This window comes from Oncorhynchus masou, chromosome 5 (assembly GCF_036934945.1).
Source record: "Oncorhynchus masou masou isolate Uvic2021 chromosome 5, UVic_Omas_1.1, whole genome shotgun sequence".
NCBI classification, from domain to species: Eukaryota; Metazoa; Chordata; class Actinopteri; order Salmoniformes; family Salmonidae; genus Oncorhynchus; species Oncorhynchus masou.
In genome coordinates this window covers 15,743,108-15,887,286 of record NC_088216.1, presented here as the reverse complement: position 1 = coordinate 15,887,286, position 144,179 = coordinate 15,743,108, and the positions used below count along the sequence as shown (strand labels likewise).

Genomic DNA, 144,179 nt, shown 5'->3' with positions numbered 1-144,179 from the left:
ATTAAATGTCTTTGTTTCACAGGGGACATCCCTAATCGTTGCTCTCTCAGTGGGAGGGGCTTATCATCTGGGGCACCTCGACAACATCATGATGCTGACGAGAAAGAGCAGAGTCTCTCCAGATCAGAACACCTAGAGAAACACCAGCAGAGATGTATAGGGAAGAAACCTCACCACTGCTGCTTTGACTGTGGGAAGAGTTTTGCTAAACAGAAGGAATTGATCATTCATGAGCGGATTCACACCTCTGAGAAACTGTACCACTGCTCTCAGTGTGGGAAGAGTTTAGCTGATTCAAAAACATTAAATTCTCATCAGAAAATGCATACAGGGGAGATACCGTACCCCTGCTTTGATTGTGGGAAATACCTCAATCAATCAGGAGCCCAGACAACACACAAACACGTATACTCAAGAGAGAAACCTTATCGCTGTGATCAGTGTGGGAAGTGCTTTAGTCGATCAGGAGACCTGACTAGACACCAACGTATACACACAGGAGAGAAGTCTTATACCTGTGATCAGTGTGGGAAGAGCTTTAATAAATCAGGACACCTGACTATACATGAACGCATACACACAGGAGAGAAGCCTTATAGCTGTCATCATTGTGGGAAGAGCTTCATTCGATCAGGAGACCTGACTAGACACCAACGCATACACACAGGAGAGAAGCCTTATCGCTGTCATCAGTGTGGGAAGAGCTTCATTCGATCAGGAGACAATACACACACACAGCCTTATCGCTGTCAATCATTGTGGGAAGAGCTTCATTCGATCAGAGAAGCCTTATCGCTGTGATCAGTGTGGGAAGAGCTTCAATAATTCAGGACAACTGACTACACACCAACGCATACACACAGGAGAGAAGCCTTATAGCTGTCATCATTGTGGGAAGAGCTTCATTCGATCAGGAGACCTGAATACACACAAACGCCTACACACAGGAGAGAAGCCTTACAGCTGTGATCAGTGTGGGAAAAGCTTCAATCAGTCAGGACACCTGACTTTACACCAACGCATACACACAGGAGAGAAGCCTTATAGCTGTGATCAGTGTGGGAAGAGCTTTGCTCGAGATTTCACTCTGACTACACACCAGCGAACACACAGAGGAGATAAGCCTTATAGCTGTGATCAGTGTGGGAAGAGCTTTGCTCGAGATTCCACCCTGACGACACACCAACGCATACACACAGGAGAGAAGCCTTATAGCTGTGACCAGTGTGGGAAGAGCTTCAATCATTCAGGATCCCTGATTATACACCAACGCATACACACAGGAGAGAAACCTTATAGCTGTGATCAGTGTGGGAAGAGCTTCAATCATTCAGGATCCCTGACTGAACACCAACGCATACACACAGGAGAGAAGCCTTATAGCTGTGATCGGTGTGGGAAGAGCTTCAATCATTCAGGATCGCTGACTACACACAAACGCATACACACAGGAGAGAAGCCTTATAGCTGTGATCAGTGTGGGAAGGGCTTCAATCAATCCGGAGACCTGACTACACACCAACGCCTACACACAGGAGAGAAGCCATATAGCTGTGATCAGTGTGGGAAGAGCTTCAATCAGTCAGGACACCTGACCACACACCAACGCATACACACAGGAGAGAAGCCTTATAGCTGTGATCAGTGTGGGAAGAGCTTCATTCAATCAGTAGAGCTGACTAGACACCAGCGAATACACACTGGAGAGAAATCTTACTCCTGTCTTTGTGGAAAGTGGTTTGCTCATTCAGGGTTACTGATAAAACACCAGGAAGCACAAACATGTTTTCTTTCATCTCCCTCCTCTCTGGCACCGGTTTGAGATCCCTAAATACAGTTTCAATAGACAACACCTTGTGAAGAGTCATCCATCTCCCATTCTCTAACAGTTTACTAAGTCTGATTATCATGGTAACCTGTGTAGCATGATATGCAGCTCTGGATCAATATGTATCAAGCGTCTTGGAGTAGGAGTGTTCAGAGCTGTATCTATTTCATTAACTCCTACTATCCATTAAATAATGTAGAATAATGTTTCAAAAATGGTAGGTGTATATTCATGTGTGATGGAAATGTTGTCTGAAGAGAGAGCCTTGAATCATGTCTCATACTAACATTGGTTCCTGTAGGTGATGGGTAGAGATATGAGGGGAGACGGTCATGACCCCCTCAGACTCTTTGGCAGAATATGTTCTATAAGTTAAGATAGGAGACGGTTCCAGTCACATGCAGGATCCAAACGTTAATGATGAATAATGTAAATCATGCAAATATAACTTGTCTGTGTTAGCAGTGTATAAGAGAACTAACGGGACTGCCCCGAAAGAGCTCCTGACCGACGTGTACTATGGTGCATTAAGTTTGTTGGAATCTCTCCAGATTGCTGATAATAAAGAATGATTCATTTAAGTTTGACTTTGAGGCTTCGGTGATAATTTCCATGACACGTATTCAATACAAAAACAAATTATGTGAAGGAGATGTGTCGCGCTGCATGAGGCACTGACTGATACTGAGGCACTGACTGGCACTGATACTGACTACCTTTTTTTAAGGGATCTATGACCAACAGATGCATATCTGTATTCCCAGTCATGTGAAATCCATAGATTAGGGTCTAATTCATTTAGAACAGTTTACTGATTTGTTTATATGAACTGTAACTCAGTAAAATCTAACAAATTGTTGCATGTTGTGTTTCTATTGTTCAGTGTAATAATTATAGAAGAAACTAATTGAATAAATGATTGGGCCTCCTACTGTTTTAGGTGTTTTGGGTCAGAACTCTTTCAACGTGACTTACACCCATCAGAGTATCTGTGCCCTGGAACAACTTACTGTCACAGGTAATATATCATATCTTCAGGTAATATATAATATATACAGGTAATATATAATATCTACAGGTAATATATAATATCTACTGGTAATATCTACAGGTAATATATAATATCTACAGGTAATATATAATATATATAGGTAATATATAATATCTACAGGTAATATATAATATCTACTGGTAATATCTACAGGTAATACACAGTGCCTTGCGAAAGTATTCGGCCCCCTTGAACTTTGCGACCTTTTGCCACATTTCAGGCTTCAAACATAAAGATATAAAACTATTTTTTTGTGAAGAATCAACAACAAGTGGGACACAATCATGAAGTGGAACAGTATTCACTGTTTCCTGCCGTGCTTCGGCAGCTAGATCGGCATAGCGCAGATGTTTTCGCTCATAAGCCTCATCTACTGAATCCTCCCAGTGTACTGTGAGCTCACTGATGAAGACCTTCTTGAGCGAACGGGACCAGAGCACCATGTCAGGTCTTAGGGTGGTGGTTGCGATCTCCGAAGGAAACACAAGTTGCCGGCCAACGTCAGCTAGCATTTTCCAGTCGCGGGCCAAGCGCAGCTGGTCTTGCTCTAATGGTGTAGAACCGCTCTTCTGAGGTTTAGCCCCTTCGCGGACAAAGTTTGTCCGTAAGGGGTGTGATGCTGCTGGGGGTGGCAGCTCGCTTGTCCTCCAGGGTGGACGCAAGGTTTTTAAGGACTTGGGTGTGACGCCAAGTGTAGCGTCCTTGGCTTGTTTTACACCCTGTGAGAATGTGCCTGAGGTTGGCTGGCATGGAACAAAGGGCACAGTCCGGATCTTCACCATACCATTGGTGCTGGAAGGACATCATATGTTGCTCTGATGGAAAAGCTCAACCGCCTCGCTTCCATGGCCCACAGATCCTTCGAGCTGATCTTTCTCTTCTCCACACTGTCCCATCAAGTCCACTGTCTCTGTTTGGAAAGAGAGACTGCCTTGGCCCACCTTGCAGCCTCTTCCTGATGGCGTACTTCCTGCACTACCATCTTCTGCCGCTCTGGTGCAGTGGCCTTACTCCATGCAGCAAGGCTAGTTAGCCCAAGGCTTCCTCTCCCTTGCTGAACATGACCCACAATGTCAGCATGTCTGAGGGCTGCTGTTGCCTCCTGGACTGCTTTTCCTGGCCTCCATTTGCGCCCAGTTGCAAAGGTTGGCGCGTTGTTGCTCACCACTGGGTCTCGAGATTCATTCAGTGTCATCTGGAGCCTGGTTTTTGCACACTTGAATTTCTTTGTTAGACTGGTGAGGGGCAGCTTGAGGACACCATCTCCATAGAGGCCTATGGTGGTAAGGCATCGTGGAACTCCGAGCCACTTCTTTAAGTAGCCTGTGACTCCTCTTTCCATCTTCTCCACTGTTGAGATTGGAACCTCATACACTGCTAAGGGCCACAACACCCGGGGTAGGAGACCAAACTGCAGACACCAGGCCTTTAACTTTCCAGGTAGCTGGGTGTTGTTGATGGACTGTAGGCTACTACTGATGTCTTTGCGCAGCTGTTGCACCTGGTCTTTGTCCTTCAGACTTGCATCATACCACCTGCCAAGGCTTTTTACCGGTTGCTCAGCCACTGTTGGGATTTGGTCATCTCCGATGAAGAATTTCAGGTCAGAGAGTACTCCTTCACAATCGAGATGCTGCGTGACTTGGATGGTTTAATCTTCATACGGGCCCAGCTGATGTTCTCCTTGAGTTTTCTGAGCAGTCTCCTGGTGCATGGGACAGTGGTGGTCAATGTTGTAATGTCGTCCATGTAGGCTCTGAGTGGAGGGAGGCGGAAACCAGAGTCGACTCGCTGTCCACCAGCAACACATTTTGAGGATCTGATGATAACCTCCATTGCCATTATGAATGCCAACGGAGAAATGGTACATCCCGCCATTATACCTACATTCAGGCACTGCCATGAGGTGGTGAACTCTGAGGTGGTGAAGCAGAACTGCAGATCCTGGAAGTACGACTTCACCAGGGTTGTGATGGTGTCCGGTATGTGGAAAAATCTGAAGGCAACCCACAGGAGTTCATGGGGCACAGAGCCAAATGCATTGGCAAGGTCGAGGAAGCTACATGGAGGTCCCTTTTCTCCATCTTGGCCATTTGAATCTGGTGCCAGATCATGCTGGAATGTTCCAAGCAGCCAGAGAACCCTGATATTCCTGCCTTCTGTACAGATGTATCGACGTACGCATTCCTTTGCAGGTACTCGGCCATCCTCTGGGCAATGAACCTAAAGAAGATTTAACCTCGACATTCAGTAAGGATATTGGGGTCGGAATTGGCTGATGTTCACTGCATCCTTCTCCTTAGGGATCAGGACCCTGCCTGCCCTACGCCACACTTTGGGTATTATCTTCTTTTGCCAAGCTGTTCTCATAAGCCTCCAGAGGAACCTCAGGACGTCTGGTGCGTTCTTATACACTTTGTACAGGACTCCATTTGGCCCCGGGGCTGATGCTGTTCTTGCCCGTCAAACTGTGTTTTCCACCTCTTTCCATGTCGGAGGGCTGATCTCAATATGATGTTCTGGGGGTTCAATGGGTGGGATATCTGATGGGATGGCCAGATGTTTATGTCGCTTTGAGTCAAAGTTTGTTGTTCTCAGGTGCTCCTCTAGGTCTTTCTTTGTTGTTTTTAGAGCTCCACTTTTTTCCTTCGTGAAGAGACTTTTAAGGAACTTGAAGGGATCTTTATAGAATCGAGTTCTAGTTTGTTCTTTCTTCCTTCTGCGTTTCCGTAGGTTCTCTGCTCTACGGAGGGATGCCAACCGGGTTTTAATGTCAGCCTGAAGTGCCTCTATGCCCTCCTTTTCCACTTCCGAGGCCTTCTTCCACTGTTTCTTAAGCTGTCGCCTTTCTTGAACGAGGCGCTTGATTTCTTGTTGCCTCCTGGAAACTGGTGGGGTTGGAACCTTTCTCTCGCCTTTTGCCTCTTCCACTCCAAATCTTTCTGTCCCGTACTCATAGATGATGTCCCCCATCCTCTCCAACTTCTTCTCCACTGTGCCTCGAAGTTTCTCGAGGGTCAAGGTAAGGTCAGTATTCACTGTTTCCCACAACTTCTTGTCACTGGCGCCAGGCCACTTCACATACGGTCTGTGCCCTGGTAGTCTCCTCTTGACTGCAGGTCTGGGAGGCTGGAAGTTGAAGGCAGAGGTTTACATACACCTTAGACAAATACATTTAAACTCAGTTTTTCACAATTCATGACATTTAATCCTAGTAGAAATTCCCTGTCTTAGGTCAGTTAGGATCACCACTTTATTTTAAGAATGTGAAATGTCAGAATAATAGTAGAGAGAATGATTTATTTCAGCTTTTCTTTCATCACATCCCAGTGGGTCAGAAGTTTACGTACACTCAATTGGTATTTGGTAGCATTGCCTTTACATTTTTTAATTTGGGTCAAACTTTTTCGGTAGCCTTCCACAAGCTTCCCACAATAAGTTGGGTGAATTTTGGCCCATTCCTCCTGACAGACCTGGTGTAACTGAGTCAGGTTTGTAGGCCTCCTTGCTTGCACACACTTTTTAAGTTCTGCCCACAAATGTTCTATAAGATTGAGGTCAAGACTTTGTGATGGCCACTCTAATACCTTGACTTTGTTGTCTGTAAGCCATTTTGCCACAACATTTTTTTCACCTTTATTTAACCAGGTAGGCTAGTTGAGAACAAGTTCTCATTTGCAACTGCGACCTGGCCAAGATAAAGCGCAATTCGACACATACAACAACACAGAGTTACACATGGAATAAACAAAACATACAGTCAATAATACAGTAGAACAAAATAAAACAAAAAGTCTATATACAGTGAGTGCAAATGAGGTAAGTTAAGGAAATAAATAGGCCATGGTGGCGAAGTAATGACAATATAGCAATTAAACACTGGAATGGTAGATCGGCAGAAGATTAATGTGCAGGTAGAGATACTGGTGTGCAAAGGAGCAAAATAAATAAATAAATACCAGTATGGGGATGAGGTAGGTAGATGGGCTGTTTACAGATGGGCTATGTACAGGTGCAGTGATCTGTAAGCTGCTCTGACAGCTGGTGCTTAAAGCTAGTGAGGGAGATGTGAGTCTCCAGCTTCAGAGAATTTTGCAATTCGTTCCAGTCATGGGCAGCAGAGAACTGGGAGGAAAGACGACCAAAGGAGGAATTGGCTTTGGGGTGACCAGTGAGATATACCTGCTGGAGCGCATGCTGCGAGTGGGTGCTGCTATGGTGACCAGTGAGCTGAGATAAGGCGGGGCTTTACCTAGCAGAGACTTGTAGATAACCTGTAGCCAGTGGGTTTGGCGACAAGTATGAAGCGAGGGCCAGCCAACGAGAGCATACAGGTCGCAATGGTGGGTAGTGTATGGTGCTTTGGTGACAAAACGGATGGCACTGTGATAGACTGCATACAGTTTGTTGAGTAGAGTGTTGGAGGCAATTTTATAGATGACATCATCGAGGTCGAGGATCGGTAGGATGTTCAGTTTTACGAGGGTATGTTTGGCAGCATGAGTGAAGGATGCTTTGTTGCGATATAGAAAGCTGATTCTAGGTTTAATTTTGGATTGGAGATGCTTAATATAAGTCTGGAAGGAGAGTTTACAGTCTAACCAGACACCCAGGTATTTGTAGTTGTCAGAGCCATCCAGAGTAGTGATGCTGAACGGGGGAGCAGGTGCGGGCAGTGATCGATTGAATAGCATGCATTTAGTTTTACTTGCGTTTAAGAGCAGTTGGAGGCCACGGAAGGAGAGTTGTATGGCATTGAAGCTCGTCTGGAGGTTAGTTAACACAGTGTCCAAGGAGGGCCCAGAAGTATACAGAATGGTGTCGTCTGCGTAGAGGTGGATCAGAGAATCACCAGCAGCAACAGCAACATCATTGATGTATACAGAAAAGAGAGTCGGTCCGAGAATTGAACCCTGTGGCACACCCATAGAGACTGACTTTTCGCACCAAAGTACGTTCATCTCTAGGAGATATAACGCGTCTCCTTCCTGAGCGGTATGACGGCTGCGTGGTCCCATGGTGTTTATACTTGCGTACTATTGTTTGTACAGATGAATGTGGTACCTTCAGGCATTTGGAAATTACTCTCAAGGATGAACCAGACTTGTGGACGGCTACAATTTATTTTTCTGAGGTTAGCTGGCTGATTTATTTTGATTTCCCATGATGTCAAGCGAAGAGGCACTGAGTTTGATGGTAGGCCTTGGTCCACAGGTACACCTTCAATTGACTTAAATGATGTCAATTAGCCTATCAGAAGCTTCTAAAGCCATTACATAATTGTATGGAATTTTCCAAGCTGTTTAAAGGCACAGTCAACTTAGTGTATGTAAACTTCTGACCCACTGGAATTGTGAAACAGTAAGTTATAAGTAAATAATCTGTCTGTAAACAATTGTTGGAAAAATTACTTGTGTCATGCACAAAGTAGATTTGTGGAGTGGTTTAAAATTAGTTTTAATCACTCCAACCTAAGTGTATGTAAACTTCTGACTTCAACAGTATTTTACCTTCCAGGGAAGCTGTACCCCCATTCTGCATACTGTGTTTTAAATCTGAACTTGTACTCAGCTGAATCTCTCTCAGGTCTGTGATTCTCAGGGTGCAGTCTTTCTCTTTAGTCCCAAGGTACTCAGCACGAACGTGCATAATCTGGCACCGAGGTCAGGATTTTAGGCACCTCATTACATTTCTCTTGTTTAAAACCTTCTAGCACACGGATCCCGCTAGCGGGATCAAATTCGACGACATCCGGTGAAATTTCAGAGCGCCAAATTCAAAATAAAAAATCTTAATATTAAAAATTCATGAAAATACAAGTGTCTTACATGGTTCAAAAGCTTAGAATCTTGGTAATCGAACTGCATAGCATTCGATTGTCTGAGGACAGCGCCTCACATTAGCATATATTCCATGTTTCCCAAACCATCACAGGCATCACAAAATAACAAATAAAGATAAAATTAATCACTTACTTTTGAAGATCCTCTGTTTGCAATCCCAAGGGTCCCAGCTACACATTGAATGGTTGTTTTGTTCGATAAAGTCCTTCTTTATATCCTAAAAACGCTGTTATAGTCAGCTCCATTGAATTCAATAATCCCCTCCTTCAACATACATACAAAGGATTCCAAAAGGTTACCAGAAAAGTTCATCCAAATAAGTCAAACAATGTTTTTTATTAATCCTCAGAATGTCTAACATCTAAAAAAAAACGATAATATTTCAGACTGAGATTACTATGTCCAATAGGAAAGTAAAAGAACAAAGAACGCTCTTCTGCTGACATTGCAGTTTTTAAAGAAATTTCCTGATGTTTGCAGAGATCATATTTGCATTGGCGCTCACCTTGGAAAGAGTACAACGACTTCTTCATTTAAAAAAACAACAAGCCTAAAGCCTTGTATAAAGACTTGACATCTAGTGACATCTAGTGGAAGCCATTGGAACTGCAACCTGGGAGGCAGAAATTATATCTTCCATTAGTTTCTTCAATTGTTATTGCACTCAACAAAAATATTAACGTAACATGCAACAATTTGTACGATTTTACTGAGTTAAAGTTCATATAAAGAAATCAAGTCAAATTAAATTAATGAATTAGGCCCTAATCTATAGATTTCACATGACTGGGAATACAGATCTGTTGGTCACAGATACCTTAAAAAAAAGGTAGTCAGTATCTGGTGTGACCACCATTTGCCTCATGCAGTGCGACATCTCCTTCACATAAGACAATAGATTTAATGTATTTTTGTATTGAATACGTGTCGTGGAAATTAACACCAGGGACTCAAAGTAAAACTTAAATGAATAATGATTTATTATCAAGAAGCTGGAGAGGTTCCAACAAACTTAAAACACCAGAGTACGGTCTGGAGCTCTGTCGGGTCGTCTTTAGTTCTCTAAAATACTGCTTACACAGACAAGTTATATTTGCATGATTTACATTATTCATCATTAACGTTTGGTTCCTGCATGTGACTGGAACCGTCTCCGATCTTAACATATAGAACATATTCTGGGCCTTCTGCCAAAAGGTCTGAGGGGGTCATGACTGTCTCCCCTCATATCTCTACCTACAGGAACCAATGATTGTATGAGGAAAGATGTACAATTCAAGACTCTCTCTTCAGACAACATTTCCCCCACACATGAATATGAACCTACCATTGTTGAAACATTATCCTACATTATTTAATGGATAACAGAAGTTAATGAAATAACATACAGCTCTGAAAACCTCACCACACACAGGACTCCTACTCCAAGATGCTTGATACATATGGATCCAGAGCTGCATATTATGCTACACAGGTTACCATGGTAATCAGACTTAGTTAGAGAATGGGAGATGGATGACGCTTCACAAGATGTTTTCTATTTAAACTTTATTTAGGGATCTGGAACCAGTGACTGAGAGGAGGGAGATAAAAGAAAACATGTTTGTGCTTCATTGTGTTTTTTCAGTGACCCTGAATGAGCAAAGCTCTTTCCACATAGACAGGAGTAAGGTTTCTCTCCAGTGTGTATTCGCTGGTGTGTAGTCAGGGTGAAATCTAGAGCAAAACTCTTCCCACACTGATCACAGCTATAAGGTTTCTCTCCTGTGTGTATGCGTTGGTGTTTAGTCAAGTTTCCTGATTGATTGAAGCTCTTCCCACAATGCTCACAGCTATAAGGTTTCTCTCCTGTGTGTATGCGTTGGTGTCTAGTCAGTTCTAAAGATTGATTGAAGCTCTTCCCACACTGATCACAGCTATAAGGCTTCTCTCCTGTGTGTACTCGTTGGTGTGCAATCAGATTGGAATCTCGAACAAAACTCTTCCCACACTGATCACAGCTATAAGGCTTCTCTCCTGTGTGTATGCGTTGGTGTATAGTCAGGGGTCCTGATCGATTGAAGTTCTTCCCACACTGATCACAGCTATAAGGCTTCTCTCCTGTGTGTATGCGTTGGTGTGTAATCAGGTCTCCTGATCGACTGAAGCTCTTCCCACAATGATCACAGCTGTAAGGTTTCTCTCCTGTGTGTATGCGTTGGTGTGCAGTCAAGTTTCCTGAATAATTGAACCTCTTCCCACACTGATCACAGCTGTAAGGCTTCTCTCCTGTGTGTATGCGTTGATGTGTGGTCAGCGCTCCTGAATGATTGAAACTCTTCCCACACTGATCACAGCTATAAGGCTTCTCTCCTGTGTGTATTCGCTGGTGTGTAGTCAGGTGTCCTGAGGTCCAGAAATTCTTCCCACACTGATCACAGCTATAAGGCTTCACTCCTCTGTGTATACGTTGGTGTGTAGTCAGGGAGAAATCTTGAGCAAAACTCTTCCCACACTGATCACAACTATAAGGCTTCTCTCCTGTGTGTATGCGTTGGTGTCTAGTCATGGCGCCTGAATTACTGAAGCTTTTCCCACATTGATCACAGCTATAAGGCTTCTCTCCTGTGTGTATGTGTTGGTGTGTGGTCAGATGTACTAATTGATTGAAGCTCTTCCCACACTGATCACAGCTATAAGGCTTCTCTCCTGTGTGTATGCGTAGATGTCTAGTCAAGGCTCCAGATTTATTGAAGCTCTTCCCACACTGATCACAGCTATAAGATTTCTCTCCTTTGTGTACGAGCTGGTGTGTAGTCAGGTCTCCTGACTGATTGAAGCATTTCCCACAACCAAAGCATGGGTAAGGCCTCTCCCCTGTATGAATTCTCTGGTGAGATTTTAAGGTTTTAGATGCAGCGAAACTCTTCCCAAACTGAGAGCAGTGGTACGGTTTCTCTCCGGTGTGAATCCGCTTGTGAATTATCAAATCCTTCTGTTTAGCAAAACTCTTCCCACAGTCAGAGCAGCTGTGGTGAGGTTTCTTCCCTATACCTCTATGCTGGTGTTTCTTGAGGTGTTCTGATCTGGAGAGACTCTTCTCTTTCTTGTCAGCATCATGATGTTGAGGCTCCCCAGATGATAAGCCCCTCTCACTGAGAGAGCAACGATAAGAGGTGTCACCTGTGAAACAAAGACATTGAATAGTTAGGTTTTGCAAATATGGCTCCATAAACATATGGGGCGTTACATGAAATGAAGGCCTTTTGCGTTCCTTAGATATTTTCCAGTAATAATTGTGCACCAATATTCAAATCTCTGTTATATGAAATAAAGTGCAGGACACATACAGAACACATGGACAATTCAATTAATATGATTTTTAATATGAATAAACAGTTGCTAAAGTGACATTTCTGCATTTTTCATTTACGTCTGTCCCTCATTTTAAGGTCCACCCTGTTACATGAACTGAACTCTTTTTAATATGGTGAAGCTATTCTTTAAAAATAAAAGGTTTTCAAAAGAAACACTGAACATCTAATAGTCAAATCAGAGTAAAAGCAGGTGAGCTGGTTCTACCCTTTTTATCAATTTACTGCTGTTTTGTGGTTGGAAACTGAGCATCTCAACCCTTCTATCCAGACACAGACATGCTAGAGATGTTTTAACAATAACTTTTTATGTGAAGACTGCATTTAATTACTACTTCCTGTTGCACAATACTAGCTTCCATTCCCCCTGTCACAAGCAGATTCATGGCTGGTTTAAAGGGCTATTTTACCCATGTTGTGTTTTTGTTGTTTTCAGTAGTCCCCTGTTACGGTCAACCCGGTTACTTTATTTGGTACATTGGCTCTGACTATAGTATTTATATTTCATTAAACCTGGAGATGGCAAAACATGTATTTTATTAAGTTGAACATGTGCTCTTTATAACATGACAATGTTAAAATGATGTGAAATCAAACTATTTGTTTTACCAAGTAACACTTCTTAAGATTGGGTGGAACAACCAGATATTTTCATCAATATATAACTCATCAATTAATTGTTACAGAAGCAGACTGTAGTCTCATCCACACACCATGGTTCTTACTTAATGAAATCACATCTCCATGTTCCTCTTCTCCTCTCTCAGTTCCACTCTGCCCCGGTGTTTTCCTGCAGTCAACCAGACCCAGCAGTAAAGTACAGGGAGACATTAGACCTGGGGACTCCTGGGGGTGGAGGGGGAAGGGCTAGCTTTATCCTGTTGGACACAATAAGTATTCTACATAGATTAATATTAAACCAAATATTTTATTGGGTGCATACTTCAAATATCTCCTTTTTCCTTTAATGTTCAATTGTTCACTACAACCCACAAATCTTAGAGCATTAGATTGGTGGGCATGGGCTAGTTTCCACCATATATCTCATACCAGTCATTTCCCTTCAAACAGCGAGGAAGAGGTGAAGCGAGAGGGATAACTGGGCCCAAAATCTGGCTTCTGCCTTATTTGATCGAATATACATTTCATAAAGATGAGATAGTTAGGAGTGTATTGGTAAAAGTAGGACACTTTTCAGGGAAGTCAAGAACCAATATATGTAACGGATGTGAAATAACTAGCTAGTTAGCGATGGTGCGCACTAAATAGCGTTTCAATCGGTGACGTCACTGGACCTTGAAGTAGTAGTTCCCCTTGCTCTGCAAGGGCCGCGGTTTTTGTGGAGCGATGGGTAACGATGCTTCGTGGGTGACTGTTGTTGATGTGTGCAGAGGGTCACTGGTTCGCGCCCGGGTATGGGCGAGGGGACGGTCTAAAGTTATACTGTTACATATACACAGTCAGTTAGGAAAGCAAAGGCTAGCTTTTTCAAACAGAAATTTGCATCCTGCAGCACAAACTCCAAAACGTTTTGGGACACTGTAAAGTCCATGGAGAGTAAGAGCACCTCCTCTCAGCGGCCCACTGCACTGAGGCTTGGAAACACTGTCACCACCGATAAATCCAAGAAGCATTTCTTTACGGCTGGCCACGCTTTCCACCTGGCTACCACAACCCTGGCCAACAGCTCCGCACCCCCTGCAGCTACTGTCCAACTGCTCTTAAACGCTAGTAAAGCTAAATGCATGCTCTTCAACCGATCGCTACCCGCACCCGCCCGCCCGCCTAGCATCACTACTCTGGACGGTTTTGACTTAGGTATTTAAAGTTGTCCACATATTCTAGGTGTCTGGCTAGACTGTAAACTCTCCTTCCAGACTCACATTAAGCATCACCAATCCAAAATTAAATCTAGAATTGGCTTCCTATTTCGCAACAAAGCCTCCTTCACTCATGCTACCAAACATACCCTCGTAAAACTGACTATCCTGCCGATCCTTGACTTTGGCGATGTCATTTACAACATAGCCTCCAACACTCTACTCAGCAAATTGGATGAAGTCTGTTTTGTCATCAAAGCCCCATATACTACCCACCATTGCAACCTGTATGCTCTCGTTGGCTGGTCCTTGCTACATATTCATCGCCAAACCCACTGGCTCCGGGTCATCTACAAGTCTTTGCTAGGTAAAGATCTGCCTTATCTCAGATCACTGGTCACCATAGCAGCACCCACCTGTAGCATGCACTCCAGCAGGTACATCCCCAAAGCCAGCACCTGCTTTGGCCGCCTTTCCTTCCAGTTCTCTGCTGCCAATGACTGGAACGAATTGCAAAAATCACTGAAGTTGAAGACTTATATCCCCCTCACCAACTTCAAGCATTTGCTGTTAGAGCAGCTTACCGATCGCTGCAGCTGTACACAGCCAATCTGTAAATAGCCCATCCAACCAAACCTCATCCCCATATTAGTTTTTTTTCTGCTCTTTTGCACACCAGTATTTATAATTGCACATCCTCAACTGCACATATATCACTCCAGTGTTAATTGCTAAATTGAAATGACTTCGCCACTATGGCCTATTTATTGCCTTACCTCCTTACTTCATCTGCACACACTGTATACAGATTTTCTATTGTGGTATTTACTGTACTTTGTTTACTCCATGTGTAACTCTGTGTTGTTTTTGTCGCACTGCTTTGCTTTATCTTGTCCAGGTCGCAGTTGTAAATGACAACTTGTTCTCAACTGGCCAACCTGGTTAAATAAATAAAAAATATGGTAGTAGTGCCTGGACGTTACTAGTTACCACAAACAAAGCCATAAACCACGCACATTTATAAAATGTATCTTATTCAAATGTGATTTTAACCCTAACAACACTTCTGACTTTATGCCTAACCTTAAATCAATGAAAATGCGATATAGACGGCTGTGGCTGTGGAAACACGCATGTCTGCCCTCTCATTGGCTATTATGGTCCCACCTGATCTTGTCTCTTTACCGATTGCCTTCCATTTAAGAAAACATTTATTTTCTTTGTTAGAACGGACACTTGAGTATCTGGTCAAATAATGGATAATGTGTTCAAAAGGAATGTGAACACTTTGGGAGGAAGGAGAGATAATTAGTTCATAGTCACAGATTCCTAAACATGATATAGTAGTAGGCTTCTTTGACGAAGAAAAAAATTCCAACAAGTTTTACCGTGATGTTTTTGTTGTTGTTGAGCCGTTTAAACCGAGCACAGGAAGTGGAGGATCAAAGACGATGAAAACTAGGCCTAGACATTTTGTACAACACAGCACTTATACTGTTAAAGCCAGACTTACCCGATCCATTGTGAAAGCTATTGTTTCTTTGTATGGAATGAAATATTGTTGGCTACAGTACAGTAGACTACTTTGTTGTAGTGTAGAGATAATGACGAAGGAGTTGCGGAGAGAAAATTCGATTCTCAAGGCTGCAACTGATGCGCCCCTAGACCAGAGCAATCAAACATCTATTTTCATTTCAAAACGGAATTAAGTTCAAACAAATAAACGTCTCATGAAGCCTAATATGTCTTCAAAAAGTTCCTGGATAACATTTTACGTGATCTATAAAAGTCGAGTAAAGTCAAGAAAACGTTCAACACCCCCTCTTGCTAAGAATCCTGTAGTTTGTTATCGTCTACCCTTGCCTGGCAATAACTTGGAATACATGGGCAAAGAGGGAGTATCTGAATAGGCCTTTAAAAAAAAAACTTTTATTAACGACAAATCAATACAGGAAGTACATATGGGAAAACAAGTTAATATAAATCATATACAAAGGACAATTGGGCTGGGGGGGGTACAATATCACATTACACAAGGACCATAAGTGGCATACATACACTCATTATTCTAACAGCTTTTTTGTTAGTAGAGTATTTCATTATCTTAAAGTACAGTTCAATTTATTTTTGTAAGGTAATAAAACTTGGTGTTTTGTTTGTAAATTTACATTTGTGAATATGACATTTTGACAAAAAGAATAATGAAATTAATTACATAAAATGGTTTCAGCTTATTTCTATCGTAGGTAAAGAATCCAAGCAGTACATCTCTCCACAATAGTGTAAAATCTTCAGAAATGTGTTCAATTATAAATCTACTGATGTCTTGCCACAGTTTTCTTACATGCATATAATGCCCAAAAAAGATGCAACAGTGTTTCTGGGTGGTCATTACAAAAGGAGCCATTTGAATTGATGTTTTCCTTAAACTTCTTCATAAAGTGGTTGGCAGGATAATATTTATGAATAATTTTAAAGGAAACTTACTTAATTTTGTTAACAGGTAGGTATGTGTGTGGCAACATCCAAACTTTTTTCCAACAGATATTATCAATAAATCCATTCAAATAAGGCATGACATAATGTATAGATACAACATCCTGCTGAAACAAGGTTCGTATCACTGTTGTTGAATGGACCAAAAAATAAACACATCTTTCCTGCTGATGAGTCAACAGGGTTAATGGAGGGTAGGCTCTGAGGGCCAGGTCTTGACACGTTCCTGAATAACAATGCAACACCTGAGGGAATGGCATATAAAACAATTGCAAAATCTTTAGGTTTTACAGGGACCTTGTAAAGTGATAAGAATTCCTTATCTGAATAGGCCTCTCATGAGGGGGTGTCTGAGAATGACTTCTTCTGGTCTTTCGCTGCTGCTATAATGGCAGCTGCTGTACACTACCAGCACAGACAGGACAAAGAGCTGTTTATGCAAGTCTTTGCAATGGCTGCATCAAACCTAATTCACAAGTAATTCTCCGGTCAAAAATAAACGAAAGTCCAGTGGTGAACAAAGTACCCAAGTGTCATACTTGAGTAAAGTAAAGATGCCATAATAGAAAATACTCAAGTAAAAGTTAGTCACCCAGTAAAATTCTACTTGAGTAAAAGTCTCAAAGTAATTGGTTTCTAATATACTTATGTATCAAAATAAATGTAATTGCTCAAATATACTTAAGTATTTAAAGTAAAAGTATGAATAATTAAAATGTTCTTAAACTAATCAAACCAGATAGCACCATTTTCTTGTTTTTAAACATTTACGTATAGACAGGAGCACACTCCAACACTCAGACATAATTGACAAAAAAAACATTTGTGTTTAGTGAGTCTGCCAGATTAGAGGAAGTAGGGATGACCAGGGATGTTCTCTTGATAAGTGTGTGAATTGAACCATTTTCTGTACAGCTAAGCATTCAAAATGTAATGAGTACTTTTGTGTGTCAAGGAAAATGTATTTTCTTTAGGAATGTAGTGAAGTAAAAGTAAAAGTTGTAAATATATAAATACTAAAGTAAAGTACAGATTCCCCCAAAAACTAGTTAAGTAACACAAAGTATTTTTACTTAAGTATTTTACACCCTGCGTAAGTCTTTCTTCTAAACTAAACTACAGCCAAATATACTGTATTCATAACTAACTCCCTTCTGTCTATGTATATAACTTGTATACAATCAAATAAATAACAATAAACATAATGCTTTTATAGCTACAATAAAGCTAACGTTAGCTAGCTAATGACAAGCGCATCTCTGCTGCCTGAATGCTTTCACGTTTCTCTCGTCTGGGTTTCTTTTTGTTAGCTAGCACATGGACAAGCAGTAGCCTACTGCAGTAGTAAGACTACACAAATTATCAACATTTTATTTTTACTCTGCACAAATCATTGAGAACAGTCATCCCTCGAATGCTAGCTAAAGAACGTTAGTCTCAATGTTACAATTAACTGTCTGTATGCTGATTACAGGTTTAACTAACGTTAGTTGATTGTAACATTGACACTGTGTGTGTGCTGACTACAGGTTTGGAGGCCACTCTACAGATGAACCCTCTATCCTGACACCTCTGGAGCAGTGCTGCAGGTATAACATGGTACATGATTAAACATTAAGGTGCAATAAGTTGTGTTATCATGAATATATATACTCAGCTCGAGGAGAGAACATGATAAATGAAAAATATAATTTATTCCTCTTTCTCAACTTTCACTTAATTTTTCTCTCGCTCTCTTTCACCTTCTCTAGGATCCGTCACTCTACCCTCATGTGTCTGTCTGTGTCTCCTCTCCCTGCCCCAGTACAGTCTGTGATGTCATGAGGGACTCTCTTTTTCATGATCATATATTCTCCGTAGACCCTCTCCCCGAGCTGCACCTGTCCGCCCTGGACTGTCGCCTAGCGACCGTGCTCAGAACATTTGAGCCGTTGCCAGGAGCAACAGTGTAGCCGCCAAGGAGGAGGCGAGGATCATGTCTCTCATTATAAGACCTTGGTTACACCTGTGACACATGCAGGGTAGTCTCTTAGAAAACAGGATTCCAAATGGGTTCTTGGCTGTCCCCATAGGAGAACTCTTTTGGGTTCCAGGTAGAACCATTTTGGGTTCCAGTTGTGTTTTGACAAGGTAGGGGTGGTATACAGAACATAGCCCAATTTGGTAAAAGACCCAAGTCCATATTATGGAAAGAACAGCTCAAATAAGCAAAGAGAAACAACAGTCCATCATTACTTTAAGTCATGAAGGTCAGTCAATCCGGAAAATGTCAAGAACCTTTGATTTTCTTCAAGTGCAGTCGCAAAAACTATCAAGCTCTATGATGAAACTGGCTCTCATGAGGACCCCCATAGGAAAGGAGGACCCAGAGTTACATGAAGAGGGTAAGTTCATTAGAGTTAACTGCACCTCAGATTGCAGCCCAAATACATGCTTCACAGGGTTCAACTAACAGACATATCTCAACATCAACTGTTCAGAGGAATCAGGCCTTCATGGTCAAATTGCTGCAAAGAAACCACTACTAAAGGACATCAATAAGAAGAGGAGACTTGCTTGGGCCAAGAAACATGAGCAATGGACATTAGACAGGTGGAAATCTGTCCTTTGGTCTGATGAGTCCACATTTGAGATGGTTCCAACCGCCGTGTCTTTGTGAGACACAGAGTTGGTGAACGGATGATCGCTCCATGTGTGGTCCCAGCATGAAGCATGGAGGTGAAGGTGTGGGGGTGCTTTGCTGGTGACACTGTCGGTAATTTATTTCAAATTAGGTACACTTAACCAGCATGGCTACCACAGCATTCTGCAGCGATACGCCAACCCAGCTGTCTTGCGCTTAGTGGGACTATCATTTGTTTTTCAACAGGACAATAACCTAAAACACACCCCCAGGCTGTATCACTACTATTTGACCAATAACAAGAGTGATGCTGCTTCCAAATGAAGTGATGTCACTGGAGGGGATGGCTGCCGTCTTACTGGCTCTTTACCAACCATGTTATTTTATTTGTTTTTTCTCGTTGTTCCTAACTTGTTTTGTACATAATGTTGCTGCTACCGTCTCTTATGACCGAAAAGAGGTTCTGGACATCAGAAGTGCGATTACTCACCTCAGATTAGACAGTTTTTTTTTCAATGAGCTGGACGGGAGGGATATACTGCCCGACCAGGCCCAGATTCCCGTCATTCGCTGGAGAAGGAAACTGAGATTTTGCGGAAAAAGATCAGGGTGCCTTGTGAGGATCAGGCGACAAGTGGCTAATCTGCCTTTGCCTTCCATCCTGCTAGCTAACATTCAATCGCTGGAAAATAAATGGGAGGTTTTGCAAGCAAAGTTACAAGTAATTAAAGAGCAGCAGTAAAATTGCAATAGCGAGACTATATACAGGGGGGTACTGATACAGAATCAATTTGCGGGGGCACCGGTTAGTTGAGGTTGTTGTTAGGTGGAGCGGCACAGGGGAACCCAAGAGCAGACTCAGACGAGGAAACTGGATAAATAAACCAAAATATTTATTGCCAAACAGGGAGAGAGTGCAGGCCAGAGGAAGCTCAGGTGGTTGTAGGAAACCAGATGTGGAGGCTGAGGTTGGAGTGAGACAGGGTAAACAGGTCTGGAGGGAAATCCAAGGGAGTGATAGTGAGCTGAGTCTGGAACAGGGTAGCAGGGTGGTGAGATGTGGAACAGGAGACAGGTATCAGAGTCAGAGCGGCAAAACTGCAGTGAGAGGATAAACAGCGTCAGGCAGGGATACAGGCACAGCAGGATAACAGGATTTTGAATAATCATAAATAGCTAGAAGAGATTACGATCTGGCAGAGTGGAAGTGGCAGGACTGAGTATTTGTAGAGGTCTTGATTATGGAACGGGTTGCAGCTGGTTGGGATCTGCTGACTCCAGCACAGCTGTCTCCAACCACACAACCACACAGAGAGGGAGAGGGAGAGAGAGAGAGAGCGTACTGGGGGAGTGGCTGCAGGTCAAGAACACACCGGATGAACACAAGAGGGCGTAGCAGGAGCAGATGTGACAGTTGTATGTACATGTAGTTATTAGGCAGGATGGTCATCGATAAGCCGAGGAGGTGGAGGAGCTGCAGAGGACTGGAGCAGACTGGTTTAATTAAGGACACATGGGAGGTGGGGTGGATTTTGAGAGAGTCTGGGAGTTTCAGATGCACAGCAGAAGGGTTTATGACATGATCAATCTCAAAGGGACCAATGAAACGGGGGGCTAGTTTTTTGGAAACCACATTCAAGGGCAAATCCTTAGATGAAAGCCATACCTTTTGGCCTGGAGTGTGGACTGGGACTGAAGCACGGCGACGGTTAGCTTGGGATTGGGTCCTGGCGGAGGCACGAAAAAGAGCCGCCCGTGCCCTCCTCCAGTTGCGATGACAACGGCGCATGTGGTCCTGGACTGAGAGCACCGCTACTTCGACCTCTTGGGCAGGGAACAAGGGGGGTTGGTAACCCAGAGCACACTCAAAGGGTGACATACACCTGATGAGGCGTTGATGAGGGTGTTGTGTTCATATTCCACCCAGGGTAGCTGGGCACTCCAGGAAGAAGGGTTAGCAGGAGGATGTCACACAGCGTAGGGCAGTCCCCAACTCCTGGTTTGCCCGCTTGGTCTGGCCGTTAGTCTGGGTGTGATATCCAGATGAAAGCTAATATTAATACCAAGTTCTGTGCAGAAGTCTCTCCATACCTGGGAAGTAAACTGGGGTCCCCTGTCAGAAATTATGTCAATAGGGATGCCATGCAGCCGCAGCACATGGGATACCAGCAGGTCCGCAGAGGAAGGAAGCTTAGAGAGGGGAATGAAGTGAGCCGCTTTGGAAAATCTGTCAATAATAGTGAGGATGACTGAGTTACCGTTAGATGGGGGATGACCAGTGACGAAGTCCAGAACTATGTGTGACCAGGGGCAACTGGGCATGGGAAGAGGGTGAAGCAGACCGGACGTAGGTTTGCTGGAGGTTTTGTTCCGGGCACAGACCGAGCAGGCTGAGATGAATTCCCGAGTGTCTCTCTCCATGGTGGGTCACCAAAATCGCTGACGCAAGAAGGCGACAGTCCGATTCATGCCAGGGTAACAGGTGAGGTGAGTAGAATGGGCCCACTGAAGAACTTCAGAGCGAACTGAATCTGGCACAAACAGAGCCTTACAAAGACCGTTTCCTGGATCAGGCTGGTTCACCTGAGCCTGGCAAACACGGGACTCAATCTCCCAGGAGACAGCAGGAGGATGGCATAATAGTTTCTGGCTCGGAACCTGTGTAGTCTGCTGTGAACTGACGGGAGAGGGCATCAGGCTTGGTATTCTTAGATCCCAGTTTAGTGAGAAGTTTAATCTTCCGAAAAACAATGCCCACCTGGCCTGCCGAGAGTTCAGACATTTGGAGGCCTGGATGTAGGCTAGGTTTTTGTGATCCGTCCACACAATGAAGGGGAGGACCAAACCCTCTAACCAGTGACACCGTTTCTCAAGAGCCAGCTTCACGGCCAGAAGTTCCCAGTTTCCTATGTCAAAATGTATTTCTGCAGGTGAAAGCTTGCGTTACAAGGCACATGGTTGTAGCTTCTGATCCAAAGGTGAACGTTGAGCACAGCCTCAGTAACCCATCCTTTTTCTTGACAAAGAAAAGGTTATATAACCTGCTACTGGGGAGAGGAGCTCCAGGCTGAAGCTCGATAGTGCAGTCGTACGGACGATGAGGCGGGAGAGAAGGGGTGTGAACACAGGAGCAAGACCGTGACACTATGGAGGAACAGAAGACAGGTCCGGGGGTTCTGGAATGGACTGGGGTGCAGACAAGGCAGGTGGAAGGGCAGAATGTAGACAATTAGAATGACAAAATATACTCTAAATAGTTACCCTCCCGGTGGCCCAGTGAATCTGTGGGTTGTGTAGCTTTAATCATGAATGACCCAGAACCAGGCGAGAGTAAGGACAGTCGATTAAGTGGAAACTGATATTTTCCTGGAGATTTCCAGAGAGACGCAGGATAACAGGAATGGTTCTCTCACAGGCACAGAAAATGAGCTTTCCATTAAGAGCATTGGCATCGAGAGGTGAATCGAGTGAAACAGTGTCCAGACCCAACTGGTTAATGACCCCTTGGTCCAGGAAGCTCTCGCCGACGCCTGAATCGATGACAGCAGACAGAGGAAAAGCCTGGCTCTGCCACACAAGGTTGGCTTCAAGCAAAGGTCTGGGAGATGATGGGCAGGCGATTTGGCTCGACAGTATATCCCCCACTACTGCTGAGCCCCCTCTTTTGCTGGATGCAGGGAACAAGTGGAGACCAGGTGACCAACCTGGCCACAATGTAGTCAGCTCCTATTACTGATACTCCTAGCCTCTCCTCTGGAGATAGACGGGTCTGGCCGAGCTGCAAGGGTTCAGGATTAGAACATGCCTGGAGATGCAATGCAGTCGGAGGAGGAGGAGAGCAAGGCCCCGAAGCATATGTTATGGGACATGCAATCCTACCTACCCTCTCCCTTCAACGCTCACAGAGATGGTTGTCAATGCGGATAGTGAGAGAAATGAGTTCTTCAAGTCCATCAAGCTCCTCTGGACACCAACTCGTCTTTGAGGGTCTCTGTGAGTGCATTCTAGAATGCTCCCTGAAGGGCCTCCTCATTCCAGCCACTCTCTGTGGCGAGGGTGCGGAACTCACGTTCCATTTCAGCCACATTCTGGGAGCCTTGACGAAGGAACAGGAGTTGTTTAGTGGCATCCCTACCTTCCTCATCTCCTCTGTGAATCTACCATAGGAGAAGCAGATGGGTGACTGTCTCTCCCACACCTCAGTGGCCCAGGAAAGGCTCCCGGGGCGGAGAAGAAGGACTTGGGACTGGTTGTGATCTCTGGGCGGAGGTTCGGTCCCGTAGGTCAGACAGGCTCCGTGAAAACTCCTTGATGTTCTCGAGAAGGGCTTTCAGGGCTTAATCATGTTGTTCGAGCAGTGCCTCTTGACCAATGAGAGTTTGGTGGAGAGTAGTGGAGTCTGCTGGGTTCATCTCTTGGCCAGATCGTACTGTTAGGTGGAGAGGCACAGGGGAACCCAAGAGCAGACTCAGACGAGGAAACTGGATGAATAAACCCAAATATTTATTGTCAAACAGAGAGAGATGGCATGCAGGCCATAGGAAGCTCGAGTGGTTGTAGGAAACCTGATGTGGAGGTTGAGGTTGGAGTGAGCTGGGTTGAGACAGGGTAAACAGGTCTGGAGGGAAATCTAAGGGAGTGATGGTGAGCTGAATCCAGAACATGGTAGCAGGGTGGTGAGATGTGGAACAGGAGACATGGACCAGTCAGAGCGGCAAAGCTGCAGTGAGAGGATAAACAGTAAGTGGAAGTGGCAGGACTGAGTATTTGTAGAGGTCTTGATTATGGAACAGGTTGCAGCTGGTGGGGATCTGCTCTGACTCCAGCACACCTGTCTCCAACCACACAATCACTGAGAGAGGGACAGAGAGAGAGAGTTGTGACGACCCTCCCACTCTGTCTGCTGTATTTGTGGTTGTTTCCTTATTAGGATGCTGGTGGGTGGAGTTGGGAGGGTCATCAGCTACATGGGAAATCTACATATCTCATCTCTCTTCTGTGGTGCTCAGGGTGATTGTCAATTCTCAGGTTGTGGTCTGGTGTGCTCAGCAGAGGGGAAGAGCGAGAATTATTTTTGTGACTATGGCGTCTTATGTAGATGAGTTCATTCGCTTTCCATCGGAGGAGTTGTAAGATTTAGGTACTAAAGAACAGCTGTTGAAGGTCGCTGAACACTACAAGGTTGAGATTAGTGATAAACGTCTAAAGAATTCTATTAGGTTGATATTGAAGGCCGAGCTGATGGAGATTCTTGAGAGATTCTTGAAGTTACCACTGTGCCAGCCTCTGCTGAGGACTTGTCGCCTCCCCATAACGTTAAAATGGCCATTCCATCGGTTAGTCCTAGTAGCCTTCTTTTTGAACAGCAGAAAGAACTGCTTCTGTTACAGCTGGAGCATGATCGTGAGAAGCTAGAGCATGATTGTGTAAAGTATGAAAAGGAATTGGCATTTAAACAAGATATGGAGCGTGCTAAAATCAAGTTGCAACAAGAACGTATAGAGTTGGTTAGGGAAGGAAAGATCTCAGGGGAGAGTTTGTTTTGGGAATGTGACCCAGATTTACCTAGGGGTAGTTCCTCTTTTGGTCGTGCCCCGGAGACATTTGATATTGTTGGGAACTTACGGTTATTGCCTCAGTTTAATGAAAGGGACCCCGCGACATTCTTTTCGTTGTTTGAGCGTGTCGTTGACGCTAGGAATTGGCCTGATTCTGACCGCACTTTAATGTTGCAGTGTGTGCTGACTGGTAAAGCGCAGGAAACATATTCAGCTCTTAGTGTACACGACAGTGCCAATTATGATAAAGTTAAATCAGCTGTGTTACAGATTTATGAATTGGTCCCTGAGGCTTACCGCCAACGATTTAGAACTTTAAAAAGGGATGATAAGCAGACTCATGTTGAGGTTGCGTGACAATTATCTTTACAGTTTAATCGCTGGTGTTCCGCCTCTGCAGTTGTGACTTTCCAAGGGCTGTGTGATCTGATTATGTTAGAGCAATTTAAGGACACAATTCCTGATCGTATTGCCACGTATATTAATGAACAGAAAGTAAAGAATGTCGCTGAAGCTGTGGTTTTGGCGGACGAGTATGTGTTGACTCACAAAAGTGTCTTTGCAGAGCCCCGTATTCGGAAAGAGTGGGGGCGTTCGGATAGATTTGGTCTTCGCTCACCGAGATACTTTGGTTCACGGGCAGAGTTCTATTCAACTCGGGTTCAGCCTGACTCCCATGGTAAAGCTGACTTTGGGCAGGAGTGTCACTACTGTCAAGGTTCAGGTCATTGGAAAAACGAATGTCCACTTCTCAGGTCAAAGTGTGCTTACGCTAAATCTAAGCCTACCGCGTTAGCTGCACCTGTTCCACATCAGTTCACTCATGATTCATTTCCTCAGGCCCAAGAGAATGTGAAAGTCCATATTGATCCAGTCTATTTACCTTTCATTACGGAAGGTTTTGTGTCTATGTTAGGAAGTAAAGACCTAGTGCCAGTGAAGATCTTGAGAGACACAGGTGCCTCTTGAGTCATTTGTGTTGGAGTCTGTGTTACCCTTTTCTGCTGAGACTGATTCGGGGAATAGTGTTCTAATTAGGGGAATAGGTTTGAACACTGTCAGTTCCATTGCATAAACTGATGTTGGATTGTGGGCTGGTGAAGGGTGAAGTAGTTGTAGGGGTGTGTCCTTCGTTGCCTATTGAGGGTATCGACGTTATCCTTGGGAATAACTTGGCTGGTGAGCGTGTATGGCCTGTCGTGTTTCCATCTCTAGTGGTTTCCACTAAGCCGTCATTTGTTGGGATTCCTGATGAGAGTGTACAGAGTTTCCCAGAGGTGTTCGCTGCATGTGCAGTGACACGTTCTATGAGCCGTGGCGAACTGGTCACTGCGCCAACTAATGATAATGATACAAAGAAGTATGTCACTGTTTTCCCTGTTATCCCGTTATCTGTAACCCCCTCAGATCTATGCACAACGGGATGACCCCATGTTAGAAGAGTTGTGTGACCAAATTGTGCCTGTAGAACAGTTGGGAGATGTCGCCCTTGGCTATTTTCTCCAAGAGGATGTCCTGATGAGAAAGTGGGTGTCTCATGATAGTTGTTTTCTGGGGGAGGCAATTAGTCAGGTTGTTGTACCAGTTAAGCTTCGTGAGTTGGTGTTGGAAACTTCCCACAGCGACGTTGCTGGACATATGGGGGTGAGGAAAACCTACAATCGCATATTAAGACATTTCTTTTGGCCTAGATTAAAGAGGGATGTTTCTGATTTTATCAAAACTTGTCACACCTGTCAATTAACTGGTAAGCAGAATCAAGCTATTAAACATGTACCATTGTTTCCTATTCCTGTACTCAGCCAACCTTTTGAGTATCTGATTATTGACTGTGTGGGTCCTCTGCCTCGTTCTAAAAAGGGTAGCAGTTACCTGTTCACTGTGATGTGTCAGACCACTAGGTTTCCTGCTGCCGATCCTCTCCAATCTATCACGACTAAATCTGTGTTAAAAGCTTTGACTCAGTTTCTCTCATTGTTTGGAATCCCTAAGGTCATTCAGAGTGAATTCAGAGTGGATCTAATTTCACCTCTAATCTGTTTAGTCAGGTTCTTCAACCGCTCCATATTAAACACAATTTGTCTAGCGCCTATCACGCGCAAAGTCAAGGAGCACTGGAACGTTTCCATCAAACACTTAAGTCTTTGTTGAGAGCTTGTGGTACTGAGATGGATAAGGATTGGGAGGAGGGGTTGCCTTGGTTACTGTTAGCCACTAGGGAGGTTTCACAGGAGAGCACGGGTTTCAGTCCAAATGACCTTGTGTTTGGACATAGGGTGCGTGGACTTTTATCTGTTCTCCAGGATGACTGGAAGTCTCCCGAGCCTCCTCAGTCCCTGTTATCGTATGTGTGTGATTTCCGGCGATGGCTGTATGACGCTGGTGAAATGGCTAAAGAGAAGTTATCATCTTCACAGGAGAGGATGAAGGGCATATTTGATCGCCGAGCTGAGCCTCATCACTTTAGTCCGGGTGACCAGGTTCTTGCTCTGCTGCCAATTGTTGGTTCTCCTTTTCAAGCCAAGTTTCAAGGTCCATATACAGTGTCGCGCCAGTACACTGAGCACAATTAAAACAATTTAAACAGGTCAACATTCACAAGGCCGCAGGGCCAGATGGATTACCAGGACGTGTACTCCGAGCTTGCGCTGACCAACTGGCAAATGCCTTCACTGACATTTTCAACCTCTCCCTGTCCGAGTCTGTAATACAAATATGTTTGAAGCAGACCACCAAAGTCTCTGTGCCCAAGGGTGGAGTCCTTGTCTGTAGTTGGATGGTACTTCACACTACCTGCATACTCTGGGTCCTGGATTAGATCTGTAGTAACTCCAGACTCCCATTTGTTGAACCAGGACACTTCTGTGACGTTATGCCAGCTGGGATGTCTATACGTGCAGGTAATGTCCACTGTTGACCCCTTCAAGGCACAGATATCCTCTTGATGTGAGTCACATTCAAACAGCTCTGACCGTGAACACCTGAAACAAAAAGTATCTAATCATTTCCTCAAATGATAATGAGACTATTTTCAAGTGTTTTAGATGTATAGGACTGGTTCATTTAAAATGAATAAAATATATAGACACATACAGAGCATTCAGAACGTATTCAGTCAATCGTTATAAATGAATTAGACTCCAATCTATGGATTTCACCTGACTGGGAATACAGATACAATTAAAGTCAGAGGTTTACTACACTTTGGTTGGAGTCATTCAAACTTGTTTTTCAACCACTCCACAAATGTCTTGTAAACAAACTATAGTGTTGGCAAGTTGGTTAAGACATCTACTGACAGATTATGTCACTTATAATTCACAATATCACAATTCCAGTGGGTCAGAAGTTTACATACACTAAGTTGACTGTGTCTTTAAACAGCTTGGTGTCACGTTCGTCGTAAGAACATTCGGACCAAAGCGTATTGTGATATGGGTTCCACATGTTTATTAAATGAAACGCACAAAAACAATAAAGAACGAACGGAACGTGAAGTAGATGAATTGCTGACAGGCACCTAAATATTTGCGGACTCCGGCCGCAAAACCTGAAAACAACTGGGGAGGGTAGAGGGGTGACTAGTGGCGGTGGTGGCTCTGGTGCAGGTCTTTGCCCACGCCCAGACCACGGGTCCGGCCATGGGTAGAATGCCGTGCCCGGACTGGGAACTGGCGCAGAGGAAGGCTTCTGCCATAGAGCTGGACTGGATGCCGTCCAGCTCTATTTCCGGGTTGGAGCGAGCGGTCGCATCTACACTTCGGTCCGCAGGTAGTATAACTTTTCATTACATTTCATTATAGTACAACGGTTTGATTTGTCTAATCTTAGCAATTTCTTCTTAGCTAGCTACATAGCCGTCTTTGTATCAAAGATAATTGCGTAATTATCGTATTTCGTCATCCTAACGTAGTCTACACTGCTTTCTGCCCAGCAGCTAGCTAACGTCCACTAGCACAGCAGCTAGCTAACGTCCTCTAGCACTGTAGAAACTATTACACTCAACGACTCGATTAGTGTAGTGTTAGCTAGCTACATAGTTGTCTCTGCTGTCTTCGTATCCAAGGTAATTGTGTAGTTTAGAGTGTGTAGACTTAGAGTGATTATCTTAATTTACTGAGGTTAGCTAGCCAGCTATTTGTCGTCCTTAACGTAGGAGTCACTGCTAGCTAGCTAGCCAACAGCTAGCCAACGTCTTCCGAATTGAACTTCAACAACCCGGTCAACATTCCGCCTCGCTCCACAGGTAGTATCACATTTTCATTTCACTTCATTACAGTACAACGGTTTGATTTGTTTGATCGTAGCTAGCTAGCTACATAGCCGTCTTTGTATCTAAGACAATTGTGTAGTCTGGAGCGATTTTCTAGGTTAGCTAGCCAGCTATTGTCGTTCTTTTAACGTAACGTTACGTAATCAACACTGCTAGCTAGCCAGCTAGCCCCCGAATAGCAGCACTGTAGAAACTATTACACTCGACGGAACGACTTGATTAGTGTAGTGTCAACAACGTAGCCACTGCCAGCTAGCCTACTCCAGCAGTACTATATCATTTCAATCATTTTAGTCAATAAGATTCTTGCTACGTAAGCTTAACGTTCTGAACATTCGATAAGTGTAGTCCACTTGTCATTCCAATCTCCTTTGCATTAGCGTAGCCTCTTCTGTAGCCTGTCAACTATGTGTCTATCTATCCCTGTTCTCTCCTCTCTGCACAGACCATACAAACGCTCCACACCGCGTGGCCGCGGCCACCCTAATCTGGTGGTCCCAGCGCGCACGACCCACGTGGAGTTCCAGGTCTCCGGTAGCCTCTGGAACTGCCGATCTGCGGCCAACAAGGCAGAGTTCATCTCAGCCTATGCCTCCCTCCAGTCCCTCGACTTCTTGGCACTGACGGAAACATGGATCACCACAGACAACACTGCTACTCCTACTGCTCTCTCTTCGTCCGCCCACGTGTTCTCGCACACCCCGAGAGCTTCTGGTCAGCGGGGTGGTGGCACCGGGATCCTCATCTCTCCCAAGTGGTCATTCTCTCTTTCTCCCCTTACCCATCTGTCTATCGCCTCCTTTGAATTCCATGCTGTCACAGTTACCAGCCCTTTCAAGCTTAACATCCTTATCATTTATCGCCCTCCAGGTTCCCTCGGAGAGTTCATCAATGAGCTTGATGCCTTGATAAGCTCCTTTCCTGAGGACGGCTCACCTCTCACAGTCCTGGGCGACTTTAACCTCCCCACGTCTACCTTTGACTCATTCCTCTCTGCCTCCTTCTTTCCACTCCTCTCCTCTTTGACCTCACCCTCTCACCTTCCCCCCTACTCACAAGGCAGGCAATACGCTCGACCTCATCTTTACTAGATGCTGTTCTTCCACTAACCTCATTGCAACTCCCCTCCAAGTCTCCGACCACTACCTTGTATCCTTTTCCCTCTCGCTCTCATCCAACACTTCCCACACTGCCCCTACTCGGATGGTATCGCGCCGTCCCAACCTTCGCTCTCTCTCCCCCGCTACTCTCTCCTCTTCCATCCTATCATCTCTTCCCTCTGCTCATACCTTCTCCAACCTATCTCCTGATTCTGCCTCCTCAACCCTCCTCTCTTCCCTTTCTGCATCCTTTGACTCTCTATGTCCCCTATCCCCCAGGCCGGCTTGGTCCTCCCCTCCCGCTCCGTGGCTCGACGACTCATTGCGAGCTCACAGAACAGTGCTCCGGGCAGCCGAGCGGAAATGGAGGAAAACTCGCCTCCCTGCGGACCTGGCATCCTTTCACTCCCTCCTCTCTACATTTTCCTCCTCTGTCTCTGCTGCTAAAGCCACTTTCTTCCACTCTAAATTCCAAGCATCTGCCTCTAACCCTAGGAAGCTCTTTGCCACCTTCTCCTCCCTCCTGAATCCTCCTCCCCCTCCCCCTCCTCCCTCTCTGCAGATGACTTCGTCAACCATTTTGAAAAGAAGGTCGACGACATCCGATCCTCGTTTGCTAAGTCAAACGACACCGCTGGTTCTGCTCACACTGCCCTACCCTGTGCTCTGACCTCTTTCTCCCCTCTCTCTCCAGATGAAATCTCGCTTCTTGTGACGGCCGGCCGCCCAACAACCTGCCCGCTTGACCCTATCCCCTCCTCTTTCTCCAGACCATTTCCGGAGACCTTCTCCCTTACCTCACCTCGCTCATCAACTCATCCCTGACCGCTGGCTACGTCCCTTCCGTCTTCAAGAGAGCGAGAGTTGCACCCCTTCTGAAAAAACCTACACTCGATCCCTCCGATGTCAACAACTACAGACCAGTATCCCTTCTTTCTTTTCTCTCCAAAACTCTTGAACGTGCCGTCCTTGGCCAGCTCTCCCGCTATCTCTCTCAGAATGACCTTCTTGATCCAAATCAGTCAGGTTTCAAGACTAGTCATTCAACTGAGACTGCTCTTCTCTGTATCACGGAGGCGCTCCGCACTGCTAAAGCTAACTCTCTCTCCTCTGCTCTCATCCTTCTAGACCTATCGGCTGCCTTCGACACTGTGAACCATCAGATCCTCCTCTCCACCCTCTCCGAGCTGGGCATCTCCGGTGCGGCCCACGCTTGGATTGCGTCCTACCTGACAGGTCGCTCCTACCAGGTGGCGTGGCGAGAATCTGTCTCCTCGCCACGCGCTCTCACCACTGGTGTCCCCCAGGGCTCTGTTCTAGGCCCTCTCCTATTCTCGCTATACACCAAGTCACTTGGCTCTGTCATAACCTCACATGGTCTCTCCTATCATTGCTATGCAGACAACACACAATTAATCTTCTCCTTTCCCCCTTCTGATGACCAGGTGGCGAATCGCATCTCTGCATGTCTGGCAGACATATCAGTGTGGATGACGGATCACCACCTCAAGCTGAACCTCGGCAAGACGGAGCTGCTCTTCCTCCCGGGGAAGGACTGCCCGTTCCATGATCTCGCCATCACGGTTGACAACTCCATTGTTTCCTCCTCCCAGAGCGCTAAGAACCTTGGCGTGATCCTGGACAACACCCTGTCGTTCTCAACTAACATCAAGGCGGTGGCCCGTTCCTGTAGGTTCATGCTCTACAACATCCGCAGAGTACGCCCTGCCTCACACAGGAAGCGGCGCAGGTCCTAATCCAGGCACTTGTCATCTCCCGTCTGGATTACTGCAACTCGCTGTTGGCTGGGCTCCCTGCCTGTGCCATTAAACCCCTACAACTCATCCAGAACGCCGCAGCCCGTCTGGTGTTCAACCTTCCCAAGTTCTCTCACGTCACCCCGCTCCTCCGCTCTCTCCACTGGCTTCCAGTTGAAGCTCGCATCCGCTACAAGACCATGGTGCTTGCCTACGGAGCTGTGAGGGGAACGGCACCGCAGTACCTCCAGGCTCTGATCAGGCCCTACACCCAAACAAGGGCACTGCGTTCATCCACCTCTGGCCTGCTCGCCTGCCTACCACTGAGGAAGTATAGTTCCCGCTCAGCCCAGTCAAAACTGTTCGCTGCACTGGCCCCCCAATGGTGGAACAAACTCCCTCACGACGCCAGGACAGCGGAGTCAATCACCACCTTCCGGAGACACCTGAAACCCCACCTCTTCAAGGAATACCTAGGATAGGATAAAGCAATCCTTCTCACCCCCCCCTTAAATGATTTAGATGCACTATTGTAAAGTGGCTGTTCCACTGATGTCAGAAGGTGAATTCACCAATTTGTAAGTCGCTCTGGATAAGAGCGTCTGCTAAATTACTTAAATGTAAATGTGCCTGGACTGGGCACCGGCGCAGAGGAAGGCTTCTGCCATGGAGCGGGACTGGACACCGTGCCTGGACTGGGCACCGGCGCAGAGGAAGGCTTCTGCCATGGATGCCGTGCCTGGCTCTCCGGACCGTTGACCATCGCTGGAGGTTCCGGACTGTTGACCGTCGCAGGAAGCTCTGGACTGGGAACCGTCGCCGGAAGCTCTGGACTACCAAATACTAATTGAGTGTACCTAAACTTCTGACCCACTGGGTATGTGATGAAAGAAATTAAAGCTGAAATAAATCACTCTACCATTATTCTGACATTTCACATTCTTAAAATAAAGTGGTGATCCAAACTGACCTAAAACAGGGAATTTTTACCATGATTAAATGTCATGATTTGTGAAAAACTGAGTTTAAATGTACTTGGCTAAGGTATATGTAAACTTCCGACTTCAACTGTATGCATCTGTTGGTCACAGATACAGTACCTTGCGAAAGTATTCGGCCCCCTTGAATTTTGCGACTTTTTCCACATTTCAGGCTTCAAACATAAAGATATAAAACTGTATTTTTTTGTGAAGAATCAACAACAAGTGGGACACAATCATGAAGTAGAACGACATTTATTGGATATCTCAAACTTTTTTAACAAATCAAAAACTGAAAAATTGGGCGTGCAAAATTATTCAGCCCCCTTAAGTTAATACTCTGTAGCGCCACCTTTTGCTGCGATTACAGCTGTAAGTCGCTTGGCGTATGTCTCTATCAGTTTTGCACATCGAGAGACTGAAATTTTTTCCCATTCCTTCTTGCAAAACAGCTCGAGCTCAGTGAGGTTGGATGGAGAGCATTTGTGAACAGCAGTTTTCAGTTCTTTCCACAGATTCTCGATTGGATTCAGGTCGGGACTTTGACTTGGCCATTCTAACACCTGGATATGTTTATTTTTGAACCATTCCATTGTAGATTTTGCTTTATGTTTTGGATCATTGTCTTGTTGGAAGACAAATCTCCGTCCCAGTCTCAGGTCTTTTGCAGACTCCATCAGGTTTTCTTCCAGAATGGTCCTGTATTATGCTCCATCCATCTTCCCATCAATTTTAACCATCTTCCCTGTCCCTGCTGAAGAAAAGCAGGCCCAAACCATGATGCTGCCACCACCATGTTTGACAGTGGGGATGGTGTGTTCAGGGTTATGAGCTGTGTTGCTTTTACACCAAACATAACGTTTTGCATTGTTGCCAAAAAGTTCAATTTTGGTTTCATCTGACCAGAGCACCTTCTTTGGTGTGTCTCCCAGGTAGCTTGTGGCAAACTTTAAACAACACTTTTTATGGATATCTTTAAGAAATGGCTTTCTTCTTGCCACTCTTCCATAAAGGCCAGATTTGTGCAATATACGACTGATTGTTGTCCTATGGACAGAGTCTCCCACCTCAGCTGTAGATCTCTGCAGTTCATCCAGAGTGATCATGGGCATCTTGGCTGCATCTCTGATCAGTCTTCTCCTTGTATGAGCTGAAAGTTTAGAGGGACAGCCAGGTCGTGGTAGATTTGCAGTGGACTGATACTCCTTCCATTTCAATATTATCGCTTGCACAGTGCTCCTTGGGATGTTTAAAGCTTGGGAAATCTTTTTGTATTCAAATCCAGCTTTAAACTTCTTCACAAAATTACAACCAAGGACTCAGTCAAACTTAAATTAATAATTATTTATTATCAGCCAGCTGGAGAGATTCCAACAAACTTACTGCACCATAGTACACGTCGGTCAGGAGCTCTTTCGGGGCAGTCCCGTTAGTCCTCTTATATACTGCTTACACAGACAAGTTATATTTGCTTGATTTACATTAATCATCATTAACATTTGGTTCCTGCATGCAACTTATAGAACATATTCTGAGTGTTCTGCCAAAAGGTATGAGGGGGTCATGACCGTCTCCCCCTCATATCTCTACCCAGCACCTACAGGAAGCAAAGACTGTATGAGACATGATGTACAATGCAAAGACTCTCTCTTCAGATAACATTTCCCCCACACATGAATATACACCTACCATTGGTTTAACATTTTATTATACATTATTTAATGGATAATATGAGTTCATAAAATAAAAGATATAGCTCTGAACACCTCCTCCCCCACCCCACCACACACACAGCACTTCTACTCCAAGACGCTTGTTACATACGGATCCATAGCTGCATATTATGCTACACATGTTAGCATGGCAATCAGACTTAGTAAAGTGTTAGAGAATGGGAGATGGATGACTGTTTACAAGATGTTTTCTATGTAAACTTTATTTAGGGATTTGGAACTGGTGCCAGAGAGAAGGGAGATGAAAGAAAACATGTTTGTGCTTTCTGGTGTTTTATCAGTGACCCTGAACGAGCAAAACTCTTCCCACACTGAACACAGCTATAAGGCTTCTCTCCTGTATGTATGCGTTGGTGTAGAGTCAGGGATCCTGATTGATTGAAGCTCTTCCCACACTGATCACAGCTATAAGGTTTCTCTCCTGTGTGTATGCGTTGGTGTGCAGTCAGGGTTCCTGGTTGATTGAAACTCTTCCCACACTCATCACAGCTATAAGGTTTCTCTCCTGTGTGTATGAGTTGGTGTGTAGTCAGGTTTCCTGATTGACTGAAGCTCTTCCCACACTGAACACAGCTATAAGGCTTCTCTCCTGTGTGTTTGTGTTTAGTCTGGGCTCCTGACTGGTTTAAGTATTTCCCACAATCCAAGCAGGTATAAGGTCCCTCCCCTGAATTAATTCTCTGATGAGATTTTAAGGTTTTAGATGCATGCTCTAGAGTGTGAATTTGCTCATGATTTGTCAAGTCCTGTTTAGCAAAACTCTTCCCACAGTCAGAGCAGCAGTAGTGAGGTTTCTTCCCTATACCTCTATGCTGGTGTTTCTTGAGGTGTTCTGATATGGAGAGACTCCATATCTTGTCAGCATCATGATGTTGAGGCTCCCCAGATGATAAGCCCCTCCCACTGAGAGAGCAACGATTAGGGATGTCCCCTGTGAAACAAAGACATTGAATAGTTAGGTTTTGCAAATATGGGTCCATAAACAGATGGGTCCTTCCATGAAATTAAGGCCTTTTGGGTCCCTTTCATATTTTCCAGTAGAAATTGTACATCATTATTACATTTTAAATCTGTTATTAAATAATATGAATAAAGACTTGCTAAAGTGACAATTCTGAATTTTGACAAGTTCCTCCATCAACCCTAGAAAGATTTTAACACAACTAATACAATAATTTCTCCAAGTTTTACCATCGTTGAGTAAATGTACATGCGCAGAATAATAGGTTAATTGTGAAGTCAATTAGTACAAGTTTGATTTAAACGTTGACATGCTTTGAAAGAACAATTTCCCTAATAAACCTGTTTACATGGACACATCTGAAATCAGGCTGCTCTGATGGGACTTCAATAAACACTGAAAGTCGTCAATCAAAATAAACGTTTTTCCACAACGACTGTTATTTTTTTAAGCAGTATAACATTTATATGTGAAAACTATTTCTAAGATTAGTACTTTGTTGTTTTTCCTGAACTCACTGCACTCGGTCAAAAATAAGTTAGCTTGCGCTGCTTGTGGTAGCACATGCACAGATTAAATACACCTCTAACTCTGATTAAAGTGTTTACATGTCCTAATCAATCTAAAGATTGTTCAGGAAACCAGGTGTTTTTTAAAGGTGTATCCTTACTTCGGTTATGACCTCACACCAATTAAGATAAGCAGAGTAAGGTGTTTACATGACTAATGTCATACTCGGCCTACTGCCATAATCAGTTTAATAGCAAAGGATTAGTGTGCATGTAAAGTCCTAGTTATTTGGTTACTTTGACAGCCATTTCTGAACATTATTTATTTTATTTAATTTGTGATTAATTTACATCTGTCCCTCATTTTAAGATCATTTAAGATCAACCTGTTTAAATATGGTGAAACTGTTCCATACATTCTTTTGAGCAAAATAAATGATTCTCTGGTGTTTTTTGTAGAAAACTGAGCAAGTGAACCATTTTATCCATAAAGTAAAATGGTAGAATATATTTTTTTGTGAAGCATTCAATGTTCACTCCCCGTGGAACAAAACTAGCTTCCATTAGCCCTGTCATAAGCACATTTGGGGTTGATTTAAAAGGACTCTCTTACCAATGTAATCTAGTGGTTTTGTTGTTTTCAGTTGTCCCCTGTTACTTTATTTAGCACTTAACACAGTATGCATTTCCATATAACCTCGAGATGGGAAAACATGTTTTTATGAAATCAAACATGTGCTCTTCATTAAAAAATGTTAAAATTAGGTGAAATCAAATGTTTTTTTGGGGGGGACCAAGTTATACTTCTCAAAATTGGGTGGAACTACCAAACATTTTAATCAATATAATTAACCAATTAATTGTTACTTACAGAAGCAGACTAATCCACACACCATGGTTCTTACTTAATGAAATCACATCTCCATGTTCCTCTTCTCCTTCCAGTCTCTTAGTTCCACTCTGCCCCGGTGTTTTCCTGCAGTCGACCAGAACCAGCAGTAAAGTACGGAGAGGCAGTTGACCTGGGGACTCCTGGGGGGTGGAGGGGGACAGGCTAGCTTTGTCCTGTTGGCCGCAAGAAGTTTTACAGTTGATCATTAAACCAAGTATTGTATTAATTCAGTCTAAACCTCTGATTTGGGTGCATCCCTCGAAAATCCACTTTTACCTGAAATGTTCAATCGTTCACTATAAACCACAAATCTAAGAGCATTTGCTGGTGGAGGTATGGGCTAGTTTCCACCATATTTCTTATACCAGTCATTTCCTATCAAACAGCGTGGAAGATGAGAAGCAAGAGGGATAAATGGGCCCAAAATCTGGCTTATTTGATCATATATACAATTTTGTAACGAGTTGGTTGTTATGAGTGTATTGATAAAAGTAGGACACGTGACATCTTTGAAACCCCACTTTGTATGGAAGTAGTGCCTGGTCATCCCTAGTTACCACAAACCACGCCCATTTACACAACTGGTCTTTTTAAATGTGATTTTAACCCTAACCTTGCAAACACTAACTTTATGCACAACCCTAAATTAATAAAAATACATTATAGGCGTTTGACTTTGTGGCTGTGGTAACTAGTGGAAACATGCATATCTGCCCTCTCATTGCCTATAATGGTCCCACCTGATCTTGCATCTTCCTGACTGCCTTCCAGCTACATTTCAAACTCAACAGCCTTCGGCCCTAAAACCTCAGCTCTTGAATTACGTTTTACATCCGAGTGTACCTTAAAATGTCCCTTGCCCAAGCGAGGGATAATGATTATGGGAGAGGCAACATTCTTGGTGGAAATCTTGAAGTTTAACTTAAAAACAACCAACCTAAAGCTATTTATTTATTTTATTTCACCTTTATTTAACCAGGTAGGCAAGTTGAGAACAAGTTCTCATTTACAATTGCGACCTGGCCAAGATAAAGCAAAGCAGTTCGACACATACAACGACACAGAGTTACCATGGAGTAAAACAAACATACAGTCAATAATACAGTATAAACAAGTCTATATACGATGTGAGCAAATGAGGTGAGATATGGGAGGTAAAGGCAAAAAAAGGCCATGGTGGCAAAGTAAATACAATATAGCAAGTAAAACACTGGAATGGTTGATTTGCAATGGAAGAATGTGCAAAGTAGAGATAGAAATAATGGGGTGCAAAGGAGCAAAATAAATAAATAAATTAAATACAGTAGGGAAAGAGGTAGTTGTTTGGGCTAAATTATAGGTGGGCTATGTACAGGTGCAGTAATCTGTGAGCTGCTCTGACAGTTGGTGCTTAAAGCTGGTGAGGGAGATAAGCGTTTCCAGTTTCAGAGATTTTTGTAGTTCGTTCCAGTCATTTGCAGCAGAGAACTGGAAGGAGAGGCGGCCAAAGAAATAATTGGTTTTGGGGGTGACTAGAGAGATATACCTGCTGGAGCGTGTGCTACAGGTGGGAGATGCTATGGTGAACAGCGAGCTGAGATAAGGGGGGACTTTACCTAGCAGGGTCTTATAGATGACATGGAGCCAGTGGGTTTGGCGACGAGTATGAAGCGAGGGCCAGCCAACGAGAGCGTACAGGTCGCAATGGTGGGTAATATATGGGGCTTTGGTGACAAAACGGATTTCACTGTGATAGACTGCATCCAATTTGTTGAGTAGGGTATTGGAGGCTATTTTGTAAATGACATCGCCAAAGTCGAGGATTGGAAGGGTATGTTTGGCAGCATGAGTGAAGGATGCTTTGTTGCGAAATAGATTTAACTTTGGATTGGAGATGTTTGATATGAGTCTGGAAGGAGAGTTTACAGTCTAACCAGACACCTAAGTATTTGTAGTTGTCCACGTATTCTAAGTCAGAGCCGTCCAGAGTAGTGATGTTGGACAGGCGGGCAGGTGCGGGTAGCGATCGGTTGAAGAGCATGCATTTAGTTTTACTTGTATTTAAGAGCAATTGGAGGCCACGGAAGGAGAGTTGTATGGCATTGAAGCTTTCCTGGAGGATTGTTAACACAGTGTCAAAAGAAGGGCCAGAAGTATACAGAATTGTGTCGTCTGCGTAGAGGTGGATCAGAGACTCATCAGCAGCAAGAGCGACCTCATTGATGTATATAGAGAAGAGAGTCGGTCCAAGAATTGAACCCTGTGGCACCCCCATAGAGACTGCCAGAGGTCCGGACAGCAGACCCTCCGATTTGACACACTGAACTCTATCAGAGAAGTAGTTGGTGAACCAGGCGAGGCAATCATGTGAGAAACCAAGGCTGTCGAGTCTGCCGATGAGGATGTGGTGATTGACAGAGTCGAAAGCCTTGGCCAGATCAATGAATACGGCTGCACAGTAATGTTTCTTATCGATGGCGGTTAAGATATCGTTTAGGACCTTGAGCGTGGCTGAGGTGCACCCATGACCAGCTCTGAAACCAGATTGCAAAGCAGAGAAGGTATGGTGAGATTCGAAATGGTCGGTAATCTGTTTGTTGACTTGGCTTTCGAAGACCTTAGAAAGGCATGGTAGGATAGATATAAGTCTGTAGCAGTTTGGGTCAAGAGTGTCCCCCCCTTTGAAGAGGGGGATGACCGCAGCTACTTTCCAATCTTTGGGAATCTCAGACGACACGAAAGAGAGGTTGAACAGGCTAGTAATAGGGGTGGCAACAATTTCGGCAGATAATTTTAGAAAGAAAGGGTCCAGATTGTCTAGCCCGGCTGATTTGTAGGGGTCCAGATTTTGCAGCTCTTTCAGAACATCAGCTGAACGGATTTGGGAGAAGGAGAAATGGGGAAGGCTTGGGCGAGTTGCTGTGGGGGGTGCAGTGCTGTTGACCGGGGTAGGAGTAGCCAGGTGGAAAGCATGGCCAGCCGTAGAAAAATGCTTATTGAAATTCTCAATTATGGTGAATTTATCAGTGGTGACAGTATTTCCTATCTTCAGTGCAGTGGGCAGCTGGGAGGAGGTGTTCTTATTCTCCATGGACTTTACAGTGTCCCAGAACTTTTTTGAGTTAGTGTTGCTGGAAGCAAATTTCTACTTGAAAAAGCTAGCCTTGGCTTTTCTAACTGCCTGTGTATAATGGTTTCTAGCTTCCCTGAACAGCTGCATATCACAGGGGCTGTTCGATGCTAATGCAGAACGCCATAGGATGTTTTTGTGTTGGTTAAGGGCAGTCAGGTCTGGGGAGAACCAAGGGCTATACCTGTTCCTGGTTCTAAATTTCTTGAATGGGGCATGTTTATTTAAGATGGTTAGGAAGGCATTTAAAAAAATATATCCAGGCATCCTCTACTGACGGGATGAGATCAATATCCTTCCAGGATACCTCGGGCCAGGTCGAATAGAAAGGTCTGCTCGCTAAAGTGTTTCAGGGAGCGTTTTACAGTGATGAGTGGAGGTCGTTTGACCGCTGACCCATTACGGATGCAGGCAATGAGGCAGTGATCGCTGAGATCTTGGTTGAAGACAGCAGAGGTGTATTTAGAGGGCAAGTTGGTTAGGATGATATCTATGAGGGTGCCCGTGTTTAAGGCTTTGGGGAGTTACCTGGTAGGTTCATTGATAATTTGTGTGAGATTGAGGGCATCAAGTTTAGATTGTAGGATGGCTGGGGTGTTAAGCATGTTCCAGTTTAGGTCGCCTAGCAGCACGAGCTCTGAAGATAGATGGGGGGCAATCAGTTCACATATGGTGTCCAGAGCACTGCTGGGGGCAGAGGGTGGTCTATAACAGGCGGCAACGGTGAGAGACTTGTTTTTAGAGAGGTGGATTTTTAAAAGTAGAAGTTCAAATTGTTTGGGTACAGACCTGGATAGTAGGACAGAACTCTGCAGGCAATCTTTGCAGTAGATTGCAACACCGCCCCCTTTGGCAGTTCTATCTTGTCTGAAAAGGTTGTAGTTTGGAATTAAAATGTCAGAATTTTTGGTAGTCTTCCTAAGCCAGGATTCAGACACAGCTAGAACATCCGGGTTGGCAGAGTGTGCTAAAGCAGTGAATAGAACAAACTTAGGGAGGAGGCTTCTAATGTTAACATGCATGAAACCAAGGCTATTACGGTTACAGAAGTGGTCAAAAGAGAGCGCCTGGGGAATAGGAGCGGAGCGAGGCACTGCAGGGCCTGGATTCACCTCTACATCGCCAGAGGAACAGAGGAGGAGTAGAATAAGGGTGCGGCTAAAAGCAATAAGAATTGGTTGTCTAGAACGTCTGGAACAGAGAGTAAAAGGAGGTTTCTGGGGGCGATAAAATAGCATCAAGGTATAATGTACAGACAAAGGTATGGTAGGATGTGAATACAGTGGAGGTAAACCTAGGTATTGAGTGATGAAGAGAGAGATATTGTCTCTAGAAACATTGAAACTAGGAGATGTCATTGCATGTGTGGGTGGTGGAACGAATAGGTTGGATAAGGTATAGTGAGCAGGACTAGAGGCTCTACAGTGAAATAAGCCAATAAACACTAACCAGAACAGCAATGGACAAGGCATATTGACATTAAGGAGAGGCATGCTTAGTCGAGTGATCAAAAGGGTCCAGAGAGTGGAGAGGTTGGTTGGGGGTCACGGCGATTTAGACAGCTAGCCAGGCCATCGGTAGAAAGCTAGCATAGGATGGAGGTCTGTTATTAGCCACCTCTTGCGTTCCGTCAGTAGATTAGTGGGGTTCCGTGTGGTAGAGGGGATTAATCCAAATCACACACAAAAAAAAAACAATAGATATAGTTATAGAGGCCCAAGAAAAAAATATAAAAAATAAAAATAAATAAATTGTCTGATTGTCTATTCAGATAGCAGCCAATAAGACAGCTAACGGTTAGCAGGCCGCAGATGAGCGTTCAGGTAACGTCGCGACGGAGGAGCTAGCCGGATAACTCATTCGGGTAGATAACGTCGGCAGTCCAGTTGTGAAGGCCCGGTGGGGCTCCGCGTAGGCAGTAAAACGGGTCCGGATAGGTGACTGCAGCCCAGGAGTGATTGATGGAACTCTTCAGCTGGCTAGCTCCGGAATAATTGATGTTTGCTCCGGAATCGACGAAAGCCGATAGTCAAACAGATAGCAGCTAGCTAGCTGTGAGATCCAGGTATGCATGTCCAGAGTTAGCGGTTGAAATCCAGGGACATGGAGAGAAAAATTGGTCCGGTATGTTCCGTTCCAAGCCGCGCTGCGCCGTACAAAACTGGCAATAGATTTTCGAGCTAAATAATAGCTGATGACCACAAACCGTGGTTCGCTGAATACTAACGATTTGCCAGTAAAGAAGCTAACTAGCTTCTGATTAGCTTCTGGCTAGTTTCTTGGAGTTTCTGGCTAGCTTCTTGGAGGATTACAGATTTGAAGTAAATAATACTTTTTTATAAATATAAATTGGTGAGGTGGGTTGCAGGAGAGTGTTTTGAAGATGAGTTTATGGAAAATTTCAAAAACGTATGTGAAACAAAAGTTGTAAATAAATAAATGGGACACGACAAGACGAGGACAAAAGACGTCTGAACTGCTATGCCATCTTGGATCAAAAAATACAATTATTATTATTATTGTAACGTTACCGAGTAAGCTAACGTATCTCGCTAGCACTCCTGTAAGGTAGCTAGCTACAGTTACCCATAGTATGGTCATTTATTCCATTACATTTCTGAATTGCACTCCTCACTACAAAACTAAGCCAATTTTCTAAAGCTAAAATCAATATGTTTTTTTAGACCGCTCAATAAATATTTTTCTGAGATGCCTTAAGTGCAGGTTGTTGATTAAATTTGACACTTCGCGGCCACCAGAGTTTGACATGTGACTACAGTTTGCATTGGATTGTGGGTCATATCAACCCATCAAGTGACCAAAGTTGTTCACTCGCTCCTTCAAGCAAAATCGAGGGCCAACTAGGGAATTGGACCTCCCTTATTAAGATGTCAATCAAACTGCATCCGGTTTCGACGGTGATACAACAGAGGGAAAAACAACGTGTTTGGACTGCAGCCATTTCTTTTCTTTTGTTAGAACGGCAACTTGAATATCTGGTCAAATAATGGCTAATGTGTAAGAAATCAGTGAAGGAATGTGAACATGTGCACACTGGGCGGAAGGAGAGAATTGGGTCATAGTCACAGATCCCGAAACATGACTGTATGAACTGTCAAAATTTTGCTGGACCCCAGGAAGAGTAGCTGCTGCCTTGGCAGCTAATGGGGATCCATAATAAATACAAATTATAAGGTTGCAGGTTATTAAAAAATATATATAATAACTAGGCAAGTGAGTGAAGAACAAATTCGTATTTACAATCACGGCCTAGGAACAGTGGGTCAACTGCCCTGTTCAGGAACAGAACGACATATGTTTACCTTGTCAGCTCGGGATTCGGCTACTGGCCCAACGCTCTTACCACTAGGCTACCTGCCGCCCCAAAGAGAACTAAACAGAATATGTGGAGGTTCAACGATGATGAAAACTAGGCCTAGACATTTTATACAACACAGCAGACCTATACTGTTATTAAAACCAGACTCACCCGATCCATTGTGGAAGCTACTGTTCCTTTGTATGATATGAAATGTTTTCAGCTACAACAGTACAGTTAAACTGCTTTGCTCTCATCTTGTTCTTCTTTAAGGTTTTATGGCAGACTACACCTATTGCCGTATTACTGCCACCTACTGTACGGCGAGTGAATGAATAATAAAAATGTCCATCCAAATGATTTCTATCGTCGGTAAAGAATGAATGTAATACGTCTCTCCATAATAGTGTCAAATCTAAATGCAGATTTTCCATTATAAATCTACTGATGTCTTGCCAATTTTTTTTTACATTAATACCATTCAAAAAAAGATGCATAACTGTTTCTGAGTGGTATTTTTTTTAAATTATATCATCAGTGGTTGGCAGGGTAATATTAATGAATCATTTTATAATAAACTTCCTTAATTGTGTTAGAATGTACGTTTGTATGAGACAACAGATATTATCAATAAAACGATTCCAATAAGGCATGACATAAGGTGCATAGATAGATACAAAATCCTGTTGATACAAGGCAAGTATCGCTCTGTTGTTGAGTAGACTAAAACAAAAACAAATCTTTACTACTGTTGAGTCAACAGGGGTAATCGAAGGTAGGTTCTGAGGGTCTTAACATGTTCCTGAATAATGGGGTGCAGGTAGCCTAGTGGTTAAAGCTTTGGGCCAGTAACCAGAAGGTTGCGAGATTGAGTCCCCGAGCTGACAAGGTAAAAGTCTGTCGTTCTGCCCCTGAACAAGGCAGTTATTAACCCACTGTTCCTAGGCTGTCATTGAAAATTAGAATTTGTTCACTGACTTGCCTAATTAAATAAATAAAAAATAAAGCAACACCTGAGGGAATGGAGACTAAAATAATTGTAAACTCTTTAGGCATTAAAGGAATCTTGTAAAGTGATAATAATGAGTCATAATGAAGTAAAAGACACTCTGCATTTACAGGTTGTCTCACCAATAGGTTATTATTTCTCAACCAATATTCTAAAAACAAAGATGTATTGTTATACAATATGTGCTGATTATTCCAGATATAATATACGTGTGGAGAGAAATTATACTTCTAAATGAAGGTTCATGACTAGAAAACCTGCCGATGAAAAGCAGAGCTTCACTGGAACTTTGTCAATAGCAAACCAACATGAAGTTAAGGCCACCAAAAGTAGAAAAGGCATGATGAGGAATAAAGTTTCACATAGAACTAGGTCTTCTTCGGAAGTGTTTTATCAAATTGATCTTAAAAGTATTATTTAAGGTAGGAATGTCCAGACAATTCAGCCCATCACACTCATAAGTGTTCATTACAACAGTTTCCTAATGTGACGGGTTCGGTTTCTCCACAGAAAGTTAAAAAGCATCTGGTCTGTTGAAAGGGTTTTACATGGAACCCTAAAGAGTTCTATCTGGAACCAAAGAGGTTCTACCTGCAACCGAAAAGGGTTCTTCAAAGGGTTCTCCTGTGGGGACTGTCTCGTCCTGACCTTAGTTCCTTGTTTTTGTCTCTATTTTAGGTTGGTCAGGGCGTGAGTTGGGGTGGGCATTTCTATGTTGTGTTCTAGGTTTGATATTTCTGTGTTTGGCCTGGTATGGTTCTCAATCAGAGGCAGCTGTCTATCTTTGTCCCTGATTGAGAACCATACGTAGGCAGCCTGTTTTTCCCACTTGAGTTGTGGGTGATTATTTTCTGTTTAGTGTTTTTGTTGCACCTTGCAGAACTGTTTGTTTGTTGTTTTTTGTTCCAGTATTAATCTTTATTAAAAACATTATGAAAACGTACCACGCTGCACTTTGGTCCTCCTCTCCTTCCACCAACAGCGATCGTTACAGGGACAGCCGAAGAACCATTTAAGGTTCTAAATAGCACCTTTTTTTCCAAAGGGTGTAGTGTTGTTACGCCCACTCCTCTACAACACTTCAACCGTCCAAATAAATTGTCATGGAGCATCACTATGGCGATGATGATTTGTGAGACATCATTGCAAAGACAATCCCCAAGAGGGACTTGATGTCAGGAACTTCAAATGTCATTATTTGTTTGACTTCTAACTATTAGAGAGGATGGCTGCATCTGAAATGTCACCTGACAGTATATAGGTAATAGGATGCCATTTCAGACAGACTATGTGTCTATTCTAGGCTGGTGGATGGATGGTGTAATAGATTGGTCTATTAATATGGTAATCTGCCTAGATACGATTATCACTTACCTGATTGGTTAATTCTGTGACCTCATAACTTTAATACGTTGATAGAACGTGCTGCCTCAAACACGCCCCTGTGTTGTACTACCATGTATTTGATTATTAGAGTTTCCCCAATAAGCTGCTCCCTCCTGTCCAGTTATTATTAGTTATTCTATAGGTGATACAACTTAAAATACTACAGTTGGGATGTGATGATCAAATCACTATGTACATTTATTGTTAGGCCTCTTAAATAAAGCTGTATACATTGTGCTATGTAATACGTGGAGCACACTGAGTGTAGGCCGTCATTGTAAAAAATAATTTGTTCTTAACTGACTTGCCTAGTTAAACATAGGTGACATTTTTGGAGGGTGAAATCAAGCCCACTTTTATCATATACTTTTATTCAAGAGGATAGTTCAACACTAAATGAAAGTCATTTTAATTGAGCATTTTACAAAATCACTTACATTTTCTTTGTACATTATTAATAGCGAGATGTGTATGAAGGGCCCAATTCAGACTTGAGATAAGTAGACAACAATTTTGGATTTATGTCCATGTGAAGTCAACTTTTCTAAAGTCTGAATAGGTTCTGGAGTGAATAACAGTGTGACTGTATAGTATTGTACATTAATCGTTAACAGTACTGAAGCTACAGTAATTATTCCCCAATTTGTTGTGCCATCCCCCATGACAACCACAAACATTATGGGCCACATTTTCCTCTCGCTAAAACACACCCAAAGAGCTAAAGAAATACTGCTTAATGACAAGTTTGGTATTGTCTTGTTCCCTTTCAGATATACAAATGCACAATGCATCACCGGGGGCAAACTACATGCCCTTGGGGACACCCACAGCACCCGATGTCACAGGAAGGCTGTCTCGTCTGTAACCCATTGAAGTTACAACAGAGACCCAAACACTGGCCACTTTAATAAATGGATCACTAATCACTTTACGCAATGCCACTCTAAATAATGCCACTTTAATTAATAATAATTGCATATCTAACATGTATATACTGTATTTTATACCATCTATTGCACCTTTGCCATCACTCATCCATATACTTACATGTACATATTCTCATTCACCCCTTTAGATATGTGTGTATTAGGTAGTTGCTAGATAGTACTGCACTGTCGGAACTAGAAGCACAAGCATTTCGCTACACTCGCATTAACATCTGCTAACCATGTGTATGTGACCAATAACATGTGATTTGATTTGGGAACAACCACTATGATTCCTACAGATGCATTCCTTACATAAGCTTGTTCCCCTAAAAAATAAAGAATGATATGAATGTTATCATATATTGTAGATTGAAATAAAATATAAAAACACATCTTACCGGCTACAATGATCAATTGAGTTTAATGTAACTGATAAAGCATTACAAAATAGTGTACCTGTGACAGACAGCCTGACTCCAGGACTGCCAATATCTGTCACTTGTCACACTTTGAAAGACATGACCTTGTATGATCTGAGTCTTGAATGTGAACCAGTCCTCAGCTGAGTCTCTCTCTCTCTCTCTCTCTCTCTCTCTCTCTCTCTCTCTCTCTCTCTCTCTCTCTCTCTCTCTCTCTCTCTCTCTCTCTCTCTCTCTCTCTCTCTCTCTCTCTCTCTCTCTCTCTCTCTCTCTCTCTCTCTCTCTCTCTCTCTCTCTCTCTCTCTCTCTCTCTCTCTCTCTCTCTCTCTCTCTCTCTCTCTCTCTCTCTCTCTCTCTCTCTCTCTCTCTCTCTCTCTCTCTCTCTCTCTCTCTCTCTCTCTCAGGTCTGTGATTCTCAGGGTGGAGTTCCTCATTCTGTCCCCATAGTACTCCACACGATCATTATTCTGAGGTTTCACACCAGACCATCTATAGAACCATGATGTCTCTGAGACTGTTTGACCTCTGGGATATGTGTAAGAGCAGGACAGATTATGTCACTTATAATTCACTGTATCACAATTCCAGTGGGTCAGAAGTTTACATACACTAAATTGACTGTGCCTTTAAACAGCTTGGAAAATTCCTTAAAATTATGTCATAGCTTTAGAAGCTTCTGATAGGCTAATTGACATAATTTGAGTCAATTGGAGTTGTACCTGTGGATGTATTTCAAGGCCTACCTTCAAACTCAGTGCCTCTGATTGACATCATGGGAAAATCCAAAGAAATCAGCCAAGACCTCAGAAAAAACATTGTAGACCTCCACAAGTCTGGTTCATCCTTGGGAGCAATTTCCAAATGCCTGAAGGTACCACATTCATCTGTACAAACAATAGTACGCAAGTATAAACACCATGGGACTACGCAGCCGTCATACTGCTCAGGAAGGAGACGTGTTCTGTCTCCTAGAGATGAACGTTCTTTGGTGCGAAAGTGCAAATCAATCCAAGAACAACAGCAAAGGACCTTGTGAAGATGCTGGAGGAAACAGGGTCAAAAGTTTCTATATCCACAGTAATACGAGTCCTATATTGACACAACCTGTAAGGCCGCTCAGCAAGGAAGAAGCCACTGCTCCAAAACCGCCATAAAAAAACCAGATCGTACTTTTTGGAGAAATGTCCTCTGGTCTGATGAAACAAAAATATAACTTTTTGGCCATAATGACCATCATAATGTTCGGAAGAAAAAGGGGGAGGCTTGCAAGCCGAAGAACACCATCCCAACCGTGAAGCACGGGGGTGCCAGCATCATGTTGTGGGGCTGCTTTGCTGCAGGAGGGAGTGGTGCACTTCACAAAATAGATGACATCATGAGGTAAGAAAATTGTGTGTATATATTGAAGCAACATCTCAAGACATCAGTCAGGAAGTTAAAGCGTGGCCGCAAATGGGTCTTCCAAATGGACAATGACCCCAAGCATCCTTCCAAAGTTGTGGCAAAATGGCTTAAGGACAAAAAAGTCAAGGCATTGGAGTGGCCATCACAAAGCCCTGACCTCAATCCTATAGAAAAATTGTGGGCAGAACTGAAAAAACGTGTGCGAGCAAGGAGGCCTAAAACCTGACTCAGTTACACCAGCTCTGTCAGGAGCAATGGGCCAAAATTCACCCTACTTATTGTGGGAAGCTTGTGGTAGGCTACCCAAATCGTTTGACCAAAGTTAAACAATTTAAAGGCAATGCCACCAAATATTAACTGAGTGTATGTAAACTTCTGACCAACTGGGAATATGACGAAAGAAATAAAAGCTGAAATAAATCACTCTGTCTAGTATAATTCTGACATTTCACATTCTTAAAATAAAGTGGTGATCCTAACTGACCTAAGACAGGGAAATTTAACTTGGATTAAATGTCAGGAATTGTGAAAAACTGAGTTTAAATGTATTTTGCTAAGGTGTATGTAAACCTCCGACTTCAACTGTATATATAAATCCCAGCCCCGTCATCGCAGGAGGCCTTTTGGTAGGCTGTCCTTGACTTGCCTAGTTAAATAAAGGTAAATAAAATAAAACATCAGTCATTGGCAGTTTGTTCACAGTTGCTGAGAGATGTGTGTAAACCACAGGCCTGTGTATCTATTCCTGCTGCTCTAAAGCCAGTTGTTGCGTCTCCCTCCCTTCAGCCATAGAAACAAAGATAAACAACAAACACACTTTAGAACTGGTGAATAACTACACCTGACAGTCTAATTAAGCAGGAAAAATACATTCTCATAACAGATGTGTAGCACTGTAAGTAAAGTGTTTCTCTGTGGATTGTTTTGAAGCTGTTTTATTCTCATGACTATAATGATGATGGTACTTCACACGACCTGCATACTCTGGGTCCTGGCTTAGATCTGTAGTAAAGCTGATGGTACTTCACATGACCTGCATACTCTGGGTCCTGGCTTAGATCTGTAGTAAAGCTGATGGTACTTCACATGACCTGCATACTCTGGGTCCTGGCTTAGATCTGTAGTAAAGCTGATGGTACTTCACATGACCTGCATACTCTGGGTCCTGGCTTAGATCTGTAGTAAAGCTGATGGTACTTCACACGACCTGCATACTCTGGGTCCTGGCTTAGATCTGTAGTAAAGCTGATGGTACTTCACATGACCTGCATACTCTGGGTCCTGGATTAGATCTGTAGTAAAGCTGATGGTACTTCACATGACCTGCATACTCTGGGTCCTGGCTTAGATCTGGGTCCTGGCTTAGTAAAGCTGATGGTACTTCACACGACCTGCATACTCTGGGTCCTGGCTTAGATCTGTAGTAAAGCTGATGGTACTTCACATGACCTGCATACTCTGGGTCCTGGATTAGATCTGTAGTAAAGCTGATGGTACTTCACACGACCTGCATACTCTGGGTCCTGGCTTAGATCTGTAGTAAAGCTGATGGTACTTCACATGACCTGCATACTCTGGGTCCTGGCTTAGATCTGTAGTAAAGCTGATGGTACTTCACACGACCTGCATACTCTGGGTCCTGGCTTAGATCTGTAGTAAAGCTGATGGTACTTCACACGACCTGCATACTCTGGGTCCTGGCTTAGATCTGCAGTAACTCCAGACTCCCATTTGTTGAACCAGGACAGTAACTCCAGACTCCCATTTGTTGAACCAGGACACTTATTATGCCAGCTGGGATGTCTATACGTGCAGGTAATGTCCACTGTTGACCCCTTCAAGGCACATTTTCAAGTGTTTTAGATGTATAGGACTGGTTCATTTAAAATGAATAAAATATATAGATACACAAAGTGCATTCAGAAAGTATTCAGAACCCTTGACTTTTTCATTTTGTTACGTTACAGTCTTATTCTAAAACGAATTCCAAAATTATAATTCTAAAACAGTATAACTAGATAACATACCATCAGCCATTTTCTACCTTTTCTATTATACTGCATAGTTCCTACTAGTGTTACTATCCAAGAGTGCACCGATTTGTCTGTTTCCCCACATGTTCTACTATTGGTCCACAGGCCTTAATGATAGAGACTTAAGATGATTATTATAGGTGAGTTCAGACTCCTCATGAGAAAATCCTCATGGTCTTTTACAGCACAGGAGTAACTGTCTGTAGAGTAACACCAGACCACTAGAGTATTACAGGAGTATTGTTGGGAAGTAGGGTCATGGAGATGTTGTCCGTTGTTGTACCAGATGTAGGTGAGGTTGGGGTTGTCAGTCAGAAGACAGGTGGTGCTACAGGTCAGTTTTCTCTTCTATTCCTCTGTGGAGGAAGACACCTTCACCTGCAGCTCTGAATGATTCTAATGAATTATTAGAATTAGATATTATATATTACCTGTGACAGTCAGAGTTGTTCCAGGGAAGCAGTACCCCCATTCTGTGTTTTAAATCTGAACTTGTACTCAGCTGAATCTCTCTCAGGTCTGTGATTCTCAGGGTGCAGTCTTTCTCTTTAGTCCCAAGGTACTCAGCACGACCTGCATACTCTGGACCGAGATCAGGATTTTAGGTGCCTCATTACATTTCTCTTGGATATACCAGTTTGGTTCTGAGACTACATGATAACTTGGATGTTGATATGTGCAGGGCAGTTCCACTGTTGAGCCCTTCAAGGCACAGATACTCTGATGGATGTAAGTCACGTTGAAACAGTTCTGACCCAGAACACCTAAAACAGGAGGAGGCCCATTCATTTATTCAATTAGTTAGTTCCATTATTATTATCAACAAAAATATAAACAACAATTTCTAAGATTTTACTGAGTTACAGTTCTTACAAAAATATCTGTCAATTGTTATTTTTTAAATATATTTTTACCTTTATTTAACTAGGCAAGTCAGTTAAGAACAAATTCTTATTTTCAATGACGGCCTATGAACTGTGGGTTAACTGCCTGTTCAGGGGTAGAACGACAGATTTGTACCTTGTCAGCTCGGGGATTTGCACCTGCAACCTTCCGATTACTAGTCCAACGCTCTAACCACTAGGCTACCCTACACTTTCTAAATGAATTAGGCCCTAATCCATGACTGGGAATCCATGACTGGGAATCCATGACTGGGAATCCATGACTAGAATACATGACTGGGAATCCATGACTGGGAATACATGACTGGGAATACATGACTGGGAATACATGACTGGGAATACATGACTGGGAATCCATGACTGGGAATCCATGACTGGAATAAATGACTGGGAATCCATGACTAGAATAAATGACTGGGAATCCATGACTGGGAATCCATGACTGGAATAAATGACTGGGAATACATGACTGGGAATCCATGACTAGAATAAATGACTGGGAATCCATGACTGGGAATCCATGACTAGAATAAATGACTGGGAATCCATGACTGGGAATCCATGACTGGGAATCCATGACTGGAATAAATGACTGGGAATCCATGACTGGGAATCCATGACTGGAATAAATGACTGGGAATACATGACTGGGAATCCATGACTGGAATAAATGACTGGGAATCCATGACTGGGAATCCATGACTGGGAATACATGACTGGGAATCCATGACTGGGAATCCATGACTGGGAATACATGACTGGGAATCCATGACTGGAATAAATGACTGGGAATCCATGACTGGGAATCCATGACTGGGAATACATGACTGGGAATCCATGACTGGAATAAATGACTGGGAATCCATGACTGGGAATACAGATATGACTATGTTGGTCACAGACACTTTTTAAAAAGGTAGTCAGTATCTGGTGAGACCACCATTTGCCTCATGCAGTGCGACATCTTCTTCATGTAAGACAATGGATTTAATGTATTTTTGTATTGAATACGTGTCGTGGAAATTAACATCAGGGACTCAAAGTAAAACTTAAATGAATAATGATTTATTATCAAGAAGCTAGAGAGGATCTAACAAACTTAAAACACCATAGTACGGTCTGGAGCTCTTTCGGGGCAGTCCCGTTAGTTCTCTTATATACTGTTTACACAGACAAGTTATATTTGCATGATTTACATTATTTATAATTAATTCATAATTGACGGTTGGTTCCTGCATGTGACTGGCACCGTCTCCTATCTTAACTTATAGGAACATATTCTGCCAAAAGGTCTGAGGGGTCATGACCGTTTCCCCCTCACATCTCTACCCAGCACCAACAGGAACCAATAATTGTATGAGACAAGATGTACAATTCAAGGCTCTTTCTTCAGACAACATTTCCCGTACACATTAATATGAACCTACAATAGTTGAAACATTATTCTACATTATTTAATGGACAATAGGAGTTAATGAAATAAGATACAGAACTCCTACTCCAAGAAGCTTGATACATATGGATCCAGAGCTGCATATTATGCTACACAGGTTACCATGGTAATCAGACTGAGAGAATGGGAGATGGATGACTCTTTACAAGATGTTTTCTATTGAAACTTCATTTAGAGATCTGGAACTGGTGCTGGAGAGGAGGGAGATAAAAAACAACATATTTGTGCATCCTGGTGTTTTTTCAGTGACCCTGAATGAGCAAAGCTCTTTCCACATAGACAGGAATAAGGTTTCTCTCCAGTGTGTATTCCCTGGTGTGTAGTCAGGGTGAAATCTAGAGCAAAACTCTTCCCACACTGATCACAGCTTTAAGGCTTCTCTCCTGTGTGCATGCTTTGGTGTTTAGTCAAGTTTCCTGATTGATTGAAGCTCTTCCCACACTGATTACAGCAATAAGATTTCTCTCCTGTGTGTATGTGTTTAGTCTGGACTCCTGATTGATTGAAGCATTTCCCACAACCAAAGCAGGGGTAAGGCCTCTCCCCTGTATGAATTCTCTGCTGAGATATTAAGGTTTAGATGCAACTAAACTCTTCCCACACTGAGAGCAGTGGTATGGTTTCTCAACCGTGTGAATACAACCGTGAATGATCAATTCCTTTTGTTTAGCAAAACTCTTCACACAGTCAGAGCAGCAGTGGTGAGGTTTCTTTCCTATACCTCTATGCTGGTGTTTCTTGAGGTGTTCTGATCTGGAGAGACTCTTCTCTTTCTTGTCAGCATCATGATGTTGTTGAGGCTCCCCAGATGATACGCCCCTCCCACTGAGAGAGCAACGATTAGGGATGTCCCCTGTGAAACAAAGGCATTGAATAATTACGTTTTGCAAATATAGGTCTTCCCATTAAATGAATGCCCTTTGTGTCCCTTTGATATTTTTCCAGTAATAACTGTGTCCCAATATTCCATTTTAAATTAATGTTACATTAAATAAAGTGCCCTTTAATAATGAACACATGGAGAATTCGATTAATCCAATTTTTAATATGAATAAAGACTTGCTAAAGTGACACAATGCAGCATTTTGACAGGTGCCTCAGTCAACCCTATTTAACTTCTATTAATATTTCAACCCACCTTATACAATAATTACTCCAAGTGTTACCATCTTTGAGTACGGTTACAAGCGCAGAATAATATGATTACTGTGAAGTCAATTAGTATAGGAGTTTGATTTAAACATTGACATGCTTGGAAAGTAAAAACATTTCCCTCATTAACCTTTGAAATCAGGCTGCCTGACGGGACTTTGATAAATGCATAATATCAAAATAAACGTCCTACAATAGCGACAATGTCATTTTTAAGCATATCTGATTCCGAGTTCAGTTTTCCTGAACTCACCGGACTCGAGCAAAAGAAGTTAGCTGGCGCTGCTTGTGTTAGCACATACACAGATTAAATACACCTCTATAACTCTGATTAAAGTGTTTACATGTCCTAATCAGTCTAAAGATTGTTCAGAAAACCAGGCGTTTTTAAAGGTGCATCCTTACTTCGGTTATGACCTCACACCAATTAAGATCAGCAGAGTAAGATGTTTACATGACTAATGACACTCAGTCTACTGCCATAATCAGTTTAATAGGAAATGATTAGTGTGCATGTAAAGCCCTAGTTATTTGGTTACATTGACAGTCATTTCTGAACATTATTTATTTCAAGTGATTAGTGATTCATTTACATCTGTCCCTCATTTTAAGGTCAACCCTGTTTGGGGCGGCAGATAACCTAGTGGTTAGAGCGTTGGGCCAGTAACCAAAAGGTTCCTAGCTCTAATCCCCGAGCTGACAAGGTAAACATCTGTCGTTCTGCCCCTGAACAAGGCAATTATCCCACTGTTCCTAAGCCATCATTGTAAATAAGTATTTGTTCTTAACTGACTTGTCTAGTTAAATAAAGGTTAAATACATGAACTGAACTCGTTTTAATATGATGAAACTGTTCCCTGATTATTTTTTGAAAAAGAAACATTGAACATCTAATAGGCAAATCAGAGTAAAAGCAGGTGAGCTGGTTCTACTGTTTTTATCAATTTACTGCTGTTCTGTGGTGGAGAACTGAGGAAGTCAACCCTTTTACCCAGACATAGACATGCTACAAATATTTTAACAATAACTTTTTCTGTGACAATTGCATTCAATTGCTACTCAGTATTGTATTGTGCAACAACATCTTCCATTCCCGTCACCAGAGGATTCATGGCTGATTTAAAGGACTAATATTACAATGTAAAATAGTGGTTTTGTTGTTTTCAGTTGTCCCCCATTACAGTCAACCGTGTTACTTCATTTGGCACATTGGCACTTAATATAGTATTTATATTTCATTAAACCTCTTGAGATGGGAAAACTTGTTTTTCTTTAGTTGAACACATGCTCTTTATGACAGAATGTTAAAACTTAAAAAACAAAACAAGTTACACTTCTTAAAATTGGGTGGAACGACCAGATATTTTCATCAATATATAATTCATCAATGAATTGTTACAGAAGCAGAATGTAGTCTAATCCACACACCATGGTTCTTACTTAATGAAATCACATCTCCATGTTCCTCTTCTCCTCTCTCAGTTCCACTCTGCCCCGGTGTTTTCCTGCAGTCAACCAGACCCAGCAGTAAAGTACAGGGAGACATTAGACCTGGGGACTCCTGGAGGGTGGAGGGGGACGGGCTAGCTTTATCCTGTTGGACACAATAAGTATTCTACATAGATTAAAATGAAACTAAATATTTCATTAATTTAGTCTACACCTCTAATTGATTTGGGTGTATCCCTAGAATATCTAATTTTTCCTGAAATGTTCAATCGTTCACTACAACAAACAAAACTAATAGCATTGGGTTACTGGAGGCTTGGGACAGTCAGAGTTTCCACCATATTTCTTATACCAGTCTCTTTAGGGGTCTCATTTTAAGTAATCATGTAGATTTTAACACATTTAAACCAATCAATTGCTGGTCTGCTTAACATACAAGTGTTTAATGCATTCCTAAGGGTCAAGCACAAGTGCCATCTAATAAAAAAACTATGTGAGATGTTGTAATGACTGGACTTGCTCACCGGGTGGCAGCACTGGGGCAGTTGAATTTCACAGCGTCATACTGGACATCCTCATCCTCTTTCTGGGGATGAGGAGGTTGGACAGTGGAGTACAGAGGCACTTCCTGGTTATTGGAGCAAGAGAGGTGGGCATTGGCGTAGTCAGCATCACCCTGTTAGTCTGTGCTGCAGTAGGGGCCATGGCCATGCCTGAGACGTTGTCATACACTGGACTGAGTCTCCCTGGAGGAGAAAAGAGACAATATAAGCATTCCTTGGGAATATTCCATTGGTTCCACTGTGCCAGGCAAGATTAATCGAGCACTGATGAAAAGATCTGAAAGGAAACAAATACTTTCTGACCTCAACTCACCTGTCCATTCCCTGCTGACTTTAATGGGTTTTTTTTACACAAGTGAATGAATACATCAATAATTAAACAACAATCACGTTAATAACAACTCAAAATGATAAAGTAAAATATACTTCTTAGAAAGATGCTCAACTGAACCACATGAAGCCGGAGAGACAGAGGATGAGAACCACAACTACAATTCCTAGAGCTGCATTCTTCTGTATGTCCCATCAGCTGCAGTAAAACCTGGTAAAAGGTTTTACAATAAATATGTCTAGATCTTTTTGGGGCAAACTTATTCTAGAGGAGGCCTCTGGTCCATAGTGAGAAGCAGATGTTGAGCAGATAATGGATTTAATATATTGATCTATTGAATACATGAATACACACCTTGTAACATTTTTCAACATTACACAAATATCTAATGGATAATAGGAGTTAATTAAATAAGATACAGCTCTGAACACCCCACCCACACCAACATCCCCCTCTATACACAAACTGTTCACTATGACATTTTCCATTTAGATGACAAGTTTACAGTGTTGTAAAGTACTAAAGTAAAAATACTTGAAAGTACTACTTAAGGAGGTTTTTGGGATATCTGTACTTCACTATTTATATTTTTGTCAACTTTGACTTTTTACTCCATATATTTCCCTGACACCCAAAAGTACTTGTTACATTTTGACAGGAAAATGGTCCAATTCACACACTTAACAAGATAACATCCCTGGTCATCCCTACTGCCTCTGATCTGGCAGACTCACTAAACACAAATGCTTAATTTGTAAATTATATCTGAGTGATGGAGTGTGTCCCTGGCTATCCATCAATAAACATAACAAAAATACTTTTCCACGTTTCTCTCCAGTGTGTGTGAGTAAGAATTGAGTTTAATAATCATACGGAGTAGAAAATTGTTATACACAGTCGCAAATATTTATACTTTTTAAGAGAACCTGGGCTGGCAGATAGGATTTAGTTCATCGATTCCTTTTGCTGGCCCACATGCCATTACAGTAGGTGGGTAATGCACCATAATGTTGGATGCCAACCGCTGATAAACTTCACAGAGATGATCTATTTTTATTGTTAGGGTGGCGACTTGAGTTTAAAATATTTTTATTTTATTTAACTAGGCAAGTCAGTTAAGAACAAATTCTTATATACAATGACGGCCTATCCCGGTCAAACCCTCCCCTATCCCGGACAACGCTGGGCCAATTTTGCGCCGCCCCATGGGATTCCCTCTCACGGTCGGTTGTGATACAGCCCAGGATCGAATCAGGGTAGTGGAGCCTTTAGCCCTGAGATGCAGTGCCTTAGACCGCTGCCACTCGGAAGCTCCTGAGTATCTGGTCATATAATTAATCATCTGACTTTCAAATCAGTGGAGGTGAACAAGTTTTTTTCTTTTGGAAAAGTTTTATTGGTACAATTCCTTTAAAAACAGCTCATACATTTTTTACATCATTTATACACATAAAAACGGCAAAAAAGCATAAAACACAGCATTTGAAAGTTACGTTTAAATTTGTTAAAAAGTACATGTTGTTAAAACCAATGAAAACAACTATGAATAAAAGTACTTTCCTTGTAAAAACATCAAATCTGCAAAGGCCATTTAAAATGTGTACTAATGATCTAACAAAGGTAAAACATTTTTAAGACATGAAAAACATGTTAAAAAGCCACTTTGTTAAAAGGCTGTCTTCAGTCCCTTGTACAGGAGCGGGGTGAGTCTTTATCAAGCTCACCTCATCCTGCTCTTCTGAATGGATCATCTTCCCGTCCTTCGGGGCCCAGAGGGGATCCCTCCCCTAGGCGCATCGCCCTAGGCGCCGCAGTGCTGTCAGGCCGTGGCCGCCGGGACCTAGGGTGTTGTGGGGGACCCTTCGCTTGGGGTCGAGGCCCCCTTCCTTCCATACCACCCCAGGGCTTCCGTGGCTACCATGGCCACTGCCTGGGGGGTGGTCTCTACGTTTTTCGCTACCAGCAGGTTACGGGAGGACCACAGTGCTTCCTTCAGGCACGTGAGGGTGGACCAGAGCTTGGTGAAGGTCTTCGATGGAATGGGCCTTCGGCCCACCCCATACAGCACGAGCTGAGGTGTTAGGTCCTCCCCTGCTGGCAGACACGAGGTGATCAGGGGGCCTGCTTCCTTCCACAGGTCCCTGGCGGCTCTGCACTCCCAGAGCATGTGCCTCACCGACTCTTCTTGGCCGCAGCCTGGTCGGGGGCACGCGGATATCCTCGCCATGCCCCGTGAGTGCATAACGGCCCTGACCGGGAGGATCTCGTGGGCGACCATCCAGGACAGGTCCCGATGCCGATTCAGGAGAGCAGGATGGGCCACGTTGCGCCAAACTGTTGTGGGCTCACCTGTAGCGAGCCCGCGCACTGGACATACTGGTTCCCGATCCTGCACAAGAGAGAGAAGAGAGCGGTGTTTTGTTAAAACCGTGACTGTTTCTTTTTCCAGTTTAAAATGTCTTAAAAACTTCTGGAGCTGGACGTAGGGCGGGGGTAGCAGGAAAGAGACTGGGGCTCGCAGGTCGACTGGGATCAGCCTCAGAGTCCTGAGGTAAGATCCCAGCCAGAACCGTGCGAGGGCCTGAGTCTTGTTGTTGACCGGGGAGGTGGCAAGGGTCAGATGTAACGCTGTGTAGCGGCTGCCCAGGAACAAGTAGAGGTCAGGCAAGCCTTTCCCCCCCTTGGACCTGGGCCTCTTGACCACCTCCCTCCTCAGCCTCTCCCACTTGCCTCCCCACAGGAAGTAGAAAAGCATCCACTCCAGGTCTAAAATACTCCTTCGAGGGGGGATAAAAACAGAACTGATTAATAAAAGCACAGGTAAAATCACAGCTTTAATGATTAAAACCTTGCCCTAAAGCGTCAGCTGTCATAGTCCCCAAAAACCCAGTCTCTGTCTTACTGTCCCCAGGATTCCACTCCAGTTGCCGCTCCCTCCTCCCCCCCCGGTCAAACTTTACCCCCAGTACCCTTATGTCCGTCTATTTGACTGTCAGAGGTAGTCTGGTCAAGTCTGGGTCTGCCCATGGTCCGAAGAACTGGGCCTCTGTCTTGTCTCTGTTCAGTCTCGCCCCAGTGGCTCGTCCGTACCAGTCAGTCCTGTCCAGAGTCCTGTCGACGGATAAAAGGTCGGTACATAAAATGTTGACGTCGTCCATGTAAAAGACGCACTTGGCGGTCATCCCCCCACTCCCCGGGATACCCACCCCACTGATCCCTTGGTCCCTTCTCAAGACCTGTGCCAGTGGTTCAATACAGGCCACGAACAGAAGAGGAGATAAAGGACAGCCCTGACGGACGCCGCAGTGTACTCCCACTGCTTTTGACAGATGCCCATTTACAAGGATTTTGCTGGTGATGTCCCCGTACAGCAGTCCCACCCAAGCTAAAAACCTGTCGGGGAAACCCATTTTTTGCAGTACCTTAAAGAGGTACTGGTGCGAGACCCGATCAAAGGCTTTTTCAAAATCTAAATTTAGGACTACAAGCCGCATGTTTCTGTCTCTCGCATAACAGATGGCATCTCGGATCAGTATCAGGCTGTCCGTGATCTTCCTTCCGGGCACGGCACAGGTTTGGTCCGGGTGGATCACCTCCCCTAAAACAGAAGACATTCTGAGTGTTAAAACCTTGGTAAAAAGTTTACAATCAAAGTTTAAAAGGGTAATCGGTCTCCAGTTCTTCAGGTCCGTCCTGTCGTTTTTCTTGTGTAAAAGCATCACGATCCCCACTCTAAAACTGTCGGGTAGTCTGTCGAGGTGTTCGAAGTCAGTAAAAACAGTCAGAAGTTCGTTGGCTAAAACATCCCAAAAGGTCAGATAAAACTCCAAAGGGAGGCCGTCCTCCCCCGGTGATTTACCCCTCTTAAAATGTTTCAGTCCTTGGTCGATTTCTGTCCTCGTCAGGTCTTTTTTCAGGTCGTCCGTGTTGGGTAGGGTCTTGTCAATGTATGTTAAAAGGTCCCCCATTGTTTCCTCGCACACATCTTTTACCCCAAACAGTTCCCCATAAAAGTCCTCGACCACTTCCTTTATTCCCTCTGTGTCTGTTTTTAAAACCCCGTCCTTGTGAACAAGTGCACACTTTAGGGGATACGTAATACGACAGATTTCTAAACATGAATGGGTACCTTGCTGAAGGAAAAGAAAAATCCCAACAACTTTTACAGTAATGGTTTTGTTGTCCAAGCTATTGTTTTTTCAGTGTTCATTCCTAAAACAAGAAATATGTAAACTACAGTACAGTTACTTTGTTGTCACAGTGTTCAAATAAGGATTAGAGGGTTGCTGAGAGAGAATTCCAGTCTCAAGGCTGCAAGTGATGCACCCCTAGACCAGAGCAATCAAACATCTATTTAAATATACAAGCTCAATTTAGTTATGACAACATAAAATCTCACATCTCATGTAGGATAATCTTACAACAGAAAGTTTTTGGATAAGATTTGACCTGATCTATAAAAGTTGAGTAAAGCCAATAAAACACTCAACAACAACCCTTTCACTAAGAATCATGTTGTCTGCTATCGTCTACTTTGCTCCAAGTTGCTGTCAGGTAAGAGTTCTATTTGAGTCCAGATGTTCTCAAGGCTGTTGTTGCATCTCCCTTCCTGCAGCCATAGAAACATAAAGAGAGAAAACAAACACACTTTATAACTGGTGAAAAACTACACCTGATACTTCAATTAAGCAGGAAAAAGTCTCTATTATAACAGATGTGTAGCACTGTAAGATACGTGTTTCTCTGTTGTTCTTTTAAACCTGTTTTATTCTCAGGACCATCACTATAACACTGAGTAGTGGGACCCAGGCCAACAACATATCCTGGTCTCTATTCTCAGGACCATCACTATAACACTGAGTAGTGGGACCCAGGACAACAACATATCCTGGTCTCTATTCTCAGGACCATCACTATAACACTGAGTAGTGGGACCCAGGCCAACAACATATCCTGGTCTCTATTCTCAGGACCATCACTATAACACTGAGTAGTGGGACCCAGGCCAACAACATATCCTGGTCTCTATTCTCAGGACCATCACTATAACACTGAGTAGTGGGACCCAGGCCAACAACATATCCTGGTCTCTATTCTCAGGACCATGACTATAACACTGAGTATTGGGACCCAGGACAACAACATATCCTGGTCTCTATTCTCAGGACCATCACTATAACACTGAGTAGTGGGACCCAGGACAACAACATATCCTGGTCTCTATTCTCAGGACCATCACTACAACACTGAGTAGTGGGACCCAGGCTAACAACATATTGGTCTGTTCTACATAATACAACTAAACTTGAACAAATATATACATATTTAAAAAATGAATATGCAATCAGCAATGTTAAACAAAACAAGAAAACATGAAACCACATTCCAGATATTTTCATACAAGCATTTGTTCCACGTAACAACTCACCAAAAAGAAGTAGAATGGTAATGTAGAGGACATTGTGCTGGAATTGTATTTCTGAAGAGAGTGCTCGCTCTTCTCTCACTCGGTTTTGGTTCATGCAGGTGACTGTGACCCTCAGACAGAACACCCAGAATATGTTCTGGATGTTAAGATAGGAGACATTGATCAGTTTCCTGGAAAACTGAGCCTGCAGGATAACAGCCAGTCACATGCAGGAACCAATTAACTATTAAAATCCTTTAAAATAAATACAACATAATTAGACCACACTAATAGTCCTATGTCTTCTGTACTTCCATATGTCCCATCAGCTACACTACTGCATCTTGCCTATGCTGCTCTGTACCATCACTCATTCATATATCTTTATGTACATATTCTTTATCCCTTTACACTTGTGTGTATAAGGTAGTAGTTTTGGAATTGTTAGTTAGATTACTCGTTGGTTATTACTGCATTGTTGGAACTAGAAGCACAAGCATTTCACTACACTCGCATGAACATCTGCTAACCATGTGTATGTGACAAATACATTTGATTTGACCTGGTGAAGGGTTTTACAATAAATATATGAACATCTTTTAGGAGCAAACTAATTCTACAGGAGTCCTATGCTCCTTATACATGTGTTATTATAATAGATAATAAATACATAAAATGAACGTGATAAGCAGACGTTGAGCAGATAATGGATGTAATTTATTGATCTTTTGAATACATACCTAGTATTGTTGAAACATTCTACATTACACAATTATTTAATGGATAATAGGAATTAATGAAATAGATACAGCTCTGAACCCCCCCACCCCACCACACACAGAACTCCTACTCCAAGACGCTTAATACATATAGACCCAGAGCTGCATATTATCTACACATGTTATCATGGTAATAAGACTTAGTAAACTGTTAGCGAATGGGAGATGGATGACTCTTTACAAGATGTTTTCTATTGTAACTTCATTTAGAGATCTGTAACCGGTGCTGTAGGAGGGAGATGCTTTCTGGTGTTGTTTCAGTGACCCTGAACGAGCAAAGCTCTTTCCACATAGACAAGAGTAAGGTTTCTCTCCAGTGTGTGTGAGCTGGTGTCTAGTCAGGGCTCCTGAATGATTGAAGCTCTTCCCACACTGATCACAGCTATAAGGCTTCTCTCCTGTATGTATGCGTTGGTGTGTAGTCAGGGCTCCTGAACGATTGAAGCTCTTCCCACACTGATCACAGATATAAGGCTTCTCTCCTGTGTGTATGCGTTGGTGTGCAGTCAGAGTGGAATATTGAGCAAAACTCTTCCCGCATTGATCACAGCTATAAGGCTTTGCTCCTGTGTGTATGCGCTGGTGTCTAGTCAGACTTCCTGAATCCATGAAGCTCTTACCACACTGATCACAGCTATAAGGCTTTGTTCCTGTGTGTATGCGCTGGTGTCTAGTCAGACTACCAGAATCCATGAAGCTCTTCCCACACTGTTCACAGCTATAAGGCTTCTCTCCTGTGTGTATGCGCTGGTGTCTAGTCAGGTCTTCGGACAGAGCAAAGCTCTTCCAACACTGATCACATCTATAAGGCTTCTCTCCTGTGTGTATGCGTTGGTGTCTAGTCAGTTCTCCTGATTGATTGAAACTCTTCCCACACTGATCACAGCTATAAGGCTTCTCTCCTGTGTGTATGCGCTGGTGTCTAGTCAGGTTCCCGGATAGAGCAAAGCTCTTCCCACAGTGATCACAGCTATAAGGCTTCTCTCTTGTGTGTACACGCTGGTGCGTAGTCAGGTTTCCTGATTGGTTGAAGCTTTTCCCACACTGATCACAGCTATAAGGCTTCTCTCCTGTGTGTATGCGTTGGTGTGTAGTCAGGGCTCCTGATTGACTGAAGCTCTTCCCACAATCAAAGCAGGGGTAAGGCCTCTCCCCTGTATGAATTCTCTGAGATTGTAAGGTTTTAGATGCAGCAAAACTCTTCCCACACTGAGAGCAGCGGTACATTTTCCTCCCAGTGTGAATCTGCTTGTAAATGACCAATTCCCTCTGTTTAGCAGAACTCTTCCCACAGTCAAAGCAGCAGTGGTGAGGTTTCTTCCCTGTAAGTCTCTGCTGGTGTTTCTTGAGGTGTTCTGGCCTGGAGAGACTCTTCTCTTTCTTGTCAGCATCATGATGTTGTCGAGGCTCCCCAGATGATAAGCCCCTCCCACTGAGAGAGCAACGGTTCGGGCTGTCCCCTGTGAAAGAAAGATATTGAATAGCATCTAAATAAATGTACTACCACAGAGAAGCATGAAGGAAACTTGCGCTGCTCGTGCTAGAACATATGCAGATTAAATATGCCTCTATGAATCTGATGAAGGCCTTTACGTGTCTTAATAATTTGAAATATTGCTCAGAAAAACAGGTTTTTAACAGCGTTACTTCGATTGTCAACTTAAGCTGTTTTGTGGCGGAAAACTGAGCATGTCAACCCATTTACCCATACATAGACATGCTAGTAATCTTTGAACAATTCCATTTTCTGGATTGCATTAAATTGACACTAACTGTTGCAAAAAACAAGCTTCCATTCCCTGTCACAAGTGAATTGATGGCTGATTTAAGACTTTTACAGTCAACCCTGTTACTTTATTTGGTACATAGGCACTTAGTATAGTTATATTTTTATTCAATATCTTGAGATGGGAAAACATGTTTTCATGAAATTGAACATGTTGTCTTTATGACAATGTTAAATATATATAGATATATTTCACCTAATTTTAAGTTACTTTTAAAAATGGGTGGAACTACCCAGATGTTATCAATATATCATTATTCAATTAATGACTAAAGTTCATAAAATGGCAGAATTCAGATATGATCTTTGTTTTAGCACGATCTACTGAGTTTTGGAACTACGGTGTGCGACATGGTTCAATGTTCCAATATATCATCACAATCTACTTTCTTGATTTTTCAAATCGCCGCCGTCTTGAAGCAAAAATTGGGATCATGTTTACTGCGCTAATGACCATACAAAAAAAACAGTAAAAAGAGCAATGTAGAATACAGTGAACTCAGCAAAAGGAGTAATTTTGTGGTAAGTACATGCGGGCCGCCATCTTTATGCACCTTCGCTATTGTTTCAGAAGCAGATTGTAGTCTAATCTACACACCATGGTTCTTACTTAATGAAATCAATTCTCCATCTTCTTTCTTTTCTCCTGTCTCAGTTCCACTCTGCCCCGGTGTTTTCCTGCAGTCGACCAGACCCCGCAGTAAAGCGGAACTAGGAGGCGTTTGACACGGGGACTCCGGGAGGGTGCAGGGGAACGGGCTAGCGTTGTCCTGTTGGCCGCAAGAAGTATTAAAACGTGTATAATTAAACCAAATATTGTGTTAATTTAGTCTAAACCTCTGATTGATTTGAGTGCATCCCTTAAATCTGATTGACATATTCAATCGTTCACTACAACCCACAAATCTAAGAGCATTAGATTGGTGGAAGCTTGGGCTAGTTTCCACCATATATCTCATACCAGTCATTTCCTTTCAAACAGCAATTTAGAGGCGAAGCCCAGAATCTGGCTTCTGACTTATGTGATTGAATATACATTTCGTAACGAGTAGGTTGTTAGGAGTGTATTGATAAAAGTAGAACACTTTATATGAGAGTAGTGCCTGGTCGTCACTAGTCATAAACCACGCCCATTTCCACAATTGATCTTATTAACATTTTATTTGAACACTAACCATACTAGTTTTTTATTTAACGAGGCATGTCAGTTAAGAACCAATTCTTATTTACAATGACGGCCGACACTGGCCATACCCGGATGACGCTGGGGCAATTGTGCGCCGCCCAGTGGGATTCGAACCAGGATGTCTGTAGTGACGCCTCTAGCATTGACACGCAGTGACTTAGACTGCGCCACTTCCAACTTTATGCCTAACCCTAAATAAATAAAAACACGATATAGACATTTGACTTTGTGGCCGTGGTAACACGTACATCTGCCCTCATTGCATATTATGGTCCCACGTGATCTTGACTCTTCACGATTGCCTTACTTTTTTTTTTTTTGTTTGAGCGGCCACTTGAGCATCTGGTCAAATAATGGATAATGTGTTCGAAATCAGTGAAAGAATGTTAACATGTGCACACTTTGTGGAAGGAGAGATAATTAGGTTATAGCCACAGATTCCTCAACAGGCTACTTTGTTGAAGTAAAAAAAAAATCCCAACAAGTTTTACTGTCTTGTCTTTTATTTTGTAACGACATTTAACCGAAAACAGGAATGTAGAGGTGCAAAGATGATAACTAGGCCTAGACATTTTATACAGCACAGCAGGCATATACTGTTAAAACCATACTTACCCGATCCATTGTGGAAGCTATTGTTTCTTTGTAAGACATGAAATGTGGTCGGCAACAACAGAACAGTTAGGCTACTTTGTTGTCTTCTTCTTTAAGGTTTAATGTCACACTACACCTATTGGCGTATTACCGCCACCTACTGGACGGGTAGTGAACGGGGGAAAAAAGTCCATTGTGGGAAATGAATGCGGGAGGGGGGGATACAGTACCACCATCATCAGATACAATAACAAAAATGTTGTTAATCCCCAAATACCCGCAGGGGCGACGAGGAGCGGCGCCATGTGAGGATGTACTTTTCTGAGCTCCTCAACAGAACATTTAAATACTTGTGCAGATTGTATTTCGGGGCTCCCGAGTGGCGCAGCGGTCTAAGGTACTACATCTCAGTGCCAGAGGCGTTACTACGGACCCTGGTTTGATTCCAGGCTGTATCTCAACTGGCCGTGTTTAGGAGTCCCAAAGGGTGGAGCACAATTGGCCCAGAGTCGTCCAGGATCATTGTCAGTTAACAACAAATTCTTATTTAGTTGCCTAGTAAAATCAAATACAATTTTAATTTGGATCAAAATACCCCTCTACAACCTGAGACTCCATTTTAAGGCTTAATGTCACGTTTTTGTCGAAGATGTCAGGCACCAACAGCAAGAATCAGCCTAGGGCTAATTCTAACAGACCAGCTAGCCTAGCCAAGGACCATGAATCTACACCAACAACTGAACAATGCACAGCTGAGGCGACTGGACAAGAAGCTGTTCTACAGGCATTAACTGAAATGAAGCCGGAATTAATTGACAAAATGGAAGGATATACAGTCGGCAGAGCTACGAAACTAGGTTAGCCAGCTGAGAGAGGAGCTGAAAACTGCCACGAAATGACTAGATCCAACCACAAGGCACTGGACATCCGCATGACCAGCCTGGAGACCACAGCTAATGGCTACTCTGGGTTGATCACCACCGCATGACCAGCCTGGAGACCACGGCTAATGGTTACTCTGGGTTGATCACCACCACATGACCAGCCTGGAGACCACGGCTAATGGTTACTCTGGGTTGATCACCACCACATGACCAGCCTGGAGACCACGGCTAATGGCTACTCTGGGTTGATCACCACCGCATGACCAGCCTTGAGACCACGGCTAATGGCTACTCTGTGTTGATCACCACCACATGACCAGCCTGGAGACCACGGCTAATGGCTACTCTGTGTTGATCATCACCACATGACCAGCCTGGAGACCACGGCTAATGGCTACTCTGGGTTGATCACCACCGCATGACCAGCCTGGAGACCACGGCTAATGGCTACTCTGGGTTGATCATCACCACATGACCAGCCTGGAGACCACGGCTAATGGCTACTCTGTGTTGATCACCACCGCATGTCCAGCCTGGAGGCCACAGCTAATGGCTACTCTGGGTTGATCACCACTGCATGACCAGCCTGGAGACCACGGCTAATGGCTACTCTGGGTTGATCACCACCGCATGTCCAGCCTGGAGACCACGGCTAATGGCTACTCTGGGTTGATCACCACCGCATGACCAGCCTGGAGACCACGGCTAATGGTTACTCTGGGTTGATCACCACCGCATGACCAGCCTGGAGACCACGGCTAATGGCTACTCTGGGTTGATCACCACCACATGACCAGCCTGGAGTCCAAGGCTAATGGTTACTCTGGGTTGATCACCACACTAGAAAGGAATGTTTTCCAAATGAAAAAGGAAATCAAGAATTTTTAAAGAGAGAAACGAACATTAGGAGGCTAGATCCCTTCCTTCAAATTTACCCGTGACTGGTGAGAGAGACAGGAGGATGGCAAGCGCCCTGCAGAGTTCTATGGGGGAGTGATAAGGGACATATATAAGCCTAGGCAACCGTACCACCTGACATGACACCAACGCCTTACTAGTGTGACGCGTCTGACTTACATGACATGCTACTAACGTCTGCGTGACGCCTGCATCTCGTGTTAATGAAAGTGATAATGTGCATAGTTTATATTAATTCAATCTCAACCATAAATGTTAGAAACGTACAATTTTTCCCGTGCAAGCAGACAATCCGGCATAGCCACCTTGAACTATAGTGGAGCCTACGGCTTGTGTATTTCCTGTTATCGCTAATGGCCTAGAAAATATCATAGATAATCTGTCTTTCCCTCAGCACCTCATGGCATGGTATGTCATTTATGTCGCTGTATTCAGATCTAAATGTTGTTAGCCAATCACAGACTGTGTTGTTACCAGTTCCACATCAGACAACTTGGGATGTCCTTTCATTCGAATAGAGCAGTTCATAGACCTTCCCAGAGGGTCTGTGCTATTCGGGATCATTGGGATGTCCACACCTCTATAAAGTATAAATGTAAATTGGTTAAGATTAGTGTTAGTTTAGGGTTTAGGCAAAGATCGTCCCAATAGTAATCAAATCAAATGTATTTATATAGCCCTTCATACATCAGCTGATATCTCAAAGTGCTGTACAGAAACCCAGCCTAAAACCCCAAACAGCAAGCAATGCAGGTGTAGAAGCACGGTGGCTAGGAAAAACTCTCCAGAAAGGCCAAAACCTAGGAAGAAACCTAGAGAGGAACCAGGCTATGTGGGGTGGCCAGTCCTCTTCTGGCTGTGCCGGGTGGAGATTATAACAGAACATGGCCAAGATGTTCAAATGTTCATAAATTACCAGCATGGTCCAATAATAATAAGGCAGAACAGTTGAAACTGGAGCAGCAGCACGGCCAGCTGGACTGGGGACAGCAAGGAGTCATCATACCAGGTAGTCCTGAGGCATGGTCCTAGGGCACAGGTCCTCCGAGAGAGAGAAAGAAAGAGAGAAAGAGAGAATTAGAGAGAGCACACTTAAATTCACACAGGACACCGAATAGGACAGGAGAAGGACTCCAGATATAACAAACTGACCCTAGCCCCCCGACACATAAACTACTGCAGCATAAATACTGGAGGCTGAGACAGGAGGGGTCAGGAGACACTGTGGCTCCATCTGAGGACACCCCCGGACAGGGCCAAACAGGAAGGATATAGTATCATTTATTTAGTTGATGAATACAATTGTAAATGGGGATGGGTAGGTTACTACTGAGCTCCACAGCAGAGTCTCACAACTCACTCGCTGGTTGAAAACTGTTTTCTGTCCCTCCCAAAAGATAGAATTTGTAGATAATTTGCCCTCTTTCTGGAACTCACCCACAAACAGGACCAAGCCTGGCCTGTTGAGGAGTGATGGACTCCATCCTAGCTGGAGGGGTGCTCTCATCTTATCTACAAACATAGACAGGGCTCTAACTCCCCTAGCTCCACAATGAAATGGGGTGCAGGCCAGGCAGCAGGCTTTTAGCCAGCCTGCCTGCTTAGTGGAGTCTGCCACTAGCACAGTCAGTGTAGTCAGCTCAGCTATCCCCATTGAGACCGTGTCTGTGCCTCAACCTAGGTTGGGCAAAACGAAACATGGCGGTGTTCGCCTTATCAATCTCACTAGAATAAAGACCTCCTCCATTCCTGCCATTATTGAAAGAGATTGTGATACCTCACATCTCAAAATAGGGCTACTTAATGTTAGATCCCTCAATTCCAACACAGTTATAGTCAATTAACTAATCACTGATCATAATCTTGGCTTAAGCCTGAGGACTTTACTGTGTTAAATGAGGCCTCACCAACTGGTTACACTAGTGACCATATCCCCCCGCGCATCCCGCAAAGATGGAGGTATTGCAAACATTTACGATAGCAAATTTCAATTTACAAAAAAAAAACGTTCGTCTTTTGAGCTTCTAGTCATGAAAACTTTGCAGCCTACTCAATCATGTATTATAGCTACTGTTTACCGGCCTCCTGGGCCATGTACAGCGTTCCTCACCGAGTTCCTCACTGAGTTCCTATCGGACCTTGTAGTCATAGCAGATAATATTCTAATTTTTGGTGACTTTAATATTCACATGGAAAAGTCCACAGACCCACTCCAAAAGGCTTTTGGAGCCATCGTCGACTCAGTGGGTTTTGTCCAACATGTCTCTGGACCTACTCACTGTCACAGTCATACTCTGGACCTAGTTTTGTCCCATGGAATAAATGTTGTGGATCTTAATGTTTTTCCTAATAATCCTGGACTATCGGGCCACCATTTTATTACATTTGCAATCGCAACAAATAATCTGCTCAGACCCCAACCAAGGAGCATCAAAAGTCGTGCTATAAATTCTCAGACAACCCAAAGATTCCTTGATGCCCTTCCAGACTCCCTCTGCCTACCCAAGGACGTCAGAGGACAAAAAGCAGTTAACCACCAAACTGAAGAACTCAGTTTAACCTTAGGCAATACCCTAGATGCAGTTGCACCCCTAAAAACATTTGTCATAAGAAACTAGCTCCCTGGTACACAGAAAATACCCGAGCTCTGAAGCAAGCTTCCAGAAAATTGGAACGGAAATGGCTCCACACCAAACTGGAAGTCTTCCGACTAGCTTGGAAAGACAGTACCGTGCAGTATCTAAGAGCCCTCACTGCTGCTCAATCATCCTATTTTTCAAACTTAATTGAGGAAAATAAGAACAATCAGAAATGTATTTTTGGTACTGTTGCAAAGCTAACTAATAAGCACCATTCCATAAGAGAGGATTGCTTTCACTTCAGCAGTAATATATTAATGAACTTCTTTGAGGAAAAGATCATGATTATCAGAAAGCAAATGACAGACTCCTCTTTAAATCTGCGTATTTCTCCAACGCTCAGTTGTCCTGAGTCTGCACAACTCTTCCAGGACATAGGATCAAGGGAGACACTCAAGTGTTTTCGTACTATATCTCTTGACACAGTGATGAAAATAATCATGGCCTCTAAACTTTCAAGCTGCATACTGGACCCTATTCCAACTGAACTAGTGAAACAGCTGCTTCCTGTTCTTGACCCTCCTATGTTGAACATAATAAATGGCTCTCTATCCACCGGATGTGTACCAAACTCACTAAAAGTGGCAGTAATAAAGCCTCTCTTGAAAAAGCCAAACCAGAAAATATAAAAAACTAATCGGCCTATATCGAATCTTCCATTCCTCTCAATTTTTGTGGGAAAAAGCTGTTGCGCGGCAACTCACTGGCTTCCTGAAGACAAACAATGTATACGAAATGCTTCAGTCGGGTTTTAGACCCCATCATAGCACTGAGACTGCACTTGTGAAGGTGGTAAATTACCTTTTAATGGCGTCAAACCGAGGCTCTGCATCTGTCCTCGTGCTCCTAGACATTAGTGCTGCTTTTGATACCATCGATCACCACATTCTTTTGGAGAGATTGGAAACCCAAATTGGTCTACACGACAAGTTCTGGCCTGGTTTAGATCTTATCAGTCGGAAAGATATCAATTTGTCTCTTTGAATGGTTTGTCCTCTGACAAATCAACTGTAAATTTCGGTGTTCCTCAAGGTTCCGTTTTAGAACCACTATTGTTTCACTATGAATTTTACCTTTTGGGGATGTCATTCGAAAACATAATGTTAACTTTTACTGCTATGCGGATGACACACAGCTGTACATTTCAATGAAACATGGCAGAGCCCCAAAATTGCCCTCACTGGAAGCCTGTGTTTCAGACATGAGGAAGTGGATGGCTGCAAACGTTCTACTTTTAAACTCGGACAAAACAGAGATGCTTGTTCTCGGCCCAAGAAACAAAGAGATCTTCTGTTGAATCTGACAATTAATCTTGATGGTTGTACAGTCGTCTCAAATAAAACTGTGAAGGACCTTTGCGTTACTCTGGACCCTGATCTCTCTTTTGACGAACTTAAAGACTGTTTCAAAGACAGCTTTTTTCCATTTCATAACATTGCAAAAATATGAAATTTTCTGTCCAAAAATTATGCAGAAAAATTAATCCATGCTTTTGTTACTTCTAGGTTAGACTACTGCAATGCTCTACTTTCCGGCTACCCGGATAAAGCACTAAATAAACTTCAGTTAGTGCTAAATACGGCTGCTAGAATCCTGACGAGAACCCCAAAAATGTATCATATTACTCCAGAGCCTCCCTACACTGGCTTCCTGTTAATGCAGGGGCTGATTTCAAGGTTTTACTGCTGACCTACAAAGCATTACATGGGCTTGCTCCTACCTGATTCTGATTTGGTCCTGTCGTACATACTTACATGTACGCTACGGTCACAAGATGCAGGCCTCCTAATTTTCCCTAGAATTTCTAAGCAAACAGCTGGAGGCAGGGCTTTCTCCTATAGAGCTCAATTTTTATGGAATGGTCTGCCTACCCATGTGAGAGACGCAGACTCGGTCTCAACCTTTAAGTCTTTACTGAAGACTCATCTCTTCAGTAGGTCCTATGATTGAGTGTAGTCTGTCCCAGGAGTGAACGGAAAGGCACTGGAACAACGAACCGCCCTTGCTGCCTCTGCCTGACCAGTTCCCCTCTCTCCACTGGGATTCTCTGCCTCTAACCCTATTACAGGGGCTGAGTAACTGATTCACTGGTGCTTTTCTATGCCGTCCCTAGGAGGGGTGCGTCACTTGAGTGTGTTGAGTCACTGACATGGTCTTCCTGTCTGGGTTAGCGCCCCCCTTTGGCTTGTGCCGTGGCGGAGATATTTGTGGGCTATACTCGGCCTTGTCTCAGGATGGAAATTTGGTGGTTGAAGATATCCCTCTAGTATTGTGGGGGCTGTGCTTTGGCAAAGTGGGTGGGGTTATATCCTGCCTGTTTGGCCCTGTCCGGGGGTATCATCGGATGGGGCCACAGTGTCTCCTGACCCCTCCTGTCTCAGCCTCCGGTATTTATGATGCAGTAGTTTGTGTCGGGGGGCTAGGGTCAGTTTGTTATATCTGGAGTATTTCTCCTGTGTTATCCGGGGGTCCTGTGTGAATTGAAGTATGCTCTCTCTAATTTTCTATTTCTCTATCTCGGAGGACATGAGCCCTAGGACTATGCCTCAGGATTACCTGGCATGATGACTCGTTGTCCCCAGTCCACCTGGCCGTGCTGCTGCTCGTTTCAACTGTTCTGCCTGTGGCTATGGAACCCTAACCTGTTCACTGTGATTACTATTATTTGACCATGCTGGTCATTTATGAACATTTGAACATCTTGGCCATGTTCTGTTATAATCACCACCCGGCACAGCCAGAAGAGGACTGTCCACCCCACATAGCCTGGTTCCTCTCGCGGTTTCTTCCTAGGTTGTGGCCTTTCTAGGGAGTTTTTCCGAGCCATCGTGCTTCTACACCTGCATTGCTTGCTGTTTGGGGTTTTAGGCTGGGTTTCTGTATAGCACTTTGGGTTTGGCCAAAGGTATATTAAACCATATAGTATACTATATTAAACCCAAGAATATACTCATCTTCTTTCTGGGGTTGAGGAGGTTGGACAGTGGAGTACAGAGGCACTTCCTGGTTATTGGAGCAAGAGAGGTGGGCATTGGTGTAGTCAGCATCACCTTGTTAGTCTGTGTTGCAGTAGAGGCCATGGCCATGCCTGGGACGTTGTCATACACTGGACTGAGTCTCCCTGGAGGAGAAAAGACAGACAAACATACCTTGGGACTATTCCATTGGTTCCACTGTGCCAGGCAAGATTAATCAAACACTGATAAAAAGATAAATAATAAATAAATACATTTGGACTTCAACTCCCCTGTCCATTCCCTGCTGTGACCCTTGTCAGATTTGGAGGCTTTCTTCATGTTTTTTACACAAATGAATGAATCAGTCATTGAATAACAATCAAGATGATTAAGTGAAATATAAGACTTTAGAAAAATGGTCACCTGAACCACATGAAGCCAGAGGATGAGAACAACAACATTTCCTATAGCTGCATTCTTCTGTATGGCCCATCAGATGCACTAAAACCTGTTAAAGGGTTTTACAATAAATATGTCTAGATCTTTATGGAGCAAAATATTCTAGAAGAGGCCTCTGGTCCATATAAAAAACATATAAAAGAAGTGAGAAGCAGATGGGGTTGAGCAGATAATGGATTTAATTTATTGATCTCCTGAATACATGAATACAAACCTTGTATTGTTGAAACATTATTCTATTATTATTTAAAGGATAATAGGAGTTAATGAAATAAGATACAGCTCTGAACCCCCCCACCCCAACACACCCCACCACACTCCTACTCCAAGACACTTGATAAATATGGATCCAGAGCTGCATATTATGCTACACAGGTTACCATGGTAATCAGACTTAGTAACTGTTAGAGAATGGGAGATGGATGACTGTTTACAAGATGTTTTCTATGTAAACTTTATTTAGGGATCTTGAACCGGTGCCGGAGAGGAGGGAGATGAAAGACGACATGTTTGTGATTTCTGGTGTTTTTTCAGTGACCCTGAATGAGCAAAGCTTTTTCCACATAGACAGGAGTAAGGTTTCTCTCCAAAGTGTATGCGTTGGTGTGTAGTCAGGTGTACTGATTGATTGAAGCTCTTCCCACACTGATCACAGCTATAAGGCTTCTCTCCTGTGTGTATGCGTTTGTGTATGGTCAGGTGTCCTGAGTGATTGAAGCTCTTCCCACACTGATCACAGCTATAAGGCTTCTCTCCTGTGTGTGTGCGTTGGTGTTCGCTCAGGGTACCTGAATGATTGAAGCTCTTCCCACACTGATCACAGCTATAAGGCTTCTCTCCTGTGTGTATGCGTTGGTGTCTAGTCAGGGCTCCTGAGTGATTGAAGCTCTTACCACACTGATTACAGCTATAAGGATTCTCTCCTGTGTGTATGCGTTGGTGTATAATCAGTTGTCCTAATTGACTGAAGCTCTTCCCACACTGATCACAGCTATAAGGCTTCTCTCCTGTGTGTATGCGTTGGTGTCTAGTCAGGGCTCCTGAGTGATTGAAGCTCTTCCCACACTGATTACAGCTATAAGGTTTCTCTCCTGTGTGTATGCGTTGGTGTATAATCAGTTGTCCTAATTGACTGAAGCTCTTCCCACACTGATCACAGCTACAAGGCTTCTCCCCTGTGTGTATACGCTGGTGTGTAGTTAGGTCTCCTGATTGATTGAAGCTCTTCCCACACTGATCACAGCTATAAGGCTTCTCTCCTGTGTGTATGCGTTGGTGTCTAGTCAGGTGTCCTAATTGATTGAAGCTCTTCCCACACAGATCACAGCTATAAGGTTTCTCCCCTGTGTGTATGCGCTGGTGTGCAGTTAGGTCTCCTGATTGATTGAATCTCTTCTCACACTGATCACAGCTATAAGGTTTCTCTCCTGTGTGTATGCGTTGGTGTATAGTCAGGGTGTAATCTCGAGTAAAACTCTTCCCACACTGATCACAGCTATAAGGCTTTTCTCCTGTGTGTATGCGTTGGTGTCTAGTCAGGGCTCCTGATTGATTGAATCTCTTCCCACACTGATCACAGCAATAAGGTTGTCCTGTGTGTTTTTGTGTAGTCTGGGATCCTGATTGTTTGAAGCATTTCTCAGAATCAAAGTAGGGGTAAGGCCTCTCCCCTGTATGAATTCTCTGATGAGATTTTAAAGTTTTAGATGCAGTGAATCTCTTCCCGCATCGAGAGCAGTGGAATGGTTTCTCTCCGGTGTGAATTTGCTCATGAATAGTCAAGTCTTGTTTAGCAAAACTCTTCCCACAGTCAGAGCAGCAGTGGTGAGGTTTCTTCCCTATACCTCTATGCCGGTGTTTTGTTCTGGAGAGACTCTTCTCTTTCTTGTCAGCATCATGATGTTGTTGAGGCTCCCCAGATGATAAGCCCCTCCCTCTAAGAGAGCAACGATTAGGGATGTCGCCTGTGAAACAAAGGCATTGAATAGTTAGGTTTTGCAAATATGGGTCCATAAACAGATGGGTCCTTCCATGAAATTAAGGCCTTTTGGGTCCCTTTCATATATTCCAGTAGAAATTGTGCATCAGTATTACATTTTAAATCTGTTATTAAATCATATGAATAAAGACTTGATAAAGTGACAAAATTCTGAATTTGAAAAGTCCCTACATCAACCCTGTCACATCAACCCTGTGTCACTTCTAGAAGGATTTTAACACAACTAATACAATCATTTCTCCAAGTTTTACCATCGTTGAGTAAAGTTACAAGTGCAGAATAATACGATTATTGTGAAGTCAATTAGTATAAGAGTTTGATTTAGATGTTGACAAGCTTTGAATGAACAATTTCCCTAATAATCCTGTTTACATGGACACATCTAAAAAAAATTGACAATCAAAATAAACGTTCACTGCACTCGGTCAAAAGAAGTTAGCTGGCGCTGCTTGTGTTAGCACATACACAGATTAAATACACCTCTATAACTCTGATTAAAGTGAATACATGTCCTAATAATTCTAAAGAATTCTCAGAAAACCAGGTGCTTTTGAAGGCGTATCCTTACTTCGGTTATGACCTTACACCAATTAAGATCACCAGTGAAAGGTGTTTAATGGCAAATTATGAGTGTGCATATAAAGCCCTAGTTATTTGGTTACTTTGACAGTCATTTCTGAACATTATTTATTTAATTTAATTAGTGATTAATTTACATCTGTCCCTCATTTTAAGGTCAACCCATGTTGTAATATGGTCTAACTGTTCCTTACATTTTTGGGCAAAAGAAACATTGAACATGAAATAGTCAAATTGTAGAGCAAAGGCAGGTAAGCTGGTTCTAGTCTTTTTATCAATTATCTGGTGTTTTTTGTAGAAAACTGAGCAAATGAACCATTTTACCCATAAATTGATGTGGTAGAATATATTTTTTTGTGAAGCTTGCATTCAATTTTCACCACCTGTGGAACAAAACTAGCTTTGACCCTGTCATAAGCACATTTGTGGCTGATTTAAAAGGACTATTTTACCATTGTAAACCAGTGGTTGTTCTTTTTAGTTGTCCCCTGTTACTTTATTTAGCACATTGGCACTTACTACAGTATGTATTTTCATATAACCTCTTGGGAAAACATGTTTTTATGAAGTTGAACATGTGCTCTTAAATGAAAGAACGTTACAATTAGGTGGGGGGAGCAAGTTACACTTCTCAAAATTAGGTGCAACAACCAGATATTTTCATCAGTACATAATGAACCAATTCATTGTTACAGAAGCAGACTGTAATCTAACCCACATGGTTCTTACTTAATGAAATGAAATCTCCATCTTCCATTTCTTCTCCTCTCTCAGTTCCACTCTGCCCCGGTGTTTTCCTGCAGTCGACCAGAACCAGCAGTAAAGTACGGAGAGGCAGATGACCTGGGGACTCCTGGAGGGTGGAGGGGGACAGGCTAGCTTTGTCCTGTTGGCCGCAAGAAGTATTACAGTTGATCATTAAACCAAATATTGTATTAGTCTGAACCTCTGATTTGGGTGCATCCCTGGAATATCTCCTTTAACCTGAAATGTTCAATCGTTCACTGCAACCCACAAATCTAAGAGCGTTGGATTGGTGGGTATGGGCTAGTTTCCACCGTATTTCTTATACCAGTCATTTCCTATCAAACAGCGCGGAAGAGGAGTAACAAGAGGGATAACTGGGCCCAAAATCTGGCTTATTTGATCATATATACATTTTCGTAACGAGTTGGTTGTTAGGAGTGTATTGGTAAAAGTAGGACACGTCACATCCAGGCAACTTTGAGAAAAAAAAAACACTTTGTATGGAAGTAGTGCCTGGTCATCACTAGTTACCACAACCCACGCCCATTTATACAACTGGTCTTTTTAAATGTGATTTTAACCCTAACCTAGCAAACACTAACTTTATGCATAACCCTAAATTAATAAAAATACGTTACAGGCGTTTGACGCTGTGGCTGTGTAACTCGTGGAAACACGCATATCTCAGAGGGAAAAACAACGTGTTTGGAACTGCAGCCATTTCTTTTCTTTGTTAGAACGGCCACTTGAATACCTGGTTAAATAATGGCTAATGTGTAAGAAATCGGTGAAGGAATGTGAACATGTGCACACTGGGCGGAAGAAGAGAATTAGGTCATAGTCACAGATTCCTAAACATGATTGTATGAACTGTCTAAATTTTGCTGGACCCCAGGAAGAGTAGCTGCTGCCTTGGCAGCTAATGGGGATCCATAATAAATACAAATTATATAGTTGCAGGTTATTAAAAAAAATATATAATAACTAGGCAAGTGAGTGAAGAACACATTCGTATTTACAATCACGGCCTAGGAACAGTGGGTCTACTGCCTTGTTCAGGAACAGAACGACATATGTTTACCTTGTCAGCTCGGGATTCGGCTACTGGCCCAACGCTCTTACCACTAGGCTACCTGCCGCCCCAAAGAGAACTAAACAGAATATGTGGAGGTTCAACGATGATGAAAACTAGGCCTAGACATTTTATACAATACAGCAGACCTATACTGTTATTAAAACCAGACTCACCCGATCCATTGTGGAAGCTACTGTTCCTTTGTATGATATGAAATGTTTTCAGCTACAACAGTACATTTAAACTGCTTTGCTCTCATCTTGTTCTTCTTTAAGGTTTTATGGCAGACTACACCTATTGCCGTATTACTGCCACCTACTGTACGGCGAGTGAATGAATAATAAAAATGTCCATCCAAATGATTTCTATCGTCGGTAAAGAATGAATGTAATACGTCTCTCCATAATAGTGTCAAATCTAAATGCAGATTTTCCATTATAAATCTACTGATGTCTTGACAATTCTTTTTACATTAATACCATTCAAAAAAAGATGCATAACTGTTTCTGGGTGGGCATTACAAAATGTACAATTTGAATGTATCTATTTTTTTTAAATTATTCATATCATCAGTGGTTGGCAGGGTAATATTAATGAATCATTTTATAATAAACTTCCTTAATTGTGTTAGAATGTACGTTTGTATGAGACAACAGATATTATCAATAAAACGATTCCAATAAGGCATGACATAAGGTGCATAGATAGATACAAAATCCTGTTGATACAAGGCAAGTATCGCTCTGTTGTTGAGTAGACTAAAACAAAAACGAATCTTTACTACTGTTGAGTCAACAGGGGTAATCGAAAGTAGGTTCTGAGGGTCTTAACATGTTCCTGAATAATGGAGTGGCAGTTAGCCTAGTGGTTAAAGCTTTGGGCCAGTAACCGGAAGGTTGCAAGATTGAATCCTCTGAGCTGACAAGGTAAAAGTCTGTCGTTCTGCCCCTGAACAAGGCAGTTATTAACCCACTGTTCCTAGGCTGTCATTGAAAATTAGAATTTGTTCACTGACTTGCCTAATTAAATAAATAAAAAATAAAGCAACACCTGAGGGAATGGAGACTAAAATAATTGTAAACTCTTTAGGCGTTACAGGAATCTTGTAAAGTGATAAGAATGAGTCATAATGAAGTAAAAGACCCTCTGCATTTACAGGTTGTCTCACCAATAGGATATTATTTCTCAACCAATATTCTAAAAACAAAGATGTATTGTTATACAATATGTGCTGATTATTCCAGATATAATATACGTGTGGAGAGAAATTATACTTCTAAATGAAGGTTCATGACTAGAAAACCTGCCGATGAAAAGCAGAGCTTCACTGGTACTTTGTCAATAGCAAACCAACATGAAGTTAAGGCCACCAAAAGTAGAAAAGGCATGATGAGGAATAAAGTTTCACATAGAACTAGGTCTTCTTCGGAAGTGTTTTATCAAATTGATCTTAAAAGTATTATTTAAGGTAGGAATGTCCAGACAATTCAGCCCATCACACTCATAAGTGTTCATTACAACAGTTTCCTAATGTGACGGGTTCGGTTTCTCCACAGAAAGTTAAAAAGCATCTGGTCTGTTGAAAGGGTTTTACATGGAACCCTAAAGAGTTCTATCTGGAACCAAAGAGGTTCTACCTGCAACCGAAAAGGGTTCTTCAAAGGGTTCTCCTGTGGGGACTGTCTCGCCCTGACCTTAGTTCCTTGTTTTTGTCTCTATTTTAGGTTGGTCAGGGCGTGAGTTGGGGTGGGCATTTCTATGTTGTGTTCTAGGTTTGATATTTCTGTGTTTGGCCTGGTATGGTTCTCAATCAGAGGCAGCTGTCTATCTTTGTCCCTGATTGAGAACCATACGTAGGCAGCCTGTTTTTCCCACTTGAGTTGTGGGTGATTATTTTCTGTTTAGTGTTTTTGTTGCACCTTGCAGAACTGTTTGTTTGTTGTTTTTTGTTCCAGTATTAATCTTTATTAAAAACATTATGAAAACGTACCACGCTGCACTTTGGTCCTCCTCTCCTTCCACCAACAGCGATCGTTACAGGGACAGCCGAAGAACCATTTAAGGTTCTAAATAGCACCTTTTTTTCCAAAGGGTGTAGTGTTGTTACGCCCACTCCTCTACAACACTTCAACCGTCCAAATAAATTGTCATGGAGCATCACCATGGCGATGATGATTTGTGAGACATCATTGCAAAGACAATCCCCAAGAGGGACTTGATGTCAGGAACTTCAAATGTCATTATTTGTTTGACTTCTAACTATTAGAGAGGATGGCTGCATCTGAAATGTCACCTGACAGTATATAGGTAATAGGATGCCATTTCAGACAGACTATGTGTCTATTCTAGGCTGGTGGATGGATGGTGTAATAGATTGGTCTATTAACATGGTAATCTGCCTAGATACGATTATCACTTACCTGATTGGTTAATTCTGTGGCCTCATAACTTTAATACGTTGATAGAACGTGCTGCCTCAAACACGCCCCTGTGTTGTACTACCATGTATTTGATTATTAGAGTTTCCCCAACGAGCTGCTCCCTCCTGTCCAGTTATTATTAGTTATTCTATAGGTGATACAACTTAAAATACTACAGTTGGGATGTGATGATCAAATCACTATGTACATTTATTGTTAGGCCTCTTAAATAAAGCTGTATACATTGTGCTATGTAATACGTGGAGCACACTGAGTGTAGGCCGTCATTGTAAAAAATAATTTGTTCTTAACTGACTTGCCTAGTTAAACATAGGTGACATTTTTGGAGGGTGAAATCAAGCCCACTTTTATCATATACTTTTATTCAAGAGGATAGTTCAACACTAAATGAAAGTCATTTTAATTGAGCATTTTACAAAATCATTTACATTTTCTTTGTACATTATTAATAGCGAGATGTGTATGAAGGGCCCAATTCAGACTTGAGATAAGTAGACAACAATTTTGGATTTATGTCCATGTGAAGTCAACTTTTCTAAAGTCTGAATAGGTTCTGGAGTGAATAACAGGGTGACTGTATAGTATTGTACATTAATCGTTAACAGTACTGAAGCTACAGTAATTATTCCCCAATTTGTTGTGCCATCCCCCATGACAACCACAAACATTATGGGCCACATTTTCCTCTCGCTAAAACACACCCAAAGAGCTAAAGAAATACTGCTTAATGACAAGTTTGGTATTGTCTTGTTCCCTTTCAGATATACAAATGCACAATGCATCACCGGGGGCAAACTACATGCCCTTGGGGACACCCACAGCACCCGATGTCACAGGAAGGCTGTCTCGTCTGTAACCCATTGAAGTTACAACAGAGACCCAATCACTGGCCACTTTAATAAATGGATCACTAATCACTTTACGCAATGCCACTCTAAATAATGCCACTTTAATTAATAATAATTGCATATCTTACATGTATATACTGTATTTTATACCATCTATTGCACCTTTGCCATCACTCATACATATACTTACATGTACATATTCTCATTCACCCCTTTAGATATGTGTGTATTAGGTAGTTGCTAGATAGTACTGCACTGTCGGAACTAGAAGCACAAGCATTTCGCTACACTCGCATTAACATCTGCTAACCATGTGTATGTGACCAATAACATGTGATTTGATTTGGGAACAACCACTATGATTCCTACAGATGCATTCCTTACATAAGCTTGTTCCCCTAAAAAATAAAGAATGATATGAATGTTATCATATATTGTAGATTGAAATAAAATATAAAAACACATCTTACCGGCTACAATGATCAATTGAGTTTAATGTAACTGATAAAGCATTACAAAATAGTGTACCTGTGACAGACAGCCTGACTCCAGGACTGCCAATATCTGTCACTTGTCACACTTTGAAAGACATGACCTTGTATGATCTGAGTCTTGAATGTGAACCAGTCCTCAGCTGAGTCTCTCTCTCTCTCTCTCTCTCTCTCTCTCTCTCTCTCTCTCTCTCTCTCTCTCTCTCTCTCTCTCTCTCTCTCTCTCTCTCTCTCTCTCTCTCTCTCTCTCTCTCTCTCTCTCTCTCTCTCTCTCTCTCTCTCTCTCTCTCAGGTCTGTGATTCTCAGGGTGGAGTTCCTCATTCTGTCCCCATAGTACTCCACACGATCATTATTCTGAGGTTTCACACCAGACCATCTATAGAACCATGATGTCTCTGAGACTGTATGACCTCTGGGATATGTGTAAGAGCAGGACAGATTATGTCACTTATAATTCACTGTATCACAATTCCAGTGGGTCAGAAGTTTACATACACTAAATTGACTGTGCCTTTAAACAGCTTGGAAAATTCCTTAAAATTATGTCATAGCTTTAGAAGCTTCTGATAGGCTAATTGACATCATTTGAGTCAATTGGAGTTGTACCTGTGGATGTATTTCAAGGCCTACCTTCAAACTCAGTGCCTCTGATTGACATCATGGGAAAATCCAAAGAAATCAGCCAAGACCTCAGAAAAAAACATTGTAGACCTCCACAAGTCTGGTTCATCCTTGGGAGCAATTTCAAATGCCTGAAGGTACCACATTCATCTGTACAAACAATAGTACGCAAGTATAAACACCATGGGACCACGCAGCCGTCATACTGCTCAGGAAGGAGACGTGTTCTGTCTCCTAGAGATGAACGTTCTTTGGTGCGAAAGTGCAAATCAATCCAAGAACAGCAAAGGACCTTGTGAAGATGCTGGAGGAAACAGGGTCAAAAGTATCTATATCCACAGTAATACAAGTCCTATATTGACACAACCTGAAAGGCCGCTCAGCAAGGAAGAAGCCACTGCTCCAAAACCGCCATAAAAAAAACAGATCGTACTTTTTGGAGAAATGTCCTCTGGTCTGATGAAACAAAAATATAACTTTTTGGCCATAATGACCATCATAATGTTCGGAAGAAAAAGGGGGAGGCTTGCAAGCCGAAGAACACCATCCCAACCGTGAAGCACGGGGGTGCCAGCATCATGTTGTGGGGCTGCTTTGCTGCAGGAGGGAGTGGTGCACTTCACAAAATAGATGACATCATGAGGTAAGAAAATTGTGTGTATATATTGAAGCAACATCTCAAGACATCAGTCAGGAAGTTAAAGCGTGGCCGCAAATGGGTCTTCCAAATGGACAATGACCCCAAGCATCCTTCCAAAGTTGTGGCAAAATGGCTTAAGGACAAAAAAGTCAAGGCATTGGAGTGGCCATCACAAAGCCCTGACCTCAATCCTATAGAAAAATTGTGGGCAGAACTGAAAAAACGTGTGCGAGCAAGGAGGCCTAAAAACCTGACTCAGTTACACCAGCTCTGTCAGGAGCAATGGGCCAAAATTCACCCTACTTATTGTGGGAAGCTTGTGGTAGGCTACCCAAATCGTTTGACCAAAGTTAAACAATTTAAAGGCAATGCCACCAAATATTAACTGAGTGTATGTAAACTTCTGACCAACTGGGAATATGACGAAATAAATAAAAGCTGAAATAAATCACTCTGTCTAGTATAATTCTGACATTTCACATTCTTAAAATAAAGTGGTGATCCTAACTGACCTAAGACAGGGAAATTTAACTTGGATTAAATGTCAGGAATTGTGAAAAACTGAGTTTAAATGTATTTTGCCAAGGTGTATGTAAACCTCCGACTTCAACTGTATATATAAATCCCAGCCCCGTCACCGCTGGAGGCCTTTTGGTAGGCTGTCCTTGACTTGCCTAGTTAAATAAAGGTAAATAAAATAAAACATCAGTCATTGGCAGTTTGTTCACAGTTGCTGAGAGATGTGTGTAAACCACAGGCCTGTGTATCTATTCCTGCTGTTCTAAAGCCAATTTCTGCATCTCCCTCCCTTCAGCCATAGAAACAAAGATAAACAACAAACACACTTTAGAACTGGTGAATAACTACACCTGACAGTCTAATTAAGCAGGAAAAATAAATCCTCATAACAGATGTGTAGCACTGTAAGTAAAGTGTTTCTCTGTGGATTGTTTTGAAGCTGTTTTATTCTCATGACTATAAAGCTGATGGTACTTCACATGACCTGCATACTCTGGGTCCTGGCTTAGATCTGTAGTAAAGCTGATGGTACTTCACATGACCTGCATACTCTGGGTCCTGGCTTAGATCTGTAGTAAAGCTGATGGTACTTCACATGACCTGCATACTCTGGGTCCTGGCTTAGATCTGCAGTAAAGCTGATGGTACTTCACACGACCTGCATACTCTGGGTCCTGGCTTAGATCTGTAGTAAAGCTGATGGTACTTCACACTACCTGCATACTCTGGGTCCTGGCTTAGATCTGTAGTAACTCCAGACTCCCATTTGTTGAACCAGGACACTTCTGTGACGTTATGCCAGCTGGGATGTCTATACGTGCAGGTAATGTCCACTGTTGACCCCTTCAAGGCACATTTTCAAGTGTTTTAGATGTATAGGACTGGTTCATTTAAAATGAATAAAATATATAGACACACAAAGTGCATTCAGAAAGTATTCAGAACCCTTGACTTTTTCATTTTGTTACGTTACAGTCTTATTCTAAAACTAATTCCAAAATTATAATTCTAAAACAGTATAACTAGATAACATACCATCAGCCATTTTCTACCTTTTCTATTATACTGCATAGTTCCTACTAGTGTTACTATCCAAGAGTGCACCGATTTGTCTGTTTCCCCACATGTTCTACTATTGGTCCACAGGCCTTAATGATAGAGACTTAAGATGATTATTATAGGTGAGTTCAGACTCACACAATGTAGGAGTGAGAAAATCCTCATGGTCTTTTACAGCACAGGAGTAACTGTCTGTAGAGTAACACCAGACCACTAGAGTATTACAGGAGTATTGTTGGGAAGTAGGGTCATGGAGATGTTGTCCGTTGTTGTACCAAATGTAGGTGAGGTTGGGGTTGTCAGTCAGAAGACAGGTGGTGCTACAGGTCAGTTTTCTCTTCTATTCCTCTGTGGAGGAAGACACCTTCACCTGCAGCTCTGAATGATTCTAATGAATTATTAGAATTAGATATTATATATTACCTGTGACAGTCAGAGTTGTTCCAGGGAAGCTGTACCCCCATTCTGTGTTTTAAATCTGAACTTGTACTCAGCTGAATCTCTCTCAGGTCTGTGATTCTCAGGGTGCAGTCTTTCTCTTTAGTCCCAAGGTACTCAGCACGACCTGCATACTCTGGACCGAGATCAGGATTTTAGGTGCCTCATTACATTTCTCTTGGATATACCAGTTTGGTTCTGAGACTACATGATAACTTGGATGTTGATATGTGCAGGGCAGTTCCACTGTTGACCCCTTCAAGGCACAGATACTCTGATGGATGTAAGTCACGTTGAAACAGTTCTGACCCAGAACACCTAAAACAGGAGGAGGCCCATTCATTTATTCAATTAGTTAGTTCCATTATTATTATCAACAAAAATATAAACAACAATTTCTAAGATTTTACTGAGTTACAGTTCTTACAAAAATATCTGTCAATTGTTATTTTTTAAATATATTTTTACCTTTATTTAACTAGGCAAGTCAGTTAATAACAAATTCTTATTTTCAATGACGGCCTAGGAACTGTGGGTTAACTGCCTGTTCAGGGGTAGAACGACAGATTTGTACCTTGTCAGCTCGGGGATTTGCACCTGCAACCTTCCGATTACTAGTCCAACGCTCTAACCACTAGGCTACCCTACACTTTCTAAATGAATTAGGCCCTAATCCATGACTGGGAATCCATGACTGGAATACATGACTGGGAATCCATGACTGGGAATACATGACTGGGAATCCATGACTGGGAATACATGACTGGGAATCCATGACTGGGAATCCATGACTGGGAATACATGACTGGGAATCCATGACTGGGAATCCATGACTGGAATAAATGACTGGGAATCCATGACTAATACATGAAATAAATGACTGGGAATCCATGACTGGGAATCATGACTGGGAATCCATGACTGGAATAAATGACTGGGAATCCATGACAATACATGACTGGGAATACATGACTGGGAATACATGACTGGGAATCCATGAATAAACTGACTGGGAATCCATGACTGGGAATCCATGACTGGGAATCCATGAGAATAAATGACTGGGAATCCATGACCAATGACTGGGAATCCATGACTGGGAATCCATGACTGGAATAAAATGACTGGGAATCCATGAATAAATGACTGGGAATCCATGACTGGAATAAATGACTGGGAATACATGACTGGGATAAATGACTGGGAATCCATGACTGGGAATACATGACTGGGAATCCATGACTAGAATAAATGACTGGGAATCCATGACTGGGAATACATGACTGGGAATCCATGACTGGGAATACATGACTGGAATAAATGACTGGGAATCCATGACTGGGAATCCATGACTGGAATAAATGACTGGGAATCCATGACTGGAATAAATGACTGGGAATCCATGACTGGGAATCCATGACTAGAATAAATGACTGGGAATCCATGACTGGGAATACAGATATGACTCTGTTGGTCACAGACACTTTTTAAAAAGGTAGTCAGTATCTGGTGAGACCACCATTTGCCTCATGCAGTGCGACATCTCCTTCATGTAAGACAATGGATTTAATGTATTTTTGTATTGAATACGTGTCATGGAAATTAACATCAGGGACTCAAAGTAAAACTTAAATGAATAATGATTTATTATCAAGAAGCTAGAGAGGATCTAACAAACTTAAAACACCATAGTACGGTCTGGAGCTCTTTCGGGGCAGTCCCGTTAGTTCTCTTATATACTGTTTACACAGACAAGTTATATTTGCATGATTTACATTATTTATAATTAATTCATAATTGACGGTTGGTTCCTGCATGTGACTGGCACCGTCTCCTATCTTAACTTATAGGAACATATTCTGCCAAAAGGTCTGAGGGGTCATGACCATTTCCCCCTCACATCTCTACCCAGCACCAACAGGAACCAATAATTGTATGAGACAAGATGTACAATTCAAGGCTCTTTCTTCAGACAACATTTCCCGTACACATTAATATGAACCTACAATAGTTGAAACATTATTCTACATTATTTAATGGACAATAGGAGTTAATGAAATAAGATACAGAACTCCTACTCCAAGAAGCTTGATACATATGGATCCAGAGCTGCATATTATGCTACACAGGTTACCATGGTAATCAGACTGAGAGAATGGGAGATGGATGACTCTTTACAAGATGTTTTCTATTGAAACTTCATTTAGAGATCTGGAACTGGTGCTGGAGAGGAGGGAGATAAAAAACAACATATTTGTGCATCCTGGTGTTTTTTCAGTGACCCTGAATGAGCAAAGCTCTTTCCACATAGACAGGAATAAGGTTTCTCTCCAGTGTGTATTCCCTGGTGTGTAGTCAGGGTGAAATCTAGAGCAAAACTCTTCCCACACTGATCACAGCTTTAAGGCTTCTCTCCTGTGTGCATGCTTTGGTGTTTAGTCAAGTTTCCTGATTGATTGAAGCTCTTCCCACACTGATTACAGCAATAAGATTTCTCTCCTGTGTGTATGTGTTTAGTCTGGACTCCTGATTGATTGAAGCATTTCCCACAACCAAAGCAGGGGTAAGGCCTCTCCCCTGTATGAATTCTCTGCTGAGATATTAAGGTTTAGATGCAACTAAACTCTTCCCACACTGAGAGCAGTGGTATGGTTTCTCAACCGTGTGAATACAACCGTGAATGATCAATTCCTTTTGTTTAGCAAAACTCTTCACACAGTCAGAGCAGCAGTGGTGAGGTTTCTTTCCTATACCTCTATGCTGGTGTTTCTTGAGGTGTTCTGATCTGGAGAGACTCTTCTCTTTCTTGTCAGCATCATGATGTTGTTGAGGCTCCCCAGATGATAAGCCCCTCCCACTGAGAGAGCAACGATTAGGGATGTCCCCTGTGAAACAAAGGCATTGAATAATTACGTTTTGCAAATATAGGTCTTCCCATTAAATGAATGCCCTTTGTGTCCCTTTGATATTTTTCCAGTAATAACTGTGTCCCAATATTCCATTTTAAATTAATGTTACATTAAATAAAGTGCCCTTTAATAATGAACACATGGAGAATTCGATTAATCCAATTTTTAATATGAATAAAGACTTGCTAAAGTGACACAATGCAGCATTTTGACAGGTCCCTCAGTCAACCCTATTTAACTTCTATTAATATTTCAACCCACCTTATACAATAATTCCTCCAAGTTTTACCATCTTTGAGTACGGTTACAAGCGCAGAATAATATGATTACTGTGAAGTCAATTAGTATAGGAGTTTGATTTAAACATTGACATGCTTGGAAAGTAGAAACATTTCCCTCATTAACCTTTGAAATCAGGCTGCCTGACGGGACTTTGATAAATGCATAATATCAAAATAAACGTCCTACAATAGCGACAATGTCATTTTTAAGCATATCTGATTCCGAGTTCAGTTTTCCTGAACTCACCGGACTCGAGCAAAAGAAGTTAGCTGGCGCTGCTTGTGTTAGCACATACACAGATTAAATACACCTCTATAACTCTGATTAAAGTGTTTACATGTCCTAATCAGTCTAAAGATTGTTCAGAAAACCAGGCGTTTTTAAAGGTGCATCCTTACTTCGGTTATGACCTCACACCAATTAAGATCAGCAGAGTAAGGTGTTTACATGACTAATGACACTCAGTCTACTGCCATAATCAGTTTAATAGGAAATGATTAGTGTGCATGTAAAGCCCTAGTTATTTGGTTACATTGACAGTCATTTCTGAACATTATTTATTTCAAGTGATTAGTGATTCATTTACATCTGTCCCTCATTTTAAGGTCAACCCTGTTTGGGGCGGCAGATAACCTAGTGGTTAGAGCGTTGGGCCAGTAACCAAAAGGTCGTATTTGTTCTTAACTGACTTGTCTAGTTAAATAAAGGTTAAATACATGAACTGAACTCGTTTTAATATGATGAAACTGTTCCCTGATTATTTTTTGAAAAAGAAACATTGAACATCTAATAGGCAAATCAGAGTAAAAGCAGGTGAGCTGGTTCTACTGTTTTTATCAATTTACTGCTGTTCTGTGGTGGAGAACTGAGGAAGTCAACCCTTTTACCCAGACATAGACATGCTACAAATATTTTAACAATAACTTTTTCTGTGACAATTGCATTCAATTGCTACTCAGTATTGTATTGTGCAACAACATCTTCCATTCCCGTCACCAGAGGATTCATGGCTGATTTAAAGGACTAATATTACAATGTAAAATAGTGGTTTTGTTGTTTTCAGTTGTCCCCCATTACAGTCAACCGTGTTACTTCATTTGGCATATTGGCACTTAATATAGTATTTATATTTCATTAAACCTCTTGAGATGGGAAAACTTGTTTTTCTTTAGTTGAACACATGCTCTTTATGACAGAATGTTAAAACTTTTTAAAAAACCAAGTTACACTTCTTAAAATTGGGTGGAACGACCAGATATTTTCATCAATATATAATTCATCAATTAATTGTTACAGAAGCAGAATGTAGTCTAATCCACACACCATGGTTCTTACTTAATGAAATCACATCTCCATATTCCTCTTCTCCTCTCTCAGTTCCACTCTGCCCCGGTGTTTTCCTGCAGTCAACCAGACCCAGCAGTAAAGTACAGGGAGACATTAGACCTGGAGGGTGGAGGGGGACGGGCTAGCTTTATCCTGTTGGACACAATAAGTATTCTACATAGATTAAAATGAAACTAAATATTTCATTAATTTAGTCTACACATCTAATTGATTTGGGTGTATCCCTAGAATATCTAATTTTTCCTGAAATGTTCAATCGTTCACTACAACAAACAAAACTAATAGCATTGGGTTACTGGAGGCTTGGGACAGTCAGAGTTTCCACCATATTTCTTATACCAGTCTCTTTAGGGGTCTCATTTTAAGTAATCATGTAGATTTTAACACATTTAAACCAATCAATTGCTGGTCTGCTTAACATACAAGTGTTTAATGCATTCCTAAGGGTCAAGCACAAGTGCCATCTAATAAAAAAACTATGTGAGATGTTGTAATGACTGGACTTGCTCACCGGGTGGCAGCACTGGGGCAGTTGAATTTCACAGCGTCATACTGGACATCCTCATCCTCTTTCTGGGGATGAGGAGGTTGGACAGTGGAGTACAGAGGCACTTCCTGGTTATTGGAGCAAGAGAGGTGGGCATTGGCGTAGTCAGCATCACCCTGTTAGTCTGTGCTGCAGTAGGGGCCATGGCCATGCCTGAGACGTTGTCATACACTGGACTGAGTCTCCCTGGAGGAGAAAAGAGACAATATAAGCATTCCTTGGGAATATTCCATTGGTTCCACTGTGCCAGGCAAGATTAATCGAGCACTGATGAAAAGATCTGAAAGGAAACAAATACTTTTTGACCTCAACTCACCTGTCCATTCCCTGCTGACTTTAATGTTTTTTTTTACACAAGTGAATGAATACATCAATAATTAAACAACAATCACGTTAATAACAACTCAAAATGATAAAGTAAAATATACTTCTTAGAAAGATGCTCAACTGAACCACATGAAGCCGGAGAGACAGAGGATGAGAACCACAACTACAATTCCTAGAGCTGCATTCTTCTGTATGTCCCATCAGCTGCAGTAAAACCTGGTAAAAGGTTTTACAATAAATATGTCTAGATCTTTTTGGGGCAAACTTATTCTAGAGGAGGCCTCTGGTCCATAGTGAGAAGCAGATGTTGAGCAGATAATGGATTTAATATATTGATCTATTGAATACATGAATACACACCTTGTAACATTTTTCAACATTACACAAATATCTAATGGATAATAGGAGTTAATTAAATAAGATACAGCTCTGAACACCCCACCCACACCAACATCCCCCTCTATACACAAACTGTTCACTATGACATTTTCCATTTAGATGACAAGTTTACAGTGTTGTAAAGTACTAAAGTAAAAATACTTGAAAGTACTACTTAAGGAGGTTTTTGGGATATCTGTACTTCACTATTTATATTTTTGTCAACTTTGACTTTTTACTCCATATATTTCCCTGACACCCAAAAGTACTTGTTACATTTTGACAGGAAAATGGTCCAATTCACACACTTAACAAGATAACATCCCTGGTCATCCCTACTGCCTCTGATCTGGCAGACTCACTAAACACAAATGCTTAATTTGTAAATTATATCTGAGTGATGGAGTGTGTCCCTGGCTATCCATCAATAAACATAACAAAAATACTTTTCCACGTTTCTCTCCAGTGTGTGTGAGTAAGAATTGAGTTTAATAATCATACGGAGTAGAAAATTGTTATACACAGTCGCAAATATTTATACTTTTTAAGAGAACCTGGGCTGGCAGATAGGATTTAGTTCATCGATTCCTTTTGCTGGCCCACATGCCATTACAGTAGGTGGGTAATGCACCATAATGTTGGATGCCAACCGCTGATAAACTTCACAGAGATGATCTATTTTTATTGTTAGGGTGGCGACTTGAGTTTAAAATATTTTTATTATTTAACTAGGCAAGTCAGTTAAGAACAAATTCTTATATACAATGACGGCCTATCCCGGTCAAACCCTCCCCTATCCCGGACAACGCTGGGCCAATTTTGCGCCGCCCCATGGGATTCCCTCTCACGGTCGGTTGTGATACAGCCCAGGATCGAATCAGGGTAGTGGAGCCTTTAGCCCTGAGATGCAGTGCCTTAGACCGCTGCCACTCGGAAGCTCCTGAGTATCTGGTCATATAATTAATCATCTGACTTTCAAATCAGTGGAGGTGAACAAGTTTTTTTCTTTTGGAAAAGTTTTATTGGTACAATTCCTTTAAAAACAGCTCATACATTTTTTACATCATTTATACACATAAAAACGGCAAAAAAGCATAAAACACAGCATTTGAAAGTTACGTTTAAATTTGTTAAAAAGTACATGTTGTTAAAACCAATGAAAACAACTATGAATAAAAGTACTTTCCTTGTAAAAACATCAAATCTGCAAAGGCCATTTAAAATGTGTACTAATGATCTAACAAAGGTAAAACATTTTTAAGACATGAAAAACATGTTAAAAAGCCACTTTGTTAAAAGGCTGTCTTCAGTCCCTTGTACAGGAGCGGGGTGAGTCTTTATCAAGCTCACCTCATCCTGCTCTTCTGAATGGATCATCTTCCCGTCCTTCGGGGCCCAGAGGGGATCCCTCCCCTAGGCGCATCGCCCTAGGCGCCGCAGTGCTGTCAGGCCGTGGCCGCCGGGACCTAGGGTGTTGTGGGGGACCCTTCGCTTGGGGTCGAGGCCCCCTTCCTTCCATACCACCCCAGGGCTTCCGTGGCTACCATGGCCACTGCCTGGGGGGTGGTCTCTACGTTTTTCGCTACCAGCAGGTTACGGGAGGACCACAGTGCTTCCTTCAGGCACGTGAGGGTGGACCAGAGCTTGGTGAAGGTCTTCGATGGAATGGGCCTTCGGCCCACCCCATACAGCACGAGCTGAGGTGTTAGGTCCTCCCCTGGCAGACACGAGGTGATCAGGGGGCCTGCTTCCTTCCACAGGTCCCTGGCGGCTCTGCACTCCCAGAGCATGTGCCTCACCGACTCTTCTTGGCCGCAGCCTGGTCGGGGGCACGCGGATATCCTCGCCATGCCCCGTGAGTGCATAACGGCCCTGACCGGGAGGATCTCGTGGGCGACCATCCAGGACAGGTCCCGATGCCGATTCAGGAGAGCAGGATGGGCCACGTTGCGCCAAACCGTTGTGTGCTCACCTATAGCGAGCCCGCGCACTGGACATACTGGTTCCCGATCCTGCACAAGAGAGAGAAGAGAGCGGTGTTTTGTTAAAACCGTGACTGTTTCTTTTTCCAGTTTAAAATGTCTTAAAAACTTCTGGAGCTGGACGTAGGGCGGGGGTAGCAGGAAAGAGACGGGCTCGCAGGTCGACTGGGATCAGCCTCAGAGTCCTGAGGTAAGTCGCTCTGGATAAGAGCGTCTGCTAAATGACTTAAATGTAAAAAATGTAAATGTAAGATCCCAGCCAGAACCGTGCGAGGGCCTGAGTCTTGTTGTTGACCGGGGAGGTGGCAAGGGTCAGATGTAACGCTGTGTAGCGGCTGCCCAGGAACAAGTAGAGGTCAGGCAAGCCTTTCCCCCCCTTGGACCTGGGCCTCTTGACCACCTCCCTCCTCAGCCTCTCCCACTTGCCTCCCCACAGGAAGTAGAAAAGCATCCACTCCAGGTCTAAAATACTCCTTCGAGGGGGGGATAAAAACAGAACTGATTAATAAAAGCACAGGTAAAATCACAGCTTTAATGATTAAAACCTTGCCCTCAAGCGTCAGCTGTCGTAGTCCCCAAAAACCCAGTCTCTGTCTTACTGTCCCCAGGATTCCACTCCAGTTGCCGCTCCCTCCTCCCCCCCCCGGTCAAACTTTACCCCCAGTACCCTTATGTCCGTCTATTTGACTGTCAGAGGTAGTCTGGTCAAGTCTGGGTCTGCCCATGGTCCGAAGAACTGGGCCTCTGTCTTGTCTCTGTTCAGTCTCGCCCCAGTGGCTCGTCCGTACCAGTCAGTCCTGTCCAGAGTCCTGTCGACGGATAAAAGGTCGGTACATAAAATGTTGACGTCGTCCATGTAAAAGACGCACTTGGCGGTCATCCCCCCACTCCCCGGGATACCCACCCCACTGATCCCTTGGTCCCTTCTCAAGACCTGTGCCAGTGGTTCAATACAGGCCACGAACAGAAGAGGAGATAAAGGACAGCCCTGACGGACGCCGCAGTGTACTCCCACTGCTTTTGACAGATGCCCATTTACAAGGATTTTGCTGGTGATGTCCCCGTACAGCAGTCCCACCCAAGCTAAAAACCTGTCGGGGAAACCCATTTTTTGCAGTACCTTAAAGAGGTACTGGTGCGAGACCCGATCAAAGGCTTTTTCAAAATCTAAATTTAGGACTACAAGCCGCATGTTTCTGTCTCTCGCATAACAGATGGCATCTCGGATCAGTATCAGGCTGTCCGTGATCTTCCTTCCGGGCACGGCACAGGTTTGGTCCGGGTGGATCACCTCCCCTAAAACAGAAGACATTCTGAGTGTTAAAACCTTGGTAAAAAGTTTACAATCAAAGTTTAAAAGGGTAATCGGTCTCCAGTTCTTCAGGTCCGTCCTGTCGTTTTTCTTGTGTAAAAGCATCACGATCCCCACTCTAAAACTGTCGGGTAGTCTGTCGAGGTGTTCGAAGTCAGTAAAAACAGTCAGAAGTTCGTTGGCTAAAACATCCCAAAAGGTCAGATAAAACTCCAAAGGGAGGCCGTCCTCCCCCGGTGATTTACCCCTCTTAAAATGTTTCAGTCCTTGGTCGATTTCTGTCCTCGTCAGGTCTTTTTTCAGGTCGTCCGTGTTGGGTAGGGTCTTGTCAATGTATGTTAAAAGGTCCCCCATTGTTTCCTCGCACACATCTTTTACCCCAAACAGTTCCCCATAAAAGTCCTCGACCACTTCCTTTATTCCCTCTGTGTCTGTTTTTAAAACCCCGTCCTTGTGAACAAGTGCACACTTTAGGGGATACGTAATACGACAGATTTCTAAACATGAATGGGTACCTTGCTGAAGGAAAAGAAAAATCCCAACAACTTTTACAGTAATGGTTTTGTTGTCCAAGCTATTGTTTTTTCAGTGTTCATTCCTAAAACAAGAAATATGTAAACTACAGTACAGTTACTTTGTTGTCACAGTGTTCAAATAAGGATTAGAGGGTTGCTGAGAGAGAATTCCAGTCTCAAGGCTGCAAGTGATGCACCCCTAGACCAGAGCAATCAAACATCTATTTAAATATACAAGCTCAATTTAGTTATGACAACATAAAATCTCACATCTCATGTAGGATAATCTTACAACAGAAAGTTTTTGGATAAGATTTGACCTGATCTATAAAAGTTGAGTAAAGCCAATAAAACACTCAACAACAACCCTTTCACTAAGAATCATGTTGTCTGCTATCGTCTACTTTTACCTGACAGCAACTTGGAACAGAGTTCTATTTGAGTCCAGATGTTCTCAAGGCTGTTGTTGCATCTCCCTTCCTGCAGCCATAGAAACATAAAGAGAGACAACAAACACACTTTATAACTGGTGAAAAACTACACCTGATACTTCAATTAAGCAGGAAAAAGTCTCTATTATAACAGATGTGTAGCACTGTAAGATACGTGTTTCTCTGTTGTTCTTTTAAACCTGTTTTATTCTCAGGACCATCACTATAACACTGAGTAGTGGGACCCAGGCCAACAACATATCCTGGTCTCTATTCTCAGGACCAGGACTCAGGCCATATCCTGAACCATCACTGAGTAGTGGGACCCAGGCCAACAACATATCCTGGTCTCTATTCTCAGGACCAGGACTATAACACTGAGTAGTGGGACCCAGGACAACAACATATCCTGGTCTCTATTCTCAGGACCATCACTATAACACTGAGTATTGGGACCCAGGCCAACAACATATCCTGGTCTCTATTCTCAGGACCATCACTATAACACTGAGTAGTGGGACCCAGGCCAACAACATATCCTGGTCTCTATTCTCAGGACCATCACTATAACACTGAGTATTGGGACCCAGGCCAACAACATATCCTGGTCTCTATTCTCAGGACCATCACTATAACACTGAGTAGTGGGACCCAGGCCAACAACATATCCTGGTCTCTATTCTCAGGACCATCACTATAACACTGAGTATTGGGACCCAGGCCAACAACATATCCTGGTCTCTATTCTCAGGACCAGGACTACAACACTGAGTATTGGGACCCAGGACAACAACATATCCTGGTCTCTATTCTCAGGACCATCACTATAACACTGAGTAGTGGGACCCAGGCCAACAACATATCCTGGTCTCTATTCTCAGGACCATCACTATAACACTGAGTAGTGGGACCCAGGCCAACAACATATCCTGGTCTCTATTCTCAGACCAGGACTACAACACTGAGTAGTGGGACCCAGGCCAACAACATATCCTGGTCTCTATTCTCAGGACCATCACTATAACACTGAGTATTGGGACCCAGGCCAACAACATATCCTGGTCTCTATTCTCAGGACCATCACTATAACACTGAGTAGTGGGACCCAGGCCAACAACATATCCTGGTCTCTATTCTCAGGACCATCCTGGTCTCTATTCTCAGGACCATCACTATAACACTGAGTAGTGGGACCCAGGCCAACAACATATCCTGGTCTCTATTCTCAGGACCAGGACTATAACACTGAGTATTGGGACCCAGGCCAACAACATATCCTGGTCTCTATTCTCAGGACCATCACTATAACACTGAGTAGTGGGACCCAGGCCAACAACATATCCTGGTCTCTATTCTCAGGACCATCACTATAACACTGAGTAGTGGGACCCAGGCCAACAACATATCCTGGTCTCTATTCTCAGGACCATCACTATAACACTGAGTAGTGGGACCCAGGCCAACAACATATCCTGGTCTCTACAGGACCAGGACAAACACTGAGTATTGGGACAACAACATATCCTGGTCTCTATTCTACTATAACACTGAGTATTGGGACCCAGGCCAACAAATATCTTCTCTATTCTCAGGACCATCAATAACACTGAGTATGGGACCCAGGCCAACAACATATCCTGGTCTCTATTCTCAGGACCATCACTATAACACTGAGTAGTGGGACCCAGGCAATGGTCTCTAAGGACAACTATAACACTGAGTATTGGGACCCAGGCCAACAACATATCCTGGTCTCTATTCTCAGGACCATCACTATAACACTGAGTATGGGACCCAGGCCAACAACATATCCTGGTCTCTATTCTCAGGACCATCACTATAACACTGAGTAGTGGGACCCAGGCCAACAACATATCCTGGTCTCTATTCTCAGGACCAGGACTTCCCAGGACAACAACATATTGGTCTCTATTCTCAGGACCATCACTATAACACTGAGTAGTGGGACCCAGGAACTCATTCTCAGGACCAACAACATGATCCCAGGCTAACAACATATCCTGGTCTCTATTCTCAGGACCATCACTACAACACTGAGTATTGGGACCCAGGACAACAACATAATTCAGGACAACACTGATTCTGTTCTACATAATACAACTAAACTTGAACAAATATATACATATTTAAAAAATGAATATGCAATCAGCAATGTTAAACAAAACAAGAAAACATGAAACCACATTCCAGATATTTTCATACAAGCATTTGTTCCACGTAACAACTCACCAAAAAGAAGTAGAATGGTAATGTAGAGGACATTGTGCTGGAATTGTATTTCTGAAGAGAGTGCTCGCTCTTCTCTCACTCGGTTTTGGTTCATGCAGGTGACTGTGACCCTCAGACAGAACACCCAGAATATGTTCTGGATGTTAAGATAGAAGACATTGATCAGTTTCCTGGAAAACTGAGCCTGCAGGATAACAGCCAGTCACATGCAGGAACCAATTAACTATTAAAATCCTTTAAAATAAATACAACATAATTAGACCACACTAATAGTCCTATGTCTTCTGTACTTCCATATGTCCCATCAGCTACACTACTGCATCTTGCCTATGCTGCTCTGTACCATCACTCATTCATATATCTTTATGTACATATTCTTTATCCCTTTACACTTGTGTGTATAAGGTAGTAGTTTTGGAATTGTTAGTTAGATTACTCGTTGGTTATTACTGCATTGTTGGAACTAGAAGCACAAGCATTTCACTACACTCGCATGAACATCTGCTAACCATGTGTATGTGACAAATACATTTGATTTGACCTGGTGAAGGGTTTTACAATAAATATATGAACATCTTTTAGGAGCAAACTAATTCTACAGGAGTCCTATGCTCCTTATACATGTGTTATTATAATAGATAATAAATACATAAAATGAACGTGATAAGCAGACGTTGAGCAGATAATGGATGTAATTTATTGATCTTTTGAATACATACCTAGTATTGTTGAAACATTCTACATTACACAATTATTTAATGGATAATAGGAATTAATGAAATAGATACAGCTCTGAACCCCCCACCCCCACCACCCCACCACACACAGAACTCCTACTCCAAGACGCTTAATACATATAGACCCAGAGCTGCATATTATCTACACATGTTATCATGGTAATAAGACTTAGTAAACTGTTAGCGAATGGGAGATGGATGACTCTTTACAAGATGTTTTCTATTGTAACTTCATTTAGAGATCTGTAACCGGTGCTGTAGGAGGGAGATGCTTTCTGGTGTTGTTTCAGTGACCCTGAACGAGCAAAGCTCTTTCCACATAGACAAGAGTAAGGTTTCTCTCCAGTGTGTGTGAGCTGGTGTCTAGTCAGGGCTCCTGAATGATTGAAGCTCTTCCCACACTGATCACAGCTATAAGGCTTCTCTCCTGTATGTATGCGTTGGTGTGTAGTCAGGGCTCCTGAACGATTGAAGCTCTTCCCACACTGATCACAGATATAAGGCTTCTCTCCTGTGTGTATGCGTTGGTGTGCAGTCAGAGTGGAATATTGAGCAAAACTCTTCCCGCATTGATCACAGCTATAAGGCTTTGCTCCTGTGTGTATGCGCTGGTGTCTAGTCAGACTTCCTGAATCCATGAAGCTCTTACCACACTGATCACAGCTATAAGGCTTTGTTCCTGTGTGTATGCGCTGGTGTCTAGTCAGACTACCAGAATCCATGAAGCTCTTCCCACACTGTTCACAGCTATAAGGCTTCTCTCCTGTGTGTATGCGCTGGTGTCTAGTCAGGTCTTCGGACAGAGCAAAGCTCTTCCAACACTGATCACATCTATAAGGCTTCTCTCCTGTGTGTATGCGTTGGTGTCTAGTCAGTTCTCCTGATTGATTGAAACTCTTCCCACACTGATCACAGCTATAAGGCTTCTCTCCTGTGTGTATGCGCTGGTGTCTAGTCAGGTTCCCGGATAGAGCAAAGCTCTTCCCACAGTGATCACAGCTATAAGGCTTCTCTCTTGTGTGTACACGCTGGTGCGTAGTCAGGTTTCCTGATTGGTTGAAGCTTTTCCCACACTGATCACAGCTATAAGGCTTCTCTCCTGTGTGTACACGCTGGTGCGTACTCAGGTTTCCGGATAGAGCAAAGCTCTTCCCACACTGAACACAGCTATAAGGCTTCTCTCCTGTGTGTATGCGTTGGTGTGTAGTCAGGGCTCCTGATTGACTGAAGCTCTTCCCACAATCAAAGCAGGGGTAAGGCCTCTCCCCTGTATGAATTCTCTGAGATTGTAAGGTTTTAGATGCAGCAAAACTCTTCCCACACTGAGAGCAGCGGTACATTTTCCTCCCAGTGTGAATCTGCTTGTAAATGACCAATTCCCTCTGTTTAGCAGAACTCTTCCCACAGTCAAAGCAGCAGTGGTGAGGTTTCTTCCCTGTAAGTCTCTGCTGGTGTTTCTTGAGGTGTTCTGGCCTGGAGAGACTCTTCTCTTTCTTGTCAGCATCATGATGTTGTCGAGGCTCCCCAGATGATAAGCCCCTCCCACTGAGAGAGCAACGGTTCGGGCTGTCCCCTGTGAAAGAAAGATATTGAATAGCATCTAAATAAATGTACTACCACAGAGAAGCATGAAGGAAACTTGCGCTGCTCGTGCTAGAACATATGCAGATTAAATATGCCTCTATGAATCTGATGAAGGCCTTTACGTGTCTTAATAATTTGAAATATTGCTCAGAAAAACAGGTTTTTAACAGCGTTACTTCGATTGTCAACTTAAGCTGTTTTGTGGCGGAAAACTGAGCATGTCAACCCATTTACCCATACATAGACATGCTAGTAATCTTTGAACAATTCCATTTTCTGGATTGCATTAAATTGACACTAACTGTTGCAAAAAACAAGCTTCCATTCCCTGTCACAAGTGAATTGATGGCTGATTTAAGACTTTTACAGTCAACCCTGTTACTTTATTTGGTACATAGGCACTTAGTATAGTTATATTTTTATTCAATATCTTGAGATGGGAAAACATGTTTTCATGAAATTGAACATGTTGTCTTTATGACAATGTTAAATATATATAGATATATTTCACCTAATTTTAAGTTACTTTTAAAAATGGGTGGAACTACCCAGATGTTATCAATATATCATTATTCAATTAATGACTAAAGTTCATAAAATGGCAGAATTCAGATATGATCTTTGTTTTAGCACGATCTACTGAGTTTTGGAACTACGGTGTGCGACATGGTTCAATGTTCCAATATATCATCACAATCTACTTTCTTGATTTTTCAAATCGCCGCCGTCTTGAAGCAAAAATTGGGATCATGTTTACTGCGCTAATGACCATACAAAAAAAACAGTAAAAAGAGCAATGTAGAATACAGTGAACTCAGCAAAAGGAGTAATTTTGTGGTAAGTACATGCGGGCCGCCATCTTTATGCACCTTCGCTATTGTTTCAGAAGCAGATTGTAGTCTAATCTACACACCATGGTTCTTACTTAATGAAATCAATTCTCCATCTTCTTTCTTTTCTCCTGTCTCAGTTCCACTCTGCCCCGGTGTTTTCCTGCAGTCGACCAGACCCCGCAGTAAAGCGGAACTAGGAGGCGTTTGACACGGGGACTCCGGGAGGGTGCAGGGGAACGGGCTAGCGTTGTCCTGTTGGCCGCAAGAAGTATTAAAACGTGTATAATTAAACCAAATATTGTGTTAATTTAGTCTAAACCTCTGATTGATTTGAGTGCATCCCTTAAATCTGATTGACATATTCAATCGTTCACTACAACCCACAAATCTAAGAGCATTAGATTGGTGGAAGCTTGGGCTAGTTTCCACCATATATCTCATACCAGTCATTTCCTTTCAAACAGCAATTTAGAGGCGAAGCCCAGAATCTGGCTTCTGACTTATGTGATTGAATATACATTTCGTAACGAGTAGGTTGTTAGGAGTGTATTGATAAAAGTAGAACACTTTATATGAGAGTAGTGCCTGGTCGTCACTAGTCATAAACCACGCCCATTTCTACAATTGATCTTATTAACATTTTATTTGAACACTAACCATACTAGTTTTTTATTTAACGAGGCATGTCAGTTAAGAACCAATTCTTATTTACAATGACGGCCGACACTGGCCATACCCGGATGACGCTGGGGCAATTGTGCGCCGCCCAGTGGGATTCGAACCAGGATGTCTGTAGTGACGCCTCTAGCATTGACACGCAGTGACTTAGACTGCGCCACTTCCAACTTTATGCCTAACCCTAAATAAATAAAAACACGATATAGACATTTGACTTTGTGGCCGTGGTAACACGTACATCTGCCCTCATTGCATATTATGGTCCCACGTGATCTTGACTCTTCACGATTGCCTTACTTTTTTTTTTTTTTTTTTTTTTTTCTTTGTTTGAGCGGCCACTTGAGCATCTGGTCAAATAATGGATAATGTGTTCGAAATCAGTGAAAGAATGTTAACATGTGCACACTTTGTGGAAGGAGAGATAATTAGGTTATAGCCACAGATTCCTCAACAGGCTACTTTGTTGAAGTAAAAAAAATCCCAACAAGTTTTACTGTCTTGTCTTTTATTTTGTAACGACATTTAACCGAAAACAGGAATGTAGAGGTGCAAAGATGATAACTAGGCCTAGACATTTTATACAGCACAGCAGGCATATACTGTTAAAACCATACTTACCCGATCCATTGTGGAAGCTATTGTTTCTTTGTAAGACATGAAATGTGGTCGGCAACAACAGAACAGTTAGGCTACTTTGTTGTCTTCTTCTTTAAGGTTTAATGTCACACTACACCTATTGGCGTATTACCGCCACCTACTGGACGGGTAGTGAACGGGGGAAAAAAGTCCATTGTGGGAAATGAATGCGGGAGGGGGGGATACAGTACCACCATCATCAGATACAATAACAAAAATGTTGTTAATCCCCAAATACCCGCAGGGGCGACGAGGGAGCGGCGCCATGTGAGGATGTACTTTTCTGAGCTCCTCAACAGAACATTTAAATACTTGTGCAGATTGTATTTCGGGGCTCCCGAGTGGCGCAGCGGTCTAAGGTACTACATCTCAGTGCCAGAGGCGTTACTACGGACCCTGGTTTGATTCCAGGCTGTATCTCAACTGGCCGTGTTTAGGAGTCCCAAAGGGTGGAGCACAATTGGCCCAGAGTCGTCCAGGATCATTGTCAGTTAACAACAAATTCTTATTTAGTTGCCTAGTAAAATCAAATACAATTTTAATTTGGATCAAAATACCCCTCTACAACCTGAGACTCCATTTTAAGGCTTAATGTCACGTTTTTGTCGAAGATGTCAGGCACCAACAGCAAGAATCAGCCTAGGGCTAATTCTAACAGACCAGCTAGCCTAGCCAAGGACCATGAATCTACACCAACAACTGAACAATGCACAGCTGAGGCGACTGGACAAGAAGCTGTTCTACAGGCATTAACTGAAATGAAGCCGGAATTAATTGACAAAATGGAAGGATATACAGTCGGCAGAGCTACGAAACTAGGTTAGCCAGCTGAGAGAGGAGCTGAAAACTGCCACGAAATGACTAGATCCAACCACAAGGCACTGGACATCCGCATGACCAGCCTGGAGACCACAGCTAATGGCTACTCTGGGTTGATCACCACCGCATGACCAGCCTGGAGACCACGGCTAATGGTTACTCTGGGTTGATCACCACCACATGACCAGCCTGGAGACCACGGCTAATGGTTACTCTGGGTTGATCACCACCACATGACCAGCCTGGAGACCACGGCTAATGGCTACTCTGGGTTGATCACCACCGCATGACCAGCCTTGAGACCACGGCTAATGGCTACTCTGGGTTGATCACCACCGCATGACCAGCCTGGAGACCACGGCTAATGGCTACTCTGGGTTGATCATCACCACATGACCAGCCTGGAGACCACGGCTAATGGCTACTCTGTGTTGATCACCACCGCATGACCAGCCTGGAGACCACGGCTAATGGCTACTCTGGGTTGATCACCACTGACCAGCCTGGAGACCACGCCTAATGGCTACTCTGGATCACCACCGATGTCCAGCCTGGAGGCCACAGCTAATGGCTACTCTGGGTTGATCACCACCGCATGTCCAGCCTGGAGACCACGGCTAATGGCTACTCTGGGTTGATCACCACCGCATGACCAGCCTGGAGACCACGGCTGGAATGGTTACTCTGGGTTGATCACCACCGCATGACCAGCCTGGAGACCACGGCTAATGGCTACTCTGGGTTGATCACCACCACATGACCAGCCTGGAGTCCAAGGCTAATGGTTACTCTGGGTTGATCACCACACTAGAAAGGAATGTTTTCCAAATGAAAAAGGAAATCAAGAATTTTTAAAGAGAGAAACGAACATTAGGAGGCTAGATCCCTTCCTTCAAATTTACCCGTGACTGGTGAGAGAGACAGGAGGATGGCAAGCGCCCTGCAGAGTTCTATGGGGGAGTGATAAGGGACATATATAAGCCTAGGCAACCGTACCACCTGACATGACACCAACGCCTTACTAGTGTGACGCGTCTGACTTACATGACATGCTACTAACGTCTGCGTGACGCCTGCATCTCGTGTTAATGAAAGTTATAATGTGCATAGTTTATATTAATTCAATCTCAACCATAAATGTTAGAAACGTACAATTTTTCCCGTGCAAGCAGACAATCCGGCATAGCCACCTTGAACTATAGTGGAGCCTACGGCTTGTGTATTTCCTGTTATCGCTAATGGCCTAGAAAATATCATAGATAATCTGTCTTTCCCTCAGCACCTCATGGCATGGTATGTCATTTATGTCGCTGTATTCAGATCTAAATGTTGTTAGCCAATCACAGACTGTGTTGTTACCAGTTCCACATCAGACAACTTGGGATGTCCTTTCATTCGAATAGAGCAGTTCATAGACCTTCCCAGAGGGTCTGTGCTATTCGGGATCATTGGGATGTCCACACCTCTATAAAGTATAAATGTAAATTGGTTAAGATTAGTGTTAGTTTAGGGTTTAGGCGAAGATCGTCCCAATAGTAATCAAATCAAATGTATTTATATAGCCCTTCGTACATCAGCTGATATCTCAAAGTGCTGTACAGAAACCCAGCTTAAAACCCCAAACAGCAAGCAATGCAGGTGTAGAAGCACGGTGGCTAGGAAAAACTCTCCAGAAAGGCCAAAACCTAGGAAGAAACCTAGAGAGGAACCAGGCTATGTGGGGTGGCCAGTCCTCTTCTGGCTGTGCCGGGTGGAGATTATAACAGAACATGGCCAAGATGTTCAAATGTTCATAAATTACCAGCATGGTCCAATAATAATAATAAGGCAGAACAGTTGAAACTGGAGCAGCAGCACAGCCAGGTGGACTGGGGACAGCAAGGAGTCATCATACCAGGTAGTCCTGAGGCATGGTCCTAGGGCACAGGTCCTCCGAGAGAGAGAAAGAAAGAGAGAAAGAGAGAATTAGAGAGAGCACACTTAAATTCACACAGGACACCAAATAGGACAGGAGAAGGACTCCAGATATAACAAACTGACCCTAGCCCCCCGACACATAAACTACTGCAGCATAAATACTGGAGGCTGAGACAGGAGGGATCAGGAGACACTGTGGCTCCATCTGAGGACACCCCCGGACAGGGCCAAACAGGAAGGATATAGTATCATTTATTTAGTTGATGAATACAATTGTAAATGGGGATGGGTAGGTTACTACTGAGCTCCACAGCAGAGTCTCACAACTCACTCGCTGGTTGAAAACTGTTTTCTGTCCCTCCCAAAAGATAGAATTTGTAGATAATTTGCCCTCTTTCTGGAACTCACCCACAAACAGGACCAAGCCTGGCCTGTTGAGGAGTGATGGACTCCATCCTAGCTGGAGGGGTGCTCTCATCTTATCTACAAACATAGACAGGGCTCTAACTCCCCTAGCTCCACAATGAAATGGGGTGCAGGCCAGGCAGCAGGCTTTTAGCCAGCCTGCCAGCTTAGTGGAGTCTGCCACTAGCACAGTCAGTGTAGTCAGCTCAGCTATCCCCATTGAGACCGTGTCTGTGCCTCAACCTAGGTTGGGCAAAACGAAACATGGCGGTGTTCGCCTTATCAATCTCACTAGAATAAAGACCTCCTCCATTCCTGCCATTATTGAAAGAGATTGTGATACCTCACATCTCAAAATAGGGCTACTTAATGTTAGATCCCTCAATTCCAACACAGTTATAGTCAATTAACTAATCACTGATCATAATCTTGGCTTAAGCCTGAGGACTTTACTGTGTTAAATGAGGCCTCACCTCCTGGCTACACTAGTGACCATATCCCCCGTGCATCCCGCAAAGATGGAGGTATTGCAAACATTTACGATAGCAAATTTCAATTTACAAAAAAAAAAATAACGTTTGTCTTTTGAGCTTCTAGTCATGAAAACTTTGCAGCCTACTCAATCATGTATTATAGCTACTGTTTACCGGCCTCCTGGGCCATATACAGCGTTCCTCACCGAGTTCCTCACTGAGTTCCTATCGGACCTTGTAGTCATAGCAGATAATATTCTAATTTTTGGTGACTTTAATATTCACATGGAAAAGTCCACAGACCCACTCCAAAAGGCTTTTGGAGCCATCGTCGACTCAGTGGGTTTTGTCCAACATGTCTCTGGACCTACTCACTGTCACAGTCATACTCTGGACCTAGTTTTGTCCCATGGAATAAATGTTGTGGATCTTAATGTTTTTCCTAATAATCCTGGACTATCGGGCCACCATTTTATTACATTTGCAATCGCAACAAATAATCTGCTCAGACCCCAACCAAGGAGCATCAAAAGTCGTGCTATAAATTCTCAGACAACCCAAAGATTCCTTGATGCCCTTCCAGACTCCCTCTGCCTACCCAAGGACGTCAGAGGACAAAAAGCAGTTAACCACCAAACTGAAGAACTCAGTTTAACCTTAGGCAATACCCTAGATGCAGTTGCACCCCTAAAAACATTTGTCATAAGAAACTAGCTCCCTGGTACACAGAAAATACCCGAGCTCTGAAGCAAGCTTCCAGAAAATTGGAACGGAAATGGCTCCACACCAAACTGGAAGTCTTCCGACTAGCTTGGAAAGACAGTACCGTGCAGTATCTAAGAGCCCTCACTGCTGCTCAATCATCCTATTTTTCAAACTTAATTGAGGAAAATAAGAACAATCAGAAATGTATTTTTGGTACTGTTGCAAAGCTAACTAATAAGCACCATTCCGTAAGAGAGGATTGCTTTCACTTCAGCAGTAATAAATTAATGAACTTCTTTGAGGAAAAGATCATGATTATCAGAAAGCAAATGACAGACTCCTCTTTAAATCTGCGTATTTCTCCAACGCTCAGTTGTCCTGAGTCTGCACAACTCTTCCAGGACATAGGATCAAGGGAGACACTCAAGTGTTTTCGTACTATATCTCTTGACACAGTGATGAAAATAATCATGGCCTCTAAACTTTCAAGCTGCATACTGGACCCTATTCCAACTGAACTAGTGAAACAGCTGCTTCCTGTTCTTGACCCTCCTATGTTGAACATAATAAATGGCTCTCTATCCACCGGATGTGTACCAAACTCACTAAAAGTGGCAGTAATAAAGCCTCTCTTGAAAAAGCCAAACCAGAAAATATAAAAAACTAATCGGCCTATATCGAATCTTCCATTCCTCTCAATTTTTGTGGGAAAAAGCTGTTGCGCGGCAACTCACTGGCTTCCTGAAGACAAACAATGTATACGAAATGCTTCAGTCGGGTTTTAGACCCCATCATAGCACTGAGACTGCACTTGTGAAGGTGGTAAATTACCTTTTAATGGCGTCAAACCCGAGGCTCTGCATCTGTCCTCGTGCTCCTAGACATTAGTGCTGCTTTTGATACCATCGATCACCACATTCTTTTGGAGAGATTGGAAACCCAAATTGGTCTACACGGACAAGTTCTGGCCTGGTTTAGATCTTATCAGTCGGAAAGATATCAATTTGTCTCTTTGAATGGTTTGTCCTCTGACAAATCAACTGTAAATTTCGGTGTTCCTCAAGGTTCCGTTTTAGAACCACTATTGTTTCACTATGAATTTTACCTTTTGGGGATGTCATTCGAAAACATAATGTTAACTTTTACTGCTATGCGGATGACACACAGCTGTACATTTCAATGAAACATGGCAGAGCCCCAAAATTGCCCTCACTGGAAGCCTGTGTTTCAGACATGAGGAAGTGGATGGCTGCAAACGTTCTACTTTTAAACTCGGACAAAACAGAGATGCTTGTTCTCGGCCCAAGAAACAAAGAGATCTTCTGTTGAATCTGACAATTAATCTTGATGGTTGTACAGTCGTCTCAAATAAAACTGTGAAGGACCTTTGCGTTACTCTGGACCCTGATCTCTCTTTTGACGAACTTAAAGACTGTTTCAAAGACAGCTTTTTTCCATTTCATAACATTGCAAAAATATGAAATTTTCTGTCCAAAAATTATGCAGAAAAATTAATCCATGCTTTTGTTACTTCTAGGTTAGACTACTGCAATGCTCTACTTTCCGGCTACCCGGATAAAGCACTAAATAAACTTCAGTTAGTGCTAAATACGGCTGCTAGAATCCTGACGAGAACCCCAAAAATGTATCATATTACTCCAGAGCCTCCCTACACTGGCTTCCTGTTAATGCAGGGGCTGATTTCAAGGTTTTACTGCTGACCTACAAAGCATTACATGGGCTTGCTCCTACCTGATTCTGATTTGGTCCTGTCGTACATACTTACATGTACGCTACGGTCACAAGATGCAGGCCTCCTAATTTTCCCTAGAATTTCTAAGCAAACAGCTGGAGGCAGGGCTTTCTCCTATAGAGCTCAATTTTTATGGAATGGTCTGCCTACCCATGTGAGAGACGCAGACTCGGTCTCAACCTTTAAGTCTTTACTGAAGACTCATCTCTTCAGTAGGTCCTATGATTGAGTGTAGTCTGTCCCAGGAGTGAACGGAAAGGCACTGGAACAACGAACCGCCCTTGCTGCCTCTGCCTGACCAGTTCCCCTCTCTCCACTGGGATTCTCTGCCTCTAACCCTATTACAGGGGCTGAGTAACTGATTCACTGGTGCTTTTCTATGCCGTCCCTAGGAGGGGTGCGTCACTTGAGTGTGTTGAGTCACTGACATGGTCTTCCTGTCTGGGTTAGCGCCCCCCTTTGGCTTGTGCCGTGGCGGAGATATTTGTGGGCTATACTCGGCCTTGTCTCAGGATGGAAATTTGGTGGTTGAAGATATCCCTCTAGTATTGTGGGGGCTGTGCTTTGGCAAAGTGGGTGGGGTTATATCCTGCCTGTTTGGCCCTGTCCGGGGGTATCATCGGATGGGGCCACAGTGTCTCCTGACCCCTCCTGTCTCAGCCTCCGGTATTTATGATGCAGTAGTTTGTGTCGGGGGGCTAGGGTCAGTTTGTTATATCTGGAGTATTTCTCCTGTGTTATCCGGGGGTCCTGTGTGAATTGAAGTATGCTCTCTCTAATTTTCTATTTCTCTATCTCGGAGGACATGAGCCCTAGGACTATGCCTCAGGATTACCTGGCATGATGACTCGTTGTCCCCAGTCCACCTGGCCGTGCTGCTGCTCGTTTCAACTGTTCTGCCTGTGGCTATGGAACCCTAACCTGTTCACTGTGATTACTATTATTTGACCATGCTGGTCATTTATGAACATTTGAACATCTTGGCCATGTTCTGTTATAATCACCACCCGGCACAGCCAGAAGAGGACTGTCCACCCCACATAGCCTGGTTCCTCTCGCGGTTTCTTCCTAGGTTGTGGCCTTTCTAGGGAGTTTTTCCGAGCCATCGTGCTTCTACACCTGCATTGCTTGCTGTTTGGGGTTTTAGGCTGGGTTTCTGTATAGCACTTTGGGTTTGGCCAAAGGTATATTAAACCATATAGTATACTATATTAAACCCAAGAATATACTCATCTTCTTTCTGGGGTTGAGGAGGTTGGACAGTGGAGTACAGAGGCACTTCCTGGTTATTGGAGCAAGAGAGGTGGGCATTGGTGTAGTCAGCATCACCTTGTTAGTCTGTGTTGCAGTAGGGGCCATGGCCATGCCTGGGACGTTGTCATACACTGGACTGAGTCTCCCTGGAGGAGAAAAGACAGACAAACATACCTTGGGACTATTCCATTGGTTCCACTGTGCCAGGCAAGATTAATCAAACACTGATAAAAAGATAAATAATAAATAAATACATTTGGACTTCAACTCCCCTGTCCATTCCCTGCTGTGACCCTTGTCAGATTTGGAGGCTTTCTTCATGTTTTTTACACAAATGAATGAATCAGTCATTGAATAACAATCAAGATGATTAAGTGAAATATAAGACTTTAGAAAAATGGTCACCTGAACCACATGAAGCCAGAGGATGAGAACAACAACATTTCCTATAGCTGCATTCTTCTGTATGGCCCATCAGATGCACTAAAACCTGTTAAAGGGTTTTACAATAAATATGTCTAGATCTTTATGGAGCAAAATATTCTAGAAGAGGCCTCTGGTCCATATAAAAAACATATAAAAGAAGTGAGAAGCAGATGGGGTTGAGCAGATAATGGATTTAATTTATTGATCTCCTGAATACATGAATACAAACCTTGTATTGTTGAAACATTATTCTATTATTATTTAAAGGATAATAGGAGTTAATGAAATAAGATACAGCTCTGAACCCCCCCACCCCAACACACCCCACCACACTCCTACTCCAAGACACTTGATAAATATGGATCCAGAGCTGCATATTATGCTACACAGGTTACCATGGTAATCAGACTTAGTAACTGTTAGAGAATGGGAGATGGATGACTGTTTACAAGATGTTTTCTATGTAAACTTTATTTAGGGATCTTGAACCGGTGCCGGAGAGGAGGGAGATGAAAGACGACATGTTTGTGATTTCTGGTGTTTTTTCAGTGACCCTGAATGAGCAAAGCTTTTTCCACATAGACAGGAGTAAGGTTTCTCTCCAAAGTGTATGCGTTGGTGTGTAGTCAGGTGTACTGATTGATTGAAGCTCTTCCCACACTGATCACAGCTATAAGGCTTCTCTCCTGTGTGTATGCGTTTGTGTATGGTCAGGTGTCCTGAGTGATTGAAGCTCTTCCAACACTGATCACAGCTATAAGGCTTCTCTCCTGTGTGTAAGCGTTTGTGTATGGTCAGGTGTCCTGAGTGATTGAAGCTCTTCCCACACTGATCACAGCTATAAGGCTTCTCTCCTGTGTGTGTGCGTTGGTGTTCGCTCAGGGTACCTGAATGATTGAAGCTCTTCCCACACTGATCACAGCTATAAGGCTTCTCTCCTGTGTGTATGCGTTGGTGTCTAGTCAGGGCTCCTGAATGATTGAAGCTCTTCCCACACTGATTACAGCTATAAGGTTTCTCTCCTGTGTGTATGCGTTGGTGTATAATCAGTTGTCCTAATTGACTGAAGCTCTTCCCACACTGATCACAGCTACAAGGCTTCTCCCCTGTGTGTATACGCTGGTGTGTAGTTAGGTCTCCTGATTGATTGAAGCTCTTCCCACACTGATCACAGCTATAAGGCTTCTCTCCTGTGTGTATGCGTTGGTGTCTAGTCAGGTGTCCTAATTGATTGAAACTCTTTCCACACTGATCACAGCTATAAGGCTTCTCTCTTGTGTGTATGCGCTGGTGTCTAGTCAGGTCTCCTGAGTGATTAAAGCTCTTCCCACACAGATCACAGCTATAAGGTTTCTCCCCTGTGTGTATGCGCTGGTGTGCAGTTAGGTCTCCTGATTGATTGAATCTCTTCTCACACTGATCACAGCTATAAGGTTTCTCTCCTGTGTGTATGCGTTGGTGTATAGTCAGGGTGTAATCTCGAGTAAAACTCTTCCCACACTGATCACAGCTATAAGGCTTTTCTCCTGTGTGTATGCGTTGGTGTCTAGTCAGGGCTCCTGATTGATTGAATCTCTTCCCACACTGATCACAGCAATAAGGTTGTCCTGTGTGTTTTTGTGTAGTCTGGGATCCTGATTGTTTGAAGCATTTCTCAGAATCAAAGTAGGGGTAAGGCCTCTCCCCTGTATGAATTCTCTGATGAGATTTTAAAGTTTTAGATGCAGTGAATCTCTTCCCGCACCGAGAGCAGTGGAATGGTTTCTCTCCGGTGTGAATTTGCTCATGAATAGTCAAGTCTTGTTTAGCAAAACTCTTCCCACAGTCAGAGCAGCAGTGGTGAGGTTTCTTCCCTATACCTCTATGCCGGTGTTTTGTTCTGGAGAGACTCTTCTCTTTCTTGTCAGCATCATGATGTTGTTGAGGCTCCCCAGATGATAAGCCCCTCCCTCTAAGAGAGCAACGATTAGGGATGTCGCCTGTGAAACAAAGGCATTGAATAGTTAGGTTTTGCAAATATGGGTCCATAAACAGATGGGTCCTTCCATGAAATTAAGGCCTTTTGGGTCCCTTTCATATATTCCAGTAGAAATTGTGCATCAGTATTACATTTTAAATCTGTTATTAAATAATATGAATAAAGACTTGATAAAGTGACAAAATTCTGAATTTGAAAAGTCCCTACATCAACCCTGTCACATCAACCCTGTGTCACTTCTAGAAAGATTTTAACACAACTAATACAATCATTTCTCCAAGTTTTACCATCGTTGAGTAAAGTTACAAGTGCAGAATAATACGATTATTGTGAAGTCAATTAGTATAAGAGTTTGATTTAGATGTTGACAAGCTTTGAATGAACAATTTCCCTAATAATCCTGTTTACATGGACACATCTAAAAAAAATTGACAATCAAAATAAACGTTCACTGCACTCGGTCAAAAGAAGTTAGCTGGCGCTGCTTGTGTTAGCACATACACAGATTAAATACACCTCTATAACTCTGATTAAAGTGAATACATGTCCTAATAATTCTAAAGAATTCTCAGAAAACCAGGTGCTTTTGAAGGCGTATCCTTACTTCGGTTATGACCTTACACCAATTAAGATCACCAGTGAAAGGTGTTTAATGGCAAATTATGAGTGTGCATATAAAGCCCTAGTTATTTGGTTACTTTGACAGTCATTTCTGAACATTATTTATTTAATTTAATTAGTGATTAATTTACATCTGTCCCTCATTTTAAGGTCAACCCATGTTGTAATATGGTGAAACTGTTCCTTACATTTTTGGGCAAAAGAAACATTGAACATGAAATAGTCAAATTGTAGAGCAAAGGCAGGTAAGCTGGTTCTAGTCTTTTTATCAATTATCTGGTGTTTTTTGTAGAAAACTGAGCAAGTGAACCATTTTACCCATAAATTGATGTGGTAGAATATATTTTTTTGTGAAGCTTGCATTCAATTTTTACCACCTGTGGAACAAAACTAGCTTCCATTGACCCTGTCATAAGCACATTTGTGGCTGATTTTACCATTGTAAACCAGTGGTTGTTCTTTTTAGTTGTCCCCTGTTACTTTATTTAGCACATTGGCACTTACTACAGTATGTATTTTCATATAACCTCTTGGGAAAACATGTTTTTATGAAGTTGAACATGTGCTCTTAAATGAAAGAACGTTACAATTAGGTGAAATCAAACTTTTGGGGGGAGCAAGTTACACTTCTCAAAATTAGGTGAAACAACCAGATATTTTCATCAGTATATAATGAACCAATTCATTGTTACAGAAGCAGACTGTAATCTAACCCACATGGTTCTTACTTAATGAAATGAAATCTCCATCTTCCATTTCTTCTCCTCTCTCAGTTCCACTCTGCCCCGGTGTTTTCCTGCAGTCGACCAGAACCAGCAGTAAAGTACGGAGAGGCAGTTGACCTGGGGACTCCTGGAGGGTGGAGGGGGACAGGCTAGCCTTTTGCTGTTGGCCGCAAGAAGTATTACAGTTGATCATTAAACCAAATATTGTATTAGTCTGAACCTCTGATTTGGGTGCATCCCTGGAATATCTCCTTTAACCTGAAATGTTCAATCGTTCACTGCAACCCACAAATCTAAGAGCGTTGGATTGGTGGAGGTATGGGCTAGTTTCCACCGTATTTCTTATACCAGTCATTTCCTATCAAACAGCGCGGAAGAGGAGTAACAAGAGGGATAACTGGGCCCAAAATCTGGCTTATTTGATCATATATACATTTTCGTAACGAGTTGGTTGTTAGGAGTGTATTGGTAAAAGTAGAACACGTCACATCCAGGCAACTTTGAGAAAAAAAAAAAAACTTTGTATGGAAGTAGTGCCTGGTCATCACTAGTTACCACAACCCAAGCCCATTTATACAACTGGTCTTTTTAAATGTGATTTTAACCCTAACCTAGCAAACACTAACTTTATGCATAACCCTAAATTAATAAAAATACATTATAGGCGTTTGACTTTGTGGCTGTGGTAACTAGTGGAAACATGCATATCTGCCCTCTCATTGACTATAATGGTCCCACCTGATATTGCATCTTCCTGATTGCCTTCCAGCTGCATTTCAAATTCAACAGCCCTCGGCTCTAAACCCTCAGCCCTTGAATGACGTTTTACATCCGAGTGTACCTTAAAATGTCCCTTGCCCAAGCGAGGGAGAGTGATTATGGGAGAGGCAACGTCCCTGGTGGAAATCTTGAAGTTTAACTTAAAAACAACCAACCAAAAGCGATTAATGAACCTGGTAAGCTAACACTCCTGTCAGATAGCCAGTTAGTTACCCATAGTTTGGTCATTTATTCCAATACATTTCTGTATTGCACTAATCAATACGAAACTGAGCCAATTTTCCAAAGCTAAAATCAATAGATTTTTTTAGACAGCTCGATTCATATTCCTGAGATGCTTAAAGTGCAGGGTGTTGATTAAATTTGACACTTCGCGGCCACCAGAGTTTGACATGTGACTACAGTTTGCATTGAATTGTGGGTCATAACATACCCGCAAGCAACCAAGGTTGTTCACTCGCTCCTTCAAGCAAAATCGAGGGCCAATTTAAGGGAATTAGACCTCCCTTAAAATGGCAATCAAACTGCATCCGGTTTCGACGGTGATACAACAGAGGGAAAAACAACGTTTGGAACTGCAGCCATTTCTTTTCTTTGTTAGAACGGCCACTTGAATATCTGGTTAAATAATGGCTAATGTGTAAGAAATCGGTGAAGGAATGTGAACATGTGCACACTGGGCGGAAGGAGAGAATTAGGTCATAGTCACAGATCCCGAAACATGATTGTATGAATTGTCTTAATTTTGCTGGACCCCAGGAAGAGTATCCATAATAAATACAAATGACAATTGTAGGCTATTTAAAAAAAGATAACTAGGCAAGTCAGTTTTGAGCAAGTTCTTATTTCCAATGACGGACCATCAACAGTGGGTCAACTGCCTTGTTCAGGAACAGAACGACATTATGTTTACCTTGTCAGGTCGGGATTCGACTCCTGACCCAACGCTCTTACCACTAGGCTACCTGCCGCTCCAAACAGAACACAGCAATGTGGAGGTTCAAAGATGATAAACTAGGCCTAGACATTTTATACAACACAGCGGGCATATAATGTTAAACCAGACTTACCCGACCCATTGTGGAAGCTACTGTTCCTTTGTATGATATGAATGGTTTCAGCTACAACAGTACAGTTAAACTGCTTTGCTCTAATTTTGTCATTCTTTAAGGTTTTATGGCAGACTACACCTATTGCCGTATTGAACTCTTCAGCTGGCTAGCTCCGGAATAATTGATGTTTGCTCCGGAATCGACGAAAGCCGATAGTCACACGGATAGCAGCTAGCTAGCTGTGAGATCCAGGTATGAATGTCCAGAGTTAGCGGTTGAAATCCAGGGACATGGAAAGAGAAATTGGTCCGGTGTGTTCCGTTCCAAGCCGCGCTGTGCTGTACAAAACTGGCAATAGATTTTCGAGCTAAATGATAGCTGATGACCACAAACCGTGGTTCGCTGAATACTAACGATTTGCCAGTAAAGAAGCTAACTAGCTTCTGATTAGCTTCTGGCTAGTTTCTTGGAGTTTCTGGCTAGCTTCTTGGAGGATTACAGATTCGAGGTAAATAATAGTTTTTTATAAATATAAATTGGTGAGGCGGGTTGCAGGAGAGTGTTTTGAAGATGCGTTTATGGAAAATTTCAAAAACGTATGTGAAACAAAAGTTGTAAATAAATAAATAAATAATTGGGACACGACAAGACGAGGACAAAAGACGTCTGAACTGCTATGCCATCTTGGAGCAAAAAATACAATTATTATTATTATTGTAACGTTACCGAGTAAGGAAATGTATCTCGCTAGCACTCCTGTAAGGTAGCTAGCTACAGTTACCCAAAGTATGGTCATTTATTCCATTACACTTCTGAATTGCACTCCTCACTACAAAACTAAGCCAATTTTCCAAAGCTAAAATCAATATATATATTTTTTAGAACGCTCGATTAATATTTTTCTGAGATGCCTTAAGTGCAGGTTGTTGATTAAATGTGACACTTCGCGGCCACCAGAGTTTGACATGTGACTACAGTTTGCATTGGATTGTGGGTCATATCAACCCATCAAATGACCAAGTTGTTCACTCGCTCCTTCAAGCAAAATCGAGGGCCAACTCGGGAATTGGACCTCCCTTATTAAAATGGCAATCAAACTGCATCCGGTTTCGACGGGGATACAAGAGGGAAAAACAACGTGTTTGGACTGAAGCCATTTCTTTTCTTTTGTTAGAACGGCCACTTGAATATCTGGTCAAATAATGGCTAATGTGTAAGAAATCAGTGAAGGAATGTGAACATGTGCACACTGGGCGGAAGGAGAGAATTAGGTCATAGTCACAGATCCCGAAACATGACTGTATGAACTGTCTAAATTTTGCTGGACCCCAGGAAGAGTAGCTGCTGCCTTGGCAGCTAATGGGGATCCATAATAAATACAAATTATATAGTTGCAGGTTATTAAAAAAATATATAATAACTAGGCAAGTGAGTGAAGAACACATTCGTATTTACAATCACGGCCTAGGAACAGTGGGTCAACTGCCTTGTTCAGGAACAGAACGACATATGTTTACCTTGTCAGCTCGGGATTCGGCTACTGGCCCAACGCTCTTACCACTAGGCTACCTGCCGCCCCAAAGAGAACTAAACAGAATATGTGGAGGTTCAACGATGATGAAAACTAGGCCTAGACATTTTATACAACACAGCAGACCTATACTGTTATTAAAACCAGACTCACCCGATCCATTGTGGAAGCTACTGTTCCTTTGTATGATATGAAATGTTTTCAGCTACAACAGTACAGTTAAACTGCTTTGCTCTCATCTTGTTCTTCTTTAAGGTTTTATGGCAGACTACACCTATTGCCGTATTGCTGCCACCTACTGTACGGCGAGTGAATGAATAATAAAAATGTCCATCCAAATGATTTCTATCGTCGGTAAAGAATGAATGTAATACGTCTCTCCATAATATTGTCAAATCTAAATGCAGATTTTCCATTATAAATCTACTGATATCTTGCCAATATTTTTTTTCATTAATACCATTCAAAGATGCAAAACTGTTGCAAAAGGTACAATTTGAATGTATCTATTTTTTATTCTTCATTTCGTGGTTGGCAGGGTAAAATTAATGAATCATTTTATAATAAACTTCCTTAATTGTGTTAGAAAGTACGTTTGTATGAGACAACAGATATTATCAATAAAACGATATCAATAAGGAATTGCATAAGGTGTATATATAGATACAAAATCCTGTTGATACAAGAAAAGTATCGCTCTGTTGTTGAGTAGACTAAAACAAAAACAAATCTTTACTACTATTGAGTCAACAGGGGTAATCGAAGATAGGTTCTGAGGGTCTTAACATGCTCCTGAATAATGGGGTGGCAGGTAGCCTAGTGGTTAAAGCATTGGACTAGTAACCGGAAAGGTTGCGAGATTGAGTCCCCAAGCTGACAAGGTAGAAGTCTGTTGTTCTGCCCCTGAACAAAGCAGTTATTAATCTGCTGTCATTGTAAATAAGAATTTGTTCCTAACTGACTTTCCTAGTTAAATAAGTAAATAAAAAATAAAGCAACACTTGAGGGAATGGAGACTAAAATAATTGTAAACTCTTTAAGTGTTATAAGGATCTTGTAAAGTGATAAGAATGAGTCATAATGAAGTAAAATACTCTGCATTTTCAAGTTGTCTCACCAATAGGATATTATTTCTCAACCAATATTTTAAAAAACAAAGATTAATTGTTATACAATATGTGCTGATTATTCCAAATATAATATATGTGTGGAGAGAAATGATGCTTCTAAATGAAGGTTCATGACTAGAAAACCTGTTGATGAAAAGCAGAGCTTCACTGGAACTTTATCAATAGCAAACCAACATGAAGTTAAGGCCACCAAAGTAGAAAAGGCATGATGAGGAATAAAGTTTCACATAGAAGTAGTTCTTAGGAAGTGTTTCATCAAATTGATCTTAAAAGTATTATTTAAAGTAGGAATGTCCAGAAAATTCAGCCCACCATACTCATGTGTTCAATGCAACAGTTTCCTAATGTAATGGGTACGGTTTCTCCACAGAAAGTTAAAAAACATCTGGTCTGTTGAAAGGATTCTCCTATGGGGACAGCCGAAACAACCCTTTAAGGTTTTCCCAAAGGGTGTAGTGTTGTTTCTCCCACTCCTCTACAACACTTCAACCGTCCAAATAAATTGTCATGGAGCATCACCATGGCGATGATGATTTGTGAGACGTCATTGCAAAGACAATCCACAATAGTGACTTGACATTTGTAGTTCCTGACATCATTTGTTTGACTTCTAACTATTAGAGAGGATGGCTGCATCTGAAATGTCACCTGACAGTATATAGGTAATAGGATGCCATTTCAGACAGTGTCTATTCTAGGCTGGTGGATGGATGGTGTAATAGATTGGTCTATTAACTTGGTAATCTGCCCAGACACGATTATCACTTACCTGATTGGTAAATCCTGTGACCTCTTAACTTTAATACATTGATAGAATTTGCTGCCTCAAACATGCCCGTGTTGTACTACCATGTTTTGGATGAGTAAAGTTTCCCAAATGAGCTGCTCCTAGTTAAACATAGGTGACATTTCTGGGGGGTGAAATCAAGCCCAGTTTTATCATATACTTTTATTCAAGAGGATAGTTCAACACTAAATGAAGATAATTTTAATGGAGCATTTTACAAAATGATTTAAACATTTTTTTTACATTATTAATAGCAAGATGTGTATGAATGGCCCAATTCAGACTTGAGATAAGTAGACAACAATTTTGGACTAATGTCCATGTGAAGTCAACTTATCTAAATTCTGAATAGGTTCTGAAGTGAATAACAGTGTGGCTATATAGTATTGTACATTAATCGTTGACCGTACTGAAGCTACAGTAATTATTCCCCAATTTGTTGTGCCACCACCCATGACGACCTAAAGCATTAAGGGCAACATTTTCCTCTTGCTAAACCTCACGCAAAGAGCTAAAGAAATACTGCTTAATGACAAGTTTGGTATTGTCTTGTTCCCTTTCAGATATACAAAGCAAAGCTCAGTCTCAAGCCATGAGCCCACGACTACATAGTGCACTAGAGGGAACAAGGTATCATTTGGGACACAGCAGAGATCATCTTGTGTTCAGGTCTTCTTGGTTCTGGGTTTGTTGACTGTTCTATAGAACACAGAGGAGTCCTCCTCAGCTGCCTGTGAGAGAGGTCTGATGAGAAAGGAGATGCAACATGTCATCATCAATCCTCACTTCTGGGGTCTCATTTAAAGTCACCGGTTCAAGTTATATTAGTTGTATATACAGGATACACATGGTAAACACTGTCCAACTAAATGCTTACTGGCAGGTTCCTTCTCAATAATGCAACAACAATAAGACATAATAAAAGATAAAGAAAATGTCTCAATAGAATAAACATTGTAGCATAAGTATAATACAAGGGAGATGATTAATAGTCCATTATTTTCTTGTGCTTTGGGGAAGGGGAGGATGAGTGTCATGCATAGGTGTATAGGTGGCAGGGAAGTCAGGCGCAGGAGAGTCAAACGGCGTGTAAAATGGAGTCTTTTAATAAAGTCCACGGAGTTTGCTCCATAACACTAAATGTACATAACAAACAAACATGGGTACAAAGGACCCGACACGCACCTGTACAACAACACACTACACTGACAATAAAACAATCTCTGACAATAAAACAATCTCTGACAAAGACATGAGGGGAAACAGAGGGTTATATACACAACAGGTAATGAATGGGATTGAAAACAGGTGTGTGGGAAGACAAGACAAAACCAATGGAAAATGAAAAAAGGATCAATGATGGCTGGAAGACCGGTGACGTCGAACGCCGCCCGAACAAGGAGAGGCAACGACTTCGGCAGAAGTCGTGACAATGAGGGGCAATGGGTTCAATAGTGCAGTATTTAACAATCATAATAAGAGTCTGGTAGCAACAGTTGTGATGTGTAGCATGAATGTATGTGTGTGTGTGTGTGTGTGTTTGTGCATGATTGTGTGTGTGTGTGTGTGTGTGTGTGTGTGTGCTAAGGTGCGAGGAAACATTGCAGGTGGTCAGTCCAGTTCAAGTGTTAAGCAAATCAAATCAAATTTTATTTGTCACATACACATGGTTAGCAGATGTTAATGCAAGTGTAGCGAAATGCTTGTGCTTCTAGTTCCGACAATGCAGTAATAACCAACAAGTAATCTAACTAACAATTCCAAAACTACTGTCTTATACACAAGTGTAAGGGGATAAAGAATATGTACATAAAGATATATGAATGAGTGATGGTACAGAGCAGCATAGGCAAGATACAGTAGATGTATCGAGTACAGTATATACATATGAGATGAGTATGTAAACAAAGTGGCATAGTTAAAGTGGCTAGTGATACATGTATTACATAAAGATGCAGTAGATGATATAGAGTACAGTATATACGTATACATATGAGATGAATAATGTAGGGTATGTAAACATTATATTAGGTAGCATTGTTTAAAGTGGCTATTGATATATTTTACATCATTTCCCATCAATTCCCATTATTAAAGTGGCTGGAGTTGATTCAGTGTGTTGGCAGCAGCCACTCAATGTTAGTGGTTGCTGTTTAACAGTCTGATGGCTTGTAGATAGAAACTGTCTCTGGCCCGTTGGTGTTAGACCTCATGCTCCGACACCGTCAGCCCGACGGTAAGGGTGTGAAGTCATTGTACATCTTAATACATTTATTTGAACAACTGCTGATCTGCTGAACATACAAGTCTTATGCATTCCTAATTGTCAAGCACATGAACCATTTATTTTATAATTTTTCTGAGATGTTGTAATATCTGGACTGGCTCACCGGGTGGCAGCACTTGGGCGGTAGAATTTCACAGCATCACGCTGGACATCCTCATCCTCTTTCTGGGGTTGAGGCAGTTGAACAGTGGAATGCAGAGGCACTTCCTGGTTATTGGACCAAGTGAAGTGGACGCTGGTGTTGAAAATGTCATCCTGCTCTCCTCTGTCTGCTCTCTGTGCTGCAGAGCCTGAGATGTTGTCATACATGGGACTACAGTCTCCCTGATGGAGAGACTGCAGCTAGGAATTCGGCATCATTGAAGGCGAAGAACCACAACCGCCGAAACATCCACTCTATAACGAATGTCACTCTGAATAATCCCCTCTAACCCCAACCGAGAGAGAGAGAGGATGAGAGGACAATTCTGCAAAATAAATTAACTTTTCACCAGCGATCAAGACGACATACTGAGCGTAAATATATATATTGATTGCAATTGTTCCCGACTGAGTGAGCGTTCATGTGTAAGGAATAGCATTTCAGTTGTAAAATTATTAACTCTGATGTGACATCTCCCTACCCCCACTCCCCTTTTGTCAAACAAGCCGCGATGCCGGGTTAACCCACTCGGGCACATTCTATAATTTCATGTAACCATATTTACTGTTTGTTTATGCATTTCTGTGAATTAATTAGTAATAAATAAATTATTTAAGACAATTGATGTATGGATGACTCATAGTCAAGACTGGATTCGTGCAGATCAACAATTTACGACGTTTGGAATGAGACGAACGTGAGGTAAAATAAATAATTAATTAATCGGAAGACTATTGATCAGATATGAAAATATCTGAAAGGTTATATTGGGAAATTATAACTTTATAATCTTAATACTTTCCGTGGTGCCCCGACTTTCTAGTTAATTTCAGTTACAGGATAAATTACTTTGATCGCGTTATACTAATTACACGGAATCTTTGATAAAACTATGTCTTCAATTTACTGATAGTAAAGTCACGACACCTGTCATAAGAAAAAATGTGACTGATTTAAAGGACTATTTTACCAATGTGAAATAGTGGTTTTGTTGTTTTCAGTTGTCCCATGTTACTGTATTTAGCACATCGGCACTTAGTACAGTATGCATTTTCATATAACCTCGAGATGGGAACACGTGTTTTTATGAAGTTGAACATGTGCATTTCATGACAGAATGTTAAAATTAGGTGAAATCTTGTGGGCACCAAGTTACACTTCTCAATTGGGTGGAACTACCAGATATTTTCATCCAATATATAATTAACCAATTAATTGTTACAGAAGCAGACTGTAATCTAATCCACATGGTTCTTAACAAAATCAAATCTCCATCTTCCTCTTCTCCTCTCTCAGTTCCACTCTGCCCCGGTGTTTTCCTGCAGTCGACCAGACCCAGCAGAAGGTGCTGCCTCAAACATGCGGGTGTTGTACTATCATTTTTTGAATTAGTAAAGTTTCCCAGATGAGCACCTCTCTCCTGGAGCTATGGATGTTTGCAAATGACATTAAAGACTTAAAGACGACAAGAATGTCAGTGTGTTTCTTTCTGTGATCGGTGCAGAGACATATGGACTATTAAAGAGACTGATCACACCTGATACAAGTACTTTCCAGTATGAGGAACTGAAGCTAGTGTTGCTTGCTCACTTCAAACCAAAACCTCTGGTGATTGCGGAGCAATTTCATTTGAAAAAAACATAACCAGAAGGAAGGAGAGTATGTGTCTGATTATGCGCTGGCTTTGCGATAGCTGTCAGGTAGTTGTGTTTTTGGCCATATCTAGGAAAAGCATTGAGATATCAGTTTGTTAGTGGACTGTGCTCTGAAGCTTTGCAGCACAAGATGCTATCAGAGAAGGATCTAACATTCAGAAAGGCATGTGAGATTGCATTATCAATGAAGTTAGCTTCCAAGTACACAAGGGATATTACAGAGTAACAAAAGAGACTCAAGCAGTAAATGCAGTGAATAAAAATGCTAAAACATTTCCCAGGACAGGAAACGGACAGTTCAAGGGCAGAAATGACAATGTCGAGAAACAGTATAAAAAAATAACACAGGGCAAGAGAATTCTGGTCAGCAACCATGCTACAAGAGCAGAGGAAAACATTCTGCTCGTGGTTGCAGATTCAAAAATGAGAAATACATGTCTGTTTTAAAGTTGGACACATTGCCTCTGCATGTAGGAATGGCAGAGTAGGACAGACACACTATGTTGACACTGCTCTGAGCCATGGCAAGAGTAAGGAGGATGATTCAGTTTTTTGGGGTGTATAAAGTTTACACTTCTTCCAATGGGAAAAGGGCGTTACAATGAATGTCACATTGGATGGAAAGGATTTGGACATGCAGTTAGACACAGAGGCTGCTGTCTCTGGTCTCGGAACTGTGTTTCCATGATGCTCTGAGTTACCTGCCATTAAAGAAAACACAGTGAGAAAATTCCTTTGCTTGGTGAGACGATTCCTTTGCTGGGTGAGACCATTCCTTTGCTGGGTGAGAACATTCATTTGCGAGGTAAGAACATTCCTTTGCAGGGTGAGAACATTCCTTTGCTGGGTAAGAACATTCCTTTGCTGGGTGAGACCATTCCTTTGCTGGGTGAGACCATTCCTTTGCTGGGTGAGAACATTCCTTTGCTGGGTGAGACCATTCCTTTGCTGGGTGAGAACATTCCTTTGCTGGGTGAGACCATTCCTTTGCTGGGTAAGAACATTCCTTTGCTGGGTGAGAACATTCCTTTGCTGGGTGAGAACATTCCTTTGCGAGGTAAGAACATTCCTTTGCTGGGTGAGAACATTCCTTTGCTGGGTAAGAACATTCCTTTGCGAGGTAAGAACATTCCTTTGCTGGGTGAGAACATTCCTTTGCTGGGTGAGAACATTCCTTTGCTGGGTGAGAACATTCCTTTGCTGGGTGAGAACATTCCTTTGCTGGGTGAGAACATTCCTTTGCGAGGTAAGAACATTCCTTTGCTGGGTGAGAACATTCCTTTGCTGGGTGAGAACATTCCTTTGCTGGGTGAGAACATTCCTTTGCGAGGTGTTGGGGAATAATCAGAATTAGTTGGGTAACATAGAAAGGATGTTTTATTTTCATGATATGCTTATGAGTTATTTCTCATAAGAATGTATTTTGTTGTACTATAGTGGTGACCATTGGCAGTTCTCTGTTCTCTGTCAGGACTAAGTTGCTTGGGCCGCAGTGAGGGGAGAGGTCAAGGTGTCATCATGTGTAAACATATCTTTTGCTCCACTGTGTCTGTGTGCCAGTCACTCCCTACTTTTCCCATCGGGGAGAGGAGGATGGCAGTGTCTGGAATCATTCTATGCTCCCTCTATCTTAACCTATAGCCTCATTCTCCTCTCCGTGAGCTTGTCCAGGATTGGTTGTATTTAGAATTGGTTGTATTTAAATGACAATTTGTTATATATCATAGGGTGGGGGTAATGTCTTGGTACCATTTTGTACCAAGGACAAAATAAGAGCTTTGTTTAGGAGACCAAACTGAACGATCATTTATAGCCAACTCTGTCTGGCTAGGGGATACTCCTCTCTGAAGTAAAGTCTTTCTTTGTGTAAGTTCCTGGGACCTGTGGACTGTCATGTCGTCTAGGGGGGGTGGATCTTCGCTATAAAAGATCCCATTTGCCATTATGTTGGGACTCTCAACTTTTCATTAGAGATACTGAACTGTTGAAAGTCAAAATGCTATTGCAATGTGGAAGGGACTCTCAGAGAATTCATTGATAGACACTGAATTGATCTGAGAGTCACAGGGTTTGTGGTAGAGCTCATATAATTAAAGATGGACTTTGATAACTAAATCTGACTTGTGTGTGTGGTTTGCTCCCATGATTTGGTAAATAGAGGAAATTTCCACGTCAGAGGTGAGAACATTCCTTTGCGAGGTTAGAACATTCCTTTGCTTGGTAAGAACATTCCTTTGCTTGGTAAGAACATTCCTTTGCTTGGTAAGAACATTCCTTTGCTTGGTAAGAACATTCCTTTGCTTGGTAAGAACATTCCTTTGCTGGGTGAGAACATTCCTTTGCTGGGTGAGAACATTCCTTTGTTAGGTGATAATCGATAGTGATTCAAAGTGGTTGGAAGTTTTTCACAAAACTTCAAAGACATTAACAAACTTCATCAAAAACCTACGAATGCTGTTTGCAGCCTATGGATTGTGCAATGGAATTGTCTCTGATAATGGACCACAGCTGGTCTCTTCTGCTTTCAAACAATTCCTAAAAAACTACAGAATCAAGCAGACCCTTCCTGCTTACCATCCTGCCTCGATTGGTGCAGCAGAAAGGTCAGTCCAGATACTCAAGCGAGCCCTGATAAAAAATGTTTGAGGACAACAGACAATATACTGTCTTTCTCAAGCATCGCTGAGCCAATGTTCCGCAGGACCCCCCACAGAGTCACATGTCAGACCCCTGCTGAGCTCTTCCTGAAGCGCCAGATCCGAACACGCCTCAACCTACTCCGACCTGACTTAGCTAAAACAGTGGAAGAAAAACATGCCAAACAAAAGAAACACCATGACCATGGTAGACTACACCTTCGAGTTTTCCAGGAGGAAGAACAAGTGCGACAGGGAAAGAGAAATGGATTCAGGCGACAGTAATCTGGAGACTGGGACCTGTGACTTACCTCATTCAGGACGGAAAGAGAAAACATTTAAATCACTGTGTAGATTTATTGTTAGGCCCCATTAAATAAAGCTGATTATATTGTTATTTAATGTTATTTAATACATGGAGCGTACTAAGTGAAATCAAGTCCAGCAAATACTGAGAGATGGTTTAACCCCAAATCATTTTCATGAAAAATTATACTGCATTTTACAAAACATTTGACTAAAAACTACAACAATTACAATGTATTTTGCATGATGTGTATGAAGGGCCCGATTCAATATTGAGATATGTTGACGTAACATGGACTTAAGTCAATAAAATGTGGACATTAGGCAATATTTTTGGACTCTCGTCGATGTTAGGTTCTCAAGTCTGAATAGGGTTCGAAGTGTGGGTGTACAGTGGGGCAGAAAAGTATTTAGTCAGCCACCAATTGCGCAAGTTCTCCCACTTTAAAATATGAGAGAGGCCTGTAATTTTCATCATAGGTACACTTCAACTATTACGGACAAAATGAGAAAAGAAAATCCAGAAAATCACATTGTAGGATTTTTAATGAATTTATTTGCAAATTATGGTGGAAAATAGTATTTGGTCACCTACAAACAAGCAAGATTTCTGGCTCTCACAGACCTGTAACTTCTTCTTTAAGAGGCTCCTCTGTCCTCCACTCATTACCTGTATTAATGGCACCTGTTTGAACTTGTTTTCAGTATAATAGACACCTGTCCACAACCTCAAACAGTCACACTCCAAACTCCACTATGGCCAAGACCAAAGAGCTGTCAAAGGACACAAAAAACTAAATTATAGACCTGCACCAGGCTGGGAAGACTGAATCTGCAATAGGTAAACAGCTTGGTTTGAAGAAATCAACTGTGGGAGCAATTATTAGGAAATGGAAGACATACAAGACCACTGATAATCTCCCTCGATCTGGGGCTCCACGCAAGATCTCACCCTGTGGGGTCAAAATGATCATAAGAACAGTGAGCAAAAATCCCAGAACCTCACGGGGGACCTAGTGAATGACCCGCAGAGAGCTGGGACCAAAGTAACAAAGCCTACCATCAGTAACACACTATGCCGCCAGGGACTCAAATCCTGCAGTGCCAGACGTGTCCCCCTGCTAAAACCAGTACATGTCCAGACCCGTCTGAAGTTTGCTAGAGAGTATTTGGATGATCCAGAAGAAGATTGGGAGAATGTCATATGGTCAGATGAAACAAAAATATAACTTTTTGGTAAAAACTCAACTCGTCGTGTTTGGAGGACAAAGAATGCTGAGTTGCATCATAAGAATACCATACCTACTGTGAAGCATGGGGTGGAAACATCATGCTTTGGGGCTGTTTTCTGCAAAGGGAACATTCAACAACACCCCTTTCAAGAATAATCCTGTAAGTCTGCTTTCGTCTACTTTTACCTGACAGCAACTTGGGAAAGAGTTCAATTTGAGTCCAAATGTTCTCAAGGCTATTGTTGCATCTCCCTTCCTGCAGCCATAGAAACATAAAGAGAGACAACAAACACACTTTATAACTGTTGAAAAACTACACCTGTTACTTCAATTAAGCAGGAAAAATCAGTTATTATAGCAGATGTGTAGCACTGTAAGATACATGTTTCTGTTGTTTTAAACCTGTTTTATTCTCAGGACCAGGACTACAACACTGAGTATTGGGACCCAGGACAACAACATATCCTGGTCTCTATTCTCAGGACCATCACTATAACACTGAGTATTGGGACCCAGGACAACAACATATCCTGGTCTCTATTCTCAGGACCATCACTATAACACTGAGTAGTGGGACCCAGGACAACAACATATCCTGGTCTCTATTCTCAGGACCAGTACTATAACACTGAGTATTGGGACCCAGGACAACAACATATCCTGGTCTCTATTCTCAGGACCATCACTATAACACTGAGTATTGGGACCCAGGACAACAACATATCCTGGTCTCTATTCTCAGGACCATCACTATAACACTGAGTAGTGGGACCCAGGACAACAACATATCCTGGTCTCTATTCTCAGGACCAGGACTATAACACTGAGTAGTGGGACCCAGGACAACAACATATCCTGGTCTCTATTCTCAGGACCATCACTATAACACTGAGTAGTGGGACCCAGGCCAACAACATATCCTGGTCTCTATTCTCAGGACCATCACTATAACACTGAGTATTGGGACCCAGGCCAACAACATATCCTGGTCTCTATTCTCAGGACCATCACTATAACACTGGGTATTGGGACCCAGGACAACAACATATCCTGGTCTCTATTCTCAGGACCATCACTATAACACTGAGTAGTGGGACCCAGGCCAACAACATATCCTGGTCTCTATTCTCAGGACCATCACTATAACACTGAGTATTGGGACCCAGGCCAACAACATATCCTGGTCTCTATTCTCAGGACCATCACTATAACACTGAGTAGTGGGACCCAGGACAACAACATATCCTGGTCTCTTCTACAGAATATTTAAAAAATGAATATGCAATCAGCAATGTAAAACAAAACAAGAAAACATGAAACCACATTCCAGGTAATGTTTTACAATATTTTCATACATGTCAGGGTTTGGCCAGGGTTGTTCCGGTTTTTGGTCACTAGATGCCCCCATTGTGCTTTTTGACCTTTTGTTTTCCCTTGTTCCCTGTTATTATTTGCACCTGTGCCTCGTTTCCCCTGATTGTATTTAAACCCTTAGTTTTCCTCAGTTCTTTGCTCTGTGTTTGTATGTTAGCACCCAGCCCTAGTATGCTGTGAACTTTTGTTGCTTCCGTTGGACTCGCTTGTGGAATTATGTTTTTTAATTATTTTTGAGTATCTTTTCAGGCTTTTTCATGCTATACCTACCACCTTGTGGATTTACCTTTTTGTCTTGGAGGATTACCTTGGTTCTCGTGGAATTCCTTTTGACGTTGTGGACTTATGTTTGCCTGAAGGACTTTCCTTTTTTACTTTATTAAATGCACTGTCTCAAGTACTGCTGTGTCTGCCTCATCTTCTGGGTTCTGCCGACTATTCGTGGCTCAGTAGGTTAAGTGACTGTTTCTCACTCCAGAGACCTGGGTTTGTAACCGGGTCCTGACAATACAAACATTTGTTCCACGTAACAACTCACCAAAAAGAAGTAGAATGGTAATGTATAGGACATTGTGCTGGAATTGTATTTCTGAAGAGACTGCTCGCTCTTCTCTCACTCGGTTTTGGTTCATGCAGGTGACTGTGACCCTCAGACCAATTGGCAGAACATCTTTTAGGACCAAATGATTTATACAAGAGGCCAATGATCCTCATTCAAAATTATTATAGATTTTAAAAACATTGTGATAAGCAGACATTGTTGAGCAGATAATGGATGTAATTTATTTTTCTATTGAATAAATGAATACACACCTTGTATTGTTGAAACATTCTTCATTAAAGTTATTTAATGGATAATAGGAGATATAGAAATAAGATACAGCTCTGAACACTCCTACTCCAAGCCACTTGATACACATGGATCCAGAGATGCATATTATGCTACACAGGTTACCAGACTTAGTAAAGTGTTAGAATGGGAGATGGATGACTCTTTACAAGATGTTTTCTATGTAAACTTTATTTAGGGATCTGGAACTGGTGCCTGAGAGAAGGGAGATGAAAGACAACATGTTTGTGTTTTCTGGTGGTTTTTCAGTGACCCTGAATGAGCAAAGCTCTTTCCACATAGACAGGAGTAAGGTTTCTCTCCAGTGTGTATTCGCTGGTGTGTTGTCAGATTGAAATCTAGAGCAAAACTCTTCCCACATTGATCACAGCTATAAGGCTTCACTCCTGTGTGTATGCATTGGTGTTTAGTCAGGGATCCTGAATGATTGAAACTCTTCCCACATTGATCACAGCTATAAGGTCTCTTTCCTGTGTGTATGCGTTGTTGTTTAATCAGGGATCCTGAATGATTGAAGCTCTTCCCACACTGATCATAGCTATAAGGCTTCACTCCTGTGTGGATGTGTTGGTGTGCAGTCAGGTCTCCTGATCAACTGAAGTATTTCCCACAATCAAAGCAGGTGTAAGTCCTCTCCCTTGTATGAATTCTCTGATTAGATTTTAAATGCAACAAAACTCTTACCACTCTGAGAGCAGTGGTATGGTTTCTCTCCATTGTGAATATGCTCATGAATCATCAATTCCTTCTGTTTAGCAAAACTCTTCCCACAGTCAAAGCAACAGTGGTGAGGTTTCTTCCGTATACCTCTATGCTGTTGTTTCTTGAGGTGTTCTGATTTGGAGAGACTCTTCTCTTCGTCAGCATCATGATGTTGTTGAAGCTCCCCAGATGATAAGCCCCTTCCACTGAGAGAGCAACGATTTGGGCTGCCCCCTGTGAAAAAAAGACATTGAATAACTACGTTTTGCAAATATGGATCCATAAACAGATGTCTATGAAAGACTGCCTTTTGGGTCCCCTTGACATTTTTCCTGTAATAATTGCATGCTAATATTGCATTTTAAAACTGTAATATTCAATAAAGTACCATTTAATACAGAACACATGGAGAATTCAATTAATCTGATTTTTTGGGGGGGGAAACTAAAGTGACACAAATCAGCATTTTGAAAGGTCCCTCCGTCAACCCTGTGTAACTTCTAGAAAGATTTTAACCCATCTAATACAATAATTACTCCAAGTTTTACCATCATTGAGTAAAGTTACAAGCGCATAATAATATGATTATTGTGAAGTCAATTAGTATACGAGTTTAATTTAATCGTTGACATGCTTGGAAAGTAGAACAATTTCCCTAATAAACCTGTTTACATGGACACATCTGAAATCAGGCTGCTCTGATGGGACTTTGATAAATAAATAAAAATTGCTATCAAAATAAAGGTTCTGTAAAAGCAATCATGTTTTTTTAAGCATATTTAATTCTGAGTTATTACAAATGTAGTTTGTATGTGAAAACTATTTCTAAGCAGCATACTTTTAGTTTTTCCTGAACTCACTGCCCTCGGCCAAAAGATGTTAGCTGGCGCTGCTTGTGTTAGCACATACACAGATTAAATACACCTCTATAACTCTGATTAAAGTGTTTACATGTTCTAATCAATCTAAAGATTGAAAACCAGGTGTTTATTAAAGGTGTATGCTTACTTCTGTTATGACCTTACACCAATTAAGATCAGCAGAGTACGATGTTTACATGACTAATGACACTCAGTCTACTGCCATAATCAGTTTAATAGGAAATGATTAGTGTGCATGTAAAGCCCTAGTTATTTGGTTACTTTGACAGTCATTTCTGAACATGATTTATTTCATGTGATTAGTGATTCATTTACATCTGTCCCTCATTTTAAGGTCAACTTACATGAACAGTTAAGGTCTGTTACATGAACTGAACTCTTGTTTTAATATGGTGAAACTATTCTTTAAAAAAAAGGTTATCAAAAGAAACACTGAACATCTAATAGTCAAATCAGAGTAAAAGCAGGTGAGCTGGTTCTACCCTTATCAATTTACTGCTGTTTTGTGGTGAGCATCTCAACCCTTCTATCCAGACAGACATGCTAGAGATGTTTTAACAATAACTTTTTATGTTAAGACTGCATTTAATTACTACTTCCTGTTGCACAATACTAGCTTCCATTCCCCCTGTCACAAGCAGATTTATGGCTGGTTTAAAGGGCTATTTTACCCATGTAGTGTTTTTGTTGTTTTCAGTAGTCCCCTGTTACGGTCAACCCGGTTACTTTATTTGGTACATTGGCTCTGACTATAGTATTTATATTTCATTAAGCCTCTTGAGATGGCAAAACATGTATTTTATTAAGTTGAACATGTGATTTTTATGACAGAATGTTAAAATGTGAAATCAAACTTTTTTTTTGGTACACTTCTTAAAATTGGGTGGAACGACCAGATATTTTCACCAATACATAATTAATTCATTAATTGTTGCAGAAGCAGACTGTAGTCTCATCCACACGCCATGGTTCTTACTTAATGAAATCACATCTCCATATTCCTCTTCTCTTCTCCTCTCTCAGTTCCACTCTGCCCTGGTGTTTTCCTGCAGGCAACCAGACCCAGCAGTAAAGTACAGGGAGACATTAGACCTGGGGACTCCTGGAGGGTGAAGGGGAAGGCCTAGATTTGTCCTGTTGGAAGTATTCAACATAGATTAACATTAAACCAAATATTGTATTAATTTAGTCTAAACTCTGATTTGGGTGCATCCCTCGAACATCTCCCTTTTCCTCAAATGTTCAATTGTACACTACTTCCCACAAATCTAAGAGCATTAGATTGGTGGAGGAATGGGCGAGTTTCCACCATATATCTCATACCTTTCATTTCCTTTCAAACAGCGATGAAGAGGTGAAGCAAGAGGGATAACTGGGCCCAAAATCTGGCTTCTGCCTTTTTTGATCGAATATACATTTCGTAACGATTAGGTTGTTAGGAGTGTATTGATAAAAATAGGACACTTTATATGGTAGTAGTGACTTGTCGTCACTCGTTACCGCAAACAAAGCCATAAAACACGCCCATTTCTACCATTGATCTTATTAACAAAACTTCTAACTTTATGCCTGATAATGGTCCCACCTGATCTTATTGTGAATTTTCCAGTACTTATGTGGCAATGATTTAAATGTTTTATTTTTTAACCCTAACCTTAACACCACTTCTAGCTTTACGTCGAACCTTAAATAAATAAAAATGCGATATAGACATTTGTGGCTGTGGAAACACGCATGTCTGCCCTCTCATTGGCTATAATGTTCCCACATGATCTTGCCTCTTTGCCGATTGCCTTCCATTTTTAAAGACATTTTATTTTCTTTGTTTGAGCGGACACTTGAGTATCTGGTCAAATAATGGACAATGTGTTCGAAATCAGTGAATGAATGTGAACACTTTGTGGAGGAAGGAGAGATTATTTGGTCATAGTCACATATTCCTAAACATGATATAGTAGTAGGCTACTTTGACGAAGAAGAAAAAAATAGAGATAATTCGTTCATAATCACAGATTCCAAAACATGATATAGTAGCAGGCTACTTTGAAGAAGAAAAAAAATCCCAACAAGTTGTCCCGTCATGCTTTTTTGGTCGAAACGTTTAAACCCAACACAGGAATGTGGAGGATCAAAGACGATTAAAACTAGGACGATACATTTTGCACAACACAGCAGGCCTTTACTGTTAAAGCCAGACTTACCCGATCCATTGTGGAAGCTATTATTTCTTTGTATGGAATGAAATATTGTTGGCTACAGTACAGTAGACTACTTTGTTGTAGTGTAGAGATAATGACTAGGGAGTTGCGGAGAGAAAATTAGATTCCCAAGGCTGCAAATGATGCGTCCCTAGACCAGAGCAATCAAACATCTACTTCAATATCAACACGGAATTAAGTTCAAACAAATAAACGTTTCATGTATCCTAATATTTCTTCAGAAAGTTCCTGGATAACATTATAGGTGATCTATAAAAGTCGAGTAAAGTCAAAACGTTAAGAATCTTGTTGTTTGTTATCGTTGCCTTGCCTGGCAGTAACTTGGAACACATGAGCAAAGAGGGAGTATCTGAATAGGCCTCTCGTGAGGGGGTGTCTAAGAAGGACTATTTTCGGTCTTTGGCTGCTGATATAATGGCAGCTGCTGTACACGACCAGCACAGACAGGACAAAGAGCTGTTTTTGCAAGTCTTTGCAATGGGTGCATCAAACCTAATTCACAAGTAATTATCCGGTCAAAAATAAACTTAAATCCAGTGGTGAACAAAGTACCCAATTGTCATACTTGAGTAAAGTAAAGGTACCATAATAGAAAATGACAAGTCCAAGTGATAGTCACCTGGTAAAATTCTACTTGAGTAAAATTCTAAAAGTATTTGGTTTTAAATATACTTATGTATCAAAATAAATGTAATTGCTCAAATATACTCAAGTATTAAAAGTAAAAGTATGAATAATTAAAATTGCCTTATACTTAGCAAATCAGACAGCACAATTTTCTTTTTTTCTTTTTATTTACGGTTAGGCAGTGGCACACTCCAACCCTCAGACTTAATTTAGAAACAACACATTTGTGTTTAGTGAGTCCGCCAGATCAGAGGAAGTAGGGATGACCAGGGATGTTCTGTTGATAAGTGTGTGAATTGAACCATTTTCGGTCATGCTAAGCATTCAAAATGTAATGAGTACTTTTGAGTGTCAGGGAAAATGTATGGAGTAAAAGGTATATCATTTTCTTTGGGAATGTAGTGAAGTAAAAGTTGTCAAATATTTAAATACTTAAGTAAAGTACAGATTCCCACCAAAAAACTACATAAGTAAAAATACTTTAAAGTACTGCTTAAGTATTTTACACCACTGCGTAAGTCTTTCTTCTAAACTAAATTACAGCCAAATGTATTGTATTTATAACTAACTCCCTTCTGTCTATGTATATAACTTGTATACAATAAAACATAACAATAAACAAAATGCTTTATCGCTACAATAAAGCTAATGTTGGAGAACGAATGACAAGCTCATCGCTGCTGCCTGGATGCTTTCACGTTTCCCTCATCTGGGTTTCTTGTTGTGTTAGAGGAATTTAATTCCTATATGTTCATTAACCAATTCAATTGTAACAAAGCAAAACACTTTGTCCGTTTCTAAGAATTTGTAAGGTTCTTATTTGCATAAAATAGACAAAGATCAGCCTCAAAATTAAACAGTAGCGTTTATTCCCGAGAGCTCTGGTCACAATACCATGTACATTGGTTTATATACCTCACATTTCATCATAAATGTCCCTCCTCCTCTCAGATACAATGGCAATATAGTTCACAAGCCTTCTCACATTGTTTAATTTGATACTCCCCATCCCGGATCCGGGATCGTGTATAAAGCCTCAGGCTCATTAGCATAACGCAACGTTAACGATTTCTGAAAATCGCAAATAAAATGAAAAGAATGCGCCTGCTCTCAAGCTTAGCCTTTTCTTAACAACACTGTCATCTCAGATTTTCAAAATATGCTTTTGAACCATTACAAATCACTAATTTGTGTAAGAGTATGCAAAGCTAGCTTAGCATTTTGAGTAGCATTTAGCACGCAACATTTTCACAAAAACCAGATAACCAAATAAATAAAATCATTTACCTTTGAAGAGCTTCGGATGTTTTCAATGAGGAGACTCTCAGTTACATAGCAAATGTTCAGTTTTTCAAATGTTCAGCCTGCTTCGCATGGAAAAATACCAGCAGCTGAAAAAGACGCACCAATTTCGACGGAGGACACCGGGCGGACACCTGGAAAATGTAGTCTCTTATGGTCAATCTTCCAATGATATGCCTACAAATACGTCACAATGCTGCAGACACCTTGGGGAAACGACAGAAAGGGCAGGCTCATTCCTCTCGCATTCACAGCCATATAAGGAGACAATGGAAAACGGAGCCTCAAAAATCCTGCTGGTTTCCTGGATGCCGTTTCATCTTGGTTTTGCCTGTAGCTCCCGTTCTAGGGCACGCACAGATAATATCTTTGCAGTTCTGGAAACGTCAGAGTGTTTTCTTTCCAAAGCTATCAATTATATGCATAGTCAAGCATCTTCTTGTGACAAAATATTGCGCTTAAAATGGGCACGTCTTTTTATCCAAAAATGAAATAGCGCCCCCATAGCATCAAGAGGTTTTAAAAGGTGGCAGACAATCTACTACAAGCCCAAGCTCTCTCAGAATGTCCTGTAATGAACACAGCATTCCAGCCGGTCTGACGATAGCTCTGCTCGTTTCTAACAAGGAACAGAAAGTCCTTGTTCTAATTCTTGACTAAAACTACACACCTAATATTCAGTATTATGATTATAAAAAGATTAATACATTCATACATTAACAGAGTAGTACTCTGTTTAGTTATAATTCTAAGATAAATGTATACATCATTTAGTCATTATTCATGAAAATCCCATAACATGTTGTTAGCAAGCAAATGGACAAGCAGTAGTCTGCTGCAGTAGCCAGACTACACGAATTAGCAACATTTTATTTTTACACTGCAAAAATATTTGAGAACAGTCAGCCCTCGAATGCTAGCTAACGAACGTTAGTTGATTGCAACCGCAGCCCGTCTGGTGTTCAACCTTCCCAAGTTCTCTCACGTCACCCCGCTCCTCCGCTCTCTCCACTGGCTTCCAGTTGAAGCTCGCATCCGCTACAAGACCATGGTGCTTGCCTACGGAGCTGTGAGGGGAACGGCACCGCAGTACCTCCAGGCTCTGATCAGGCCCTACACCCAAGCAAGGGCACTGCGTTCATCCACCTCTGGCCTGCTCGCCTCCCTACCATTGAGGAAGTACAGTTCCCGCTCAGCCCAGTCAAAACTGTTCGCTGCTCTGGCCCCCCAATGGTGGAACAAACTCCCTCACGACGCCAGGACAGCGGAGTCAATCACCACCTTCCGGAGACACCTGAAACCCCACCTCTTCAAGGAATACCTAGGATAGGATAAGTAATCCTTCTCACCCCCCCCCTTAATGACTTAGATGCACTATTGTAAAGTGGCTGTTCCACTGGATGTCAGAAGGTGAATTCACCAATTTGTAAGTCGCTCTGGATAAGAGCGTCTGCTAAATGACTTAAATGTAATGTAAAATGTAACATTGACACTGTCTGTGTGCTGACAACAGGTTTAACTAACATTATTTGATTGTAGCATTAACATTGTCTGTGTGCTAACTACAGGTTTAAGGAACGTTAGTTTATTGTAACATTGACACTGTGTGTGTGGACTACAGGTTTAACGAATGTTAGTTTATTGTAACATTGACATTGTCTGTGTAGACTACAGGTTTAACAAACGTTAGTTTATTGTAACATTGACACTGTGTGTGTGGACTACAGGTTTAACGAACGTTAGTTGATTGTAACATTGACACTGTGTGTGTGGACTACAGGTTTAACAAACGTTAGTTGATTGTAACATTGACATTGTCTGTGTGGACTACAGGTTTAACGAACGTTAGTTTATTGTAACATTGACACTGTGTGTGTGGACTACAGGTTTAACGAACGTTAGTTTATTGTAACATTGACACTGTGTGTGTGGACTACAGGTTTAATGAACGTTAGTTTATTGTAACATTGACACTGTGTGTGTGGACTACAGGTTTAACGAACGTTAGTTTATTGTAACATTGACACTGTCTGTGTGGACTACAGGTTTAACGAACGTTAGTTTATTGTAACATTGACAGTGTGTGTGTGTGGACTACAGGTTTAACGAACGTTAGTTTATTGTAACATTGACACTGTGTGTGTGGAATACAGGTTTAACGAACGTTAGTTTATTGTAACATTGACATTGTCTGTGTGGACTACAGGTTTAACGAACGTTAGTTTATTGTAACATTGACACTGTGTGTGTGGACTACAGGTTTAACGAACGTTAGTTTATTGTAACATTGACACTGTGTGTGTGGAATGCAGGTTTAACGAACGTTAGTTTATTGTAACATTGACACTGTGTGTGTGGACTGCAGGTTTAACGAACGTTAGTTTATTGTAACATTGACACTGTGTGTGTGGACTACAGGTTTAACGAACATTAGTTTATTGTAACATTGACACTGTGTGTGTGGACTACAGGTTTAACGAACGTTAGTTTATTGTAACATTGACACTGTGTGTGTGGAATACAGGTTTAACGAACGTTAGTTTATTGTAACATTGACACTGTGTGTGTGGACTACAGGTTTAACGAACGTTAGTTTATTGTAACATTGACACTGTGTGTGTGGACTACAGGTTTAACGAACGTTAGTTTATTGTAACATTGACACTGTGTGTGTGGACTACAGGTTTAACGAACGTTAGTTTATTGTAACATTGACACTGTGTGTGTGGACTACAGGTTTAACGAACGTTAGTTGATTGCAACATTGACATTGTCTGTGTGGACTACAGGTTTAACGAACGTTAGTTTATTGTAACATTGACACTGTGTGTGTGGACTACAGGTTTAACGAACGTTAGTTTATTGTAACATTGACACTGTGTGTGTGGACTACAGGTTTAACGAACGTTAGTTGATTGTAACATTGACACTGTGTGTGTGGACTACAGGTTTAACGAACGTTAGTTTATTGTAACATTGACACTGTGTGTGTGGACTACAGGTTTAACGAACGTTAGTTTATTGTAACATTGACACTGTGTGTGTGGACTACAGGTTTAACGAACGATAGTTTATTGTAACATTGACACTGTGTGTGTGGACTACAGGTTTAACGAACGTTAGTTGATTGCAACATTGACATTGTCTGTGTGGACTACAGGTTTAACGAACGTTAGTTTATTGTAACATTGACACTGTGTGTGTGGACTACAGGTTTAACGAACGTTAGTTTATTGTAACATTGACACTGTGTGTGTGGACTACAGGTTTAACGAACGTTAGTTGATTGTAACATTGACACTGTGTGTGTGGACTACAGGTTTAACGAACGTTAGTTTATTGTAACATTGACACTGTGTGTGTAGACTACAGGTTTAACAAACGTTAGTTGATTGCAACATTGACATTGTTTGTGTGGACTACAGGTTTAACGAACATTAGTTTATTGTAACATTGACACTGTGTGTGTGGACTACAGGTTTAACGAACGTTAGTTTATTGTAACATTGACACTGTGTGTGTGCTAACTACAGGTTTAACGAACGTTAGTTTATTGTAACATTGACACTGTGTGTGTGGACTACAGGTTTAACGAACGTTAGTTTATTGTAACATTGACACTGTGTGTGTGCTAACTACAGGTTTAACGAACGTTAGTTTATTGTAACATTGACACTGTGTGTGTGCTAACTACAGGTTTAACGAACGTTCGTTTATTGTAACATTGACACTGTGTGTGTGCTAACTACATGTTTAACGAATGTTAGTTTATTGTAAAATTGACACTGTGTGTGTGCTAACTACAGGTTTAACGAACGTTAGTTTATTGTAACATTGACACTGTGTGTGTGCTAACTACATGTTTAACGAACGTTAGTTTATTGTAACATTGACACTGTGTGTGGACTACAGGTTTAACGAACGTTAGTTTATTGTAACATTGACACTGTGTGTGTGCTGACTACAGGTTTGGAGGCCACTCCACAGATGAACCCTCTAAATCAAATCAAATGTATTTGTCACATACACATGGTTAGCAGATGTTATTGGTCACATACACATGGTTAGCAGATGTTATTGGTCACATACACATGGTTAGCAGATGTTAATGGTCACATACACATGGTTAGCAGATGTTAATGGTCACATACACATGGTTAGCAGATGTTAATGGTCACATACACATGGTTAGCAGATGTTAATGGTCACATACACATGGTTAGCAGATGTTAATGGTCACATACACATGGTTAGCAGATGTTATTGGTCACATACACATGGTTAGCAGATGTTAATGGTCACATACACATGGTTAGCAGATGTTAATGGTCACATACACATGGTTAGCAGATGTTAATGGTCACATACACATGGTTATCAGATGTTATTGGTCACATACACATGGTTACCAGATGTTAATGGTCACATACACATGGTTACCAGATGTTAATGGTCACATACACATGGTTATCAGATGTTAATGGTCACATACACATGGTTACCAGATGTTATTGGTCACATACACATGGTTAGCAGATGTTAATGGTCACATACACATGGTTATCAGATGTTAATGGTCACATACACATGGTTGTCAGATGTTATTGGTCACATACACATGGTTATCAGATGTTAATGGTCACATACACATGGTTATCAGATGTTAACGGTCACATACACATGGATAGCAGATTTTAATGGTCACATACACATGGTTAGCAGATGTTAATGGCCACATACACATGGTTAGCAGATGTTAATGGTCACATACACATGGTTAGCAGATGTTAATGGTCACATACACATGGTTAGCAGATGTTAATGGTCACATACACATGGTTAGCAGATGTTAATGCGAGTGTAGGGAAATGCTTGTGCTTCTAGTTCCAACAATGCAGTAATAACCAATGAGTAATCTAACCTAACAATTCCAAAACTACTACCTTATACACACAAGTGTAAAGGGATAAAGAATATGTACATAAAGATATATGAATGAGTGATGGTACAGACCGGCATAGGCAAGATGCAGTAGATGGTATCGAGTACAGTATATACATATGAGATGAGTAATGGAGGGTATGTGAGCGTTGGACTAGTAACCCGAAGGTTGCAAGTTCAAACCCCTGAGCTGACAAGGTACAAATCTGTTGTTCTGCCCCGGAACAGGCAGTTAACCCACTGTTCCTAGGCCATCATTGAAAATAAGAATTTGTTCTTAACTGACTTGCCTAGTAAAATAAAAAAATATCTAATGTTTCCTCATTAAGAACGTAGGCTTGTGGCACGCTCTTTGTTATTTATCTTCCGTATTGAACATACTACTTTCTGTCTTAAATATTATCGTTTATTTACATATTATGGTACCTCAGGTTTGAATAGAAATGCTTAACTTGTTTGGATGAAGTTTACTGGTAACTTTTTGGATTCCTTTGTCTGCATGTTGAACGAGTGGATTACTGAAATCAATGGCGCCAACTAAACAGACTTTTTGGGATATAAAGAAGGACTTTATCGAACAAAACGACCATTCATTGTGTAGTTGGGATCCTTGGGATTGCAAACAGAGGAAGATCTTCAAAGGTAAGTGATATATTTTATCGCTATTTGTGATTTTGTGACGCCTGTGCTGGTTTGAAAAATATGGTCGCTGTCCTCAGACAATCGAATGCTTTCGCCTTAAAGCCTATTGTAAATAGGACAACGCAGTTCGATTACCAAGATTCTAAGCTAAAGAATGGTGCAACACACTTGTATTTTCATGAATGTATAATATTCCGACTTTTGTATTTTGAATTTGACACTGTAGTTCCACTGGATGTTGTCGTAGGTGTCCCGCTAGCATTCCACAAGTTTCCCACAATAGGTTGGGTGAATTCTGTCCCATTCCTCCTGACAGAGCTGGTGGAACTGAGTCAGGTTTGTAGGCCTCCTTGCTCACACACGCTTTTTCATTTCAGTTCAGGGCTTTGTCATGGCCACTCCAATACCTTGACTTTGTTGTCTTAAGCCATTTTGCCACGACTTTGAAAGTATGTGTGGGGTCATTGTTCATTTGAAAGACCCATATGCAACCAAGCTTTAACTTCCTGACTGGTGTTTTGAGATGTTGCTTCAATATATCCACATAATTTTCCTCCTCATGATGTCAGCTATTTTGTGAAGTGCACCAGTCCCTCCTGCAGCAAAGCACCCCCACAACATGATGAGGCCTCCCATGTGCTTCACAGTTTGGGATGGTGTTCTTCGGCTTGCAAGCCTCCCCCTTTTTCCTCAAAACAAAACGATGGTCATTATGGCCAACAGTTCTATTTGTTTCATCAGACCAGAGGACATTTCTCAAAAAGTACGATTTTTGTCCCAATGTGCAGTTTTGAACCGTAGTCTGTTTTTTTATGGCGGTTTTGGAGCAGTGGCTTCTTCCTTGCTGAGTGACCTTTCAGGTTATGTCGATATAGGACTCGTTTTACTGTGGATATAGATACTTTTGTACATGTTTCCTCCAGCATCTTCACAAGGTTCTTTGCTGTTGTTCTTGGATTGATTTGCACTTTTCGCACCAAAGTATGTTCATTGCTAGGAGACAGAGCGCGTCTCCTTCCTGAACGGTATGACAGCTGCGTGGTCCCAAGTTTATACTTGCGTACTATTGTTGGTACAGATGAACGTGATACCTTCAGGCATTTGGAAATTGCTCCCAAGGATGAACCAGACTTGTGGAGGTCTACAATTTTTTTCCTGAGGTCTTGGCTGATTTCTTTAGATTTTTCCATGATGTCAAGCAAAGAGGCACTGAGTTTGAAGGTACATCCACAGGTATACCTCCAATTGACTCAAATGATGTCAAGTAACCTATCAGAAGCTTCTAAAGCCATGACATAATTTTCTGGAATTTTCCAAGCTGTTTAAATGCACAGTCAACTTAGTGTATGTAAACTTCTGACCCACTGGCATTGTGATATAGTGAATTATGAGTGAAATAATTTGTCTGTAAACAATTTAAATTACTTGAAGTCGGAAGTATACATAAAATCGTTTTTCAACCACTCCACAAATTTCTTGTTAACAAACTATAGTTTTGGAAAGTCGGTTAGGACATATTACTTTATGCATTTACTTTCCCAGACTCTTCTGCCACTCCCGGGGGGTCGTAAGCAGACAGGATAAAAGTGATGCTCACATGCCGGTCTGACAGAACTTTCGGGAGGAATGAAGAGTTGGGGAGAAGAGATATACTCCTCCCACCGGGGTCCATCCGGTAGCACTCAGAACATAACGAAAGAGCATGGAGCTCACCCACCCTCTTCATGGAGCTCACCAACCCTCTTCATGGAAGTTGCTTAATTGAAAGCCACCTTCATAGAGAGGTGTTCCAGGGAGGCAGACTCCAATGGTTCGAAAGACGACTTTGCCAAAGCTGCCAAGACCACATCCAGTTCCCAGTTCACCATTGAGCGCGTCCTAGCTGGACGCAGGCGACAAACCCCCTTCATAAACCTGGAGACCAAGGGATGGCGCCCCAATGGCCTGTCTATCCACCACACATGGCAGGCAGATATAGCGGCCAAATACCCTCTCAGTGTAGAGGCTGCTAAGCCTCCCCACGAGACTGCAGGCATTGGAGGACATACTGCACCCCGCATGACCTCAGTAGCATAGCCGCGTTGGTAAGGCGGCCAAGAGAGCAGAGGGACCCATATGTGGCTTACAAGTCCGCATCAAAGACCCTGGGGGTCCCGGCTTCAGTCACAGGTTCCGCTCGATAATCTCCTGGTCAGGGAGGACCATGGCAGCTATCATGGTGTCCATGGTCGGATACTCCCGGAGGCCAAGTGACACCATGCCCGCAACATAACTCCATGGTCCAGTCTCTGCTGTGAGTCAGAGAGCCCCCTGGAGAGACCCAACTCTTCTGCAAGGCCTTGCGGAACTCAGCAGAGATGGGGACAGATGGAAAGTCATCACTGTCCACCAGTTTGATGTCCAGTGCAGTGGCTCCCTGAGTGAATAGGCTTCGTGATGAAGCCCTGCTGAAGGCTTCTGATGACCTGTCAGCCTGGTAGCCCTGCCCACTGTGGTTAGGAGTACCAGCATTGTCCTCCAGGAACAGCCTATCACTGGCCAAAAGGTAAAAGAGGGGTCTCCTGACCCCTCCTGTCTCAGCCTTCAGTATTTATGCTGCAGTAGTTTATGTGTCGGGGGGCTGGGGTCAGTTTGTTATATCTGGAGTACTTCTCCTGTCCAATTCGGTGTCCTGTGTGAATCTAAGTGTGCGTTCTCTAATTCTCTCCTTCTCTCTCTCGGAGGACCTGAGCCCTAGGACCATGCCCCAGGACTACCTGACATGATGACTCCTTGCTGTCCCCAGTCCACCTGGCCGTGCTGCTGCTCCAGTTTCAACTGAACCGCGGCCCTAGGACCATGCCCCAGGACTACTTGACATGATGACTCCTTGCTGTCCCCAGTCCACCTGGCCGTGCTGCTGCTCCAGTTTCAACTGTTCTGCCTTATTATTATTCGACCATGCTGGTCATTTATGAACATTTGAACATCTTGGCCATGTTCTGTTATAATCTCTACCCGGCACAGCCAGAAGAGGACTGGCCACCCCACATAGCCTGGTTCCTCTCTAGGTTTCTTCCTAGGTTTTGGCTTTTCTAGGGAGTTTTTCCTAGCCACCGTGCTTCTACACCTGCATTGCTTGCTGTTTGGGGTTTTAGGCTGGGTTTCTGTACAGCACTTTGAGATATCAGCTGATGTACGAAGGGCTATATAAATAAATTTGATTTGATTTGATTTGATTTAAAAGCTGTCATTGCCATCGACACGATCATCCTCCTGACACAGGGCATGCCCCCTCTCAAGGTGGCAACATCGGTCCGACTCCTGCCCCCGTCCAGGCCTGGCAGCAGATGGGCACTGCCTGCGGTGGCTCTGGCCACACTTCCTGGGAGGGGTACTGGACCCAGTAGAGGGACTAACAGCTCGCTGGTACACCACTCCTGAGGGAGGGAACTCATCCCCAGCCTGAGCCCGAGCCTGGCCGACCAACTCGCGTATGGCCTCAACGCCTGCACCTGGTGTGATTGCTGAGAACACCACACAAAACAGGCATCCAGTAGGGTGCTCCACCGCCCTCTCCGCGTGGCTGAAACCCAGGTAGTGCATACGAGGTATTCAGATCGCCAGGGGAGATGGCACTATCACACCTGTCACAAATGGAAGCCATAAGATCAGCCAAACCAGCAAGGCCATGGCACAGGGAGCAGCATGTTAAAGCAATTCACAACACACACGTAGTACAAGCCAGTGGGCAGGTTGTGTAAAGTAAATAACATTTGTGTCAGCAAGACAAACCAGGAGCGGAAGATACAGATCAACTGCGCGCAGCGAGTGAGTACACTTCCACGCAGGATATTATGCTTACCAGTGACTTACCAAGCGAACTTCAGAAAGTTTGTACCTCCAACCATATGGACGTCCGCCGAGAAAATGAAAGTAATTGAGTAAAGAAAATTAGTATATGTATTCATAACACAACTTATTGCACCTGAATG

At 42.3% G+C, this 144,179-nt stretch overlaps 6 protein-coding genes and 2 pseudogenes across 15 annotated transcripts; 1 reads left to right on the top strand and 7 right to left on the bottom strand.

Annotated features, from left to right (window-relative positions):
• The first annotated feature begins 223 nt into the window (after nt 1–223).
• LOC135534559 (zinc finger protein 271-like) lies at nt 224–2,409 on the top strand. The gene is made up of 2 exons (XM_064961516.1): nt 224–676; nt 789–2,409. Exons 1-2 carry the CDS (start codon nt 322–324, stop codon nt 1,820–1,822), a joined length of 1,389 nt encoding a protein of 462 aa, XP_064817588.1. The 5' UTR covers nt 224–321; the 3' UTR covers nt 1,823–2,409.
• A 7,969-nt stretch (nt 2,410–10,378) lies between these two features.
• LOC135534486 (zinc finger protein OZF-like) lies at nt 10,379–15,692 on the bottom strand (annotated as a pseudogene).
• Nucleotides 15,693–34,011: 18,319 nt separating this feature from the next.
• LOC135534736 (zinc finger protein 239-like) lies at nt 34,012–43,495 on the bottom strand. 4 transcript variants are annotated; one of them, XM_064961636.1, is made up of 4 exons: nt 43,377–43,495; nt 36,779–36,950; nt 35,221–35,346; nt 34,012–34,279 (listed from the first exon to the last, which is right to left on the bottom strand). In XM_064961636.1, the coding sequence occupies exons 1-4, from the start codon at nt 43,383–43,385 to the stop codon at nt 34,269–34,271; spliced, it is 318 nt and encodes a 105-aa protein (XP_064817708.1). In that variant the 5' UTR covers nt 43,386–43,495; the 3' UTR covers nt 34,012–34,268. The 4 variants fall into 4 exon arrangements, 2 of the variants coding, with proteins under 2 accessions (XP_064817708.1, XP_064817702.1); XR_010454740.1 differs by having other exon boundaries at nt 34,012–35,346; nt 36,791–36,950; nt 43,377–43,493; XR_010454739.1 differs by having other exon boundaries at nt 34,012–35,346; nt 36,757–36,950; nt 43,377–43,492.
• Nucleotides 43,496–57,641: 14,146 nt separating this feature from the next.
• On the bottom strand, nt 57,642–59,149 carry LOC135534719 (uncharacterized). Of its 2 annotated transcripts, XM_064961623.1 has the most exons (2): nt 58,435–59,149; nt 57,642–58,386 (listed from the first exon to the last, which is right to left on the bottom strand). In XM_064961623.1, the coding sequence occupies exons 1-2, from the start codon at nt 58,991–58,993 to the stop codon at nt 58,079–58,081; spliced, it is 867 nt and encodes a 288-aa protein (XP_064817695.1). In that variant the 5' UTR covers nt 58,994–59,149; the 3' UTR covers nt 57,642–58,078. The 2 variants fall into 2 exon arrangements, with proteins under 2 accessions (XP_064817695.1, XP_064817690.1); XM_064961618.1 differs by having other exon boundaries at nt 57,650–59,134.
• A 3,283-nt stretch (nt 59,150–62,432) lies between these two features.
• On the bottom strand, nt 62,433–116,023 carry LOC135534369 (zinc finger protein 501-like). 4 transcript variants are annotated; one of them, XM_064961399.1, is made up of 3 exons: nt 68,267–68,531; nt 64,809–64,980; nt 62,433–63,884 (listed from the first exon to the last, which is right to left on the bottom strand). In XM_064961399.1, exons 1-3 carry the CDS (start codon nt 68,354–68,356, stop codon nt 62,602–62,604), a joined length of 1,545 nt encoding a protein of 514 aa, XP_064817471.1. In that variant the 5' UTR covers nt 68,357–68,531; the 3' UTR covers nt 62,433–62,601. The 4 variants fall into 4 exon arrangements, with proteins under 4 accessions (XP_064817471.1, XP_064817480.1, XP_064817474.1 ...); XM_064961408.1 differs by lacking the exon at nt 68,267–68,531 and adding an exon at nt 66,012–66,258 and having other exon boundaries at nt 62,435–63,884; XM_064961402.1 differs by having other exon boundaries at nt 62,438–63,884; nt 64,821–64,980; nt 68,267–68,530.
• LOC135534412 (zinc finger protein OZF-like) lies at nt 98,407–104,505 on the bottom strand. Of its 3 annotated transcripts, none has more exons than XM_064961417.1 (3): nt 104,232–104,505; nt 100,820–100,991; nt 98,407–99,895 (listed from the first exon to the last, which is right to left on the bottom strand). In XM_064961417.1, the coding sequence occupies exons 1-3, from the start codon at nt 104,319–104,321 to the stop codon at nt 98,529–98,531; spliced, it is 1,629 nt and encodes a 542-aa protein (XP_064817489.1). In that variant the 5' UTR covers nt 104,322–104,505; the 3' UTR covers nt 98,407–98,528. The 3 variants fall into 3 exon arrangements, with proteins under 3 accessions (XP_064817489.1, XP_064817495.1, XP_064817496.1); XM_064961423.1 differs by having other exon boundaries at nt 100,832–100,991; XM_064961424.1 differs by lacking the exon at nt 104,232–104,505 and adding an exon at nt 102,036–103,178.
• LOC135534361 (zinc finger protein 883-like) lies at nt 109,982–113,361 on the bottom strand. The gene is made up of 2 exons (XM_064961388.1): nt 113,133–113,361; nt 109,982–111,784 (listed from the first exon to the last, which is right to left on the bottom strand). The coding sequence occupies exons 1-2, from the start codon at nt 113,320–113,322 to the stop codon at nt 110,280–110,282; spliced, it is 1,695 nt and encodes a 564-aa protein (XP_064817460.1). The 5' UTR covers nt 113,323–113,361; the 3' UTR covers nt 109,982–110,279.
• Nucleotides 116,024–128,809: 12,786 nt separating the features above from the next.
• On the bottom strand, nt 128,810–133,056 carry LOC135534777 (zinc finger protein 135-like; annotated as a pseudogene).
• Between the last annotated feature and the right edge of the window lie 11,123 nt (nt 133,057–144,179).

Excerpts from the sequence above, each read along its gene's own strand:
- LOC135534559 (XM_064961516.1), top strand. The coding sequence starts at position 322 with ATGCATACAGGGGAGATACCGTACCCCTGCTTTGATTGTGGGAAATAC. Across the intron at positions 677-788 it reads CATACACACAGGAGAGAAGC|CTTATCGCTGTGATCAGTGT; the intron begins CTTATCGCTGTC and ends GATCAGAGAAGC.
- LOC135534736 (XM_064961630.1), bottom strand. Across the intron at positions 35,347-36,778 it reads TTCATTAAGTAAGAACCATG|GGGACATCCCTAATCGTTGC; the intron begins GTGTGTGGATTA and ends TTTGTTTCACAG.
- LOC135534719 (XM_064961618.1), bottom strand. The coding sequence starts at position 58,993 with ATGCTTTTCTACTTCCTGTGGGGAGGCAAGTGGGAGAGGCTGAGGAGG.
- LOC135534412 (XM_064961417.1), bottom strand. The coding sequence starts at position 104,321 with ATGATCCCGAATAGCACAGACCCTCTGGGAAGGTCTATGAACTGCTCT. Across the intron at positions 100,992-104,231 it reads AGTTGTCTGATGTGGAACTG|GACAACGCTAGCCCGTTCCC; the intron begins GTAACAACACAG and ends TGCGGCCAACAG. Across the intron at positions 99,896-100,819 it reads TTCATTAAGTAAGAACCATG|GGGACAGCCCGAACCGTTGC; the intron begins GTGTGTAGATTA and ends TTTCTTTCACAG.
- LOC135534361 (XM_064961388.1), bottom strand. The coding sequence starts at position 113,322 with ATGATCAACTGTAATACTTCTTGCGGCCAACAGCAAAAGGCTAGCCTG. Across the intron at positions 111,785-113,132 it reads TGGAGATTTCATTTCATTAA|GCGACATCCCTAATCGTTGC; the intron begins GTAAGAACCATG and ends TTTGTTTCACAG.
- LOC135534369 (XM_064961396.1), bottom strand. Across the intron at positions 75,812-77,154 it reads TGGAGATTTCATTTCATTAA|GCGACATCCCTAATCGTTGC; the intron begins GTAAGAACCATG and ends TTTGTTTCACAG.